The sequence below is a fragment of the Vigna angularis genome, chromosome 3 (assembly GCF_016808095.1).
Source record: "Vigna angularis cultivar LongXiaoDou No.4 chromosome 3, ASM1680809v1, whole genome shotgun sequence".
Taxonomy (NCBI): Eukaryota; Viridiplantae; Streptophyta; class Magnoliopsida; order Fabales; family Fabaceae; genus Vigna; species Vigna angularis.
The window spans coordinates 5,434,968-5,572,662 of NC_068972.1; the positions used below are offsets into that span (position 1 = coordinate 5,434,968).

Consider the following 137,695-nt stretch of genomic DNA (forward strand, 5'->3'; position numbering starts at 1 on the left):
AAAATTATAACTAATTTGAAACCATTTTTTTAAAAAAAAGTGAAGATGTGATATTATAAATAAAAATATAGGGAGATAGTAAAAAAAGTAAAAAAGATTGTAAAAAAGAAAAAAAAATGATAAAGATTAAGTGTAATGTATAGTGAGAAAGAAGATTAGTTGCTAATAATGAAGACAGAAACATACGTGGCAGCTTAGGGTTCACCCCAACTCCTAAAAAAGCCCCCCCCTACCCTTCCCCCATTTCCCCCCAACCCAACGCTGCCTGCCAACAACACTCTCTCACTCACTCACTCTCTCTCTCCCTCTCCCTCTCTCTTTCTCTCTCTACCTTTCTTAAATTCATGGTCCCACGCACCACCGGCTGCCGGAATCGGAGGCCATGAACGTCGGCGGAACCGCCACCTTCCGATCCATCCTCGACAAGCCCCTCAACCAACTCACGGAGGATGACATTTCTCAGCTCACTCGCGAAGACTGTCGCAGATTCCTCAAAGAAAAAGGTCTCAGTCTCTTTCTCTCTCCTCTTTTTTCCTCCATGATTTCCGGTACCTGAGAACCTCCATTTCCCTAACACATTATTATGCGACCATATTTTTTCTTTATTAAATGATGACATTAATCGGGATGCGGGTTATTTTTTAATTTAACCTCAATAATCGTAGTTATTTACTTTATTAATAAAGAAATAAATAATTAATAAAACGGAGAAGACACGTGTTCGTACAGGGATGCGCAGGCCTTCATGGAACAAATCGCAGGCGATCCAACAGGTCATTTCCCTCAAAGCGCTTCTCGAACCTTCCGACGATGATTCCCCTCCTCCTCCTCCCCCCATGCACCACCATCCTCATGCTCCTCAACCTCAAGTGAGTTTCTTTTCTTCTTCTTCTTTCGCCTTTGCTTCATCTTCACAGTAAATGTCATCAATCGTTACTCCGTCACTGATTGTAGGCCAATTTGACTCAGCCTCCGCCCAAGGCCCCTCCTCCTGAGGAACCCGCCTTTCTCGCCGCCGACGACATTCAGAAATCTGCCTCTTCTGGGGAAAAACCTACGGAGACTAATGACACCAACACCAACGCTAACGTTGCTAGCCCCAGGTCTGTTTTCCTTTTTCCTCTCTCCTTTCTTTCTTTCTTTCTTTATTTTTTTTAAGCTTGGGGTGTGGAATCTCGTCCAAGCCAGTTTCATCTTTTGATGATTTGTGGGAGAAAATAGTTGTTTTGAGGTTCAGTCAAGAGTGAGGGTTGCGTACTAGAGGGAGTGATACGAGGATTTGAGGTTCAGTGAAGGTTAGTTTTCAAGTGGATTAACTTTTGCTGTCAAGTTCGAATTGATTCATTGTTTTGTTACTTTTTTATTTTTCTGAGTCGGGAAATGATGCAAATGGTGGGTTTTTAGTATCCAGTGAATGTGAGAAGAAAAAGTGGTGGAAAAGCTGTTAGTGAGGTATTCTTAAAAGAATGTGAATGCTTTTTGTGTGTCTAAACACTTTGTGTATGCCTTACGGGATCATGGGCTGGATCTTGCTGTCAGTGAGACTAGAAAAGGTTTTAGGTCATTGGATGTTTGGAATTTTCTGGGATGTATTGGGTAGCACTATGGATTTATCCAATTTCAGACCACCAGTCAGCGCATTTGAAGCATATAACCGCTATTGCCAAATCTAGATAATCACGCAACTCCAATGTGGTTTATTCTATATCTGGTGCTTTGTATTTGTATTTAATGTTTAATTGATGTTTTTTGTTTTCCATTCATGTCTGTCATTCTACAATCTTGTCATTCTACTTAACTTAAAATATCCTATTTAGATATTGCACTAGATATCATGATTGAGTTGGAGACACGATTCATTCAGATTATGCATGTTAAATATCGATAGGAGGAAGACAAACTCCCTATGTTTAAAATTGATTTTAGGTTTAGCATCATCATTTCAAGATTCAAGAAACACAAACAATTAAGACCGAAAACCGAAATTGTGGCCACCAAGTTATTGGAAATTGTATGTTGTGTCTAGGGAATCTCTGGAAATTCTACTCAGTTGCAGCAAGTTGTAATCGTACCTTGCTGAAACTGAAAATGAAGCTGATCTGAGTGTTATAAGTAGGTGTTATATAACATGAATGAGAAATAGAGAAAAAAAAGGAAAGAAGATTGTATTTTTTTATTAAAATGCATACAACGAAGAGAATCCAATCTCATCCAAGGGTTCCCCTTGATGAAGGTTTCCCTTTTTAAAACATAGCTGACTCTCAGTTTTCGAAATGATAGCAAAACAAAATGAAGGTTTCCCTTTTTAAAACATAGCCGACTCTCAGTTTTCCTTTGCTTCCTTTTATTTATTTATTTCACTTACCCCCTCTAACTATTTATCTCATATTCTAACTGTCTCTGACTAACTTCTACATCTCCACCGTCCTAACATTAAGTGTTCTAGAATTACTACAGTATCTTCATTGATTAATGGATAAATTTAAGCTGCTCTTGAGTCATTCTTTACAAAAGATAGAGTCCTGGATACTCATAAAGTGTACGCAACGATTAGAGCAATTTGGTGGCCTAAAATGTCGTATTGAATTCAATACATTTTGCATAAGTGTATGCAATTGGAGGTAAGCCAGTGTTTCTTTTAAGTATTGTTCATTCATGTTCTGAACATTGCTTGTAAACGTGGTCACAGGGGCTGTGCTACTAGTGGATCAATTGGCCAAATGACAATTTTCTATTGTGGTAAGGTGAACGTCTATGATGGAGTCCCACCTGATAAGGTTGGTAATGATTTATCATCTTGCATACCTGGTCATACATCATCCAATAAGGTTTCACCTTCCAATGCAACTGTACTCTGATTTTGCAGGCACGGGCAATCATGCAGCTTGCTGCAAGTCCTGTCCAGTTTACTCAGGATGATCCTTTACATGGACATGCATCAGCTTGGTCTTCTCCTTGCCACTTACCGATGGATAAGGATGTCCTCATCCCTGTTGATACAGCTATCCTTCAGGTTGCTCAAGCAGGTAGCAAGTAGGTAGAAAGATTACTTAATTTTGCTTTGAACTATCAGTACTCAGATGTGCGAGGGAATGAATCTTCAGTGCCCATTGCGTAAAAAATCTAAAACTTTTCATTGAATGATTTCAGCTGATGATTTGATGCAGAAAATTGCTGTAGCTTTTTTATTTTCTTGAATACCAGATTCAATTTATTTCTTGAAGGAGGATGAAGAGCCAACCTACCTTGCTTTGTCTGACTATGGGAATAAATCATGAAATAGGATTCAAGCTACTAATTGCTTTTTATTGTACTATTTCATTTTCCATTGTTTGTTGAGTTTTTAGTGCAACTGGTTGTTCCTTTTCTGTGCAAGCTGATAAAATAATTGGATGCCTAGTCATTATGACCAAATTCACTTTGGACGTAGATGTCCAAGCACATGTTCTTTTACGTGCTTAAATAATGACAACTATAATATCCGACTAGATGTTATAATCCACATATTACGCCTGCTGTGGTTTTGGTAACTTGATAATTGGTGTTCTGAATTGGATTTTACAGATAAGATGGTGGAATATCCTCTGCAATACAGAGAGAAAGGGAGCCTAACTCGTGATGCTGGTAGGTATAATTCACTAGATGGAATTTTTTTCTGCTAGAACTTTCCTTGTTCTGTTGTAATTTACAGAAAATTTCAAGTTAATTTTATTTATAAAATACTGGGCTGAATCTGGACCGATGCTGCATCCTTGTTTTTTGGTATAACTGCAAGTTTTACATTGGCTGTCAAGGGCCTAGCACAACCCTCCTTAAAACGCGCATGGGATTGGCTATGAAAAACACAGGCGGAGGTCTCTGGCTAAATATTACTCATGAAGCTTTGATCTCTAGGCATTTCAAATTAATGTCATCCATATAACTGGCTACACCTTTTGGAACAAGACTTTGTTGTTGTTGCTGCTACAGCCGCTCCCTTTGTTGAATTTATATTGATATTGAATTCCATTTATTTTTAGTTTGACTTGGCAAGTTCACTGTGGTCCTTTCTTTTTTTTTATCTAGGCGTACTGGGTCACGATTCTTTTGAATCAAGAAAATAAAAAAGTCACCTACTTAGTTTAAGTTTCATTATTGGATAGATCTCAATGGCTTTGTTTGATTCATATTCCCCATGGGAAAAAGTGAAGGCTTTTGTTGTTATTGGTAGTGTTGGACTTATGTTGCAACTTTTCTACCTTAGTGTTGGATTTAAGCTCCACTTATATTTGCTAGAACCTCTTGTATATTTAAGTACCTTGTCTGCTTCTGGTAAAATTGCTATTTGTTAATAAGCACCCACTCTCAAAAGCTAACTATTAAGCAAGGAGAACCAAATGCTTTCCAACCAGCATCCCAAGCTATTCAATGTGGGACTTGCACACTACTCAACTCTCTATCACTTGTATTTAAGAATATTAGCAGTTATCATGTACGAATGAGTACTGGTGCTGATACTATTCATCAATTATGTTTTTACCCTGTGAAAAGGTTCAATGCTTGTACGAGATTGTGTGGAGATACTGGTGCTCATAATTGGCAGCTATTAAGTATCTAGGTAATAATGGGCACATGCTCCAACAATTAAATACCTGGTTAAGAGAACTTTTTGTTGCTTTTTGTGAATCTAAAAGCAATGAAGTATAATGAAATCTTGAGTGTTTGATGTACCATATCAGTATGGCTTAAAAACTCTAATAAATTTCCACACTTCCTATTCTTGAAACTTAAGTATTCATAATACATGTATGTTTTTTCACAAGATATAGATGGTCAAGCAAGCAGAAAAGTGTCATTGCAGCGATATCGTGAAAAGCGTAAGGACAGGTATTTGCAGAGCTGAGCTGCCAATTGTTTTCACATCAATTCTAGCCCCTGTGCTACAAGTGTATTTTTTCGGTGATAGCCTGCTGAATTATCCTCTTAATCTGCCTTCTATGTTAGGGGAAGATTTAAAGGCAAGAAATTGACTGGAATAACTTCATCTAACTTCGAGATGTATTTGAACCTTCCAGTGAAGGTCCATGCCTCAAATGGGAATTCAAGCCGCAGTAGCACTAGCTCTCCACCACAGCCTAGAGTGCCTCTAGCTTCCAGTGGTTCAGCTGACAACCAGCTCAAAGTTGCCCTTCCCATTGATCTCAATGACAAAGGTTTGTTAGTTGAAAATTTTCTTCAACTTCTAGTAGCAAGACAGTATATTTCTTGTATCAATCGAGAATGTGAAAATTTGACTCAGCCTTTAAAATTATATCAGAATTATAGTAATTGAAATAAATCAGATTCTCCTGTTTGCTGTATTGATATTTGGGGACGTGAGACTTGCAAACCATCTAACATGCAGGGGGAAATCCTTGTGTGGAGAGCTTCTATGAAAATCTTATAAACTAATGTTATCCTTTTGACTAGTTCACAAACTATTTTTTTTTGTGATGGCTATTAAAATCTAAATGGTGAGCCAATATATGATTAAAGCGTCAATGCTAGGTTGCCATTTTTTTTTCAATATTTTCTGTTATAAATTTATGTTGTCTGTCTTTGCAGATGTTCAAGAATGCTAAAACATCAACTAGATAGATTATGCAGAATTGGGACTCGTAGATCATTGAAGAGAGATGATCGAAGTATAACTGAAGAGACGATAGCGTCTAGGAGCCTACTGCAAGAATTGACTGCTCTCAGACTGGTCAATTTTAGTATCTTTAACTGTTTTGCAAATTTCTGTTGTTTAGGATAGTGGAGTGCCCTGCTTACCATATCAATTTTGTAATATCAGCCATCTAATTTCGTCCTTCGGGAATTTCTTGTTACTGAAGTTTAAGGTTTTATTAGTAGTAATGTAGAGCCAAGAAGGAGCAGCCATTTTCCCAAGAATATATGATGTATAAATTGATCTTGCTGCCTCGTTAAATGTTAATAGCTTTTGTGCAGATGCCAAAGTACCCTTACTCTTCTCTCGTGTATACTTTGTAATTGCTGATTTTTTATTTTGTTTCAGGATGAATGTCTCTAGTAATAACATTGATTGTTTGAAATGTTGTAGGATGTTTCATTCTTACTCCATTCTCCTTTGTGCTCCATGTGGTAGACAGGAGAGAGAAAGGAAATGGAAGAGTGAAAGAAGAAAAAGAGGGGGAAAATAAAGGTGGATTAATTGGAAAGAAATACTTGGGCAAGACAACGACGATAAGATTTTGATCTGCGTGTAATAAAAATCAATGAAATAATATTGTATGGGTTAGTTATTTTTAAATTTATTTTTTCTAATTTTGATAATATTGTATGGGTTAGTTATTTTTAAATTTATTGGTACGTGCTACTCTTACAAAAGTAATAATATGTAGTTTTAAACAATTTTGTGCACCAAGAAATGAGATGGAGTTCAAACGAAAGTGGAGTCGGTCGTGCATGCAAGGAAATGCCGATAAAACAACAATCTGATGAAACGACGAAGATGATATTTTTTTTCTCCGTGAAAACACCAGCCACATGTACGCGTGCACGTCACATGACGGTCGAAGAGATGGTAAAAAAAAGATAGAAAGAAGTATATAATATGCGCCACAATAATATCGTGTGGTTTATAATTAATTTTTTTAGTGGGATGATAACAAATATATAGAAAGAATGAATGATAATTAGAGTAAGGAACAGGAGTGATTGAAACTTGGAAGTTATCATCATGGCGATTGAGGTGAGTTCTTTCTTCTGTTTTGTGTATATGGATGAATGAAGGTCTAGGTCTGGGTTTTGGAGAAGCATCGTTATTAATAAGACATTCTGACATCACAGGCATGGTTGATGGACGATACCAGTGAATATCCAAGACTTCCTCACCGTCGCAATCCCAACGAATCAGTTTCATTGGACCAATTGGCAGGTCACTTCGTCTCTCTCTCCCTCCAACTCTCTTTGATTTTTCTTCATTGTGACGTTTTTTTTAGTTTTTGCAGAATTGGGGGTCTTGTACTGGAAGCTGAATCCAACTATCTACGAGAACGATGAAGAGTTGAACAAAATTAGAGAAGCTAGGGGATACAACTTCATGGTAATATTTATTTTTTATTTCAATTCCTTTTATTTTGTTTTCTGCAATCAGATAACGGTCCATGGATTCCTACCTATTCATTCATTAGCGCCTGATAAGATTAGTATTAGAAGTTCCTGGATAATATATGCATTGAACAAATATATAGGATAGAGAGAGTTGCTACAGTTTTCAGATAAATCCCAGACTTTTGCCTCACATGCTTTTTAAGCCAATAATCGAATAAGAGAACGTTCTCCCTCCAAATACCAAAACCCTTGAATTCCCAAAGCATCATAAAATTTCTCTATATACAACTACAAAGATTGTGGTCTTGAACTTTAGAAGGCCTCATTTTTTCAATATAAAGACTGTTATTTTTTAAAATCAGCATAAAGATTATTACTTTAAATAATTAAATAATGAGTTTTGTTATAGAAATTTTAGAAGCGTAAAACTATTTAAAAAGATTAATTTCTTTTTTTTCTATGTAAGTGTTGAGTTATGACAAAATGTTACGTTCTTTTCTAGATGTTCGTTACTTATAAAATATTATTGGTAACACCTATAGTTATTATTGTTTGTTTTTCTTAAAACGCGTTTATTAAAATTACTTAAAAATTTGATTTGAAGTCAATTATGATGTAAGTTGGGTTAAATGGATTAGTTATATTATTTGTTCAAAATAAAATGACAGATAATAATTTATATTAGACTATGCCTATGTAAATTTTTGGTTAAAGTCCTCAATTTCCTAAACACGCTCCTGTTTTTTCGGTATGGGCGATTTTCATGCTGTATCTTGTTTATGAATTTTTAAGTTCTGATAAATAATTTTTACTTTTATTTTTAAAAGTTTATAAACAATTTTTTTCTTTAAAATAAGTTTAAACATCACACCTATCTTTTATGGAGTACACTAAAAATGTATGATATAAACAACTTAAGTATTTATTTGAAAAGCTTTTAGCAAAGGAGAGTTTAACTATAAATTTGATTGAGAAATTTATAAAAATAGATTAAAAAATAACTTATAAGAAGGTCAGTTAATTTTTTAAGCTCAAACCAGACCGTACGTACGTGATCTCAAAGACTGGATAGACAAAACTTAGTAGTCACACTATATTGTTCTGAGACAGTCCAATTTTCAGTACATAGTAGCAGAATTGCTGAGGTTAATAATGTTATTGTCCGTATAGAGATCTGACAATGTTGAGCTTTATTTATGACTTTTGTCGGAATAGACGTTAATACTGATTTCTAATATATATAAGTAAATACGAAAATTAATTTTATGAAATTAAATTAAATTTAAAATTCATTTTTTACTGTTTCTATTCCAATAATTTAAGACAAATAAGGTGAGATCTTCCAGCTAATTGCTAAGTGATATTCTAAGTGCGGATGAAAGAAAACTTGAATATAAGTGTTTTATTTGGATGTGTTGTAGGACATGCTTGATTTATGCCCGGAAAAGGTAGAAAATTATGAAGAGAAGTTGAAGAATTTCTACACCGAGCACATTCACCAAGATGAAGAGATTCGCTATTGTTTGGAAGGAAGTGGCTACTTTGATGTGCGAGACAAGGATGATCGTTGGATTCGCATTTTGATCAAGGCTGGTGATCTTATCATTTTACCTGCTGGAATTTATCATCGGTTCACCCTAGACCCCAGTAACTACGTGAAGGTATGAAACCAAAACCATATATTCTCTTGTTAAGGTTTCATCTTCGGATGCAGAAGGAAGAAAACAATTATGTTACCTTAAAGATTGTTTAAATATATTAAGATTCATGAATTTTCTGGGTTGACTAATCATAGTTTTATTGTGTACATATATGTGCTTGCGTGCAGTTGATGAGGTTGTTTAAAGGAGAGCCAGTTTGGACACCATATAATCGACCACAGGAAGATAATCCTTCTCGAAAGGAATACATTAAGATCCTGAATGAAAAATTTGGAGTGCCACTTGCAGCTCATTAGGACCCTGAAATACTCTAAACTCTATATAGCTTATAGTTTGTTATGTATATGTTGGGATTTTATTACCTTAAAAGAATACCTATATATATGCGAACCTAAAACGAAGCATGAGATGAAACAGACTTAAGAGCTTATGATGTATGTTTACCTGCTACTAGCTTGTCTTTGTGGAACTGCTATTACATTCTCTTAACTCGTGTTTAGTAGTTTAAATCAAGTTTGTCTTTTTAAGAAGATTCTGACATTTACTCACGTTTGACGGGCTTTAAGAAATGTGTGATTCATTAGTTATTAGTGTTAGGAATCATGAAAGGTTAATACTTTGAGGTTAGGGGGAAAACATGTTTTGAAATACTTCCTTCAAATCTTGTTTTCTCTCTTAGGCAAATATATGTGATAATGTCAAAAGTTAAATGTGATATTGGAGATAAAATACTTTTTACACATCAAAGGTTCATCTAGTATAATTCTCGCAGTTGCATTTCTAATAATAAACTTCAATTTATATGCCTAATCCTCAAATAATTCTCACTACCGTCAAGCCGTTTCCAATTATTTTTTCTCCATCTATATTCTCTATTTTCCTTTATTCCGACACTGGTGAGTGATTCTGCTTCAAAATTTCTCTAAGGAACTATGAAATCTGACATTTCCTCTGTATCGCCCAAAACCATTTATTTGGTCTCAAAATATTCAAAGCAATGAACCGTTACTACTTTTGCTAACAGCAACAACACAGCGTTTTGACCTTAGTTATGTTTTAAATCCTTTGTATAAATATATGTATTACTGCTTCTCCTTTTTGTAATATACACGAGAACATCAGTTTTGCTTTTCCGTGTTTCCTTCTCTGTTTCTGGTTTATGTCTTACTTGCGTCTAGGATGGTGACTTTTAAGATTTGGTGCAGTGTTTTATTTTTTTATTGGGTAGTCGTGTTGAGAATCCAAGTATTAGTCTAAGTCTCAAATTGGATAGAAATATGAAAGTAGAACACTATATAAAAGATGAAAAATCCATTAATCCATTGTCTTAAAGTTTTGGGTAAAGAGTGATGTCGATCTTTTATATAGTTAGGGTCACATCTCATTGGTGTTTGTATCTCCCTTTGAACCTACTCCTTGATAGATCCAACAATGGTATCAGAGCCGATGATTTGTCTTGTGTACATAATTAGAGACGGATTACTAAGGACGATTAAGTTCATGTCAGCAAACTTTTGGAAAAACTCGATCCACTCATATATATATATATATATATATATGGGGTTTGCTAACGCGCCTATCCCTGTTTTTCAGTTGGTACATTTTAGCAATGTGTACCGGGTTTAGTAAACAAAAATACCCTCATATATCATGGACTCTTTAAGTTTTAAGGTTAAGGGTATTTTAATAATTTTCATTCTCAAAACTAAAAAAAAAGAAACCCCCCAAACCCTTACTCATCTCTCTCATCCCTCTCAACCTTTTCTCTTTCATTTCTCTCACTCCAACATTTTCTCTGTCATTCCTACTCTAGCACCAATTGAAAAAATCAGTAACACCTGTTGTTAAACAATTTGCCTTTGTAAAGAGTTGATTAATTGACATAAGTACCTTCAAGCAAAGGTTCATTCAAGATCTCTTCAATTTCACCATCTTCACTAACCTATCTAATTTCATCATCTGTGTATGTTGAATCATCATCTCTAAAAAAAACCCTCCAGGCCAATTACCAATTCCTTTGATGTCATTATGTTTATGAAAATTAGATAAAATTATATAAGACAAAAATTATAAAATGAAAACTCATTATAAAATCTTTTTGTAAGAAATTGTTTAACAACAAGTGTTTCTAATTTTTTCCAAGCCAATTACCAATTCCTTTCATGTCATTATGCTTGTGAAAATTAGATAAAATTAGATAAGACAAAAATTATAAAATGAATAAAATCATTTTTTGTAAGAAATTGTTTAACAGCAAGTATTTCTGATTTTTTTCCAGGTTAATTATCAATTCCTTTATGCTTGTGAAAATTGGATAAAATTAGATAAGACAAAAATTATAAAATAAAAACTCATTTTTTTTGTAAGATTTTTTAACTGCTAGTGTTTCTCCTAATGTTGGAGTGAGAGAGATAAAAGAGAAAGGGTTGAGAGGAATGAGGGAGGTAAGCAAGGGTTTGGATTTTTTTTTTTTTAGTTTTGAAAATAAAAATTATTAAAATACCCTTAACCTTAAAACTTAGAATCCATAATATATAAAGATATTTTTGTCTACTAAAACCCGATACACATTAGCAAACCATATATATATATATATATATATATTTAAGATTTTACATTAAAGTTAAAGCAAGATACGTGTAAATGAATTCTAAAAATAATAAAATAATGAAATTGTTAATATTCTAATATATTTCAAAAAATAACATTAATTTGGATTTATATACAATATATTTATATATATATAAAAACTTTCAATCTTACAATAGATTTTACCCATCTCTTAATAATAATAATAATAATAATAATAATAAATATATATAATGGAAGTACAATTCAATATTGACTCATCTAAAATGATTTACTTTTCTTTTTTTTAATATATTGATGAATTACTTCTGTTTATTAACCTAATGTCAAAATCTACTTTCTCATGCTTTAAGGGATACAATACAAATGAATTACTTCTACAAAACACTTATCCTTTTTTATCTAAACTAGGTAAACTATTGAAATAATTCAAAAGTTCCAACATTTTCTTATATCATACCATTACCATGCGTAAATATACTTTCTAATTAAATATCTGCTATATAGCCTGTTTTCCATTCTTGGCGCTCAGAATTAAAGGAATTCTAAAAGTCCCATGAAGCGACTGTGCATATAGATTTAAATGCACTATATAAAAATAAAGTCACGATTCAAAATACACTCAATCCAATATATTACGAAAATACTAACATTATTGTATGAATTTCTACAAAGGTATGGCTTAAAAAGTAATCGAGTGTAGAAATAGCATTCCATGTGAAAAATTTTAATTTGATTCATCATTAGTATGTTAAAAGTTGGATTTTAAAAAAATTATAAAAAAAACTAGGTAGTCAATCCCTCCTATCATGTTAATTTAATAAATTAGACGAAAAAGAAGAAGTAAACTGACAATTTAAAAATACCTACTATATTTATCAAAATTTGACGAACTGCAAAATAACCTATCTCCGTAATAACCTTTACTTTTTCACTCCTAATTATGATGTTAAGAATAAAATAACATTTTAATTAGACATTACAGTACTACGATAAAATAGATAAAAGAAATAGTGAAATATATAATTTTTCAAAAAATTATTCTCTGAAATGAAAAAAAAAAATTATTTATTTTCAAATATTGATCATTATAGACAGGTATTGGTGGATATTTTGTAAATTAAGAATTGTTGAAAGTATTGAAAATTAAGAATTGAGGTAATATAAAGGATAATATTATTGAATTTCTTTGTTTGGTGATTAACCCATCATAGGCCAAGCCATTCAGTAGCCAACTCTGCTCTCTCTGATTCCTTCCACAAATGGCTGCTTTCTCTGTGACAAACACCACTTCACCATCTTCATGCCTCCTTCAACCACACCCTTCCTCATCTTCATCCTATCCACTCGTATTTTTCTCCTTACCTCTGCTTCATGCTTCTGCTCTTTCTACCTCCTTGCTTTTGCGCTTTATGCTTAAAATTGTTATGTGTCTATAATTTAGGTCTCAGTGCCATATAATCGAAAATTTGGGGTTTCTGGGATGCTGGGACTTCCCTTCAATCGGAGGAGGAGGTATTGGATTTGCTATCTGAGCCTGTTTTTATTGAGATTTTTCAACTTGGTAGCAATTTGGGAATTGTTTCAACTTCTGGGGCGTGCTTGATTGGAGTGAAAGTGTGACATGTTAATGTATCTAAAGTTTATTATAAGTATTAGCAAGTAAATAACTTAGCTTCTTAAGCATTTTGTCAGGGTTCCTTTCTTGACCATGTGCATGGATTGATAAAAAGCACTTCGGGAATCTCTACCTATTGAAAGGAATTACTCTCCAGCGATTTGTTGGAGATACTTTTGGTGCCAAAAAACAGTTTATTTTAAGTTGTTATTTTTAATCTTACTATTTTGGTGTCCAAATGTAGCCCCTTATTGTTGTGTTATTTGATACTCTTATTACTGAAGTCGTGAGTAAGTTTGAATCTGAAAACAGGAGAACTTTGATGCGTGCAGTCAATCAAGATGCTGAAGAAGCAACTGTTGAAACTGATAGTCCAATCCGAAAAACAGATTCTTACCAAGTAAGAGTAGGGGTACCTTTCAGTGTGTTTCTCGCCTTTCCGTTTCGTGTTGTCATATCTTGCAGGGATTAGTTTTTGAGCAAGTGTACATTTTGGAAATCTTAAGAGTAAAGATACACGTATCATTATAATGGTCTTCCAATTGGTTCACCACAGGTATATACACGGCATCAATTTGGTCTGTTATTATCAGATTATTGCTCAGGCTGATCTTTGAAGAGTGAAACCAGTGGTATATAACTTTTTATTTGAAGACACGCATGTGATATAAGTAGAGGACTTGTGTGATGTAGCTTATATTTTTGAAGGATCAACATGGGTCCTCACTTTTTTTTTTTTTATCAAAAATAATTGTGAATTGTGACCCTGTAACTTGTGGGTGGTGTTGCTCTATTGATTTAACCAGCCTATCCCCCCAGTTTGGTAATGTATATTGTGCATGATTATGTAAATTTATGCTTCTTTTGTCTTATTTAGAATTCATGCTATATTTAGTAGTTGGATACCAATTTGGCTATTCCATGTAGGATGGAAGAAGAACTACTTCCACGGTGTGGGACCCAAGTATTGAAGCCTGGTCTCAATTCGCGATTAGAGTCTCTGGTGAGTGGGATGGATTTGGAGCAGACTTCAGTAATGAAGGAAAGGCAATTGAACTACCCGAGTCCGTGGTGCCTGAAACATACCGGGAGTGGGAAGTTCAAGTATTCGATTGGCAGACTCAGTGCCCCACTCTTGCTGAACCAAATGAACGTGTTCTTCAATATAAATCCATTCAGTTACTTCCAACTGTGGGATGCGAGGCTGATGCTGCTACGCAGTACAGCGTGGATGAGAGGAAAGTGGGAGAAGGAAATAGTGGACTTACTGCCTTTGCTTACCAATCCAGTGGTTCTTATGTTGCTGTCTGGCAAAAGAAAGATAACTTACTAGAGTTTGAGTGCTGCATGGTCAATCCTCAAGATTGTGAATCTCGGGTTAGAGTTATACAGTTTATCCATGTATTAAATAACACAGAGATGGTGCTACAGGGTATTAGAGTATTTCGTGAGCGATGGTATGGGCCATTCAGAAATGGTGATCAACTAGGAGGTTGTGCTATGCGTGATTCTGCCTTTGCTGCTACCGCACCCATGATTGCTTCCGATGTTGCTGGTATCTGGAAGGGATCTACTGCTGTCGCCAGTGTTAGCACTTCAAATACTGTGAGTGCAAGGATCTCCTTTATTACCCTTTATATTTTGCAATCTGGATTGTCCTTGTTTATTGGATTCATTGCCATGATCTTTCTTTTTAATTACAGGGGATCTTTCAGGAGCTTTTTGATGAGAAAGTACAGGACTCTGTCAGAGATGGAGACAGCAACATATTACTTCCTAAGCAGCTGTGGTGTTCACTTAAACAAAGCAAGGAAGGTGAAACACTGAGCGAAGTGGGATGGCTTTTAGATCATGGACAGGCAATCACATCAAGTTGCTTATTCTCAAAGACTGCAAAACCACAGGCAAGTTAACGGTTTTGGTAAATGATTTTTATTTTGATCTAATGATAGACTTTGATAGATATTGAGGATCTATAGGGTTCCATTCCACTCTCATAATATTTTAACTTCATGTATGTGTGCAAGATTGTATGTGCGAGTTGCTCTGGTTCTAATTTTGGTTTCCTAAATTTAAGAGTTGGGGTCCACATTTGGGTATGGAAGCACCAACTCTAATAATGCTCGTTTGTGATTTTAAGTTCATCTTTAATATCTAGTGGCAAGTCAGAGATGAACCTATTTACGGTAGAGAAAAAATAATGAAGAGAAAGTTGTCGAAACTAATTAGGAAATAATGAAGGAATAGATTAGTATGACTCTTCCAATCTCTCTCACTTTATCTCAATGTGAATTATTTACATGTTTGCTGGATCCCACCATTGAAAAACAGCACTTGGAAGGGTAACCTACAACAAAATGAATATATCGTATAACAAAATATATCAGTAGAACAACAGTAACAACATACGGGGATGACTCTTCTAGAAGAACACTCTTTTATTGCATCAACGTAGATAGTGAAAAAGCAGATGTTTAGCATATACTATTATGTGTCAGCATGAGATGTTTAAAATTTACGCCTATACCTTTTTGTTTGTTGTCTGGTTCCAATCAATTTTTATTTTTTTTGTTTTCTACTTTAGCCTTATTTCTTCTAACATAGACATGCCCTTCATTTTTCGCAGGAAATATCAATAGCATTAGAAACTAGAGCTTTGGAATATGCATAGCCGGCTATATTGGCAACCCATTCTGATCCAAATTTCTCTCCATCCTAAAAGACAGTACTATCCAAGGTGATTTATTCAAATATGAATAGTTATAATTAAGAGAGAAAGATAGAAAGAAAAAGGGAAGAAGAGAGAGGTGTATAAGATTTTACTTATAAACTAAAAGCTTTCCGTATATATAATTTATATTTCATGGCAAATGTTTAATCATATATACTATTTTTTTTTTTTTATGTTTTAAAGCATCTTTCTTGAATTAGTATTAATTCATGTGTAGTTCCATTAAATATATTTAGATAGAATAAGTTGACCTGTAGAATGTATATAAAAATAGATGGAAAGGAAAATATTAAAAAATTGATATAACTAATTTATGTACGATGTTAAAATTGAACCATCTATATTGTATAGAGAAAAAAGAAATGTCTACCGTGTTCTTCATAAAATAACCTTGTTAATATTTGAAACATTTCTCCTACTTTGAAAGTTGAAATTATAAATAATAGTTTAATTGAGCTTTTTAAGTCTCAAAAGGATGTTTTGAATTGTAGGATATCTGAAATTCATTTCATAAAAACGTTTCACTAGCAAGGAAATTATATTTACTGGTAAGAGTGTCAACTCGTTTAACAAATGAAAGTATTATATTCTGAGAATAGCAGACAGAAAAGTTCAAATTTTGTAGATATTCTATCGTTTGGTTTGATAAGAAAAAAAAAAGAATGAATAAGATACAAGCAAGTTCTATAAAAAAAAGTTACTCACAAATTCACGTTCTGAAAATATGTAGCTGAAATTCCAGACACACCTTTTAATCTCCCAATTCCCACAATATAATCTTTACTAAACATGTGTATAATGATTAAGTTATCGTTATTTTAAGTATTACTCTTTTTAAATCTGTAATAGAGAAACTTATGTTGTTAATGTATATGTATACTTTTTTTTCCTTTCATTTTTTTGTAATTGATAAAAAGAAAAGAAAATTAACCTTTGTTTCTTTTATTTTACTAAACACCCTAAAAAGTGTTTCTATCATTTCTTTTTTTTCTATTTATTTATTTAATGAAACATGCCTTAAAAAGTGACAAATTACATACTTACACGTAACATAAGGTATGTAAACACGTGTGGTGTGAAGGGAGTTTTTGAAGATTTCTTTAACCGTTGAGCTTTCAATTTATTGTTGATTAAATTTTATAAATTTGTATAGCGCATGCTTCGACATTTATTAATAAAAAGAAATAAGGACTTTTCTTTCCAAGATGGTGCCATCTTTGCATCTCCTTATTTTCAATCACGTTTATACGTTGCCTCGAAAAATCCTTTTTGTTCTTTTAATGATCGAATTATTATTTAATTATATTATTTTTTATGTTGAAAAATCATTTTTTAGAAAACAAATAACTATCAAACTTTGTAATTTCTTTTAAGGATTATCGTGTAGTTACCATGTGATGCATGAGAAATAAAGTTTTTGATTCATTTAATTTTATTAAATAAAAAGCATTCAAAATGTCGGTACATTAATAAGGCGATGCAGGTGACTGTGACTGTTTACAGCAATGATAAAGAAAACAGTGAGAAAAAATTTAGTTGAAAAGAGGAGAACAAGTAATGTGAATGATACTACGACAGAATTTTTTATAAATTCATTCGTAACAGTGTGAAAAAAATAAATATAGAAGTTAGAAAGAAAGCTAATAGAAAATATACATATTAAAACCAAAAAACTATATAAAAAACATAATTAGTATTTTTTTTTTGTCGTTGTTAACAGTGTGACCCATAAATACGCGCTATACCACAAATCACAAATAAGTTAATGTTTTAGTATATTTCTTGCAAATAAAAGTTATAATAATGTACGAAAAATATAATAAAAGTAAAATAAGAATGTTACCTGAAGACGTAATAAACACAACCTTTTTAATTTGTGGTTTTAGAAGAATACTTTTCAACAAAAAGTTCCTCTAGTCTTAAAAAACATTCTGAGTATTGTATAAGCTAAGAATAGAAAACAAACGTCACGAACAAAAGATTTCCTCAGGCGTGTAGATCACACTATTTTTAAGGATTTATCCGCGGTGTATTGCGCAAACTCTCCAAGATACAACACAAACTTCTCAGAATTTCTGAGGATCTCAGAACTAGCAAGGATCCCTTAAAAAGAGAATAAAAATAAACTCAGAATCTTTTTAGAAAAAGAAGAAAAGAGAAAGAATGAAACTAAGAGAAGAGAGAATGAGAGAGGAATAACTTCTCATGATGTTCTTTTGGAGTGAAGAAAGTGCTCTATTTATAGAGTTGGTGAACCAGGCCCATGATCCAAAATATATAACAAAATATCTTTTGAAAAAAGATTTTTTTAATAATATGAACGTTGCAAACAAAAACAAAAGAACGTTGGCAACAATGAAGCACAAAACTTTCGGTAATATCACAACGTTAAAATAATAACGTTCATCCACAAAAATAGGAAATGTATTTTGCAATACTTTATCCTACTTGTACAACAACCCCCACATATTGCAAAATATATATCCAAACGAAAGAGAAAAGAAATTATTCTGGGTTTCACAAGATGTAATGCATCAGAGCTGGTATAGTAAGTTATATGAACCAGTCCTAGATCGAGAAACTTAACACACAGTATAGTTGGTATAGCAAACTATATGAACCAAAGATACTTCAGTGTGTTAGAGGTTTATCAATCACAGTACACCCCCACAATCCTTGTTGTTATCGCTGTGATGCGCTTACTAGGCTATGCGTGTGCCCAGTATTCATGAGTGCTCTAGAGATCATGCCAAAATCTCATGCAAGCGGCCCCACTTGACACTCATATAGGTGATTTCATCAAGTGTATGTTGCAAATCATACACCACCCATAAGGGATTTGAAAATCATTAAAAACTTTGTTTAAACTAAAATTCTTTCACCACATAGAATTTTAATAATAAAGTTTAGCCTCCCAATAATGCAGTCTCTAACACTTTCACACACACCATAGGAATGGACATATTTGATTTAAAATCAAATTAGTGCTATCAAAACTAACAAGTGTCTTGTTTTTACCCATATGAACCTTATTCATAGGATCTCCAATCACAAAGGTTTGGTTACCATCACTTGTTTGTTTTCCAGTGGCTTAAGTCTCATTCCCCTCGATGTTTCTAAGATCATATTTCTTCCCAAGGGTTTTGTCAAAGGATCTGCTAGATTCCGTTCTGACTTCACAAGTCAATGGAAATAGTTCCACTCTTTAGCAGCTGCTTCACTAAATTGTGTCTCAATTGAATATGTCTAATCTTTCCATTGTAATTCTTGTTTTTAGCTATAGCTATTGTCGATTGGCAATCACAATGTATTGATACTGATGGGTTGGTTTCATTCCTAGTGGAATGTTCGCTAAAAAGTTTTTCAACCACTCAACCTCATTATCAGCCATCTCAAGAGCAACAAACTCAGATTCCATTGTTGATCTTGCAATAATTGCTTGTCTGGATGATCTCCATGTAATCGCACCACCCCCAAGTGTGAATACATAACCACTAGTGGATTTTGTCTCGTCTGAATGAGATATCCAGTTAGCATCATTGTACCCTTCTAGTACAACGGAAAATCCATTATATTCAATGGCATAATCCATTGAACCTCTTAAGTATCTCATAAGCCTGAAAAGTGCATCCCAATGTTCTTGATTAGGACATTGAGTGTACCTACTCAGTCTACTTACTACATAAGCAATATCAAGTCTAAAAAATTTCATCAAGTGTAATAAGCTCCCAATTATCTGAATGTTCTTGATTAGGACATTGAGTGTACCTACTCAGTCTACTTACTACATAAGCAATATCAAGTCTAAAAAATTTCATCAAGTGCAATAAGCTCCCAATTATCTGGGCATACTGAGGCTGAGATAATGATTCTCCTCTATTTTCATTAATTTAGATTTAGCATCATAAGGGATACTCACTGGTTTTAGGTCATAAAATCCAAACTTCTTAACAAGTTTCTCAACGTATTGTTCTTGTGATAGTAATATACTATCTCTTATCCTTATGATTCTAATACCTAAAATCACATTGGTTTCACTCATCACTCATGTCTTTCATTTCAAAGTTTATTTAGTTCTAACCAGAATCATTTTCATTCTCTGTCTAACACTATTCATTCACCATTATCTCATTCAAAAATATAATACCTGAATAGATTCTACTCAAACAATAATAAGAAAATATAATTAAATATAATTAAATATTAATTCAAAATAATAAATTATTTTAATTAATCATCTCATTACTTTCCTTTAAACTCTTATTCCTTCCCTTTTAAACCAAATTAATTTCTAGTTCCAATTCGTTACTGGACCTCTAAGTCCGATAAGTTTAACCTATAACAATCCAAAGTCTTCGGAACACATCGCTAATGGCCATCGTGAACTCTCACCATCATAAGGCAACAATGAAGAATGGAACTTTCGGTAATATCACAACGTTCATCCACATAAATAGAAAATGTATTTTGCAATACTTTATCCTACTTGTACAACAAGTATTATATGCACGTGTTTTTTGTTTTTCTTTTTTTGGAGAAGAAGAAAACCGAAAATAGATGAAGACGCTAAAGTTAAAAGCGATTCAGGTTTATTTGGTATTTTTACTTTTTAATTGAAAAAATACATTTATATATAACAATTGATAGGATACACCTCTGTAATTTTATTCTTAAAATTGTGATAATTATTTTTTATTGTGGTATTATATTGTGTTTGAAATAAATGAACTAAAAACCATATTGTTACTGGAAATATTTTTTAATTATATTAACTGTTTTTTATTACTATAAAATTATTTTGCCACATCGATAATTACAAAACACTTTCTAGGACTTGATAGAAAACTAAAATAGGCAACACTTTTTTCCTACACCAAAAAAGGGTATTTTGGTAAAATCGCGATGCAATTGAAGGGTTTATAATTGGCGTGGGCATTAAGCGTAGGTTTGCAGAAATCTCATTGAACAAACATTGCCTGGAACAAGCTGTAAGCAAAGTCGTTGTTACCATGGTTTCCTCTGTCAAGGTAATCCTCCAACTTTCCTTTTATAACTTTTCAGAATCCTCATTTTTTAATCAGTAAATACTGCATTTTATCGTAAAGAAATGCTCGTGGTTTTCATCTGCTTTTGATAATTGAGCGCAGATTTAATCGTGAGCAACTATGTTAAAAATCTTAGTCTGTTATTTGAATTCAAGTTTTCCTATCTGTTTGTCTATGTGGGTTTTTTTAGTTTTCAAGAGGAATAAGTGGCATTTTCGTGATTTGTTACATGCAAATTTGAGGAAAAAACAGGGGCCACGTGTTACCAACATAATTCCTAGGAATTTTGAAACAACCAGATTTATTTAATTTAAGCAATTAGAGGATGCTGTGAGAGGGTTTGGGTAATTTGCAGAAAGTCTTAAGGATGCTGTGTGTCAGGTGCGAAATAATGAACTCTTAATTGGTTGTTTACTTACTTTTCACCACCCAAGGATGAGCGGGTTTGATGTGGATCTGAATGGGTAGTAGGTTCGGAGTTTGGTTGCAAAAATTGGATGCTAACTATCATTCTTCCTGCTCGTAGAGAACTTACTTTTTGTCTAAATGTCTTATGCGATATCATAGCATTGGTGTGATGATATTTTTAGAGCCAACTGTTCTCTATTTGAAATGTTAAGTGCTTTCTGATTACAATTATATTCTTAATCAGTTAGATGTGTAATAAAGTTCTTCAATAGTCATAATACAAATGTATGAACAAATTGAAACAACTGGGTAGAAAACATGAATCAGATAATTATCAAATTTGTTCTATAAAAGCCAAACGTGTAGTCATTTTGAATAATACATTTATTTTTTTAAGAATTACAATACTTATAATGATCTTGGAGATACTAATAATACTGGAAAAGAAACTTGGAGAGACATAATCTAAGGATCTATATGCGCTCAAAGAGAAAAATAGTTACTTAGAAAAAAAAATTAGAAAAAAGGGTGCAATTCGGTTGTTGCTGTGACTTTTGTGGCTGTGGAGAGGTTGTATGAGTTCCCCATTCAAAAATATGGAGAAATCTCTTCAATCAAATGTTATTTTTTTTTCACAGGATCCACGAGAGGAAGTCCTTCAAGCATGGTACATGGATGATAGTGATGAAGATCAAAGACTACCCCACCACAAAGAACCCAAAGAGTTTGTCTCATTCGATCAACTTGCCGGTAAGTTTTGCTGCATGTGTTTATTAAATTTATGTGCAGATTAAGAGCTTTACATCCGAATGATCTTTGGTTTGTTTTAAATTGCAGAACTTGGAGTTCTTAGCTGGAAACTAGATGCTGATAACTATGAGACTGATCCAGAGCTGAAAAAGATTCGTGAAGAACGTGGTTACACTTACATGGTTTGTTATACTAATGTTTCCTTATAGTTGTTTAGAATTAACTTTCGTTCTACTCAGTAAATAAACTCATGCAGAGAAATAAACAATATGCAAAATAATTGCTATACTTTTTTTATTTCAAACATTGTGCTTTTTGTACGCAGAAGTTAACATTTTAAATTTTTTTATTTCATGCCTAACACGTTTCATTTTGACATCCTGATTATGATTATGTTTTTTATAATTTAACCCGTCACACGTTTTCTTCAGGATGTTTGTGAGGTCTGCCCAGAAAAGTTGCCAAATTATGAACAGAAAATCAAAAGCTTCTTTGAAGAGCATCTTCACACTGATGAGGAAATCCGCTTTTGTGCTGCTGGAAGTGGTACAGACTAATTCTGAAGTTGACTTTGATTGATTTCCTTGCCTCCGTACCCTGTTAAGTTGCTAAAATACACTGCTTTTGTTTAGGCTATTTTGATGTCAGGGATCGAAATGATGCTTGGATTCGCGTGTGGGTCAAGAAAGGAGGAATGATCATCTTACCTGCTGGAATTTATCATCGCTTTACCCTAGATGAGAGCAACTACATTAAGGTATTGGTTGCATGTTTACGAGAGAATTTGTACTTTTACTTTTCTGTTGCAAATGGAAAAGTTCTATGTTCTTATACTTTCATTCCTCTATCCCATTGTTTGCGAACTTGATGTTTTGAACTTGGTTCTCAGAATATATTATAACATTGTCCTGTGCTATTTGGAACGCTTTTTGTGAGCTATTTGTGTATATAAATTTAAGGAAAGAGCACATGGGTGCAAAAAAAAAAAAGTTGCATTCTTGTAGATATGGTAAGATTAAGATGTAACTTGGATAATTATCAAAAGAATTTGTATATCTAGTATAGGTGATGAAGTGTTTGTCTTCTTTCTGTCTATTATTTTTCATTGTAGCATTCGGATATCTATCCAGAATCCTGTAACGGCTATAGGGATCTTGAGTTGGCTGCTATATCTAGGATCGAGGACTATGGCAACTTGAAATATGATATCTTACAAGCTTAATTTTGTTATTTTCCGGCAATTAATGTGCACTCTCAAGCGTTCTTATGTTAACTTTTCTGAGTTCAGGCTTCTTACTATTTTATGATCTGCAGGCACTGCGATTTTTTGTTGGTGAGCCAGTTTGGACTCCACACAATCGCCCAAATGACCATCTCCCAGCAAGGTATGACTTGATAAATTAACTAGTCAGGGAAACAACACATGCTTTTTTGCCAAACCTCATAGTATGATTTCGATGCGCAGACAGCAGTATCTAAAGGATTTTGTGGAAAACGATGTCGCTAATCACGCTGTTAATGCTGCTGCGTAAAGATCTTGTCTGCCTTATCTATGCAAGTTGGTGAAAAGGATTAAGACTTTGTTGCTAAAGTAGTATCGTTTGAAAATGGAAAATAATATGGCTCTTTAAATAAAGATTTCCGTTCTTTTATGTATCGGTTTGTGATGTTGTTAGCTTTGATGTATCCTCGCGTGTTTTTCTTCCCTGTCACTGTATAAAGATTGCATTGTATTATTACAAGAAGTTAGTACAGAATATGCATAAACATGTTTTAGTATCGTATGCTTTGGCTGCATTAAAATTTTACTAGTTTAAAAAATATATTTGATAGAAATCCCAGAATAAGAGAAAACTCAGAAGTTGGCAGGAGGAATCAGTCGTGTTTGTCTAGGTTTCGTTAAATTACGAGTCTTATATAATAAACTCCGCTTATCATTTAATTAAGTTTGCTTGAACTTTATTAAATGTATCATGTCTAAGAAAATGTTTGCTAATGTAATGTGCAGATCTTTTTACCGTTAGTTTTTTTTTTTTACATTTAGTAAGTTCTCATGATCTTCTAGCAATAGTATTAGTTATGGTAAAATCTGCTCCTATACATGTCAATGTCTCTATACTTTAAAGCTGCCTATGTTGTATTGTTTTTTTTTAATCTGTGGGAAATATGATATTAATTAATTTTACTTTTAATTCCATTAAATTGGAGATTGGACTTAGGTGGTCGTTAAATTTTTAGAACAATCAAAATAAAAATTTGCTAATGAAATACAAAACAAAGAGATAATTAGACGAGCTTCTAAATCTATTTTTTGATAGCGCATCCATTTCAATTCAAGCAGTTCCTGTGCCTGTTATGGCCATCAACGGTGGTGCTGTGTTGCCATTTTCAAGATTGGGCATGTTGGTCTTGGGATTAGGTTAGTAGTCATGTGTGACATTTATAACTTTTGCATAATAACATTTGATATTTTTTCTTATTATATAATTCTTATTTTTCTAAACTAAACAAGTTTAATGAGATAAATTTTTTAACAATATATATATATATATATATAATAATAATAATAATAATAATGATTTGGTTTCTTGTCTGTTGATTCACGTTTCTTTATTTGCATTTTTCATTGGATTTGTCTAATGTATAGAAGGAGGTTCGAGAATTTAATTTTGCATTATTTATAGATTTATTATGTGAGCTCGGGAATTTGTAGTTAATTAGGAGGTGATTAGGACAGTATAAACATATAAATAATATGTTAAAAAATGTAAAAAAAATAGCAGAAATATCAATGGTTTTATTTGATGAAAGTTTTCTAGCAGAAGTAATAAGAAATACATTCGTATCGTGTTTAACTTGTAGAAATTTTGATAAGAAATCCTGCATTCATGGTATTTAAGTTTTTAAACTAACTGTGATAAAATAATATTCACGTCCTATCATAAAGGAATTTAGACCAGGCAAAAGAAAAAGAAAAGGCCTGTTACTTTGAGTGACTGAGCTTTCATTTCCTTTGTGGTGGGTCGGGTATGTTCTACGTGCTTCTACACAGATCTTTAATCTTTAATATTATAATTATAATTAGACTAAAATATTGCTTAAGGGCTTACAGGTGTCTTTCCGTTCTAGCTGCAAAAAGTTTGGCCACGTGTCCCCTGCATTCCTTTACTGGTCTCTTTTTTAATGTTCAGCAATGTGTAAAGCTTACATTTTACTCAAATTATGAACATTTTTCACCTATTTCAGTTACATTATTATTTATTTATTTTAAAATTAGTGCGTGTAAAAGCCAAATATCTTACACTTTTTTTCTTTTCTTTCTGTTTCAATTATTATTGAATCTAATTTATTTTATAGCGTTTTACAGAACTAACTTTAAAAGTATCATTAAATTAAATTTTTAATTTTAAAAAGTGTTTAATAAAGATGGTGGAAATTGTAACATTCCAAAATATAGTATAAACTATAGAAGAGAATCATCACAGTAGAACAATTGTCCATCTAGAATATAAAGTATTCTCTTTACAGTTATTCAAAAATAACTATAAATTTAAAACTTTATATATATACATTACGACATTCAAAACTATCTATAACATTCAACTAAACTAATTACTTCGCAGCATCATCTCTATCCAATGTCTGTTCCAGGGATACCTCATCTCTCTCTGCTCACATCCATAGGATGATCCTTGCAAAAGAAATAACACCAATACAAACAAAATACAAACACACAACAAGATTAATCATATATTCAGTTACTAAGTTTCATACAATCATACATATTTATTCACATCACATAAACTCTTCACATATGACACTACACTGACTTTGACTGTTCAGACTTAGAATGATTGTCGAGCTATGGCAGGTTGTGCACTCGTGATGGCTTCTACTGCTTTGCAAAACCATTGCCAATGAGTTTCATCCTACTACACTCACGAGGTTAGTCTGTACTACGCCTTGGAGCATACTGGAAGCCCCCAAGACTAAGATCTCCTGCTACTCCTCACGACATGGATCAATCCTCTCTACTTGAGAATGAAAGACTATTGGAGTTTCAGGATAACCTCCAAGACTGAGCTCCTGCATTCATTCTAAACATACTTAAATCTCAACAAGAGAGTTCACTTTAGATCACAACATAGGGTACCACCATGTAACATCTCCGTGAGGTTCATGGAATTACGTCCATCAACCATACTTTGAAATCACCAACTTTCACTTTGGAACATAACTCATAACAATAATCAATGATGTAATGTAAGACAACTCAAACATACTTCATAGTGCACTTAAATATTTATTTTAAACAACTTAGAACTAAAAAAAAAGAGTGAACTAAACCTGGACCATTCGCACAACACATACATTCACAGAGCAAATCCACAAGTATCTCGCACAGCGACCCAACTCGTTGTGCGAATCCTCAAACAGGGACTCCCATTTAGAACCATTTGCATAGTGCTTAAACTTGCTATGCGAATAAACTTCTAATTGTGTCATACCCAAACCCCTCGCATAGTGCCTGAAATCGCCATGCGAGAGCCCCAGGCAGTAGCTCAGACTCCCTAAACACTCGCAGAGCGCACCTATTCGCTATTTGAATAAAATTAGCAATAGTTCTACACCCCAATCAGTCGCACAACGTCCTAATTCGCCATGCATATCATTAAACAGAGAGCAACTCTTTCGAACCATTCGCACAGCGCGCCCATTCGTTGTGCGAATGTCCTGGCAGAGAGCATCTCACCAGAGTGACTCGCTAAGCAAATCCTTTCGCACAGCGAGTTTGCATAATCTGCAAAACGAAATTCTGTAAAATTATGCAACTCAACCACCAATTACCAATTCTAACTATTTTTCCCAACTTCAAACACCTCTAGATTGTTTTATACACCTAATTAGACTTGACTAAGTGATTCTAAACCTTCCTAACATCAATCTAAGGTGTTTATGAACCAATTCTTACTCTAAAACATCAAATTGATCAACTTAGGGACCCAAATTCCAATCTACCACTTTGAACCTGTTTTTGACCATTTTGATAACTCAAACAATTCACATATAACTGACTAAAGTTATCCCAACAAACCAAAACAACTTCTAACTTCAAATTCTCATTTTCACTACTCCACTTCCTCATAATGACTTAAACAAAGACAACCTACTATCATTCAAAATCAATCAACCTTAGTACAACTTTCCTTTCATAGATTCCCAACCTTTATACCACTAAAACAGATCAATTCATAATTTAAGACAGTCCAGAATCTCAATTCATGCAATTACATTCAAATTCATCATTTCACATATTGTTCATATACCACAAAACGTCATTTCAGTTCAAATAACTCAAGGATCTTCTTTTCCATAAACATACATAAGAAATTACACAAATTAAAAAAATTTCCTAGCTTCCTTTACCTCAGAGATAAATTGTCCAACTCACAGAATCACTCCAACAGTACCTTGTACCGCAAGGAAACTCAACAGAAACCTACAACTCACCAATTGATGATAGAGAACATCTCTTAGAGCTTGAATTGAACTAGGAACTTAAGAACAAAACTACAAGACACATGCAACAGAAGAATTCGCATGATCTTGACCCAAAAACATACGGTGAAAAGAGGAAAACAGCTTACCAGCCAGAATCGAGAAATTGATCGGTTAGTTGTGTAACTCTCTACGTCGTGAACGTTTGGGCACCTCCTGACCGTCAATCAGACAACTCAAATGAGAGAAACTCTAGAGAGATGTCAAAGAACTCTGAGGAATAATATTATAGAGAAATGAATTGTATTTAGATAATAAATCGAGTTTTAGAAAGTTATATTTATATTATAAGATTATTTTAAATTAAAATTGCTCGTCTCATTATTTTAATACACCGATATACTCTAATACTCTATTTTCTAGTTTCTTACACAAAAATGGTAAAATAATATTTAAAATATTTATTCAAAACTGCATATTTAAGTGTATTTGTTTAATTTAAAAGATTAGCATGTTTGAGCATTTAATAGGTTTCAATGAATATTAATCTAATTAGATAAATTGATCCCATGTAGCGTAGAAATATATGGATGCTATCTTACTTACCATTTATTGGAGCCTGCTTGCTCTCTTGGACAGACATAAGAAAAAAAGTTATATTATTTTAGGCTTTCTTCGAATGATTTTAATATAAAACTACTAAAATATTTGATAAAAATAAAATCATAAATATATTTAATTTATTTTGGAGAGTAGGAGCAGTCCCGTGAATGTGGCGCGATGATCGAATAAATAATAAATAATAATATTAATAAAATAAAACATGTATTGGAATAAAATAGTATTGTTTTCAGTAGATATTTATTCTGGCCACCTACCCACAACACAACACTGTCTTTATTTTCAATATGATTTTAGAATAATTGTCATAAAAATCTAATAGTCTTATAATATATTATTTCACAAAAAAAATATATTTATAATGATGTGAAGATTTTAAACTGCAATACATTTTAGTAAAATTTTAAAATTAAAATTAAATATAATTTGAATTTTTAAACTTAAATATATGAAATTTGAATTCGTTATTATATAAAATTTTGGTAAAATTTAGTTTTTAAATTTAAAAAATAAATATATTAGATATGTTAAACAACAATAGATTGAAAAAAAATTAACATCTTATATTATTCGATTTTGAAGTTTGAAAAAAATATCTAAACTGAAAAAAAAAAGATAATTCTACATCAAATTTAAAAATCACACGTCTCTGGATTTCAGAATCATTGGCTCAGAATTGAGAATTGACCAAACTCCAATACTAGAAAAATGTGTAAAACCAAACAAATATAAATGTCTTATCACCAAGATGTGTTTATTTATTTTTTTCAAAATCTATAATTTGATTTTTCATTTTCTTATTTTCAGAACTAGAAGGCGAAACAATTCCTCTATTTTTATTTATCACCTTTTGTACCGAAAACAAGCACATCTATTAGGATTGCGAAATGAAAAAAATATCGTGCACCTTAACGTTAGCTGTTTGACCTATCATTCTGGCAGAAAGGTTGTGTAGGCGAATCTTCTTTGAATAAATAAATACTTTATATTTTAATTGGTCGACCTAATACGAAAGCAAGAAATAATTACATTTCTCAATACACAGGGGTAAGTTCAAACAATTACAAAAAAGATTGGTTGAGATATAAAGCTTATTTATATATAAAAAATAATTTTGATTAAGAGAAGTGAAAATAAATTAAAAATAGTGTACAAATAAGTATGATTTTCTCTTTTAGTGTGTTGGGAGGTGTGGGAAAACTGCTCATAAAATGAAAAAAGCCATGGAAATTCCTCCATTGAAAAAGCTACACCTGCAAATCACACATAAATTTCTCATGATCTCCTCCAAATCACACCTCTTATAAGAGGATGGAAGAAAGCAGCAATCCCGCTTTTGCTCGCTTTCATTTCCTCGATAATCAACAGAAACGAACATGATTTTTATTACAATCCATCTTCGCAAATTCACGTGAACAATATATCCTTAGATTTTGTTTACTTGAATGAATTTGAAAGAGAGTGATTGAGTGAATTTGAGAGAATTTAAAAATAATTTTTTTATTGTTTGAGTGAATTTAGAAGTAGGTGAGAGTAGATTTGGAAGTAAATTTTTTAATCTGTTAAATTAATCAAATCCTACACTAATTCTCACCAACGTTGTTTCTAAATTCACTCTCATTTACCTTCAAATTCACTCAAATAAACAACAACAAAATTTATATTCAAATCTTTCAAATCCACTCAATCACTCTCCTCCAAATCTATTCAAATAAAAAAGGATTAATGTGTTAGGAAGTGAGGGAAAACTGCTCATAAAATGGAAGCCATGGAAATTCCTCCATTGAAGAAGCTACACCTGCAAACCACACAGAAGAGGAAATAAAAAGGTGACAACAAGTGACAGAATCAAACAGAAGAAATTATAAAGTAAATGGGTCTGGTAAGTTCTTGGTTTTGACATGTGGCGGTGTCCCACTTCGCTACCCTACGCGTTGACAAAAAAGAAAAGAAAAGAAAAGAAAAAGGGAATTCTATATTTTAATGTTGAAATATCTTATCCTTCTTCTGCCTCTTCTTTGGGTCACTCAACTAAACTAATTAATGCAACACAAGGGCTTTCCCAAAGGAGAAATAAACAAAAACAGGCATAATGAATCAGAGAAGAAAAAAAACTGTGTTAGATTTCCCTTGCCATCTACTTTACCTTCTCCATTAGGCATGTGACTCATAATAATACATCAGCCTAAAAGAAAAAGCGAAAAGGGAAAAGAACACCAAATTATATATTATACTGTACTTGCTTCTCCTTCCTCCACGTCGCTCCCATCCAAACTTTCCTTCCCATCATCATGCCATAACATCATCCAAAGTCCACATTCAATGACCTATACCCAATTCCATGGCAATACACCTGTTCTTTCTTTTCACTTTGTCCTATTCAAACCTCATCACCCAAATTGCTTTATCAATACTTTAACTGCACTGCTTCCCTACTTCTTTCACTATAACAACAATCCTATTCCTGTCAAGATTCAAGATACAACATTTCATTTTTATTTTTGGAACATATATACAAGGTGGACAACTATAGTAAATTTCTTCTACTTCCCATAATCCCTGTTGGTGTTCCTCCTTCCATAGCTATAATTAAAAAGGTCAAAGGCAAGCCCATATCTTTGTTTCACGTTGCTAGATCAAAGCTTGAGCTCTACTTACATTCCAACATGAATCCTCAAGGTCGAGTGAAGGAAGAGTTTCTCGGAGAAAGTTCTTCCTTTTATGGTGGCTATGATCCGCCCCCGATAATGATTGTTCCTCAACCGGTTGAGGGGCTTCATGAAACTGGTCCTCCGCCATTCCTAACAAAAACGTACGACATTGTTGATGACCCTTCCACTGACCATATAATTTCCTGGAGCAAGGGGAACAATAGCTTCATTGTGTGGGATCCACAGGCCTTTTCCGTGACCCTTTTGCCCAGATTCTTCAAGCACAACAATTTCTCCAGTTTTGTCCGGCAACTCAACACCTATGTCAGTAACACCTCTTTTTACTTACCAATCATCCAATATTATGATGTATATTTTATTCTACTTCTAGCTAGCTTTTCTTACTGTGGTCAGATGAAATGTTATTTTCACTATGGATTGCTTCTACATGCAACGATATAACCTTAATCATCTTCCTTGTCATGAATAATTGATGTGTTGGTATTAATTCTTCCATCTTCAGTTATCGTATTTGGCACTGGTAGGTTTGGTTGGGCTCGATTTTTTGTGTTTCTTAATTAGGTTCCCCACTTCCCTATTATTATTATTCTTGAAAAGGAAAGGTAGAAAAGTTGCAGCATAAAACGATACAAGACAGTATTGATATTCACCTTTAGTTTGCAGTGATGTTACATCTTAACATATTAAGGCGTTATAGGTGGTTTAGGTAAAGAGTTTTATCGATCATATATATAGATACATGCGTTTGTCAAACCATTATAAGACCGTATTTTTAATAGATTTGAAAATGAATTAGAAGGAATTTGGCATGACTGTAGGGGTTTAAAAAGGTTGATCCAGATAAGTGGGAGTTTGCTAATGAGATGTTTCTCAGAGGGCAAAGGATTCTTCTGAAGAGCATTAGAAGGCGGAAAACAAATCACCAATCTCATGCGATGCAGCAAGCGGTGGATCCTTGTGTTGAGGTGGGGCTGTTTGGATTAGATGGAGAAGTTGATAGGTTGAAGCGTGACAGGCAAGTTCTTATGGCGGAGTTGGTGAAACTCAGACAACAGCAACAGAATACTAGAGTTCACATTCAAGCAATGGAAGGAAGGCTTAAAAGGACTGAGCAGAAACAGCAGCAGACGATGAATTTCTTAGCCAGGGCAATGCAGAATCCCAACTTCGTGCAACAATTGGTTCAGCAAAAGGAGCTTAGAAAGGAGCTCAAGGAAGCTTTTTCTAAGAAGAGGTGTCTTGATCAAGGGCCTAGTAATGTTGTTGAAGTAGGAGAGTTGGCTTGCGGTGAAGAGTACTCAAGTTTGGTTAAACTTGAAGCACAAGTGTTGGATTTTGAGGTACCAGATATTGACCTTGGTTTGAATCTGGGGGAGCAAATTGGAAGCCAGAAGAGAATGGAGGGAGATTATGTTCAAGTTGAAAGTATGGATAAAGATATTGATGAAGTGTTTTGGCAAGATTTGCTGAATGAGGGCATTGAAGAACAAGGTGTAATGGGTGTAGATGTATTGGCTCAGCAACTTGGTTATTTGGCCTCAAGGTCCAAATAGGAGATTGTAAAGGGTTGCTGCATTTCCATTGCTTCATTGAATGCCAAGATCTCCTTAATTAATTACTTTTAGATACATACACTTCTCTAACCAGTTATTGTATTGATACTGAGATGCTAAACTGACTTTCTTGTCAAATTGTTATTGGTCCACATTTAAAGCAGCAGCTTATCAAGAAATGGACTCCTTTTGATGACAGTTAGCAAAAGGGTGGTTGTTCTCGTGGTTTTCTCAATTATTGTATGTCAAATTTATTTCAAGTTAATATCTCAGTGAAATGTGGAGGAACTCTCTTGTTTAGCTACTTATATGATTTCATACAATTATTACAAGGTAGGGTTGCAGCTTGAATTTTTCTTTTTTAAGGACCAACTAAAGAAAATTGTGACTAAGAAAATAAGATCACATTACTATATTCATGAGACATTAAATCTATTATCCTATGTGAAAAAAAAATATATTGAACATTATATAGTGTAGTATAGTATATATGTCTCTTAATATTTTAATTCAGTTTAAAAAATTTCAAGCGTGGTGTACAAGTGTTTTGTTATCTTTTTCCTAGCATAATCTCGAGTACAATATTAGTCAATTTATTTATGTTATCATCACGAAAATTTTCGCATCAACCCTCTTCAATTTTTCTATACTTATGAAATACTTAATAAAAAATTACTTTTAATTTTTAGTTGGTTCTTTTTAAATTGTTTTATATTTAGAACAAAAACATTACATTAATAGTATTGAATGAGTGTTTATTAAAACAAAATTATATATGTTTGTGTCTCATCACCTATTACCATTAAAAATGTTAATTTATATGTATCAAACAATATTTTTTTATAATAACTTTCTTAATTATTAAGGTACATTAAGTAATTAAGTATAAGAAATGAAATTTAAGCCTAACTCAACCTCATAAAAGGAGATATTATAAAATTGACATTGTCTCTAATTAAGGTGGGATTTTTAACTCACTCTCACACTGAGGTATATATATCTCGAATGTGAGACTAAATATTAATGGATGATCCGATAACGGGTGAAACAATATGCTTAACAAACTCGCTAGGATATGTTCGAACCTGACTTTGATACCATGTTAAAAAGGTTTAAAGAACAATTCTTATATATTATTTGAAAAGAATAAAGTACCATATATATATATATATATATATCCTATAATTCTTCTATACCAAAAAAAATATAAACATGTACACATTATAATAATATATAAATTATAACTAATACAATAATTTTTTTATATATGTTAATAGAATATTTCACATTTGTTAACATAAACTTGTATAAAAATAAAATTTTATAAAACAAAAGTAATGTGAATTTCTTTTATATTATATTATGTATTATATTTCGATGTTTTAGAAGACAAATTTCCTTAATAAGTTATCACGGAAATTATATATCATCAAGTTCAAGATCACGTTCAGGTTCATAAAATTCAAGTTCTTATTTTAGGTCTTTAAAGAAAGGGAAATTCTACAAATTTTTTAATATTATAATTTTATTATATTAATTATAAACTTATGTTTGAGAATAAATTTAATTAAATTGTTATAAATGACTATTAATTTTTACAATAAATTGTTTTATTCTTAGATCTGTTCACTAGTAATACATAATAACATAAATTATTTTTTACTAGTAAATAAAAGGTTTTACTTTTAAGTTTGTTTTAAGTTCCTTTAAATCGAAGCGCTGACTTTTGTTGTAGTGAAGTTTTTTCAACTGTTTGTAAACAATGTGATATGTTGTAATGGATTGAAGTACTCCCTTATTAATAATATTTTTTAGTATTAAAAATAATTAGTGAAATGTTAGTTAAAAAAATTAGTTAGCGTATATTAATATTGCAAGTAAAAGGTGATTATCACATGTGAGTCACATGCGTAACAACACGAAGCACATGTAACAGTGATAACAATATATGGAAATGAAATTCTTTGAAGAATGTTAATTTATTTCCTTTAGTGGAAAAAAATTTGAAAAGGGATTGTCGCCCTTGAATTGCATAGGTTGCTTGCTGCAATTTTCTGTCTTGGTGATAAGGTTCCACATGACATGGATGAGCAGTGTTGGTGGCAGGACACGTGTATCTTCATAATCTTCGAAATTCTTATGACTAATCTTAAATTTTTTCATACCCTGACCTTCTCTTGTGACCCAGGCCAAATAACTTTTTATCTTTTAATTAAAGATCTTGAATTTGGCTATTGCAAAATCTGAACTCATAGTATTACAGAATGATGATTGAATAATATTTTTCTCATGTAATATTTCGGGGACTAACAATAAAAGCATTTTAAATTGGTGAGTATTATTTGTTTAGGACAATATGTCAGTATCAAAATAAAACTGTGATTATTTTATTAAAAAGTTGATAATAATTAATTTAAAACATTTGAAAAATCTAAATAATTCAGAAAAGTAAACGGTGATTAAATAATGAATATGTTATAGAATGGCGAGCATGTTGAAGCGAAGGCAGCATTGATTTCCGCATTTGTTGACACTTCCATCCATCGTCGGATCCGCCAACACCCAATACCTCAAACTTTATTATCTGTGGAAAAAATGTATTCAAAATTAATATATACCCTAATAATCTCTACTGTTTATAAAAAAATGTTTTAGAATTTATATAATTTCTATAAATATCATTAGTACAAAATTAAGAAAAAGATAAACGATTAATATGTCTAATGTGAAAATTCAATGAAATTTTTTCTCCAGTGTTACTAATAAACAATTTTTTTTTCTTATTCTCTTTTAATTTCCTATCATAATAATAATAATAACTATGGCGGTGACGGACATCAAATGAAAAAGGTTAAATAAATTATATAATTATTATTATATATACGCGTGGCAGGTTATAACTAATAGTGGAATAGTACAAAAATCAGCAAATGGACCCAGTCACTTGTCATTCTTTGACATTTTAAAATAAAACTTTGTTTTCTTTCGTATTAATTATTCATTAATATTTTTTAATGCCATTAATCAGCTTTGGGTTTCAACTTCACTATTTTCTTAGAAATTTATTATTTTACAAACAGTATTAAAAAAAATAACTTCTGTTATATGGTTGATTATTTAAGATATTATCACACACTCTATATTGCATGGATTTAAATATGTTGCTTGTTTGCAAAAATTTAGGATGCAAACACATTAATATAAATGATTATTCTACAAAAATGTGACCTTGAATCTCAGTTATCAGTGTATAACACCATACTAGTGAAGAATAGAGATTCAATTTATTTAAACATTTTTATATAAGAAATAGAAACTAAAGTTATACCCATACCTATCAAAATCCTATAAATGATATAAAAATACAAAATAAACCAAATTTAGAGCATAAAAAATATTAAATTCTTCAAAACTAAAAAAAATCACAATGAAATAATATAATAAGTAAATATGCAGCCATCATTATTATAACATTTAAACGTGACTACAGATATTAAACATTAGTCATTCAGTATCCTCATTTTCTTATTATACATAACAAAAGTACATGATATTAAAAGAAGCCTAGTTTTTAATTATGAATACTTTTTATCGAGCATATTCGAAATACGAATCTAATACATATTTATGCACTAAAATATTTTTTTGTTATTTATTATGTTTTTTGTGTGTGCACACCATAATACATCACATGAAGTGTTTAATTTACTATCAGTGTTCCACTCACGTGTTTGGCACACAATCAGGCGGAACCGCATTGGATTATAGTCAAGCATTAGGCTAAATGCACATTGCATCATGAAAATAATCGCCGTAATGTTTTATTTTCTATTAATATTAAGTTTTATTATCTGCCATAATACGTGATTAAGATAATTGGAGCTTTAACAAGGTTTCAGATCTTTTACATTTTCATATCAAACATAAATCTCCATACTAATTTTTTGTTTCGACAAAATGGGGACGAAAATTTGAATACGATACTTTATTACTATTTTTTGTTTTATTAGCGACGATATTTAAAAAATTAAAAGAAGAAAAAATATATTTGTATTTTGTCGGAAGTAAAATGTATCCTGTTTGGGTTTTAACAATTTAAAAGTGCGATTTCGCCAAATAAAAACGCAAAACGCGTAAACATCCAAACAAGACCTTAATTTCTCTGCAAAACCTTCGTTCGGAAGCTCTTAGTCGTTGTTGCGGTTCTTCACCCTTCTACACTCTCTGTGTTCCCTTCACTAGCTCTCGAGATTTTAAAAATCTACCTCTGTTTTTTCCTTCGGATCAAATCCTTTTGATCTCTCCGCTTGTTTTCGCGCAATGCCGTTGCCCTGAATCTGACACCAAATTAGAGTCCACGAGATTTCACAAAGTAGCGACGACCGCATCGCGAGAAAAAACCCTTATTTCTTCGAATGGGGTCGGTGCCGTCAACGCCGCGCAAGAGTGGCACATTCTCTCCGGAGACGGCGGAGTATCTGATCGGAACTTTAGTCGATAACCAGCCCTTCCCTCTCTCGTCAGAGTTCTGGCAGAAATTGCTGGAGCTTCCTCTCAATGTCCAATGGCCGGCTCAACGTGTTCAACAAGCTTGCGAGCTATTAGGTTTGCCATGTTCTAATTACTTTATTTGGTCATCGTTTTAGACTTAGAATGGTAATGATTTGAAGGAGAGGTTTCAATTGTTCAATTCTTGGCACATTCTGTTGGTTAATGGCTCAGAATGTTGAAGGGGTACGGTTTTCCAATATCGCAATTATGATAATGTCAAGAACTTCATAATGATGATTATATTCTCTAAAGAAATTGGGTTTTTAATTGAATTAATTCTTAATAATTTTTAGTTTGACTCTGTTTTAAATTTTAGTTTATGTTATGATTTGTTAATTGATGTTCGACTGTTTAGGAGTGATTTTTTCCCCGTGGCAAGATCTTGTTTTGAACACTTGGTTATTGTTTTTCTCCTAATTATGATAATGTCAAGAACTTCATAATGGTAATTATATGTTCTAAAGAAATTGGGTTTTTAATTGAAGTAATTCTTAATGATTTATAGTTTGACTCTGTTTTAAAGTTTAGTTTATGTTATGATTTGTTAATTGATGTTCGGCTGTTTAGGAGTGATTTTTCCCCCGTGGTAAGATCTTGTTTTTTGAACACTTGGTTATTGTTTTTCTCCTAATTGTTTTGCAGCCAAAAATAATTGTCACACCAGACATCTCGCTAAGATTTTGTTCCATCTAGCTTGCTGCTTGCAACAGGGCGTGTCTTCTTCTGGTGTATCGCCCTTGGTCTATAAAAAAGCTGTTAATGCAGTGTACTTCAGTTCAATATTTTTAAAGTACTTGATTGAAAGTGTCCAAGGGGATATCCAGTTATACCTGTCAATTGAAGATAATGAGGCTGTACCGAAGGACGTTTTGAGAGGTATGTATGACTCTTTGTTTCAGATATACAATTAAACCGCGCAAACGTAGCATTAAAATTATATTGAACTCAAGATTCGTTAGAAAGCTGAAACTTAATTTTGATTCCTACTGAGTGAGAAATATTGGGTTCAGTATCCGCTTATTATTTTTATGTGACACAAGCATGGGTTTTAATCGGTACTTCCTTACTTTTATTGGATTTCTGAATTATGTCATATACCCCTTTCAAAACTTTTTTTGGTTTTTATGTGTGTGTTTCCAGTATTATTCAAATCTCTTAATTGTTTTTAAATTTTTATTTTAATGCAGATCAAACCATTGAAAATTTTGTTATGCGGAATGTGCTGAACTTTATAGCATCAGTAGAAGTGAGGTATATCATTACCCATGAATAATTTAACGTGCTAATTCTTGTTGAGTTATTTAGTAAGCTATCTGTCCTGACAATTTAATATTATTATTATAGTCCAGACACATTTCTCCTACACCTAGAGCTGCTTAATTTCATGATTATTGCAATGTCAACTCAGCTTCTCTGTGGGTCATCTCCTGGGCCCAATGATGTGAACCCCTTTCTTGATGCAGCAATGGCTCAGGTTAAAACTTCATATTTTAGCATCAAACTTCAGTTGTTTAGTTATTGTGTATTAGCAGATAGATTGTAAACATCTATGCTTGTGGTTTTTGCAGGACAGCTCTCTGATTGGTTCAGTTGTTCGCAGATTGCTTCTAAACTTCATGATGCGTTCTGATGTTCCATTTAATAGGGCTACTTATTCCATCTTATCTGATGGAAGTCAGAGTAGTGTGCTACAGAGAGTTGGTTCTGCAGCTGGTATGATGACTGCAGATACTTTTCTTAGTATTTATGGATTTTTTGAAGTCAAATAAGCATTTTGAATATAATTAATATAATTGCTCAAAGATTACTTTGTGAAGTTTGGGAGCTCACTGATATGTAGTTTTTTGTATTTTTACCTTGCAGCAAATATTGTTTTATTTCCATTTAGTTATTTGGTCAGTTCGAGTGGTGAAGGATCGAAAGGTCCAATTGCAGATATCAGTATTCATGTGCTGCTTGTTCTTGTTCATTATCACAAATGTGTCATGAGTGAGGACTATGCAAATAACAAATCTTCGACGTCAGATTTTTTACTCAAAGAAAATTCCCACTTCTCTGAAAATCCTTACTGCAAGGCGTTGGAACATGCAAATGATTGTGAATGTAATGTATTTTTCATATCTCTTCATATTATTTTAATTGATTAAGGATGCTAGCAATTTTTTTATCAGACCTATAAATGCAGTGGATCGTGTAGACATTGAGGGCAATGCGCATAGTGCTCAACACATAAAGCTTCCCTTTGCTTTGTTGTTTGATACACTTGGGATGTGAGTTTCTTGCTCTGGTGGTTTTTTACAATTAACATACTACATTCATTTCATGCTTAGCTATGGTTTTAATTGAGTCCATCTCTGCAAAGTATGGTAGTATAATCTGCATGTTTGTAAACTGTTTCTTATCACTATAAGTCAAAACTTCTGCATCTCAAATGTCACATAATTAGCACGTGTGCCGTCCATCAGTCTTATTATGACATTTAGAGAACTTGTTTCTTACACTCTGTTCACCAATTGATTCTCACATCAAAGTGAGGGAGGGAAAAGGTAAAATAAACTAGAAATAAGAATTAGATCCTTATTTTCCTCACCTACTATCATGTTTGGTCTTCAATTAGCTACAAATTTCTTTGTCGTTCATGTTTCTGGCATATTTGCGTAGAATATACACATAGAGCAATGCATTTATAATAATGAATCATACAAAAAATTTGGCTTAGTTCACATACAAATGATATTATAACTGACATCATCTAATGATATCTTAATAATATCTAATATTTTCTCTGAAATTGATACATATAAATCTTATGTACCTAGTTTGTTACAAATATAATCAATTATAGGTCCTTATAAAGACTTAATAAAAATATCTACTAATTGATAATTTGGGTTGACAAACTCAATCTTCATCTCCAAATATAAATCTTTTCTCGAATGAAATGACAATCATTTTCAATGTGTTTGGTCCTTTCATGAGAAATGAGATTAGATCTAATATGAAGAATAGCCTGAATGTCACATATAAGTGTCATTGAGTGACATCTCCAAATTGCAATTCTTTAAGTAATTGTTTTAAGTCAAATAAGCTCACAAGTTGCTAAGACCATAACTTTATATTTTGCTTCCGCACTAGATTTGACCCCAGCATTTTGTTTATTCCTCTTCCAAGATATCAAGTTATCACCACTGGAGACACAATATTTAAAAGTAGATATTTTATCAGAAGGAGATCATGTCCAATTAGTATATGAACAATAGATAACTTTAGTATGGTTATTGTGACCATATAACTAACTTTTTCTAGGATATTTTTTAATGTACTTTAATATATGAATGACTACATTCCAATGATTTGGACATTAAGAAGTAGACTTTAAACTGAACTCAACCTCACTAAACCGACTTGTAAGATGAGATTTGCATCCACTTATATATAGCAAATTTTTCTTATTTCTAATCGATGTAGAATATCCAACACACCTTCACACCAAGGCACATACATTTTGATCATGAGATTAGATATTTATAGATATTTTTGGATTTTGCTCAATAGTTTGTTTTTTTTAACTTTTCAATGTTTATTCCTCTGCAGATGCTTAGCTGATGAGGCAGCTGTACTGCTGCTTTACTCGTTGTTGCAAGGGAATTCTGCCTTTTTGGAGTATGTATTGGTGCGGACAGATCTGGATACATTGGTACGAAGGAGCAAATTTAAGTTTCTCCTGTGAAGCAATTGGGAAAGAATTAATTATTTATATATGTAAAAGTCAGGAAGAACTTCGGATAAAGCTATGTTGAGGATTATTGCTTTTTAAAACATGTATTTACTTGATTACCGTCTGATATATTAACAACCTGCTAATACTGTAGAATGACGGATGATTAGCCTAATTCTAATACCTGTTTATCTTATGAAATTAACAGTTAATGCCAATTCTGGAAGCTTTGTACAATGCTTCTACAAGGACGGCTAATCAAATTTACATGTTGCTAATTATTCTTCTCATACTCAGTCAAGATTCTTCTTTTAATGCGAGCATTCATAAGCTGGTAAAAGTTGTTGTTTGACATTAGATTTTGTTCTAAAAATGTGTGGACTGTGCTACATGCTAACGTGGTATATGAATGGACAGATATTGACTGGTGTCCCATGGTACAAAGAACGCCTTCTCCATCAGACATCTCTTGGTTCTTTCATGGTCATAATTCTTATCAGAACTGTACAGTATAATTTGTCGAAACTCCGGGTATACATCTTAAACACAGATGTACTGTCAATTCATTTCATGATTATTTAATTCAGACATACATATATTAAAAATACCTAATATATTGGCCAATTAATATGGTTATTACCGAGATATGTGTCACTGTTCTGAGTTTGTATGAATTATGTCTTTATTAGTTGAATGAAGTGATTGATTCTATTAATTTCAATGTTTCTGTTTTATGTGAAATACTTCATTCCATCATAGTTGAATTATGGATACTTTACCTCATGTTGAAAACTGGATTTGTTTCTGCTGATGAATTGCACTGGACTTGGACATATATTTATACCGTTCACCCAAATAAATTAGAACAACCCCTGTGAAATTCTAATGTATATTTGGGGAGGGCATCCATTGGGATTTTCCTTTTCTATCATTGTGAACTCATATTCAACAAATATTAAACCTTAAAGTCTCTATCTCGGTTATATAATTTTCACTCAAGTACGTGAATTATAAGTTGCATTTGTTGAGTTGGTGTTGCTATCTTTAGTTAGTATGAGAAAATAGGATATTTGGACATTATGTATTAAAAGTAGTATTCATGAATAAAACCCGTACTTTTAAGGACAGACATTAAGTTTACAACTGTACAAGCCTTGGATTGAGACTCCAAAATCATTGAAGTATGTTAGTTAATGTCTACCTATGTAGTTTACGTTTATAAAACTAATAAAATTGTTTGTTTTATTTATATATATCTCCTCCGATCATTCTGTTTTTTGTTGAATTATGATAGGATGTCTATCTCCAAACAACATGTTTGGCAACCTTGGCAAACATGGCACCTCATGTTCATCGTTTGAGTGCATATGCATCTCAGAGACTAGTCAGCCTTTTTGACATGCTTTCACGCAAGTATGTCACTCTTTTGCTGGCCTTCATAATCTTCCATTCTCAATTTTATGGAACATTGTAATCTGTGGTTTAAAATGAGGTCAAATATTTTCTTCTTAACAGGTATAACAAATTAGCTGAACACAAAGATAATAAACTGCATACAGCAAAAGGTAACTCATTTGAAGGAAACAACCTTGTAGAAGATATGGTATGTACTGCCTTCGTGCTTTTTTTATTTTACTGATTACAAACTTAGATTATTCCTTTTTATAAACTATCTAATTTGTTGGTGCAGTCAACTGAATTGCACATTTACACTGACTTCTTGAGGCTTGTACTAGAAATAATAAATGCAATCCTGACTTATGCACTGCCTCGGAATCCTGAGGTAGATGATTTTTATTTGATTGATTGAGAAGACATATGATATAATGTCTATTTTTGATCTAGTTTGCGGTATCTGTAATTTACATTATAACCTTATACATCCATCTTACTGACCTCTTATGTGACCGGGGCAGGTAGTATATGCAATAATGCACAGGCAGGAAGTCTTTCAGCCATTCAAGAATCATCCACGCTTCAATGAATTGATTGATAACATTTATACTGTACGTGTTATTTGTTATACTTAAATGAAAGTTACAAGATATCCTGACCCTTATGAAATCTTGTAACTCTTGAAGGAGCAAGTTTTGTTATATCTTTAGTCACATTAATGAAGAATTATCTATTAAATATTTACAGGTATTAGATTTTTTCAATAGTCATATGGATGCTCAAAGAGAGAACGGTGACTGGTCAGTCAATGAAGTACTCCAAGTCATAACTGTCAATTGTCGTTCTTGGAGGGGTGATGGAATGAAGGTAAGGTGGAATATGGTTTTCTGATTTGTGGTTTGCTTTCTGTGATGAAATATCATTAGGTGGATTATTGTCTTGGTTTTCTGAGGTTGTATCTTTTTTGGCAGATGTTTACTCAACTGCGCTTTACATATGAACAAGAGAGTCATCCAGAGGAGTTTTTTATCCCGTATGTCTGGCAGCTAGTGCTATCCCATTGGTATGATTCCTAAAGCATTTTATTCACGTTGTCTGAGGGCTATTCATTATTATTTTACTCAGTTTGAATTATGTTGGTATTGTTTCATTTCGTCCTGCTTGTAAATTGCATATGCTTGCTCATTAAGTAGCAAACCTTGATAATCTTTATGCATTGAGACTTGAAAAACACTAGCTCCAGGAATTGGTTGTAGTAGTATCTAGGTAATCATTGTTCATTGAGACTTGAAAAAACGCTAGCTCCTGGAATTGATTGTATTATCGATCTTATTTTTTATCTTAACTCTTTGTCAATCGTTTTCGCCCATGTTCTTTTTCCCATTGTGCATGCACTAATGCAAAAGTTGTGTCCTCTTCAGTGGATTCTCATTCAATACAGGAGCTATAAATTTGTTTCCAGTTGATCTACAAACGGAAGTATGTATCTGAACACCTCTGCTTTTTTTGTTATTGTCTGTGCGTACATACAACATCAAACATTACATTTTCTTTTTCTTTTTTTCATGAGTGGCAGCCTTCCTTTAGCTTTTGCTTATTATGTTGTTGTTTTTATGATGGATTAATGCCTACCATCATTGTCATTCTTGCATCCCATCTGTGTAGTGCACAGTGGGAGAGACATTTATTTATTAAGTACAAAACCAAGGTCGTACCCCCGCTGGACCAAATTTGAATCATCCCGTTATATTTGACGTATTAAACACGTAATTAAAGGGCGATAGGTCTGGTTCCCACCTTCCGTCTTATAGCATTGTCCTGTGTAGTGTAGTGTTAGGTCAACATCAATTTATTGTAGTGTGGTCTTAATTTCATTTGTATTGGATGCGACACTCCTTCCTTCTATTGTTTTGGTCTTTGACTTGAAATGATTTGCAGGGACTTGAAAATGGGGTGGTGGGAAGCACCCTCCAAAATGGTGATTTTGACAAGCCTGAATATCAGCTTGATCCATAAACGAGGGGTTTTACAAACGTGGCTGAAGATATAGTTTCTATTGGTGAATATTTGTACATACGCAATAGATACAATTTCTGAAAAAAGAAGAAAACTGCCGAGATGTGTATTGTTCTCATTCTTTTCTGTTCATAAATTGAGTGTAGAGATCCATACCCGTAGATGAAGTTCAGATATCGTGTAATTAATAAGGGGGTGACACTAATATATCCATGTCATATCATAAGTTTTTTGGGCTCACTTCCTTGTGCTTCGGTACCTAACGCCTTTTTTCATCTTGGAACTTCTCGTTTTGTATTGCCTCTGTATTTTGTGTCAGCATGATAAACAGGTCTGTATCATTCATCAACATTGTTTTAATTGAACAATAATGGAATGTTGCATAATAATTATGATATGTATTTGTTTTTCAATTATGCCTTTTACTAATACGATTGAGAATTCCTTTTTTATATATTCTGAATCAAACTTAGGCAGTTATTATGATAATTATTGTAGCATTTTTTACAATGTAATGTATTTCTTTGAAAATATTTTTTATACTTGAACAAACGGGTGCTTGCATTGTAATATGCATTGGGTAACTCTCGAGTTAGATTTTTGTTTATTCGAATCCTTGCATTGTTCCATCCTTGAAAAAGTGATGATTTGGTAAAAGTGTTTACCACATTTTACCCCTAAATTAGAAACCTCTGGACGAATTCAAAATATGAACTACCAGTGCTTTCTACAATTGTGATAAACATTAACTTGAAACAATTTTTTAAATAAATTTCTTTAATTTTTTTGTAAGACATTATTGTAAAATATGTTCGTATTTGGTATTTAACAATAAAATTAAAAATATATTTTTCCTTTAAATCAGGTTTTCAAATATGGAAAATCACTTGCAATGTCACATTTTTTGTCTTTTTACAAATGAGGTTAATTTATTTTGAAAATTATATATATGGATTTTGTTTAAAAAATTAACAAAATAAATGGTTAAGTCGTGTTGTGTAACAGTGATATTATTTGAAAATGAAAAAAATCGTGAGAAGGAAAATAGTTAGTAATCAAATTTTCAGTTAAAATATAAATTTTACTGAAACTGTTATGGATAGCACGAGTTCTCTTATATAAAAGTTTTAATTGAAATTGTGAATTCCTATTATAATTTTTTTTATTAATTAGATTTTAACCTAATTACATTGTAAAATGTGTTTGTATTTGAAATTTAAAAATTATATTAAAAACATTTTTTCTTTAAATCAGTTTTTAAAATACGAAAATTCACTCGCAATGTCACACTTTCAGTTTTTTTACAAATGAGGTTAATTTATTATGATTTTTTTTAATACATTGTAAAATATGTTTGTATTTGGTATTTAAAAATTAAATTAAAAATATATTTTTTCTTTAAATCAGATTTTGAAATACGGAAATTACTCACAATGTCACACTTTTGTTTTTTTTACAAATGGAATTAATTTATTTTAAAAATTATGCATATGGATTTCGTTTAAAAAATATTACAAAAATGGTTCGTGTTACTTAATAATAGTAATATTATTTGGAAAAGTTGTGAGAAGGATAAGGCTAATAATTAGAAGTGAGTATAACTTTAACTAAAATATAAATCTCATTAAAGTTGATGTTTCGGATGTGAGGGGCTGTGCTGGCGTCTCCACGTCACTCTCTTCTCGTATTTCGTACGTCGGATCCTCTGTACTTACTCCTCAGTTCGCCGGTGGGAGACCTGCAAAAGATTCTCCAATGCCAAAGTCAGTTGAGAACTAAGGCATTTTTCTCAGACAGTAATGAATGTGCAGTAAATGCAACCTATCTACCACTCACCCTGGATCTATATTTATAGTTTTCGCTATGGGCTTGGGATTAGTGAAAAGTTAATCACGGCCCAATTCAGCCCAAATAGCTTTTAAACCCTACTTACCTTAAACTAAGATGATTAGTAACACGGCCGGCCGCCCTCGCGGGTCTTATCCTCGAGACCGGCCGGTCCTGACGGGTCCACGGCCTGGGCGGCCGGCTTCGGATGAGTCTTGAGTTATGGGCGCACGGGTGTCCACCCTGTCATACATAACCTTCCACAATAATGAGTGATCACGGGACACACGGGCGTCGCCCTTCAATACCTAACCCTTCCCAGTAGAAGTGTAGTTTCCTAGGTCTCATACGCTAATGTAGTCGGCCGGTACGTTTGATAGTCCGATGACGTGGATGTCCTTCCGTACGGCGTCCGGTCCCTGCTGGTACAGTTGAAATTGCTGTAGACTGACACCAATTCTCTTATGCAAAAAATTTATTTTATGCAAAAAGTTAAATTGAAATTATCAATTGTTAATACAATTTTTTTATCAATTAATGTTTAACTTAATTACGCTTTTAATCAAATTACCCCAAAAATAACCGATTTGAACTTACACTAAAATCATCGCGATGTACTACAATACAACTACAATACGTACGTCAAAACTTATACTTTTCCCAAACAACATCACAATTACACTACGACTTACCTTCTTTTATTATTTTTTTAAAACAAGACCCATAATTTTCAAAATAAATTAACTTTAAAGAAACCTACACTTTCTCTTACGATGTAAGTTCGCTATGAAACCTTTTCTCTCTTTTTTTTTCAGTTTACAAGGTTATCAAATTATTGTATTACTATGTTGAAGGAAAGTCTCGAACAAAACACTATTAGCACGATACCTACTTGTTAGCCATGTTTGTTGTGTTTTCATGTTCTCTGTTGTTGCATGTGGGGGTTGCGGCAGTTATATGGTGTGAAACAGTTTATAATGTACACTTAGACTACTCTTTAATTCTGTTACTCTATTTATATAATAATTTTCTTTTTGAAATAGTGTTCATAAAGTTCAGACACTTTTCTCAATATATGTTAACACAGAAAAATCATGTTGTTCCAAAATATTTGTATTTCAATTTCGATGGATAATAACGCTGTTTCTTTATATTCACTGTCCTAACATCTTACATTAATTTTTTTTTATTTCACTTTTAAAACAAAATTCCTTTTACTTTATCATGCCATTCATCTCTGCACATACTTCAATTCTGATTATTGGCAATCTAAGACACTGCGTCTATACTTTGTAGTTAACTCTGCTTAAAGAAGAAGCTTCGTTAAGATAATTGATATTACATATTCCTATGCAAGACAGACAAGAAATCAATGTCATGAATTTTGTTTACGTTCATTGATATGTAGTTTAAGAAAACACAGGTACAGATAGATTGGTGTCTCTAACCACGAATGATTATTAGACCATTTGTGTGAGTCACTGTAGTATTTACACCAGGGTGCCTCCCTTGACATACTCTGTAAAAGCCAGCGCAATTAAACCCAACATAGCAAACCTCCCATTCCAAAGTTCTGCATCTGATGACATGAACCCTTTGGATTTTGACTCCACACTGACCCCTTGGAACAGAGGCACCAAGGAAGCAAGTGTAAAAACCACACTTGTCCCCAAGAACCATGGGATGCCACCGTTCGATATTTGTTCAAACACACCCTGCCCTTTCGCTACTTCCACTGCCATTGCAGCTACAAACCCAATCATCGCCAGCCTTCCATTGATCCTCTCTGGTGCTGGTCCACTGAATGCCAACACATCCGAGAACTTCGTGCTCACCTGTCAATTACCACCTTCTCAATATTATAAACTCAAATGAATAAATGTGAAATCTCCTTCCACCTTCAGAGGCCAAACCTCAAAGCAGAAAGAACGACAAAAGTCATAATGTTTTGTTAAACATTTAACACTGAGCTCACCTTTGGTGAGGCAGTAGTGGCTGGTTGTTTCACAGGTTCTACTGATGGTGGTGGTGTAACTGGGCCTGCTGGCTCACTTTGTTGCTCTTCCTGCATATAACAAAAGAAAAATGATAGTTAATAACAGATGATAGTACCATAATGATAAGGAACAATTCAAATAACATTACGACATGAAAGAAACATTATATATACTATAATATATGAAACCATGGTGAGATCCACTACCTCAGCCATGGACCTAACTCTCAGGCTAACGTTCCTTCTCAAGTACATAGCAGGAATACCAAAATGGTTCACCCTAGATCTGGTGGACATGCCCATCATAGGGTTTGCCAGGATCGATTGCATGGCATAAGATGAGACAGCCATAGATGAGTTGGTTGAGTGAGAAAGTTCCAAGTTACAGACAATGTGACACTATGACAGATGCTAGAGACGAGGACTTATAATAAAGAAGCTTCTGCAACCTAAAGACTTAGAAATAATGAGGATAACTTGATGAACTAGGCTTCAGTGCTCTCAGAATCCTTGCTACGGTAGAAGAAGTGGAGAAGAAGGGTGGTTAAATAGAATTAGATGGCAAGTATTGTGGTGGATATTTAGGTTCCACGTCACGTGTATCTAGGTCCTAAAGCTCATTGGTTCACGTGGGTTCACTTGTCCACACATGCTCAAGTAGAAGACGTGGCTTTCATAAGAACCATAAAGAAACACTAGGTCAATATCAGGTCTTTCCGCTTTTTAATGCTCCCGCCCTTCACTTTTTGTTACCGCTTCTTCTTTGGTGAGACCTAGAACATTCTACACACATCTACGTAATAATCATCACCAAACAACATATGATTTCTTTTAATAATATAATGTTAAAGGTATTTTATTTTTTCTGTGTGATTACGCTGAATATATATAATAGAGTTTTGAAAATTATAAAATATAATGATAAACCATGTAAAATAGTTTCATAGTAAATTTATAAAGAAATAGTGATGAAATAATGAGATGTGAGATTAAGCAGTGTTGAGGGAGGAACGTAAGCGTAATTCGTTGAAATTTTGACGCAATTAAGATGACATGCCTTCTAAGAATTTGATTGGACCTATGACTTCAAGTTGTGGATGAAGTGTAAGATTAGTTTACAGGATTTAATCCCGATTCCACCTACATATATTTAAATATAAAATAAAATATTTTTTTTATATTTAGATCTCAATGTAGTAAATTGGTTGGACGGCAGTAAAATTTTCATGAAGTCTTATTTTTTTCAATCTATGTAACAACTAATGTTATTAGACAATGCATTGGATGAGATTGTTCGACAATCCAATTTCAAACTTATTTATTTTTATATAAATTGGATGATGAATTTAGTATAAATAGTCAGAGACCATTTTTATACTCGTGCTTATTGATTTTTTTTATAAAGAAGTTAATAAATCCATTAACACCTTGCTGCTACTAACATAATCACCTTTTGAAAGGAAAAAAAAGTATTGAATACTTCAAAATTATTTATTACATTATTTAATTCTTATATACGTATATTATTTTTAATACATACGTTTATTTCCTTAATTGTTCGGTAGTTAATTATTAATTGTTACTGTATTTGTTCAAGTAAAAAAAAAACAAGGCAATTACTTTCTGTACCCTATCATTTTCTTCCTACACCCTATCAACTCCAGAATTTCTTTTCCGAAAAAACAAATAAACAATTTCGCCAGAAATCAATCAACCCCTCCTTTTACGAAAACATTTTCCAGGAAGCTTTTTGATTGAGTGGGAGGAGAAATTTGACGTGGTGCAGGAAGCAACAGCCGAAAAGTAATTCCTCACCTTGGATCGGCCCTGATCCTGGAATAGTATTTGGTCACGGGCAGTTTCTTTCTACACCTCCATAATTTATTTCTGCACCTCCATACACTCAAAAATTTGAGTTCCAGAATAAACAATCTGAAAATGTTCCAGAATGCACATGTAAATATGAAATCATATCAAAGTCCAGAATAATCGATTACTTTGTTTAAGGGGAAGAGAAAATATCATCAATTTCCATGCACACCGAGGACAGTACTCCAGTTAGAATTTTATTGTGATAGGCATAAGGAGTGAATACAAATACAACATTATCATGACAGAGTTGCACGATTCCTCTCAGCTCAATTACTTGGGTGGTGTAGTTGCAAACTTCCAACTGTAGTTACTTAACATACCATACTCTCGTGTCCCAGCAACTTCATAATCAGGAACTGCTTCAGAAATTTCCCTCAAATCCTCATCTGTAACCTTAACAGTCAGAGATCCAACGTTGTTTTCAAAGTTCTTCAGTTTAGTAGTCCCTGATAGCATCAAGGAATACACAATAAAAGCACTTGGTCGTTGGAATTAATCTACAAATTCTCATGCTTACAATAGTTACATATTTCATGAACAAGTTCTAGATATCATGTTATTTTTCTCCTTCTGTACGAGCGGTAATTTTTTCAGACAAATAAATTGGCATAATTTGTTAAGCACGTTTGACAAAAGAAAAGTAAGAAAATGGACAGCAAAATTAGATAGTAAGGGACTCATCAAACATGTGGAAATGAAAGTCTTTGTAAATGTAATAAAGACATACCAGGTATAGGGATTAAGTCGTTTCCCTGATGGAGAAGCCATGCTAAGGCTAATTGTGAAGGAGTGCATGCATGCTTAGAAGCCAGGTCATCAAGTCGTTTATAGAAAAGCTTGTTCTTCTCCAAATTTTCTCCAGTGAACCTGGGATGCATAGTCTGTTACAGAAAATAATAGCAAATTTCAATAGACAGTGACTGCAGAAATAGAAATAACTCGAGTCTCATATCTCATTTTCCCTCTCCGTATATGTGATCCAACAAGCAGCTTAAACTTCCCTTGGTGTTATTTTCTTAACCATCGCAACAGGAAAAAGCTACAACTTCATGCAAACATGAAAAATGTACTTCTTAGTCATTAGCTGCATACCAGAAGGCTCTGACTAGGCAACGTCTCCACCACTGCCTTTCCTGCAAAAAAGCCACGGCCAAGAGGGCTATATGCTACAATTCCTATCCCAAGTTCTCTACAAGTACAAACTGCATCCTAGTTAGACATTAGACAATAACAAAATTCTTTGAGATACTTTTTAGATAATGCAAGTTAAAAGCATAACTGAAAGAACTAGATAGAAAATACATCAGATTAAAACTCAAGAAAAATGTATAATTTGTAGTCAGAAAATAGAATAGGAGTTAATCTTCCTACTTTAATACCTGCAGAGTGGAATTATTTCTTCTTCAATGTCACGGGACCACAAGGAATACTCCATTTGCAAAGCAGTAATAGGATGAACAGCATGAGCTCTCCTTATAGTGTCAGCATTAGCCTCAGACAACCCAATATATTTTATCTTTCCTTCATTTACCAGCTGCTTGAGCTCTCCCATCTTCCATGCAGAGTTCAATGTTAAAACACATAATCATCCACAATTTAAAAATGTTGAAAATTGGAATGGTATACATAACTAACAGGAAAGGAAAAGCATTCAAAGCTTACAGTGTCTTCAATTGGCACTGAAGTATCAACTCTGTGTTGATAGTATAAATCAATGTGGTCCACATCAAGCCGCTTAAGACTAGCTTCACAGCATTCTCGCACATATTCAGGGGTACCCTTTACCCCGAAAACCAACCCTTCAGATACAGTAACACCAAATTTTGTAGCCAACTGGACTTGTTCTCGGGGAAGTTGTTTTAAAGCCTGCTTACAGTATTAAAGACACTTTTAATTATATTATGATACAATTCTACTAGATAAGAATGCTCCACCGCCTTAAATGCACAGCTTGGCAAATTTACAATATTTTAATGTATGAAATTTGCCTATAAAATGGCCAACTAAACTACTGTATTGAGAATAGTATGAAGTGAGTTGGAGTAAATACAGTGGTTTTAACTATCGTCCTCTCCCTTTTTACTCTTATTAGGTCACAATTATATCATAATGGACTTGAACTTCCCACAAGTTTGTTATTCCTGCACTAGAAGATTGTCTGAGAAAATTTATATTTATGTTGTCATTTTATAATGAGATTTTTAAGGCATAAATACAGGCAATTTGCGTCGTATGTAGAGTGATTTATTTGAGTCAGCTGACTAATCAAGTTACTACAATATAATACTCGTTCAAGTGCTTATGTGTTTCTACCACTTAGTATTAAAGAAAATTAAAAAAAAAACACTAATTAGTTGGATAATGTATTACCTTGCCAACCATGATTTCGTTATCATGATTATCTCCATAAAGATCCGATGTATCGAAGAAGGTGACACCCTTATTGAATATTTCTTTAATGATTGAACACCCTTCTTCATGTGAAAGGGGAGCATTATAAATTCCAGATAATCCTCCACATCCAAATCCCAGCCTAGAAACCTGCATTCCACAAATGAATATACATAGCAGGTTCTGTTTTTATCACAACTATTGAATCACGGACCAGGTCTGCTGAAGGTTTTTGGACTCTTTTCAATAGCATTGAAACCCTAATCATATTGAAATCGTAGTTACTGTCTCATCAATCTCATTTATCTGTAATTTATTAATATCATGGATTGTAACAAAACGGCAACAACGACTGCAGTTAAAAACCCTGTTTAAGGTATACCAACCAACTGCATTTCTATGAAGAAGCAGGAAAAGTTACCAAAATGCCAAAACTGGAGGAGTCTGTTAGATCAGTGAACACCTCCCAACAGAAAATAAAATTATGATGCTACAGTTGAGTCAGAGCAGATGGATTTATGACATTAGTATAGATAAGCAGCAACAGCAGCAACAGAAGAGGAGAATTGATGATTCATTTAAATAATATTTTCCACAATTCATTTGTAATTTACGCATTGGAATTATGTATTTGTTTTTCAAAATAATCCCTTGAGTTGATGATCATGAAAACAGACATTCTGAAGAGATTAAGAAAAACAAGCATATGATGAGAATTGAAGATACTAAAAAAGGCAGAATACATTCTTCCAATTGTGTTGAGTTAATTCAATTCATTGTAAGAACTACTTTGGACGATGAACGCAACAATTAATAACAGTACAAGGTAGGACTTGGTTTGATGGTAAAAGTAGCAGTTTACCTCTAAGCCCTGGCTACCCAGTTTAATTCTGGGGACTTGCATCTGTGCCTTCTCCATTTTTCAACGCCTTTGAATGCAAAGTTAAGACTTTGAAACAGAATAATGCTAACGTCGAAAATTTTCCATTAGTTGGTAAAGTGTTTCACTCTGTACATATCACTACCAACCCAAACTTTTTCTTATTCAAACATGTTCCCACCGCGTCAAAGTATAAATTAATTATTTCATAGCATCTGTGAGCTCGCTTTTAGCAATGAAGAATTTGTTTCTCCAATATTATATATTAATTATTTGAAGAGAAGAAAAAACGAAGCAAGTAGATTCTGAATTTATAGTCGGAAGTAGGTGCATCTGAATATAAGCTCACCAATGGTTCCAATCTTTGCTTATTCAGAATATAATCTAATTTAAATTATTAATATCGAAATCATAGTTCAATATACTTTAATTACCAAAATTAAAGAGAAAAAACTTATATTTCTACAAAAAAACATAAATAAAACATGATGTCATATTCACGTATTCATGTACTTACAAGCAATAATTATAAGATAATTAAAAGAGCATGCATTCAATCTTCAACATTTTTTAGGAACTTTAAACTTTTTAATGTAATATTTAAAATAATTTAAATATTAAAACAACATATATTCTGTTACGGAATAGTTACTTGTGTTAAGCTATTTATATTTTCAAACTATACAAGAAAACCAAAACAATAATTTCAAAGTCCAAATTTTACATTTATGTTTTTTTCTAGTTTGTTTTCTCTCTTCGTTCGGCCAAATATAAACTCAGTTTCAATATAATTAAAGTTTGCAATTTGAATGCATACATTGTATTATAATTTTATAAAAGTTAAGTATATAACCCTTTATAGTTATTAATGTTTTAAAATTTATCAAGACTAAATTTGGAAATATAAAAAATCAAAAGCAACACATAAATAAGAATAAATAAATAAATAATTAATATATATATATATATATATATTCAGTTAAGAAAATTATGTGTACGTTTACTTTTATGTCATGAGGAAAATAAGTATATAAAAATAAAAATAAAAATAAAACCATTTGGAATGGTGGAGAAGAAAGTTTTGTTTTTTAATTGCAATTTTTCATCAGGGTGTGTCAAATATATTTAAAGGAGAAAAAAGTGTTACTTTTGTTTTGGTTAAGTTCGAAATTTTCGTTATTAATACTTTTTTTTCTTCTAATCCAGACGATATTGTATATCTTTCAGTTAAATGTTAATTTGATTGTTATTTTTACATATTTATCAATTGTTTATCCAAATTATTTGGATAGTTATGTCTGTTAATGTGTATGTACAGTAATATATTATTAGAATATTTTATTATGGTCTTATAAAAGAGATAGAGATATGCACGGAAAATAAGACGATTTTCCTTTTCTAAAAATCCTTGTCTTTTCGACCAATTTCTATCTAATAAAAAGAAAAATTAAACAGAAACACACGAGATATTTATAAGTAGCAAACAATTAACCTTAAGATTAAATTTAACACACCAATTTATATAAAATCTCTACCGATTTATACCACTTAATTTATTAAAAACAAAAACAATGTACACAATAAAATGATAAAAATTCTTTCTTCCACCACAAAAGTTAAAAAACTATCTTCTTACGTTAAATACAGTCAAAAATACAAAACTAATCAACTTAATTGTATAAATACAAAAAATGTTACGCACCAAACAAATAACAAAAGTTACAAAAAATGTTACACACCAAACAAATAACAAAAGTCAAAGTTATCATTAACATGTAATATGAAAATTTTATGTAAAAAAGTACTTTTACTAGATACTTCTAATAAAAAATTCAAATAATTAAAATAAGAAATTATATGATTACGATCGGTTGTCAAAATCTTCAAACAATTAAAATAAGAAATTATATGACTATTAGTTGTGAAAATTTTAGCTTGTGACAATTAATGAAGTAAAAATCCAAAATTATAATTATATATCAATTTCAATTTAGATTCATATACGTATACAATTTAATTAATTAAGTTATAAAATCAACAATTTTTTCTATTCAAAGATACCAACTTCGTAAAATAATAATATTAAACTTGAAAAAAACAATTTTGAAAAAAAAGAATTATAACTTGCCTAAGAATATATATATATATATATATATATATATATATATATATATATATATATATATATATATATATATATATATATATATATATATATATATATATATATATATATATTCCTTAAAGCTTAACTTTTATATTTGAAAAAAATCAATTCGTTTTCTATGTTAAGAGCTGCATTGAATTTTTGTTCCGGTTTTAAAAATGAAGACATTGGGTTCCTATATATGAAAAATATATGAATAAGGTCCACAAAGAAAGAACAAGTTCAACAAATCATCAAAGTAAAAGCTAAACAAAAGAGAGAAAAAGCTTGATAGCAGAAGATAGAAGAGAAAAAATACGGCCACATCAGCATGGACTTAAGGCCGTTGCTGTCAACTTAATGGACAGGACCTTATTCATACACATATGGATTCAATGTATTCATTTTTAAAACCGGATACTAATCAGAAATTCACCCCTTAATACGAAAGCAAAGTAAGTATTTAAGCCTAATTTATAAAATGGATGAAGAGAAAGATATGAATTTGAGATAACAAAATAAAAAATATATAATTACGTTATAGAGGACAAAAGGAAAAATAAGAAAGAGAGTCTATAATCTCTTATTTCCTTCTCTTGTTTGATGTTTATTATTTTATAATAATTTTTCTTTTACTATTTTCTTTGTTTTCCACAAAAGACAACATAAAAACATTAATAGATAATTAATGTTATGGATACATTCTAAAAAATTTGACATAAAAGAATAACCTAACAAAAATGGGTGTTGAAAAATGAAGTAAAGAAAGAAAAAAAATGACTTAGGAGAGTTCAGACAACAGTTAAAAAAATTTACATTAAAAGTCAAAATAAAAGTTATAAATTAAGTAAAATAACATATTAAGTCGTAAATTGAAAAGATAGAGACTTTTACAGATTGACCGTTGTCACTCTTTTCTTTTTGTATTTTTTAACGATTAATGTTGATTTGTTATTACTTGATATACCAAAGGTAGATAGAGTCTCTCAGCTATTCGGATTAAAAAATATCGAATATAATTTTTATTTTGAAAGAATATACTTTTTACTAATTGGAAAGGTGAATTCCAAGATAAACTCAAAAGAAAAAGGGTTAGAGTGTATTTTTCAAAATATGTATTATAGTTCTTTTATTACCAAAACATGTATTTTAATTTATAAATTAAGAGCAACTTAAGATAATGATATATATATATATATATATATATATATATATATATATATATATATATATATATATATATATATATATATATATATATATATATATATATATATATATATATATATATATATATATATATATATATATATATAGGTTTAATTGCTTTCTTTGTCCCTAGTTTGGGTGTAGTGTATCAAGTTCGTCCACCCTTTTAAAAAAATTTCAATTTCGTTCAAACGTGGTTTAAAAGTTTCAATTTCGTCCAAACGTGGTAAAATTTGCTTCAATCAAGTCCTTTCCGTTAAATACAGACTAACGGGGTTAACTTTTTTTCTCTCTCCTTTACTTTTCTGTGCAAAGCAGTTCTTTATCAGTACTTTATCCTCTGCACCTCTGGATAAATAATAAAAAATAAATGATTGTATCCTATTTAAACTTTTAATATTATATAAATATATACTACTTGTTTTCTAAGTTTATATATAAAATTGCACGGTCAATTTTGTTTATAATATAGATTTATTTAATTATTAAAACAATATTTTAGAGATTAATTATTTTATGATAATGAAAGGTGTTTTAAAACTTGCACTGCAGTAATGTTATTAATTATTTTATTATAGAGTAATTTAAAATTTAATTGAATTCATTAGATTATATTATAAATACGAAGGAAATTAAAGTTTTAATTTAAAATTTAATTGAATTCATTAGATTATATTATAAATACGAAGGAAAATACACAATCTAACATCTACTTGATTGTAAGACGAAAAAAAAAAACTGTAGCAACATACTTCTAAGATAAAACCCTTAACAAATAATCTTCATCACTATTAATGAATTTTATTTAAGTTTTTTTAAAGTTAAATAATCAAAATAAGATTATTAGTTAAAATAATATTAACGTATTTTATATATTTATATACCTTTATTTAGAATTAAAATTCCTTTTTAAGAAAAATATATTTTGTTATATTTTGTGATACAATTTTTTTAAATGTTTTTTAAAAGATAAAATTCATTTCAACTGATGTTTTATCATACAATTTTTTTAATTATATTTGAAAAATATTTTATAAATAAAAACTTATATATTTTTATTTTTTATTTTATATGATTTCATTTGTTATGTAAAATAGTATCATCTAAAGTTAAATTAGAATAAAAAATGTTAAATTATATAAAATTAATCATTTTAAATTAAAGTTTAATTATAATAGAATGTCCATTATTACTTTTAATTTTAAATTAATTTTTTTTTAACGGGATGAATGATGATGAGAAAGCCATAGCCAAGGGTTGGTTGGTTCACCCAGTGCTTCGAGCTTGAAGACGATGAATGAGGTTTGGATTTGAAATCAAATAAAAAAATTATTTGATGAATTCAATTAAATTTTAAATTACTCTATAATAAAATAATTAATAACGTTACTGCAGTGCAAGTTTTAAAACACCTTTCATTATCATAAAATAATTAATCTCTAAAATATTGTTTTAATAATTAAATAAATCTATATTATAAACAAAATTGACCGTGCAATTTTATATATAAACTTAGAAAACAAGTAGTATATATTTATATAATATTAAAAGTTTAAATAGGATACAATCATTTATTTTTTATTATTTATCCAGAGGTGCAGAGGATAAAGTACTGATAAAGAACTACTTTGCACAGAAAAGTAAAGGAGAGAGAAAAAAAGTTAATCCCGTTAGTCTGTATTTAACGGAAAGGACTTGATTGAAGCAAATTTTATCACGTTGGGACGAAATTGAAACTTTTAAACCACGTTTGAACGAAATTGAAATTTTTTTAAAAGGATGGACGAACTTGACACACTACACCCAAACTAGGGACAAAGAAAGCAATTAAACCTATATATATATATATATATATATATATATATATATATATATATATATATATATATATATATATATATATATATATATATAGACACGCAAAAATATTTAATATTAATTATTTTCATTAAAATGTAATAAATTAATTTTAATTTGTATAATACGATAATCAAATATGAACATATTTATTATGTATATTTCAAATGAATTAAAATGCCAATTTTGAATTGATTTATATAATTTTGTTTTTGACACTGTTTAGTAAGAAATTTATTTTCATGTTTTTAGTCGAATTAAAATATAACATTTTAGAGGTGATTCATTTTTTCCATTAAATTTAAAAGTATAACGGTTAATTTTTTATTTTAAGTAAGTTTTCTGACTTATTTAAATATTTATTTGATAAAAAAATGAATAATTTAAAAAAGTATAATTGGCATTTTAAAATATTATTTAAACTAAAAAAAAGGAACGTGTATATATATATTTTTTGGTTCCATCTGTGCCATATATCACCTGCTCCGTTCTCTGATTGGCTAGTGCACGTACGCATTTTACACGTCAGCTCTATAAACGACGGCTCCATCAACCATAGGGCGCCGTTTTGTTGTGTTGCATTCGCCGAGGAAGAAAGGACAAAAAGAGAGAGAAAGAAGCAAGCTTCGCCAGAGGGTGTCACAGTCGATCTTTAAGATCTGAAAGCGCCTCTTATTTCCCGGCAACCAAAAATTCTCTTACTTTCAATTATTTGCTTTCAAAATAATAAAACCCTAAGGGAGGGGTGCAAACACAATGAGAAGCGCCAACATGTGGACGGTTTTGATGTGTTTGATTATGAGTTTATTCACTCGCATTGAATCGCTGTCTGTGACAGTGAACGACGTCGAGTGCGTCTACGAGTACGTGCTTTACGAGGGAGACACCGTTTCGGGGAATTTTGTTGTCGTCGACCATGACATTTTCTGGAGTTCCGATCACCCCGGCATTGATTTCACGGTCAGTGCCAATTGTTTCAGTTGCCCTAATTGCTTGCCAATTGCTTCAATTGTTAACTTATTCGTGGTCTGATTTTTTTTCGTCGGGTTTTAATTTTTGGGGCTCGGTGATAGTTGACATTTTGATTTTCTAGAGGAATTTTGTTATATCTTTATCGATTATGATCCATTTATGTACATAATTACCAATCCTAGTTAAATCAGCATGCTTGCAGGAGACACGGACAAAATTCAGTGATAGTTTTGCTCTTGCTTTTTCTACGGTTGTCCAATAAGAATTAGAGTTTTATGATAAAATTGTAGAACTTTAATGTACACCTTTATTTATCTATTATCGAGGTGAAACTCCCATTCTATTGAGAAAATAACACTAAAACCATCTGTGAAATTGTGTATAAATTTTACATGGGGTATATGTTCCTTTTTGTCTATGCTTCAGAAAGTCAATTTTCTCTTCTTTTTTCTTTTCAATAGAAATCACTCATTTCACTTCACTGAAAGTTTATGACTGATATTTGTCGAGGCGCCATCAAATTCAATTGTGCAAAACTTTAAAACAAACAGGCCCTGACTTGGAATTTGGAAATCATTCTCCATTCCCTACTTGATGTACTTATGCTGAAGTCGGTTTGCAAATTGAAAGGCCAAAAATGGTGACTGGGGAAGGGATTACCTTTATTTTCTGCACATAATTAGATTTAAGCTTATGTATTGCACACTTTTTGTTTACACTGGAGTTTGGGACCTTGAGGCCTTTTGATGGTTGAATACATCGTTATAAGCTGTGGAACACTCTGGTTGGTAAGCTCTGCATGATGGGGCATTATTGCGTAAAATCTCTCTGTGCTGATGTGAAGTATACGAATTAGATGTGACTTAGCAGTAATTACTTGTCAGATCACCTATCCAGAAATCGTAAATTGTTTTGTAACTTTAGTTTTGTAGATATCCTAATTTTGTAGCTATTATGCAGGTGACATCCCCCGCTGGGAATACTGTCAAAAGTATAAAGGGAACCTCTGGTGACAAGTTTGATTTCAAAGCCCCAGCACATGGAATGTATAAATTTTGTTTCCATAACCCATACTCAACACCTGAGACTGTCTCTTTCTACATCCATGTTGGTCATATTCCCTCTGAGCATGACCTTGCCAAAGATGGTACGTACTTTGTAAGAGGGTTTTCTTAGTAGATTCTACTATCCTACTTCATAAATTACAAGTTTAGGTGTTAATCACACAGCTTTTAATATATAGTATATACATGAGGTACTTCTTGATGTTTATGGAGAATGGTCCAATTGTCCTTTATTTGTTCTATTTGTTGATTATCAAACTTCCATTGGACTCTAATGGCTTGCAGAGCATTTGGACCCAATTAATGTTAAAATTGCTGAACTCAGAGAAGCACTAGAGTCTGTTACTGCTGAACAAAAGTACTTGAAAGCTCGTGATGCAAGGCATCGTCACAGTAAGTATTTTTTTTCCTTTGTTTATGAGCTGGTATGATGCAAGCCACTGTTCTAGTTATGGAATTTTGATCTAGTAATTGTGTTGTGATATTATATTTGCAATGATATATGGGCATTTGTAGAATTTATGCAGTGTGGAAATATTTTTTTCCTAAGCCTCTTCATAGCAGGGATGATTCCCAGACGTTCAGTATCTTTAACTTTTATCGATTTTGAGATTAAACAAATGCTGCAAATGAAGAACATCTCTATTTAAGTTATCCTGGTACTCATTCAGTCATTTAATTGTAAAGTGCTAGATGTTTCAGCCAAAGTGAAGCCTACTTGTGCCAGATCCTATTGGCGTGTTTGTGAAGTTTCTGAAACTTTTTGGCCAATGAAATGTTCAGATTGTTTTTTCATATTCTGAAAGTATGACAAACCATACCTAAAAGTAGTGTAGTAACAAGCTGCCATTGCAGACTTCTGTTATAACTACCGTTGCTTCTGCTAGAAAGGGATATTTTTAGGGTTATTCCTGTCTATTACAGTTCTGATAAGATGTAGCGTTATATTCTTGGCGTTTATTTCATATTTTATAAACGATCTGAACATTTTCTGTGAGGATAAAAACAGTTCAGACATTGATGAATATAAGAACCAGCTTGTTTGAACAGCATATTGTTGTGTGTTATTGGCTTAGAACACTAATGTTATATCTGATGCTTGTATATCCTAGTCTTGTCACTCGTGGATATATCTTATCTCCTTTGTGTCCTATTAAGAAAAAATAGTTACGAACATAATAGTAACTTTCACTGACTCAATCCTCTTTGTTTGTAGCGAACGAGAGCACTCGGAAGCGTGTTGTATTCTACACAGTAGGAGAGTATTTTCTCTTGGCCGCTGTTAGTGCTCTGCAAGTCCTATACATCAGGCGCCTTTTCAGCAAGTCAGTGGCATACAACCGTGTTTGAGTTCCCTTCATTATTAACCTTATGCTTTCCTTCATTACCATCAGTATTAGGTTTACATGTGCTCTCTATTTAAAAGTATGATTTCTTGGTGAACACTTTTTTTACAGAAACACGACCTGTATTTTGGTACCCAACAAGATTTTTAAATTCCTTAGTTTGAATTTCAATGGGTTGACAGAAATTAAACCATGTGAGAATCGATACTAAGTTTGTAAAAGGGTAATCTACAAGTTCTCAAACGTTTGATGCAAACTTGAAGTACAAGCCTAGTAAGACATATTTTGGTAACTGAACCTATACTGCTTATTTTGATGCGTTTAAGGATTTATTGTTTCACTTTTGCGTGTTGTTAATTGGTTTGGATGAGTGGTGAAATATAGCGCAAATAAAGAGAATAATATAATAGGAATGATAGAATAGAAAAGATATTTTATTTGATTGGATGATAATGGGATGGAACAAAGCAAGAAAATTTCTCTCTACCAGGTTTAATGAATAAAAAATTTAGAAATAAAAACTGAATTAAATGAAAATTATTTTACCATGGTCAAACAATATATTTTAATAGGATATTTTTCTTAACAGAAATTTATTTATTATTTTAAAAATATATTATAGCTAAAATAGAGTTAAAGCCATAATCAGTTTTCTTTAATTTCGTTAGTTGGGATTTGTTTTGTTGGCTTTCATAAATAAAATTTGCTTGTTTTATTTATCTTTCTCTTACGCTGTCTTCACTTGTGAACATAGATTTGAAAGTGAGGAGACGAAAGAATTTGAAAGTAAAATTTTTGTGTTTGTTTAAAAGGATTTAGAAGTGAAAATAGATAAATTTGGAAGTCAAATTTATGAAAAATCTATGGATAGATGTAATAAAATAAAATAAGATGTTTTAATAGATTAAAATATAAGATTTTTTTATCCTTTATAGTTATTATTTATTATTATTATTTATTTTTATTATTGTCAATATTATTTTAATTATTATTATTTAATAATATTATTATCTTTATTTTATATATATATATATATAAATTCAATGGGATATTCAACGTGGTAGGGTTGCAACACAAAACAATAAAGTCAAATGCATGGAATCGGATCCATCCACAAGAGAATCGGTTCTTATGAATCTTTTTCAACTTTTTCTGGAATTGATTACCTCCTTCCACAATCGTCCAGAATCCATGCAACATTTATCACTTCTCTGAATCCCATCATCTTTCATTCCACATTTCATTCTCACCTCAAATATGGATAACAAATTTATAGACATAAAAGAAGACACTCTTAATAGGTGACAACACACAATCAGTTTACCATCACTCTTCATCACTATTGAGGACACTTTGGTAAAAACATTCACTTTATCTTCAAATCTCAAAATCTCCTTCTCCACATCTAAGATGTTTTATCTCTTCTAGTTTACCTTCAAATCTCCTTCTCATATGGAAGATGCTCTCTGTCTTCCAGTTAACATGTAACTTGTAACTCTTAACTTGTAACCTATAATCTGCAACCTGTAACTTGGAACCTATGACTTGTACCCTCTAACATGTTACTTGTAACTAGCAACTCTTAACTTGTAACCTGTACCCCTGTAATTTGTAACATGTAATATGTAGCCTGTAACTTATAACATGTAAAATGTAACCTGTAACACTGTAACTTGTAACTTAAAACATGTAACTTGTAAATTGTAACTTGAAACTTGTCACCTGTGGGGTGTAACCCATGACGTGTAACCTGTAACTTGTAATTTGTAGCTTGTAACCTATAATATGTAATCTGTAAAATGTAACTTGTCACTTGTAACCTGTAATAACTTGTAACTTTTAACTTGTGACCTGTAACTTGTCACTTGTAACTTGTACCCTGTAACCTGTAAGTTGTAACCAGTAACCTCTAACCTCTAGCTTGTAACATGTAACATGTAACCTGCAACATGTAACATGTAACCTATAACTTGTAACATGTAACTTGTGACCTGTGACCTGCAACTTGTATCTTGTATCCTGTATCCTGTATCCTATATTTGTATCGTATAACTTGTAACCTGTGACATATACTGTAACCCTGTAACATGTAAACTGTAACATGTAACCTGTAACCTATAATCTGTAACATGTAGCCTGTAACCCTGTAACATGTAAACTGTAACCTATAATCTGTAACATGTAGCGTGTAACCTGTCATTTGTAACCTGTATAGTGTAACATTGTAACTTCTGACTTGGAAATTGTAACTTGTAACTTGTAAATTGAAGCTTATAACTTCTAACTTGTAACTTCTAACTTGTAACTTGTAATTTGTAACTTGTACCTTGTAACTTGTACCTTGTAACTTGTAACTTATAACTTTTAACATGTAACCTCTAACTTGTGACTTGTGACCTATGACCTATGACCTATAACCTCTAACCCGTAACCTGTAACTTATAATATGTAACCTGTAACATATAACTCGTAACATGTAACATATGACCTGTCACTTGTCACCTCTAATCCGTAACATGTAACTTGTATCCTTTAACTTGTAACGTGTAACCTATAATCTAAAACATGTAATATAATCTTGTAACTTCTAATTTATAATTTGTAATCTATAATTTATAATTTGTAATACGTAAAATCAATATTCACATTACTCTCTATTTTGTTTGCTTTAACTTTAAATCTAACAAAATAAACACAATCTTAGTAATAATATAAATCCAGTATTTTTTTATCCTATCTATCTCTTATACGTCTTCTACCCAAGTCATAAAGCACTTAGAATGATTCCTAAAATTACTATTGTAAAAGTCGATGAACTTATAAGTAATTAATTTGTGATTGAATCACAATAAAACCCTTATAGATATATTATGTTCACATTCCATTATGTTTTTCACTATTGTTTACATTTTTTTTATTGCAAGAAATTACTTATCGAAATAATTAGTGATTGATGGTGACATTGACAAATTTGATATCGTTCCACGATTTCTTTTATTGAATTATTTTTCTTTTTTTTATTGATGACTGTTTATATATGAACTTTTTTTTCCAATACTAAATGTTGGAATATATGGTTCTTCTCTAGATCTGGTTGTTGAATATTTTTTGAGCAAAATTTATTTATTCAACTACCTTTTTAAACTTTTATTTTCCTAATTTATTTCAATAGTATTTTTAATTATCATGAATTAATTTGGTTAAATTATTTATTTTTATTTATTTTATAATTTTGTTTTTCTAATTATTTGTAAAAATATTTATAATTATTATGAATTAATTTGATTAGATTATTCTTTTCTTAATATTTATCGACTAATATAGAAATTCATTTAAACTATAATTCTATATCTCATTGGGCGTTATCAAAGCTTACTGAATTTTAAGCTTAATTTTGTGCATTTTCAATACACATTTAAAAACGGTTATTGTAAAAAATTCACAAATTTGTTAGATATCATCATTTGTGTCTGAATGACATTTTTTTCTTACAATTGAAAAATAGCTATATTTAATTGAAAAATATTTAAATTCATTATAAACTAAACTCATGTAATAAATACACTTCCTAATTGTTTTATATAGTTTTATAAAATATTGATGTTGATGTGTATGTTAAAAATAATACACTTGTATGAAAAAAGCGAGATAAAAATAAACGAGTTACACAGACAACAGTGAGAACTTTTCACTGACATGGTCACAAACAGTGATAGGAAAATGATCAGTTAGAAAGAAGCTTACCATTTGTTCATTATAAATCATAGATTTAATTTCATTGAAGAAAGGTAAATATATATATATATATATATATATATATATATGTATATATATATATGTATATATATATATATATATATATATATATATATATATATATATATACTTTCCAATTTAATTTATCGAACTTTATCCGTGAATCAAATGAGATTTTAATATTTATTTAATTCATATGCCCGCAAAAAGTGTGGAATCCCCACGGGAGAAACCAGAATTAACTTCATGAAAAAACAACGACCCATGCTTTCATCTCTTCGTCTAAATTAAACCAAAAGCTATGCTAAACTGGTAGGTAGCTCTTATTCATTATTGCTTTTACTAAAACGAATAATCTCCGGGAAAATATTTGTTAGGTAATAATGTTCATAAAAAATAAAGTTACGTTGTCATAACATGTGTTGTTTAAATATAAAATTTATAAGAAACTAAAATTAAGATCGTGGAAAATAACTAAATTACTTAAAATAATATAATTTTAAATTTTACTTGAAATAAAAAAAGTAAGAATATGAATTTGTTTATTAACTATTTTCTTATATATATTTTTAGCTCAGTTGTGATCGAGACATTATGATCTTGATTTTAGTTGGAACATCATCTACTAGTCATAGTTGATTTTATGTTCTTTCTATTCATGTAAGACGAAGCTTCTTTCAAACAAAAATTAATCGTGATTAATTTTGATTATATCACCAAGATTATTCTTTTTCCCATAAACAAATCTTATTTATCAATTGTAGTTAGTTTTTTTTTGGTAATATTAGTAATTCTTTTCAATCAAGGTCAACTATAATTTTATTTATTTATTAATATCGATTAAGATAATTTTGTAGTTGTTATTTAATTAATGTTGATGATAATATACATTAGTCAAATATGTTTTTAGTGCGTAAAATTAAAATTTGTTAAATTCCAAGTTTGATATTTTTTTATCTAAAACTTAAAAAATAATTAAATATAGAAATTTTAATTTAATTTCAATTTTTTTATGTTAAATGATTCATATTTGAATATAAATAGTATAAACAATTTAAATATTAAGTTAAAACATTATTTAACATGGAAAAAACATTTTACACTTTTAAATTTAAATGATTATATTTATTCGTTTTTTTTAATTTTAAAATTATTTTGTGTGGAAATATATGATAGAGACAAAAATTTTGAGACTAAAAACTTATTTTATCTTATATGCATTAGAATTGTATTTTTATTAGTTTCAATTAGACTTTTGTTTTCCAACATTTAAAAAAAAATTCAACTAATGGAAAAAAATTTATTGACACGAATAAATCTATTTTTCCATGATGTAAATCAAGATTTTTTAATTTAATATTGATGAGTTATTTTCTAATTAATATTGACTAATGTTAATCAAATTTTTTCTTTTAAAAATTGTAGTGATATAATAATTACCTTATTGAATTTATAAAGATTATTTTTCTATGAATGTGTTATTTGATAGAAAAATTTCTATTTAATGATAAATGAAATACTCTATTCAAAATTATAAAATTAAAATATAGTAAATTTGAATTATTTATTTAAATAAGATATCTAAAAAATTATATAATTTAAAATGAAAGAAATTCGAAAAGTGTAACAAATCAAACTATTTATAATACTTAGGTGGAATTTCTTGGTATTAAGTTAGTCTTTATAAAAAAATTGATGGATTTAATGGTTATTTACTAGTAGTATAAATATTCTTACACTATTAGTTAATTAAAATGATTGCGCTGGATTGGGAGTTTACTACCTATATTTACTTGTGCTATGAAATGACTGAATTGACCTTCATATTTAACACCGGAGAAGAGAGCGTCGACGGTGGGAGAAGCATGAGTGAATCAGAGAGAGGGCATGAGAAATGGGTGAGTTGACTCAGTAGAGCGAATCGATGGAGGAAGAGAGTGAATGCTTCGAGTGCCTCCAACTTCGAATAAAGTCGGATTTCTCGGAGCAAGTCTTCTTCAATTATGCCATCTCTAATTCTGCTTTTCCTTTCGGATCCTCAGCTATCGTCAATGTCTATCACTCTCTCTCTCTCTCTCATTCAATTTCTTGATAAATTTTTATTTTTAACTTAATATATTTCATTTTAATTTCCTTTTCTTCTTTTTGGAAAAATAGATTTCTGGTACAACTGATGTAGAGGCTTCGGGCGGTCAATTTATATTGCAATACATGCCGAGTCGTGATAAGAATTGTTTTATCAATTATGTGTAAGATTTTTGTTCTGCATTTTTGGTGCTGATTACTTTTCTTTTTTAATTTTAATGATGATTCTTTGTGATATGTTTTGACATGGTCTGTTTGTGCTTTTGTTGCATTCTTTTAATTAAAATCTGGAAAAGAAAATGTATTCTTGTTTTAGTCTTTGGTTAGATTTGTTGTTGGCTGGTGGAAATTGGAAGTGATAAAATCTTCTTCTTTATGCAGAAATGAATATAGTTTGGACAGTGGTGAAATTACTACTGGGAGTGGTGATCCTGATATTGGTGGAAGTAAAAATGATGTTATTAAGGGTAGAATTACTTCATCAGATGATTCTGACTGTGACAAAGCTTTTTCTGGAAACACAAATTGTAGTCATTCTGGAAGGTTTTCTTGCTTGAGGACAATCACCTCACTCTTGCCGATTGCTCATGTGGGAAATTCTTCCTATTCTACGTTTCAAAAGGTGTCCTCTGATTTCTTGTCTGGGCTAATCGAAGACCATGTCTTAAATTCACTTGATCTCTTCATTGAAGAGAAAGGATCTGGACGGGACAGTATAAATTTCCTGGGTTTAATTGGGTTGCCATCATTTGAAGAGGATGCTTTGCCAGGCTCTTTGAGGCATCCTAACATAGCTCCAGTCCTTGCAATTTTTAAAACATCCGATCATGTTAATGTGGTGCTTCCAAAGACTCCATACAACTTGGAAAGTATTCTTCATTTTAATCCCAATTCCTTAAAATCTGATTGGCATAGAAGATTTCTTATATATCAACTACTCTCAGCCTTATCGTACCTACATGGTTTAGGGGTTTCTCATGGTAATATATGCCCATCCAATATCATGTTGACTGATTCGTTATGGTGTTGGCTGAGATTATGGAATGAGCCCGTATTGGAATCTAATTTAACTTTGCAGGAGAGTGAAAGCGTTAATTCTGAACCTGCAAGAATTGGTTGTTGTAATGTTGGTTGTCATTCTTATGGCCTTTATGCTGATCTAAAGCTTTCTCCAACAATAGATTGGCATGCTTGCTTTCAGCAGTGGTGGAGAGGAGAACTAAGTAATTTTGAATATTTACTCATCTTAAACAGATTAGCAGGAAGAAGGTGGGGGGACCATACATTTCATCCAGTAATGCCTTGGGTAATTGATTTTAGCTCAAAACCTGATGATAATTGTGATGTAGGGTGGCGCAACTTGAGCAAGAGTAAATGGCGCTTGGCAAAAGGTGATGAACAATTGGATTTCACATATTCAACATCTGAAATCCCTCATCATGTATCAGATGAATGTCTGTCTGAATTGGCTGTCTGCAGTTATAAAGCAAGAAGACTGCCTTTGAGTGTTCTGAGAATGGCTGTTCGTTCTGTGTATGAACCTAATGAGTATCCTTCCACAATGCAGAGGCTCTATCAATGGACTCCCGATGAATGCATTCCAGAGTTTTACTGTGATGCTCAAATTTTTATATCAATACATGATGGTATGGCTGATTTGGCTGTACCCTCTTGGGCAGAGAGTCCTGAGGATTTCATTAAATTGCATTTTGATGCATTAGAAAGTGATAGGGTGTCATTTCAGCTCCATCATTGGATAGATATAACCTTTGGTTACAAAATGTCTGGCCAGGAAGCTATCGCTGCTAAGAATGTTATGCTTCCTCTATCAGAACCCTCAATGCCAAGATCAACAGGACGTCGTCAGCTCTTTACACAACCACACCCCATACGTCATGCCACTACCAAAACAAAACGTCACAGTTCCAATAAATATGCCAAAGTTTGGAGTCAGGCATATGAAATGCACCGAGAGACATCTCTTCTAGCTGGAACTGCTTATCTACAAGAACTAGAGCAAGCATCTAAATTTTCTGAACATGCTAGGCATTTGAATGCCTGTTACCATTATCCCTCAAATCAAATGACGGGGAAGAACATCTCATCTTTGAGAGATCCAACAACAAAGACATTTAGTGAAAATATAAGCAAACTATCTTTGATTGACAGAAATTACCAGGTACCTTATAAAATGAATCTAATTTCTTTTCTTCAACATATGAAAGAGGAAGATGAAGGCTCCTTAGGGTATCCAGACTTGCTACTCTGGAAGCAGAAATTATCTTCTTCAAGACTTTGCTCTGAAGATGTTGCTGGGGACATATTTTCTATTGGTTGTCTCTTGGCTGAACTTCATCTTTCCAGGCCACTCTTTGATCCAATCTCATTGTCGATATACTTGGAAGATGGAACCTTTCCAGGATTTCTGCAGGATCTACCTCCTAATATTAGATTACTTGTTGAAGCATGCATCCAAAAGGATTGGACGAGGTATCATTGTGTTTGCACACATACAACTGACTTTTTGTGGTTGTTTTTTTTGTCTATCTATGTTAATTAAGTATTTATTTTTGCTATATAGGAGGCCTTCTACAAAATTTCTACTGGAATCACCTTATTTTCCAAAGAGTGTCAAGTCCTCCTACTTGTTTCTTGCTCCACTTCAGCTTGTAGCTAAAGACGAAACCCGTCTTCGTTATGCTGCAAATCTTGCAAAGTGTGGAGCCCTCAGGGAAATGGGTGCATTCGCAACTGAAATGTGCACTACTTATTGCTTACCGCTTATTGTGAATGCTGTGAGTGATGTTGAAGCTGAATGGGCATATATGCTTCTGAAGGAATTCATGAAATGCTTAACAGTGCCAGCAGTGAAAACATTAATCCTGCCAACAATACAGAAAATTTTACAGGCAAGTTGCTCACTTGATTTTGTGGTTTTGTTTAGCCTGTGGATTTTTCCCTTTTTTTCTAAAAAGAAATAGAAATCTTAGAAGACATATTTTTACAGACCACAGGTTATTTACGTTTAAAGGTTGCACTTCTACAAGATTCATTTGTGAGGGAAATATGGAATCAAGTTGGTAAACAAGCATACCTGGAAACTATTCATCCATTGGTCTTGTCAAACTTGTACAATTCTCCAGATAAAAGTTCAGCTGCCTCTGCTTCAGTGCTTCTAATCAGTTCTAGCGAGGAGCTTGGAGTACCTATTACCATCCATCAGGTTTTTCGGTTTTGGAACAATCTTCCATACTACGTTTTCCTTCATCCACATTCTTCAATCCTACTTATGTGTGAACATTATTGTTTTTCTCATTCTTGAATCAGACTATCTTGCCTCTTGTTCACTGCTTTGGGAAAGGACTATGTGCTGATGGCATTGATGTGCTGGTCAGAATTGGTATTCTTAGTTTATTGACTTTTGTATTTTTCTATCTTTCCTCCACTTGGACCTTCAATTTATAATGCCCTTCCATTTTTTGACTTCTCAGGTGGCATTTTTGGGGAATTGTTTATTGTCAAACAGATGGTACCTTTACTCAAAAATGTTGTTCGTTCCTTCATTGATGTGTCATGCATGAATAAGCCTGATCCTGTCCAGAGTTGGACTGCTTTGGCACTTATTGATTGCATGATGACTTTAGATGGCCTTGTAGCTTACCTGACAGAAGAGGTCATTGTAAAGCAGCTTCTTGAAGTATGTTTCTTATTGCTTTTAGGTTTCAAAATGCTTTAATTGCCAATAAATACTGCGTAACAGCTTATTGTTCAATTTACTGAAAAATACACAGGATCTAAGTTGCATACACATAGGGGTTCTTATGCAGAAACATATGGACATTGCAGTGCTTCAGGTTCTTCAAATTATCCATTGGTTTGTTTTGGATCCATCACTCATTCCTTGATTCTGTTGGCTCTAATTTGCATCTTAGCTTAAACCCTTGCCAGGGACTCTAACTTTTTAGTCACAAGTCACTGGGTAATGAGACAGTTATATGTGGAAACATCAGAATTATTTTATGATTTGTTTTAATTGGAAGGACAAAAATAAAGTGTTACGGTTGTCAATGATTTTGTTCATTGGTTCATGGCCATTAAACTTATCATTGTGCTTAAAACAAAATTTGACACTCCTTCCAAACTGTTTTTTCACAATTCCCCAAAGTTGTAGTTCAAACAGATTGATTGCTCTGGCCTTTTATTTGACCTGAACCCTGCCAGTGTGGTGATGTCTGCTCCTTTTCATCATCATAATGCATCTCATTCTATTGATAATCACTTAAATTGTTAAATAATCCTAGTTGCCTTCCCCCTTTCAGATTGCTGCCTCTACTCTTTTTGGAATTTGTCAGCGGATTGGAGCAGATTTAACAGCATTGCATATTCTTCCAAAACTTAAAGAACTATTTGATGAGCTGGCTTTCTCCCAGGAAGTTTCTAAAGGTTCAACTTCTGTTAGCAAAAACTTGAAGGCTAGCAAAATAAAAATTGGAGGGGACTTGCTTATTGAAAGTCGTATGGATCTAGTGTGAGTTTCAGTTATGCTTTCTAGGCTAGGTGTTATACTGGCAAATTACTCTCCTGCTATTCAATTCAAAATTATAAGAACTCTTGGTAGAGAAGTGGAAATAGTAAATAAGAAAATTGACGGAGAAGGAATCATGCAAGACTAAATAGATTGAATAAATTGAGTCATATTAGTGGTTTATGTCAAATATAAAAGTACTGTGCTAAACCTCTTTATAATTTAAGGTGATATGACCATATGTGATTTGAAGATTTCCCCCACAAGAAATGCCGGATCACTTTGATAGAACCACTATCTTTGGCTAGGCAATCTCATTGTTAACTGTGTAGGGATGCTTTTGTTTCTAATATTATTTTAGTTCTGTATCTTCAGCTTCACGTTATTAATTCATATGATATTTTACATCTGTAAAAGCTTGTAAAACAATCTCTATTGCTTTGATAAAATTCAGAGCACAGTATCTGAAGACAACAACTCTATTTTTCACCTTTGGCTTCATATCTTTCTTCCAATTCTAATAAGGAAAATCCATATTTCTAACACAATAAAAATTAAATGCATTATGTAATATGCTTAACTAAACAAATATATAATAATAAATTCCATGAGTGCGTTCCTAAAGATCCTTACTAATCTAGTTTTTCAACCCAGTTGCAATGTCCTGTTTTGGAAAAGTTATGCAAATTTCTACCTGATTTAATATATTGCATCTTGTAGTGTCCCACCTATCATCAGTATTCGGAGTTAATTATCATAATTTGAGACACATAAGCAAAACTATAGATTTGAAAGATAAATTATTTCCGTTAAATCATCATTTCTTGGAGACATAAGCTTATAGTCTTTTCTTTCAAGTAAAAAATGTCCTATGCTCTGCACATTCTACTGAAACCATGGGAGTTAATTTGGACATGATGTTGGGCATTGCAAATCGTCACTGAATCAGGTTTAAACGTGCTTTTGCACTATTATGGGAAAATGCAATTGGATCATTAAATCAAGTTTGTCATCAAATTGCATTGATTCCCTACTGTAAATAGGTTGTATCTTGACCTCCTAGAGTCACTTTCAAGTTTATTTTGTTTTATGACATGCCACTTCAATTGGCCTTGTTTTTTCTTTTAGCGTGTATAAAAAAGTCTTCTTGGTCATATGTAGGTTGGTCCTCTATCCTTCCTTTGCATCTCTTCTTGGGATAGAGAAACTTCGTCAATGCTGTGCTACTTGGTTGATTCTTGAACAGTATCTTCTACATCATCATAATTGGAAGGTATGATGCTATACATTTTTCTTTTCTTTTCCCCTATGTGAATGGAAAATTACATGGTTTTATTGGTGTTATAACTTCTTGTTTGCTTATTTCTAAACCTATTGTGATTCAGTGGGAATATGCAGGAGAATCATCAAAAAATGGTTCAGAAATTATTCTTGCTAGAAGACCGGTAATATCCCAAGGATTTACATCTGAATACAATCCTGCAAAGCTGTTACTTAATGGAGTTGGATGGTCAATTCCACAATCCCAAGGAAGTAGAAGTGCCAGAAATTTGATTCCTCAAAGACGACCATTTAAAGTTCATCAAAGTCCAGTAGTAGTGCATGAAGGAATGACATACCAAATGAACCAAGAACCCTGGTTTTGGTTCCCTAGTCCAGCCACCATCTGGGATGGGCCTGAATTTCTTGGGAGGGTGGGGATTCAGAAAGATGATCTGCCATGGAAGATCAGAGCATCTGTTATATACTCTATACGCGCACATCATGGAGCTCTAAGGTCTCTGGCTGTTAACCAAGATGAATGCACTGTTTTTACTGCTGGAATTGGTCAAGGATACAAGGGAACTGTTCAGAAATGGGAATTGAGCCGAACTAACTGTTTGTCCGGCTATTATGGCCATGAGGAGGTTTGTTTTGTTATTCTTTGCTGAAAATGACATTCTTCAACCATGGAGAACTGCTGCATGGTATAGATCCCTGTAGTGTGTGTGTGTGTGTGTGTATTACTATAGCAGAGAACTAAACGGTACTGTCATGGATCAACTCTGGTTTCAAATTATCAATATCCAAATTGCATAGTACAAAGTGGAGGACGATGGATGACTATTTAAAACAAAACAGATTACAATGTGACTTAATATATGAGCAACTAGTCCAATAAAATACAATTAATTAGTTTAGTTGATCTATGAACTACTCATTACTTCTCCAATTTCAGGTTGTGAATGATATTTGCGTCTTATCATCAAGTGGAAGAGTGGCATCTTGTGATGGAACAATTCACATTTGGAATAGCCAAACTGGGAAGCAAATATTAGTATTTGCTGAGTCGCAAACAGAATCTAGCCATCCTACAAGCCATCCATCCTCTGGATCAAAGATAAATAGTGACCAGGCAAATGTGCTGAATTTGAATACACTATCAAATGGAATATTGTCTAGTGCTTTCGATTCAAGTCTTTATACTTGTATGCATCAATTATACTCCACTGAAACTCTTGTAGTTGGCACTGGAAATGGTTCTCTGAGGTAAAATTAACTCTTCATAATGAATGTCATTTCAATAAGATATTTAGAAAAATATGTTAAAGCCTACCGACTTTTGAATCTTGTACAGGTTCATTGATGTTTCTCGAGGTCAAAAGCTTCATATCTGGAGAGGCGAATCTACTGAATCTAGTTTTCCTTCACTTATTTCTGCCATCTGCTCTACTGGCTCTGACAAGATGCAAGCAGGTGGAATTTCCTCTTCGCCGTCTTTTATTGCAGCTGGGCTAAGTTCTGGGCACTGTAAATTATTTGATGCTAAGAGTGGAAATGTCATTAGCTCTTGGCGAGCTCACGATGGATACGTGACAAAGGTATTTTGTTGAAAATATAAGGTTTACGTAATTTGATTTTACACACAGCTTCATCCATGTCTTTGTCTATAGTTGGCAGCACCGGAAGAACATCTGCTCATTTCCAGCTCTCTGGACAGAACTTTACGAGTCTGGGACATAAGAATGTAAGAGCTATCACTCTACTGAACTTCAAATTCGTTAGGAGTGTATGACCATTTAAAACTGTCTCTCTTAATTTGAGAGATTAAATTTTGTGCATTTGGACACATGAAAGTGGTTGATTGAGGTTTGAATAATTATTACCCCTTATTGCATATATTCCTGATTGTAGTTAATAAACTATTTGGTAATAACGGTAAGAATATTTTCTTAAGGTGCAGGTGACCTGGTGCATATAGTTTCGCGTAGGAAATTAAAGAATTCATCAACTATCAAGATTAGCAAACCAAAAAAAAACTAACTGGACCTCTACTCTTCGCTGTTTATTTCTTCATTGTATGTCCGTATTGGAGTGTTGGACTTTCATTATGTCAGTTGTTTCTCGTTCATAATTTGAGTCTGTGCAGACTGTGCTTCATATATTGCATGCTTTTATTTGAAGATGTATTATCTCAAGAACGTAAATGAAAGTGATCAGCTTTCTTCCTCATTTCCAGAAGGATATATCTTGAAGCTCGTTTTTACTACCCTTGCAGGAATTTGCCGTCGCAGCCCGTTATTTTCAGAGGTCATTCAGATGGTATATGCAGCTTCTCCGTTTGGGGCCATGATGTTATTTCGATTTCCCGGAGTAGGATTGGGCTTCTCTCCTTGTCAAAATCTGCCAATGAAGCAGTAAGCTTCTCTTTTAAGGACCCACATCATGACAGGAATAGGAATTAAGAAGGAATATCGTTTGTCTAGCATTTAATTTAAATGTTAAAATGATGGTTCATTATTGCTTTAGTTGTATCTTGTTGCTTGATGCGATCCTTCTTGCTGATTCATAGGTTTCAGCTTCTTGATAAAATATGAATCTGCTTTTACATTTGCTTAAATCCTAACTTCCAGCCACTCATCTCTTCTTCACAGATTTAGCAATTCATATGCTTGAGATGTTGTGTCTTGCAGCCTTATAGTGTCTATATTCCGTGGCTTGAGTTCTCAGCCATATGAGCCTGAATTCTTTTATGTTTGCTATGCATCTATTTGATTCATTTGAGGTTCCTCCCTTGCTTTTATGTTAATTTCTTTTGGTACTCATCACGAAGGAAGCCCGATAACTATACAGATCTAGTTTTGTGCTCAGATTTTGAAATTTGTTTCCTGATTATATGATTCCATGACGCAGGATGGGCAGCACCATATTATCCCCCAGAGACTCTACGTTTCTGATAACGGTCAGAGAAGCTTGTCAGCGTTATCAAGTATTAGTATACTTCCATTCTCCCGATTGTTTCTCATTGGAACCGAAGATGGTTATCTGAGAATCTGTTGTTAAATATACTTCACCGTTTTCCTTATCTTTCTCTGTACGTATGAATGATCAGCCATATCAGAGGAACCAACTGCATAGTACATAATTTAATGCTACTCATCGGTTCAGGCTTTCAGCCAAAATGTCCCTGTATAATTGTCTTTTTTATTATTTCATGAGATCTCAACTTTGAAGTAAAAAATTGGTTGTTGGTTTCCTAGTCTAATTGTGCCCCTTGTATATTTTTGACACAATGATGTTCTGATTATTCAAACTTGTATTTGGGATGTGTAAACCGTCACGTAGAAATCCATACTAGCATGTCGGACAATAAAACGTAAACTTAACAGGTAGTGTGCGCAAATGTTACTCGGTGCTATTTTAAGCGCATTAATTAAGGATAATATATTGAAGTTTTTATTTAAATATTATGAATACACCACCTAAGCATACATGCCCTTTGTTTTTTATATGATTTTTAATTAAAAAATTATTTTATTATTGGAGTGTTGGTAAACGATAAATTTAGTCAAAGATGAGTTGCATTTGGACATTGACTTCGATTTTGATGTATCTCTGTTATAAAACGGAATTCTGTCGTGCTATTGCTCAAATGTCGGTTTACTTGTCTTGTAGTTTTAAAATAATACGAAATAGTTTCATTTTAATCTATCTATGATAAATAAGCAATTCAAGAGTTTAGTTGTCATCTCATATTATGTTGATTAATTGTGACTTAGCTTGTGGTAAAATACTAAAGTTTTTATTTTTCATCTTTATAAAAGGAATATTTCTCTCTCTCTAAAATTAAAATATTGTTTTTATTCATAATAATTTTATCGGTTTATCTATCTCGTTATACATCATTTACTTACTTCTTTTTTATCATCTTTTAATTAGACAATTCTAATTTTTATCAAATAAAAATTAGTTTATTTATTTAGTAAAATAAGTAATTAAATAATTTCTATATATTTAAAAATTACTAAACAATTTCTCTTTTTAAAAATTGTCACGTAATTCTTTTAATACAATTCTTATACAATCATATATATTTTCATGTTTTTCAATTAACTACATATAGACATTGTGAAACCATATATATTGGACCAACAAATTTATTAATTTTGTTTTTTAAATTAAACGTCCAAAATTGCTTAGGAAGACTTGTTGCAATTTATTGGACATACTGTACATAAAATATTTCTATTGGAAATTGAGTAAATAAACTAGGTTACATTACATATTCTAATTTTTATTGTATAGAGAAAGAAAATTAACATGAATTGCAATGTTTTTTCTCCAAAAATGAATTTCCGAGAATAGAAAACACAAGAATCATAGAAAAAAAAAAAGACAAAAAGTAAACGGCTAAACGCCAAGAAAGGTCGTTGGAACTTGCAACAGAGTGGTGTACGATGGGCATTGGCCATAGAAAAATTCAAAAAATTATCCAAAAAGAGAAGGGGCATAATGGGTAAAAATTGAAGTGACGTTGAATTGCAGAGAAGCTTATATTTAGTTCGTCGCATCGTTCATTGTTTAGGATCTGGTTTCGATTTCTGCTGCTGACTGCGTTTTATCTGTTGTATCATTTCACATCTTCACACCCAACCAACCATCCACCAAAAATGTTGGCGGTTTTTGACAAATCGGTGGCAAAGAGCCCTGAGGGTCTTCAGAGCCCTCAATCAAATTCCGTTTCAGCCTTAAAAGATGGGTTTCTCGCACAGCACTTCTCTTCCGTTCACCCTGGTTCCGTCACCGTTAATCTTGGCACTTCGGGTCTCCTCGCCTATTCTCTTCACAAACAGAACCCCCTTCTCCCAAGGTCCATCATTTTCTCTTCTTTTTTCGATGTCTTATTTCCCCTTCATTTTGGATCCAAAAGAAGGACTCATTTGAGTGTTTGTTTCTTTATGTTCATTTTCCTTACCCTTTTATTTTCATTATTTTTTTTTCCTTCTCGGGTCATCGTCTTAGACGTTTGAACTGAAGGGAGATTAAAGTTGATTCTTTTTCTTGGTAAACTCATTAGGTTTCCGTTTTGTATTTCTTGATCTTGGAAGTAAATTTGTCGCCGATGTGTTTGTAAACTCAACCTGCTTGTTATTTTATGTTTCTGAGTTTGAATCTCAACACTTTTTAGGATAACGGTGTGTAGTTGAAGCTTTCATATTGCTTGACATTTTATTGTAGAATTCGATTATTGATTAATGGAAAATGTTGGATTCTTTTTTCTTTTCTTTTTATGTTCTTGAGAGTTATTCTTGTTTGTTTTCATCATCTTGATCGTTATTGATTATTATTGTTCTGGCTGGACCTTACTTTGACCGAACATTAGATTTCATCTCCTTAGTTTATTAGCACGCGCGTGATTCTGTGTTTCAATTTTTATTTTTATTTTTGTTCTGGCATTATCTATCTTGTTTCTGTTGATGGCATTAAGTCCGAATACAAGAAAAAAGTAGTAACTACCATGTATGAGAATCCTTTAGATATAGCACCTCTTTTTAGCTTACTCACAGATCTTAAAATATATTTTGTTAGAATATTAACTGTGTATTCTCAGTCCTCGCCCTTCCTTTTGTCTTCCTTTCCCAGTTCCCACCAGTAGAAGTCATTCTAAGGTAGTTTTGCTGTACCATTTGTAATCTTTCTACCTTAGTCTTAACTGTTTTCTATTGCTTCTTGTTATGTTACTTCAGTGGTTTTAATGAGATCAAAGTAAGTTCACATGTCACAACGTTGTAGTTCTTCAGCTTGAGCCTTAGAGCAATACCTACCTAATCATTCCTGTTCAATGTTAATCTGAAATTCTCCTCTACTTTCTCTTTGATCAGTAAAATGACAATTTTGAAAATCCTGAATTCTTGTCATCTAATTTTATGAAAGAAACTGGACACTATAAAGTTGTGAAAGATTTCTCTCGTTAAGATTACTCTCTTGATATACTGATTTTCTTACGTTGCCAGGCTGTTCGCTGTTGTGGATGACATTTTCTGCTTGTTTCAAGGTCACCTTGAGAACGTTGCGAATCTTAAGCAACAATATGGATTAAATAAAACGGCTACTGAGGTAACCATTATCATAGAGGCATACAGAACTCTAAGAGATCGTGGTCCCTATCCTGCTGCTCAAGTTGTGAGAGATTTCCAGGGAAAATTTGCGTTTATTCTGTATGACAGTAGTGCTAACACTGCATTTATTGCTGCAGTGAGTTATCCTCGATTCAGCTCATTTCCTGTCTATTTGCCAATGTTTTTCTTTTCTAACTTGAGATACATATCCTGGTTGTTGAAAGGATGCTGATGGGAATGTTCCCTTTGCTTGGGGAACTGATGCCGATGGAAATCTTGTTCTTTCAGACGAGGCAGAGATCGTAACTAAGAGCTGTGGGAATTCCTTTGCACCATTCCCCAAAGGTAATATTAAGATTTGTTTTGAAAAGGCAATCTGAACTAAATAAGAACCCAGTGCTGAACATCACATCACCCTTAGGATCACTCTAGTTGTGCTACAATTGATGGTTTCTTTTCTTTCTGGACTACCATTGTGTAATCGTTTATTTTGCAATTACGTTTGTTCCATATTGGGCATCAATGTAACATATTTGATCCCCATGTTCAGGATTTTTCTTTACAACATCCGGAGGATTGAGCAGTTTTGAGCATCCACTTAATGAGGTGAGGCCTGTGCCGAGGGTTGGTAGTTCAGGACAGGTGTATGGTGCCAATTTCAAGGTGGATGCTGAGACTAAGAAGGAATCAACTGGCATGCCAAGGGTTGGGAGTGCTGCTAATTGGTCAAATAATATATGATTGCGACCCCGTTCTGTTTGAATTAAGGCTTTTATCATAGCCGATTTCGGCTGAATTTTAAAATTCTGGTTCTGTTCCCATAATTTTACTTTGAGGCTCTAGCGAGGCTTGGCTTATCATATTAAGCTATACAATTTGCTTGGAGCAAATATTACGCTCATTCTCTCTTGTCACAGGTCATGTAATAATATCAACTTGTGGACAGGTTCATCCTAGAAATTATGATTGTACGGCTTTTTTTTTTATCTCGAATTTTAGCCATATCTGTACCATACTTTGACCATTAATATATAATAATATGAAAACAAGATCTCTCTATGAAGTCAACTGCAGTGAGAATGTTAATGTTTGTGAGACGTTGAAAATGCAAAATATTTTGCTACTTGCTATAAAGGAAACGTTTATAACTAAGGGGAACTCGTCACTGAAATATACTAAGTAACAACACTTTTCATACAAGCCGTGAGCAAATATCTAGAAGATTAAGGTTAATAGAAATATTCAGCCACTGTTGTCGCTTTTGTGATTCGTCCCAGAAGTTAGAATCGCCTTTTTAGTCCTTAGCGTCTGCAATGCCCCCTGGTGTTATCTGGAACACGTAACCCTGTCAAGAAAATACACGCTGATGATAGAACCTCATTCTCAAAAGCATTGCAACTGTTTTCAGTGGCTATAATAATGCTTTTGCCCCCATTTTTAAAATCCAGCTAACGTGACTTGGTTATTTAGAATTACGATAAAGGTCCCTTTGTTTTTAACAATCATAGTTTCATAACTATTTGGGGTGGATTTGATTAATTTCGTGATTACTGGACGAGTAGATTATTTTTAAAGGAGCAAAAAAAAGGATATTGCTTCAGCCTCTGGCAGGTTGGGAGCGTCAAACACTTTGCAAATCCGCTGTTCCCCTTTCCCTTTCCTGAACATCAACCTTACTGTGGCTGCATGGGCTAGCACATGCCCTCCTGCTGGTTTCTTTGGATCAGTTACGAACACCCCGCCTCCTGGATCAGCTATGACTGCAACCAAAACACAAAATATCGTGTAGATAAATATACACTTTATTCTCATAAAAGCCCCAACTAAAACTCGAATGCTACTGCTATTACTTGTCATAAATTACAAGCTTCAAAACAACCAATTTGGAACTTGGGAGTGAAAACCTAATCCCCTTCCTCCAAAAGCAAACTCTTATATCAACAAACGGAGAATTTACCTTGGTTTGTCATATAAACTGCAACATTGAACTCCTCAGCTATCTTTATTAATCGAGAAAGCATCTGTGCCAGTCTTTGCTGAAAACGGTTGTTCAAGTCAGCAAAAGTTGACTCAGGGAGCGGATAAGTGCTAAATAACAGACCTGGCGCTCTGCAAGCTCTCCTCTTCCAGAAAAGTCTACCCGAAACAGAGCAATCACCGAATCCACAATCTGCCACAAATCAAAATTCGTTAACTGTCCATATCCATGCATGATTCCTGATATTACAAACTGCGAAGATAACGTTGTTACTAAGTTAATAAGACCTCACCAGAAGTCTGAATGGCTCCTCGGACATTTTAGCAGCCAACCCAAGCAGGAGATTGTACTGATGCTCGTAAGTGTAGGCACGAGCATATATAATCTTGTGCGACAAACAGAATATGTTTAGGTGTCAACAGCAAATTATTTCCCTTCAGATCCTAATTATGATATATGGTTTCGAGAATACTTACATTGTCCAGTACAGCCCCAGGATCCATGCCAAATCTCTCCGCTATGGGAACAATACGGTCTGGTCGGCTGCAGTTATTTGTGGATGAATGGGAAACATTTATATAATTTGGATGACGTCAGTTGAAAAAACAGTCACAAGTTATCGATTGAGAGAGGTCACTATTTAAGTTCTTAAGTAGTTGTTAAAATAAGAAAGAAAACATACAAAGTTCCTTCTGTGTCAATGTAAGCAACTTTTCCGTTGCCTCCCCTCATATTAGTTGGCAGCTGGAGGGGTCAGGAAAGATCAGTATGCAGTATACACCAAATAGGCAAATATTTCAATGTGCGTGGAAATAAGACTACCACGTACGCATACCAAATTAGTATTTAAGAAGCTACCATATTTGTTCTATGCATACAATAGATAGAATAATGTGATTCAGAAAAAGGGAAAAAAAATAGTCGCAATCCCAATGCCATAGGTTACAAGAAAACACGACAGAGCAGCTTTTCAATCACAAATACTCATTTATAGCAATTAACGCCTAACATGTCATGACCAAACATCGAGCATAGAATATAAACCTGAGTGGAAACACAGAGAGTATGAGCAAGCTGTGTTTTCCCCGATCTGAAACAGTAAACAATATTCTTAGAATGAACATCTCAAACTGAAATGTATCAAATCTATCAGAAACTTTATACGAGCTGTGTTCTCACCGGAATTCTCCAAACGCTTCTGTAATGGCTAATGTCTCGATCCCACCTATTTAGAAAGAAGAATTCAGAGGGAAAACATATAGGACCAATAGAGAATCAGATTTTCTAGTCACAAAACAGTACGAGATTCATTCAGTGTAAGGCTACCTCCTAGCAATTCATCAAGCGCTTGGCTTCCAGTAGTGATTCGGATCACTGACTTCCTCTGTGGTAACAAAGGAAGAATAAATGCACACTCAAAGAAAATTAATTACGATTACTTAAGCCTAATGGAAGCTATTGTAATTCTTAAAACATCACAGACATGCAGATCTAAATGGAATCCAAAATTCAAAAAACTTCCAAAAACAATAAACAACGTACTTTGAGCAATGCATCGCTTCCGGTAATATATCCAAAATTCTGCATCGCAGGAAAGGTCAAATTATGAAGAGCTGAAATAGTATTAAGGAATAACTTAGATTTCATACGCTATGATATCTTACCACAATCTTCTCAGCAGCCTCGCAGATCTTATCGACCTTGGCCTCGGATAGACCTTTGATTCCAGTCAAGTTCTACGAAAATATAACAATTATGTTAGCAATTAAAGTACAGAGCTACTCCACGTCCTAGATATTTAAATTAGAGATGTGTTTTAAGGTAAACCTTCTTTGTGTGCATCATCAAGCCATTGCAGGTATATATCCCTGCGTCCTGAAGCTTCTTCACATCTCCGGCATTGATGCCTTGAGCAATCACTGCGTAGAAGCGTATGGATGTGAATCGAATGCAAACGAATATTCCACTAATCAAAAGAGTGCAGAATTGAGTTTTTCAAACTAGATCGTTGTTCTATGAAAAATTGAATCTAACAAGAACTCTCGGCAAAGAACGGAAAAAATGAAAATAGAAAATAACTGTAAAATGAAGAGCGAAGAGCAGTTAAGAATATATATATATAGAGAGAGAGAGAAATCGAACGAGAAACTAGAGTAGAGAACGACAATACATTTGTCGATAGCTTCGAAGAGGTCTTCATCGTCTTCGATGTCTTCTCGTTCGACGAGCTGTAACTGGCCGCTGGATTCTTCGGATCTGAAAAGTCATCGCCGATCAAACTGTGAGGTAGAGTTCAGATTCTGAGATGAGAAGAAATGGCAATAGATTATGTGACTTACTTGAGCGTCGCAAGCATCGTGACTCCGGAAAGAAAGTATAAATGTGTCTAAAGAACAGTGAGAGAGTTTTTGAATTATGAATGAGGACTGAAGAAGTGAGGGGGATCAACATATATAGGGCTCGAAACGAGAAGGAGATATTCTTTGAAGCTGAAAGGGAGGGCATACGCAAACGGTTAGCGTTCCCGCGTTTCTATTTCTCTCTCTAACTTGCCATTTTCATTTGCTTTTTTTTTATTCATGTTTAAATAAATTTGTAAAAATACGATCAAATTAAAATTGAAATACAAATAAGAAATATAATAAAAAATTAAAATGATAAAAGATTATGATGTTATTTGTCACGTGAAAATCACACTAATTTTTACGTTTTCAGTTTATATTTATAAAGTTTATTATAAATTTTAATTTGCTGTCTGAGTTTATTCAATTTAGTATTAATATTTTTTTCTCAAATTCATCTTCATTTTCTTTAATTGTATTTTTTGATCTTTGATCTTTGTGTTAATATCGTTAAAATAATTAATAAAAAAGAATCTCAGTTTCATTTGAATTAATAGTTTTTTTAAAAATATTCAAAATATTCACGTTAGACTATCACGTCGCATATTAAGATATTTTAAAAAATATTCACAATATTCACGTTAGACTATCATGTCGCATATCAAGATAAATGACATGTCAGGATTAATGCTTTATATTTAATTTGATTATTTTTATTTTTATTTAATTTAATTTTGTTTAAATATAATAAATTTGTTCATCTTTAATTTGACATCAAATTTAATTTTTATTTAAATATTATATTGATATTTTTGTTAAAATTTAAAATTTTTTTAAATATTTTTTAATTAGGATTATAATTGATTTAAAATTAGAATGAAAATTTACAATTTAGGATTAATACTATGGATTTAAATTTTTAAGAGGTTAAAAAATTACCTAAAGTAATGTTATTATCTACTTTTTAACCTCATAAAATTTTAAAAATTACATGTGATTGTTAACCTTTTAGAATTTAAACCAATAATATTATTCTTTACTTTTAAAATTTTCAATCTAATTTTAAACCAACTTTAACTCTAAACTAAAAATATTTATTAAACTATCAATATAACATTTATATAAAAGTTAAAGTTAGTTTGAGTTTAAAGAAAAACAAAATTATTTTACATTTTGATTAAATTGAATATAAAATACTAACCTAATATATTACATTACAATACTATGTTGACTTAACATATTAATAATTTTTTATATTAAAAAAATTAAAATTTTAAGAAAGTAACTAAAAAGTCACAGACATTCTTCACATATAATTATTTAAACAATGTTAGAAAAAAATTAAATTAAAAAAATTAATAAAAATTAAAATTAAATTAAAAATGTATATTAAAATTAAATTAAATAAAATAGAAATCAATATTTAAACTATAAATTTAATGTAAGAAGTGGGAAGTAGAACATAAGCGCAGGAAAATGAGAGAAAAATAATAGTTAATGAAATTATTATTAATGATAATGCTAGTTTGGTTCTACGACACCGCGAATGTGTCAAATGAGATTTTTACAAAATATATCGTTTATTTTCTTTTAAACAAATTAAAATCATGCCTAAAAACTTTTCAATAAAAAATGAAAATAAAAAAAAGTTTTATTGTAAGTTAAATTTACGAGTACTCATACACACAAAAATAATAAAAAATTTAAGGTGTATAGTATACTTGAATAGATCAGTCTATATTTGATGCATGTTTACGACTACGATAAGATATATTTTAGCTTCTTTCGAATGTTATGAATTAAGCTGCACTTTGTCATAAAAACAAGGCTTAATACCTTTTTTTTTCCTCCAAAAAGAGGAAATGTTCAATTGCATCCTATATTTTTTAAAAAGTTAAATGTGGTCCTAATTCGTAAAAAAAGTGTGCAATTAAATTATTTTTTGTCACAGCGTTAACGGTACAACTGACAGCAAGGACTGAACAGTACTACGTATTTATTTTATATGAATGTGTGGCTTTCTGAGGTTAAATGACGTGTAAAATTTAAATTAAAAAAAAATATTTTGAGGAGGAGGGGTTGTTTGCTCTGACCCATTAAAAAAAGAAGATGGAGATGTTGTGACTTTCATCATACTCATTTAGGTTCAACTTCACGCCCCATCCTACCCATCCTACACAATGCATCAAGTTCATTCTCAACCCCTTTCAATACCAATAGATACCCAACATCAAGATACCAACTCGTGATCTTCATCTAATCTCAAGATTTTCTTTCATCTGCACAAAGAAAACGGATCAAAGCACAAACAAATCCCTCAAATTCAGTACATTCAACCCAAGAATACATCCTCAATTTCCACTTAGTCGACAAACTCTAACCTAGCCATCCCAACCCACATCCACATCTTGTCTCCACCGCAACCATGAAGCTCCCACCGTCGTCGCTCACCATCAAGCTTACCGTCGCCAGCACACTGTTGTAAGTCGCGTGACCGCGACCCCAAACCCTTGCGCCATGACCGTGACCGCAACCCCAAACCCCAAACCACCACTAAGCTTACCGTCGCCGGAGACATGGTGTCTCCGGCCTGCTTCTCATTCTTCTCGGGAGGCCAACACCTTAACTTGCGGCTGGTCACCTTGCCACCTCTTGAAAGCCTCCCTTCTCTTGCTCATTCTCACGGAGGAAACCCTAAGAGGGGTTTGGGCTTGGCCCATCTTCAACGCAAGCAAGCAGCTCTATTCTCTGTCAAAATATATTTCTTTTAAATTTAAATTTTACACTCACTTCCACCAAATGACATAAACTAGACACGTAATTATGTTTGGTCTAAGCTGTCAGTTGTACCGTTAAAAAATTAACTCCGTGACCAAAAAGAATTTAATTACACACTTTTTTCACAAGTTCGGACTCCATTTAACTTTAAAAAAACGTAGGACATACTTGAACATTTCCCACCTTTCAAAAAATGACCAAAAGAAGTATTAAGCCTAAAAACAAATTCAATAACAAGTACAAGGAAATTGTTAGTGAACATGTTCACTCGTGGAAGATAGACGAAATTCAACATCCCACATTGAAATGTAGAGAGCTGGACTTGTAAATGCGAGAAAGTTGGCATTAAAAGATTTCAATTTGATTGCGTATTGCTAAACACCGAGATATTTCAGTGGCAATCAATCTACTCCTTGAACTTGACATCGACATGCAAAATATGATCATGATTTAAAACAAGAGGAAATAAAAAAAACTTCAGCTCCGACCAACCACCATGACATTCTTGTTCAGAATGTAGCACAGTAGACATTAAGTTCAGTTTGGTATACAGGAGAAAAATGAGTTATACGGTAAAAAAATATATAAAAGAAATAAAATAAAGTATAAATATTCATTTCCACTCTTTTATTCTTTTTCATAAAAGTCTTATCAATCCATCCTTTTACCGGTAATTCTCGCACACCCTGAGACATGAATTAGCTAAAGTTCAGAAAAACTAGCAAATTTATTGTTCCAATTTTAGTTTAGCTGTCCATTTTAATTTTTTTTTAGTCTGCGTTTTTATGTTGTATCTAGTTTTGTAAGACATCGTAAGTTATAATAATCTGGTCTCGTCTCATAATTTTACATACGATTTTCAAAACTACAAGATAAACCATGAATAAAACAAGACATAAAGTTTAATATTTTTATAAACTTAATGTTTATAGTCTCGAAACTTAAACACAAAAATTAAAATTTGTCGTTCTTATTAAATTTGATACTTTTTAGTTTTCAAACTTAAAAAATTAAATAAATGTATATTTTTTGAACTGATATTTAAACCGAAATGTATTAAACTTTGTAATTAAGTCAAACGTTAGGTTGATAACTATTTAAAAATTTTAACTGAGTTGGTTCAGAAAAATTATATTTATTCCTTTTTAAAATTTAAAAAATCAAAGTTTATGACACGAATGTATTCCAATTTCACATTAAGATTTAAGAACTAAACACATTTAAATTTAATTTTATCATGAACTTGACTACATCTTTATTTATATGAAGCGCTGAATTTATAAGAGAATTTCACACATTAGTTGTGACAATTTCTGGTGACAGGGAAATATATAATTCTTAAATAACAATGACGAGTAATTGATTTGCAAAAGCAAATGAGTATTATATCACACAGGGTACGTACAGTATGTTAGATAGCTACGTAACATACTTCTTTCACTGAGGGAAGAAAAAGACAAGATCCTTGGGCTTGTCCAAATATTCTGACGGATCTCAGTTACCTAGCTGTTTACATCTTCCACCTGATCTAGGTGTTGCCTCCTTTGATTTCTTATTCCTAAGTCGTCATAATTTGATTCAGTTTTCCATGGAGGTGGGGTTAAACAATCAGAAACTCCCGGTACCCTTTGGGAAGGATCACCCGCCGGTGTCCTAGTTAGAGGAGAATCAAAATGGCCCACTCGCAGTTTTTGAAGTGCTGCAAATGACTCTCTTGTGGCAGACATGGCTTCAAAGAACCGAGTGCAAGATGCCAAAGCTACAGGAATGGGCCGAAGCATTTCCTGGGAAAAAGGCAAAAAGTAATTTCATTTTAAATGCAAGAAGCAAACAAAATAAAGTTTGGCCAAAATTACTACACATGATGTACTCAATGCAATGTCTGCACACCTTCCGAACATACAACAAAATTATGGTTTGTTATGCTCAAAATAAGAAATACTACAGGCTTATGTTTCACATGTCAATGAATTACGGTGCCTTTTCTCAAAACTCCATTTATAGTATCGCAGGCTAATTGATTGGACTTAAATAGACTTCTAAATTTAGTATGTCAAAGTGGACTTAAATAGACTTGTAATTACTCACTGAGTCATATTCTTGATGTACTCACGTCACAATTATATGGATGCATATTGGTTTAAGAATTAAGACAAAATGGAAACAGAATGCCCAAACATCTAATCGTGATTAGCTTATAACAAGAAAAGGAATCTAGAAGCATACCCCCCAAACTGAAGGAGGTTCTTTGAAATTCTGACTCCACTGAAAATCTGCCACTGAAGCTGTCAAAGCACCATAATCACTAGCTGCCTTCATCAGAAGTTCAGAGAATTGTTTCTGCACAAATAAGAGAAATGTATCAAAAAAATTACAATGCCTGTCTTATATTGATTAAAATTTTCCACTTAAAAATAATTAAACATTTATATCAATCTTCAACTAAAGTTGGTCGTAAGGATATATGGTAATATTAGAACTAATTTGTTCTTGCCCCCCGAAATTTAATTACAATTAGTTTTAGTCCCCATAGTTTTTCTTTTGGTTGTCATGCTTACAAATTGTTTAATTCTTGAAAATGATCCTAGTGATTTATTGATAACGTAGCATAAATTTACTGATGCCACGTCGTGTGTAATCTCAGTTGTTGCTAATGTGGCATGTTTAGAATCTAGATGCATGTCAAGATCATTAAATGATAATAGTTGTTGTAAAAGATAAATTTACGAGGACAACCAAAACCAACAAATTTTTTTACAATAAAATAAAACCAAAATTTCGTCATATCTGTAAGGAACAGAACTAAACATTTAAGGCAAGAATCAATCATATCAATTGATCACATGGTAGCACAATTGGACAGTAATGATTCAATTTCGAAATTAGCAGAAGTCGGGTATAAATTTAAGTATAATCCTTAACTTTAGTTCTAATTTTACAGAAATAGCTTGTAAAAAAACAGTGCACTTCAGCGGAGCAAATAACCAGAATAATTGAACACACTCATGTAAGCTCAGTGGCTGATAAAGCACAGTACATAAATATTTCAGCCTATGTACATCATACTGCATAGGTAGTATATTGACATACAAAGAGATGAACTATATTCCAATTACAATGGATGGCGAGGCAACATAGCCTCTCAATGAGTAATTTATGATGGATAGAGACTTTTATTTCATATCTAACAGTTTCAAATGAAGTCACTATATCACGTTTTTCCCACAATGCTGCATTTTGTAACAAGCTTTATTTAAGAAAAGTAATGAAACTATCACATTATAGACTTCATCTAGCAAACTCAGAAATTAAACACAATAAGATAATGTATACTAGCACAATGGTTAAGAGAACAGACAAATACAGGCACATGTGCCTATGCATGCCACAGGATGGCCAATCCTTGATCAAATTAACTTTGTACAGATTTATAGTGCATTAGTTTAATATTAATTTAACCTGATATTCTGCTTCAACAGGAATGCAATCAAGGGAATATGGCTGCTGCAAGCGAGCTATAATGCGGTCCTGTCAAATTTGATAATGAAATCGTGTCAGAGAGCATATAATAGGTTGTCTAATTATATCTAGATAACTTAAGCCCTAACTCTAACTGTTCATCAGGAAAGCGAACAAGAGAATAACCAAGCATAAAGTGAGACTTGTGAAGAAATTCTCTTATTATTGTCTAAATGTTACTAAGTAAGCCTCTCCAGGGATGTTCATGGAATTTCGTCACTGATGCCCTTGCTCTTCTCAATTGATAAATGTGAAGAATAATGGACTCAACCTAGAAAATATGATTCTGATACACTAAGGCAGTGGTAGATGAAGGGGGCAAATCTTATATTACCTTGTTCTGAATAACATCTTTGAGTATAGTAGTAATCCTCGCCAATGTCTCAATCTTCTTTTCCATTTCACTCACATGAGTCAAATGTGCAACATTTTTGTCATCCTACAAATTTTACAAATCTCAAGATGAGTATAAAAATATAAGTTAGAATAAAACATCAAAAGAAGCCATTGGTTTTACTATGTAAACAACCAAATATCTAAGCCTGACCTTTCGACCTTGAAGTTCAACTTGCAAGTCTGCGATTTTTCTTTGGACAGTAGTTAGTTCTCTCAAAACCCTGATCAAGTCCTCGCCCTTTTCCCCAGTTGTGGGGGATGAATTCTGAAGTCCTTCCTGGAAAGAAAGAGAATGATGTGACACAATTTTTCAAACAAATAGTGAGAATTGGATGAAAAAATAGACGAGTGCTAGCAATTCACCCTTCTACTCATTAATATTTATTGAAAACTACAGAAGCATCAGTAAGGTTCATTAGATTAGTAAGACCTGCAGAATTTTATGATTTTCAATAAATTCAAACTATAAGAGTGTTTGCAAACTTTTTGCAAAGACAATATCGTACCTGGGATGGGGGAGGGGACATGGAGAAACCAAGATCAGCAGCAATTGATAGAGCATCGGACATTCCCCCAATACGTTTCACTGGCTTCCTCCCCACCCAACTTGATTCGCTTGCCATTGACATTTTCAAATCCTAACACAAACAACAGCAGTTTTCTTAATTAAAGTTCCACCTTAACTAAAACCTGTAAAAATAAACAGGCATTGAAAATTAATTTTGAGGAATTATATAAGCCTCTAACAATGGTTTCTATAAACATAATATATATTACATGGTGGGTAAGACACTGTTAAACTATTTTTTAGTCGCCTAAAGCAGAACAAATTCAGTTTCCGCACTAATAAAGTATAGGGATAACCAAGCATCAATCCAAGGACTTGGCAAAATTAAGTTTTAAAATGTAAAGTTAAGTCTTATATTTACTATTTATTAACTACAAAACAAGGTGGGGAAAAGAAATGAAATTAAAAAGAAAAAGAAATTAAAGAATCTAACTCAAACTGATCTTAAACTAAACTAAGCCTATATGAAAAATAAGAAAAAGAATTTAAGAATCTCCTAACCTTGTAAACATTATTATGCATGCAATTCAAAAACAGCAACTAAAACTAACCTATGAATGCTATGAATTAATGATACAAGAAGACTAGAAGTAAAACTTGATATGGAAACTAATGATGCATGAAAGCAACGAACAGTTTAATGAAAAGAAATGGTATATACACATATCAGAACCAAAAGAATGGAAAATTTCACCATCTAAGCTAATGAACCTAATCTCTATTCAACAGGAATACCAAAATCAAAGAATCAGAACAAGAAGAATTGGTTAGAACAGAAATTAGAATCAAACTCATATAGGATTAGTGCAAAGAATGTTTGATCACAATTCAGGAAAACATCCTGTGAAAATAAGCCCACTTTGGGGTCTTAAAGTTCATTTTCAGAACTTAAAAACAGTGATCTCTACTCAATTCACCAAACCAAAGTGAATCCAACTCAAATTTGTGATTCTAACCAATATCAGATGCTACAATATACTCTAACAACTATTACCTATTCTACAATCATCATTATCAACATATCAACTTGAATTCTCTCAACAGAAGCTGACTAAAATATGCAGAAAGAGTACCTAAGTTCTAATCATTGTAGCCAAATTTAAAAGCATAACCTAAACTTCTTTCAATCAAAACGAACACATAAACATTTCATCTACTCAGAACATTGCAAGAAACTAAGCAGAATTAATACAAGAAATATAAAAGCAACATGTTCGAAATAAAATTTAAGTAAAAACCTAAAATTTAAATGCAAAATCAAAGCTTAACACTAAATCACAAATTATCAGATGCGTAAAACTAATTTCCAAAACAATAGAAGTCAAAACAATGGAAACTATCATTATCTAAAACATTCAACAATCTAAAAGCACAACTGAAACTATAGAAAGTGTAAAAACTGAGTAAAACTCCAAAATAGAACCAGAATTGAAAGTCAGAATAGAACAAGTGCACAAAATTGAAATGAAAATAGAATTACAAGTAAAAAGTCACCGAGAAAAGCACGCGGAGATGCTCACGGGCTGTCACCACTGTGAATCTCCATCAACAGTCCAAGAGCACAAAATCTACTCTCTAATCGCGCAGAGAAAAAAAATCTAAGAGAAACCTAAATCGCGCTCTCTATGCTACACTATCTCCTTCTAAACTAAAGGAAATGGGGTGCAAACACTCAACAGAGGTGAATGGGGTGCAGGTTTTCTAAACAATATATTCAACGCTGAAAAAGGCTTCATTTAATGCACACACATAATTTCCCAACAAATCAATTTCTTATGTATAACAACATCTATTAATTAGAAGGTATTTATGAAAATTGGAGATGCAAGATGAAAGAGTTGGAAGTGCAGAGTGAAACACCCTTAGCTCAATTAGCCCAGGTGCAGCCCAATTATCCAAGGGCACCATTGCAATAAAATCAAGTATGAATAAGGATTGATCAACAATTAAGGAAAAGACTTTTTAGCAACAACAAAAACAAAAAAAATAAAATAAAACCTAATTAAACAAAAATTAAAGAAAAAGATTTTTTTATTAAAAATTTCAGAAAAAGATTAATTTCCTAAACACTAAAAATACACCTAAAAACCTATTTTTAACTAAAACTCTATAAAACTAAAGAATTAAAGGAAAAACTAAAAATTAATCATAATTCTATACCATTAAAAACAAAGATGAACTAAAAATGACTTCTAAAGAGAAATAAAAGTGCAAAATTAGATAGTTATCAGACAAAGTCTGCAATCTGGTACCTAAACCTAGCTTCAATTTGATGAAATCCTAACCAACGTGTTAAGTGCATGCTCAGTCGCAATCAATATTTGGAAAATAATCACTTCTTTTAACAGCTCTTCCAGAAAACTATGAGATGACAAGTAATGTTCCAGCACTTTGAATTGAACTATATTTTCATGTTCAAACAGACTTAAAAGTTCAATACACAGGGAGTAAATTAATAAACTAATAGGTCCGATCCCAAACTCATTAAACATGTAAATTCCATCACCTGATAAAAACAGTACTCTGAACCATGACTACAAAAGATACAAACTAAATTTAACTAAAATAAATCCATGCAGAATCTCAGTTTAACATCCAACTATATTACCCAATCTAAAATCAAAGAGAGAAAAGACACTAAAGAAATAAAGAATGTAAGACAATGAATTTATTTCAAACTATGCTGAGACTTAGTATTTTTTTTCATGCAAATTGACTGGCTAACAAATTATGAACAAGGTTAATTGTCAATTTGCTGTGGGAAGCAGCATTGGCACAACGGTTAGGATGGTGCCACGTGACTAAGAGGTCACAAATTCAAGGCATGAAATCAACCTCTTACAAAATGCAAGGTAAGATTGCCTATAATAGATCCAAAATGCGGCCGACCCTGCCATGGCAATAATTTTATAGGACTGGGTAGCCTCTTTTTGTTAATGCAGTATGTCAACTAAAAAGAAACTGTCTACAAACTAATGGATTTTGGCCACAAAGGGCATGCAAACCCATAAGGAAAGATTTTTCTTTTTCTGACAACTGCTGAACCATACCTCTTTGGTCTTTGTTGAGGATAGAGGTTTGTTGCATAATGAATGTTTAGAGTAATGCTATTAAACCTGGTGTGGTCATTAAGACTCAGCTGTAGCACTGGGTCACTGGTTCAAGTAGTGAGTCATTAATTGAACTATATATGTGCAGGTGCCATGTCTGTAATTCATACTCAAAGTAAATAATTCATGACGAGTACCAAACTAGCAACAAGCAAGTATTCTTTTATCTTCAAAACATAACGTAATTTGTTTGCTAATAGAACAGAACAGATCACAGAAATTACATAAAAAAGGAAATCAATCGCCACACCCATATTCCTTAAGCGAACAATAAGGAAATTACAATGAATAAAATATTACTACCTACTAAAGATTTGAAAAGTCATAATATAATCAAGAAGTTTAATGTAGTCAACAAGTTAAATAGGTGTACATAGCAAAGAACAAATAAGTGACATTATAATTCCAAATAATTCTAGCAGCAGAAAAAAAATAAGCAGGCAGCAACCACTTTGAGATTCCCTTGACATTAGATAAGACGGGTAGTTCTCTTTACAGAACTCAAGAAGCAATTGCCAATCCAGAAATTTGTCAAAATAGCATAAATCTATGACAATGATCTTCAACATATGCAAAATGAGTGTGTAATTCAGCCAAATAAATAGGATTTATTTACCTATAAAGCTTCACAAGATCACCCTTAAAGCCACTCCAGCCACGAGCCCAGAAAGTTGAGATAAAGCTAAAAAAAATTCCGGCGTGCGAGACCGGCCCGATTTACTGTCCAAGCTCTGCTACAAAATCAGAAGAAGGTTTAGACGAGGGAATGGGGGAAGGATTCGGGTGAGGGAAGGGAGGAAAGTTCTATTGATAAAATCTTTATCCCTTTCATTCACTGATTCACCCGAGCTCTTGATCATAGAAATAACACTCCATTTTAAATGTTCCTCCTCTTACATCTTATATGATAAAATTCAAAGCATTAAAAACAAAAAGGTAAAAGCATGACAAAAATTACACCAACGGGAAAGTGTGGGTTGAGGGAAGAGTACCTGCGCCGGGAAGAAAAGAAGAAATCGTCTATTGCGGACTCGCCAACTGAATTCCAAGAACAATGGTTCCGACGGATTGATTTTCCGGTGAGATTCCAGCGAGTAAGGACACGTGCGTCTGTCTCGATTTGAACCGATGTTCGACGAGGTTCAAACGATTTCAAGTGCTAACTGCGTCTGTATTTCGGATCTGACTTAGAATACACGATGGCTGACATTGAAGAACAGAGTAGAAGAGAAATCATTCGCCCTTCGCCTATTTTCCTCCCTTTAACGGCAACACTGAGAAGACATTTGAATATGGGTTTTCTTAAAATAAACATGAGGAATAGTTCATTATTTTTCTATTGATTATGCTTCCTATTAACTTTATGTTCTATTTGTAATTTTTATTTTTTATTTTAATATATATTAAAATAAAAAATAAAATTCAGGTTGGAAAACTTCCACTTTTTTTAGAACTTCCTTTTCAAACTTCTCTGAATATTTCCCATGGTATTTATAAAAGAATAATGAGTAGATACAAATAAAAAAACTAAAAAATATAAAGATAACTAAACTCACACATTAGGTAAACTTATAGGTTGTGGGAACCATCTTGAGAACATTGATCATGGCCTCAAAAACCTCCACCAGAGTTCAACTATTGAGATTTCTCAAGAAAAAACATCACAAACACAGAAAGGAAGGCTCGTATAAAGGTCATGAAAGAAGCATCTATATCTTACAGCTCATAAATATTCAAATCTAAAAAGATCATCAACCTAATAACACATAGATGAGATGTTTCATGGGATTTAATACAACACCCCATTCCTTCTGAATAATGTATGGAGCTAAAACCCTTTAACATACTTCTGAATAATCCTTAATGAGAGACAAATGCGAAAAAACCCATAACTTTTTTGTCATCCATATCATGGTCTAAAATAAAAATAAACTTTTTAATCTATAAAAGTACGTCATGTTTGTGTTTGTATTTATATTGTTGGACGGATCACCAGTTTATTGGATGACATTGACTTGTATAAAAATATAAGTGTTTTTTTTTTGGACTGGTATCCTGTGATATGACCTAAAAGAATGCATAATGTTTAAATTACGATTTTTGGGAGATCAAAAGATGAAAATTGAGTATCTTTAAGAAAATAAGTCATTAAGAGACTGAGATAAGAGAATGGTGAAAGTGTGTGCTATATATTTGTGTAGAAAAAACTAGCTTGAAAATGCCAACTATTATGTATTTGATTTTTATTATTTTGCTACATACTCATTGTAATTCTTTTTATCCACCTCGGTGGAATTTTATTTGTTTTTTTATGAAGTTTTACAATAGGACTTGTGGTGTAGTTACTAATTATTATTAATGAAAGTTTTTACTGTATAAGTTCTTCAACTTTTTCCATATTGCGAAGTGATCATTTGTGATCGTGTTCGTTTGTATCATTGAAACGAGATATAAATCTAACATTTTCAGTTTAGGCAATATCTTACAGAAGAACTAGAGGTTTGCTATTTGGTAAAACATATTTATAACTTATTCTTTTGTATTTTTTGGGATTGTTTTTATATAATCAAAATCAGATAAAATCATCTTTTTTATATTTTTTCAAATGTGTGAACACAAAAAAAAACGTTTATTTATGGTTTTAATAATGCGTATGATATTTTTTTCATCTTAATTACTTTCTTCTTGTATTAAGAGATACGTGGTTTTTGTGTAAATATCTGAATAAGTTTATTTTGTTAAAAATCATCTATATTAACGTATTTTGTCAACAAAAAAATAAATCATTTACATGTTTAGACCTTTGTACAAAATTTGATGTGTTTTGGAGGTATTCAGGTCAATAAAGACAATTTGACTTGACAAAAGTTTTATGAATTTCTTTTTTTTCTTGTTAGAACTTTAAATTTATCTCCTGTCTTGTTTTTTTTAGACAAACGGTTTTTTTCTACTTTCATAAAATTTGTTAAACTCAATGTTGTGTTCACATTTATGGTCTTCGTTTAAAGTATTGACAGCAAAAAATAATTTTCTCAATAACACCTTAAATTGATATATCTTTATTTTTTTATGATCACAAAAAATCTTGAAATTTCTTTGTATGTGTTTTGGTTGATATTAATTTGTTATCATATTTGTTTAATCAAAATGAGGTGAAATAATCAAAATTTATGTTTATTATTATGTGAAATACAAGACATTGTATTTATTTTGTTCATGTGATAAATGATTACATTTTATGTTGACGTTTAACAATATTTGAGATTTATAGGTGACACCAAATAAAAACAACTTTTCAAACCTAAAACAAACACAATACCAAAAACTACCAAAATTATCTGTAACAAAAAATTTTAAAACACTTAAAATATTAACAGGTATATCTCTGATAAGTGGGAAAAAGAGTTGTTTTTACACTTATAAATGGTCTCAATCTTCTAATTATTCATGTTATTTTGTAATAGGAAGTAGATTATTATGTAAATTATTGTAAGGATGTATAATTGAAAGTCTGTCAGCCAATTCTCGCATAGCGCAAGTCAAAATTCGCATTGCCAGGAAACGGAAATTCAGAAATTCGCATAGCGCACCAATACTTGTGCGTTGTGCGAATAACATCAGTTGAGAGGCAGCAGTTACAAGAAATTCGCATAGTGCACACACACTTGTGCGTTGAGCGAATTAATGAAGTTAAGTGACTTTAAAAGACGTGATAGAAAGACAGAAACCATCTTCTGACACAGGAAAATAGCTAGAAAAATACTGGAGAATTCAGGAGACGATCAGAAGACCTTTCAAGACATCAAGACTTCACTTTCTGCAAGGAATTACTGTAAAGAGTACGTTTGAAATGCCTAGGATAGGCTAAATTTTCTGTTCATTGGAATTGGTTGTATGACGAAACATTAATGTAAATTTTCTGTGCAATATATGTTTTTGTTCTTGTTCTTTTCTTGACTTGCTTTTGATTATACAGAAATATTAATCTCTTTAAAAGTTTTGTTGTATTAGAAAGTATTTTTAGAACCAAAGAAAAGAAACTGAAAGTAACTACGCTAGGAATAGTTTCTGTGCTTTTGGTCATTCTCAACATCTGAAGTCAATGCAAAATTATCTGAGGAGGAATTAATTAAGGAATTAATAATTCAATAGATAATTTTAGAACTTGTTTTAAGGAATTAAACCAAGATACTCTCATGTGAATGCTTTACCAGACAATATATGTTATAAAACAATAAATAGGTAATTGAATAATGACATCAATAACAAACTAAAATAATTTTAATTTAAAAAGTTATTATTTAAATTAACAATCATTTAAAGAATAACCAAAACAATGTAGTTATTTTAGTTTAAATTGCTGATTAAGGAAAAGACAAAATTGAAAAGAAAATGTCGGTAAAAAAAAATTAATTCTTTTATATAAATATAAAATACATGAGATAATTTTTGTAACTATAGTTTTAACTTTTATATATATATATATATATATATATATATATATATATATATATATATATATATATATATATATATATATATATATATATATATATATATATATATATATATATATATATATATATATATATATATATTGTTACTCTTTTAAATAGACTAACCAATCACTGCCATATTATATAGAAGCATATAATATAGTAAGTCCACATTTTAATACAAGAGAACAGTTAGAAGTAGGCTGTAAGTAAAGTATTAAAGTTACAGTCATACCAAAAGAAGTCCTAATTTAAAAATTTCCTACTTAACAGAGTATTTCAAAACAATAGAACTCAGTTAAGAAATTCATAAACAAACTAAGCAACAACGTCATCTTCCTCCAAAGCTTGCTCCAGAGGCACCTCATCCACCTCTGCTCACATCCAAGTGGATGATCATTGCAAAAGAAAAGCATACCCAGACAAAACACAAACACATAAGCAAGGGTGAACTATATATACAAAAATCATGTTATAACCGTCACAAGCAACATGCAAGTAAGGACATATATACTACACTACACAAACATGACTTGTTGCACTTAAACTTGACTCGTTCGGGCTTAGAATGATTGCCGAGCTATGGAGGGTCATGTACTCGTGGTGGCCTCTATTGCTTTGCAAAGTCATTGCCAATGGGTTTCACCCTACCACACTCACGAGGTTAGTCCGTTATCACTCACCTTGGGCCATACTAGAAGCACCCAAGACTAGGACCTCCTGCTACTACTCACGACATGATTCAATCCTCTCTACTAGAGAATGATTGACCATTGTAGTTTCAGAATAACCCCCAAGACTGAGCTACCATGCAAATCATTCTAAACACTAAGGGCACCACCATGAATCTTCTCCTTGAAGATCATGGAATTACGTCCAATAATATAGGGCACCACCATGTAACCTCCCTTTGATATCCATGGAATTACGTCCAATAACATAAGGCACCACCATGTAACCTCCTTTGAGATCCATGGAATTACGTCCATCAACCATACTTTTAAAACCACATACTTTCAATCACCAAACATGTCTCATACACTCGCATACTTTCAATATAATCACATTACCACCATCATACTATGCATTCCAAACATTCCACACACTTAATTCAACCAAAACAAGAGCAAAAGAGAACTCTTGGACTCAGAGGATTCGCACAGCGCACCCTATTCGCAAGGCGAATTAACTCGCTGAGGTGTTGTACCTCATGTCCCTCTCACATCGCACCCACTTAATTCACTATGCGAATTAACTCGCTGAGGCTATAGGCCTCAGGTCTCTCGCATAGCGACAAGATTCGCGAATCCACAAACAGAGAGCAGCACCCTCTGGTCATTCGCACAGCGCATCAGCTCACACAGCGAATGATCCATACAGTGAGCACCCTCTACATGGTCTCGCTATGCGAGATAACTCGCATAACGAGTCTGCATAATCTGCAGAACGCAAATTCTGCAGAATTATGCAACTCACACACCCTTTGCCATTTCTAGTCATTTTCCCCAACTTCTAACAATCCTAATTCGTGTTTTATACTTAATTAAACTTATCTAGACAATCACAACCCTCCTTACTACAAATCTAGAGTGATTTAAACTCAAATTCTACTCTAGAACACCAAAATCCACAACTTAGGGACCCAAATCCAATTATATACTTGTAACTTGTTTTAGACCAGTTTGAAGTTCCTAACAAGTCAGGATTGACCTATCTGAGCTACCCAAACAGCCCAAACCCACACAAGATCTCCCATGCCCAAAATCGCTACCTCACTACCTCTAATTTGCCCCAAAACACTACAGTTTCACTTGACCCCTTATCTAATCACCTTCATAACATCTCTACCTCGCCAATGAACCCAAATCACAACAATACATTTTCCCCAGATCAATTTACAACAGTAATTTACAGTTCCACATTTACTCATACAGATGCATACAAAACAAGGTCACTCTAAACACAAACTTGTTCATCAAACAACAGAATATTACATATTTCAGCACGTGCATTGTTCATACAACCCATGGAAAAGTATCTAGCTCCCCTTACCAAAGAGTAACTTGACTGAACATCTCACAAGAACCCTTCAATCGAACCTTGAGTTGTGAGAACTCAACAAAACCCTACAGAACACCACATCGGTGACAGAAACAACTCTTAGAGCTAGAATAAAGTGGAAAATTGAAGAAAATGAAAGCACAAGACACATGCAACTAACAGAGATTGCATGTGCTGGTTCAAGGACATAGAAGAGGTTGCATGGAGGGACTTACCAGCTTAGAACCCGAAATGAATCGGTTAGTTGTGAAACCCTTTACGTCGCGGACGTTTAAGCGTCACCTAATCAGGAATTCACTAACTTAGTGAAAAGAGATTGAAGAGAGAAGGCAGAGATGTGGTAGAGAGAAGACAGAGAAAAAAGAGAAGAGATGAGTTTTTAGAGAAAGAATGAGGTTAGGTTAATGAATCAGAATGTGTCTGAAATGTGCTTTTAAAGGAACAATTTATGGTTTCATTAACTTAATACCCTATTAAATTTTCTAATTCATTTTCAGATTCTTACCATCACAATAAAAAAATACCTACAATAACATTATTTAATTTTATAATTAGTTTTTATGGATGTATCTATACTATTATATAAAGTGTTTTTACATCTCCAATTTTAACCTTTAAGTACTTTTTAAATCAAAATAATTATTTTATAAAATTTACCTTTTTAATTTATTTTTTTTCTAAATTTAATAATTTTCTTTACCGTTTTCTTAAATCTAACAAATTTTTAAAACTAAAATAGCTATCTATAACAAAACAATTATCTACAAAAACAATTAAAAATGACTTACAATAAAGTTGTAAGAATTATTTAATTTATTTTATAACTATATAATAATAATTTTATTATTTTTCATCATCATAAAGAAAGACAAGTTTTCACTAATCTTTTATAAATTTAATAATATTTTATTTGAATAATCTACTTTTTGTTTTCATTAAGAAAAAGTGAACGCATATTATGGGTACTTATATCCAGAAGTAATCAAAAGGCTCTTAAATAACTGTAAACACTAACATCTAGCCGTTCTCCGACTAATCTTAAATTTGGTTTGAAGAGACGATGTTTAGTATCAATCCAATCTAGAACAAATTTGGTGTTTTAGAAAATGCTATGAGAGATAATTGAAACGATGTTTTTCCTGTCTCTTTTTTTTATTCTTAGTATTCACCCCGCAGCCTCTTTTGACTGACTCCCCATACATAGTAATTAGTGCTGAAAACGAGGGCTATTATCGTAAATCCTCCTTAACGCCGCGTTTGGCAATCAGCATATCGAACGGCGACTACCCCCAAATATTCAAATCCATCGCAAACACTGCCTCTAGAATCTAGGGTTTTCTTTCCCTCTTTCATTCTCCACTCCTAATTTGCGAACCTCGTCGGATTCAGCCAATGCAGCTTCTTCACTCCGACGAACCCGCGTCCGAGCGGCGCGAGTCGCCGGAGAAGCCCGAGGATTCTAGCACTTTCTCCGATTCTCTGGACTCCGTAACCGACGACAGCGCGGCTCTCGACGTCACCGGGAAGAGCGTGGAGTTTCCGGAGGCGGAGAACGCCGAGGACTCGGTGGAGAGCCTTTACGTGTACAAGAACATTTACAGTCTTATTCCGAAGTCGGTTTCGCGCCTAGCACAATTGCGAACGCTTAAATTCTTCGGAAATGAGATTAACCTGTTCGCGCCCGAGGTTGGGAACTTGACGGCGTTGGAGTGCTTGCAGATGAAGATTTCCTCGCCGGGGATCGGAGGCTTGCCGTTGCACTCGCTCCAGGGTTTGAAGGAACTCGAACTCTCCAAAGGACCTCCCAGAACGTCTGCTTTTCCGATTTTGACAGAGATTTCTGGTCTCCAGTGTTTGACTAAGCTTTCCATTTGTCATTTTTCCATAAGGTTAGCGTTCGTTCCCCTGTCATTTAATTTGTCTGAATTATAATTTTTAACACAATTGTTGTTTAAGATTATAAATAATGTGGTATGTGGGTCATTAAGATATGAGCATGTCTGTGTTTTGAAACTACTATAGATACCTTCCTCCGGAGATTGGATGCTTGAAAAAACTGGAGTATCTTGATCTTTCGTTTAATAAAATGAAGACGTTGCCAGTGGAGATTAGTTACTTGAGTGGCTTGATATCCATGAAAGTTGCGAATAATAAATTGATGGAGCTGCCGTCAGCTATATCTTCTCTGTCAAGACTGGAGAGTTTGGACCTGTCGAATAATAAGTTGACTTCGTTAGGGTCCCTTGAACTTGCCTCCATGCATAGACTTAAGAAGTTAAATCTTCAGGTACCTAGTTATGATTTGTTACCATTTTGCTGTCCAGTCTGTGTTATTCTAGGACGTGAATTCTATTGGTTCTTTTAACACGCTGAAGATAAATTTGTTTACCCTAAACCACCCACACTATAAAAGTATATTCTACTATGTTGATGCGTTGTTTGGATATTTTTGGCTGTTTATGATAGTTGTTTTAAGTTTCTGGTAGTCCATAAGTCTACACTTTTATTTTGGACTTCTGGTTTGTTAGGTCAGCTTTGTGGTCTAAATTATTGGTCTATCTGAAAAATATTACCGTCAGTGCGTCCCCTTTATGGCTGATTGTGTGTCCCGGTGACTGATATGCAATTTTTTCCTGTTTCCTTTGCTTGAAAGTGTTTAATATGCATTTAATTTGGTGGCATCTGATCTGACAGTGTTTTACATGGAGGGGCCGCATTGAAGGTGCCTTTGTGCATCCAAGGTATTCATTTTGTAGCTGTAGCTTGCATATGAAACAAACGACAATGAATCTGGGTGTTAATGGGAGTTCAGATTTTTTATCTAGGTTCTTTAATACTTCTGTGTGTTATTAAGTTCTAACTTCATAATTTAGTATTGGATTTTTGAAAAAAAAATAAAAAATCACATGCTGAACTTGTTTGTATGTGTATTTATTGTTCAAGTACAACAAGCTTCTCAGGACTTTTCAAGTTCCTTCATGGATATGTTGTAATATGGAGGGAAATGATGAAGCTAGATGCAAAGATGATTGTAGCAGCTCTTCTGTTGAAATGGATCTCAATGAAAGCAACTTTCAGGAAAATGACGAAACCCTTTCTGAGGGTGAGACCTATAATGAATACCTATCTTTGGTTTTCTTGCTCACGTTTGCTGTATATTTGGTTGGAACTAAACATTAAAGAATGGAAGAGAGGTTACAGTGCTAAAAAAATTCCTTAGTTTTGAAGAGAAGAATGTTGGAGAAATTTGTAAAAAACATGTAGGGCCCATGCAAAAAACATTTCCATGCCCAAGAGCTCTAGATGGTTCATTTTTTAGTGAATTATATAAAACAATATAATCAACTATATTTTATGAGAAAATTTACTGTATAAATGTCTAAATAAAATTATTATATAGTTATATGTATAATCAATCATTTTAACCCACGATCGATAATATATGTGTGTGTGTGTGTATATATATATATATATATATATATATATATATATATATATATGTTTGTACATATACATATGTAACTTATCATCCCCATTCTTATATAATCGGTCATGTAATAACATAATCAATTTTATATATAATCAAACATCGAATATATAAATATTTATATTTATATAATAAATTATTATTAATTTTTATTTCTTTTTTATCTCTACTCTATTTCTCTTCTACCAATTACATTTCTTTTCACTCCATTTCTCTTAATTTCTTTCCTCGCTCATGTACTTCCCCTCCATTTTCACCTTTCCAAACCTAGCATCTGTGTTTGCACTTCCCTTTTGCGGTGTGAATGATTGAATTTATGTATTAAGAGCCAAGTACTCTTCTATGATTTCTTTTGCAGGTTGTCAGCATATCTCATCAACCATGCTAACAAGCTCCTCATCTAGTAGTAGATGTTTTGTATCCCGGAAGTCAGGTAAGCGGTGGAAAAGACGGTATTATTTACAGCAGAAAGCTCGTCAAGAGCGCTTGAACAATAGTAGGAAGTGGAAAGCTGTAGATCATGACCAGTTGTTGAGCAAGAAGATTCACAAAATTTCTGAACCAGGAAATTGTGATAGTCTTGATTCTGAAACTCGTTCAGAAATTGTATCAGAGAATGGGAACCTGGATAATAGTAAAAGAATATTTTCTGAACAAGCAATAAATGACAATGAAGTTGATAATGTTAACAATGATGAAGTAATTATTGAGAAGCGTTTTTCTGGGGAAGATTGCTGCACTACTGAAAGCAAAGATGAAAAGGATGCATGCTTGTGCTCCATAGAGAACAAGCAAAGTGAACAGGATGAAGTATCTTGTTTTGAACTTTTAGAGTGTGTCTCTAAATCAAAGAGACATTTAGACCGTGATCTTGATAATCCTAAACCGTGCAAGTCTAGAAAATCTATTAGTACTTGTTCATCATTGTCTAACAAGTACAGCAAAATCTCATTTTGTGGCATTGAAGACCATCTATCAGATGGATTTTATGATGCAGGACGAGATCGGCCATTTTTTCCTCTAGAGAGATATGAGCAAAATCAGTGTCTTGCTTCCCGTGAAGTCATCCTTTTAGACAGGTTTTTTTTTTTACTACTATTATTATTATTAGTAGTAGTAGTAGTAGTAATGGCTGTATATTATACTCTAGTTTTATTCCTAATGTGATTGGATTGTTTGTTATCTTTCAGAAAAAGAGATGAAGAATTGGATGCTGTGTTGCTAGCTGCGCAGGCATTGGTCCATAATTTGAATCAGTTAAATGGTTTAAACAGACATGGGAACCAGGATGTGGTTGATAACTTGCGGAGAGCATCACTGCTTGCACTCTTTGTATCAGATCATTTTGGTGGCAGTGATAGAGGTGCTATCATAGAACAGACACGGAAATCTGTGTCTGGTTCAAACTATAATAAACCTTTTATCTGTACATGCTCGGTTGGAAGCAGCACCAGTATAAGGGCTTCCACCGAACCAGTTGTAAACACCATAGAAGATATTACTCTTTCTAAGATATGTGAGAAATCTCTGGACTCTATTAAAAAAAGGCGAAATTCAATCATAGTTCCAATTGGCTCTGTGCAGTATGGTGTATGCAGACACAGAGCTCTGCTTTTCAAGGTAATCGTTGATACTAAAAATGTACTATAGAATTGTGCACTCATTTTGTGTTGTAGTTTTTTCAATTTGTGCCTTATTTTAATGGTCTAATGCTAGATGATTTGTTTTACAGTATTTATGTGATCACATGGAGCCACCAATTCCTTGTGAGCTTGTCAGGGGTTACCTAGATTTTTCACCACATGCCTGGAATATTGTTATGATTAAGAGGGGTGCCAAGTGGGTTCGAATGCTGATTGATGCTTGTCGACCTCTTGATATAAGAGAAGAGAAAGATACTGAATACTTTTGCAGGTATGTACCTCCTCGGAGTCAGAAGTGGATGCAGAACATATTACCTTTTCTTAAAACACATTTTTCTTGGTATTGTGTAGTAGTCTTCTCTCACTTGCGTTGGCTTGGCTACATTTAAGATAAATTTGTTATGCTAAATAATTTTGTTGTTGGTTTCATGTTGAAATATAGCTTTTGATACCGGTTTTATTTCTGTTATAAGTTTTGTCATGTTAAATAATCACCGATTATTTGACATTTTTTAAATTAAATCTTGTATCATGTTGTACAGTGTAAAGAATTTTGCTTATGGTTTGAAATTAGTAAACTAAAACAATCAGTAAGCCTGGCTCCAATTTTAGTCCAAATATTTATGTAATATCTTCATGGCAATTAACCTTGTGTAAATTAAAAAATATGAATGAATATCATAGTTTTCTCCAAACTAAGTCTTAGCGAATCTTTAGATAATGTGTCCAAACATACTTTTTAAGTCAGCATCACACAATATTTAAAAAATATCTTTATGGAACTCTACCCTGTATGAAACTAAATGAATATTGGTGACTTTGAATATCGTAGCTGGTCAGCATTACATTTGCAATGATGAATACAATTGTGCATTCTTCTGGTTAATTAAAATTTCTCAATAATTTGTTCATCACATGAGAACCTTATTTAAATTTGACTTCTGTGAAATTATAAGGGATTATGAGGACTCTGATGATTTGAATTGCAGGTATATACCTCTTAATCGAACCACGATCCCTCTTTCTTCTAGAGGAACTCCAGATTCTGATTATTCTATTCCATCACTTACTGCATGTGATGAGCTTGAGACAAAAGCTTCAACTACTTTAATTAAATGCAAAATTGGATCAGTTGAGGCTGCAGCAAAGGTTTGTAGTTGAACATAATGGCCATAACTTGTTCTACTTGTTAGTGTAAATTCTTGTTGTGGTTATTTGGATATAATATAAATATAATACGGTTGCTTCACACACATCTTGTGTGGCATTGTAGGTGCGTACTTTGGCAGATCAGGGGAGTTCGGCTGACAAAATTAAAAACTTTGAGTATAATTGTCTGGGAGAAATAAGAATTCTTGGTGCTTTAAAACACCCCTGCATAGTGGAAATGTATGGACACAAAATGTCATGTCAATGGTCTGTCTCAGCCGATGGTAATCCTGAACACCGTGTGTTAAGATCTGCCATTTTTATGGAGTATGTGGAAGGGGGCTCTTTAAAAGTAAGATTTTATATGCCATTTCTTTGTTATTATTGACACATATCTGTTTTCTTTATTAAATTCACACTTATTTTTATGCAGAACTATCTGGAGAAGCTGTCAGAAACTGGAAAAACATATGTTCCTGTGGAGTTGGCTTTGCATGTTGCTAAAGATGTCTCATGTGCTTTGTCAGAGCTGCACTCGAGGCACATAATTCATCGTGACATAAAAAGTGAAAATATTCTGCTTGATTTGGATAGGAAGAGAGACAATGGAGCTCCCACTGTAAAGCTCTGTGATTTTGATAGTGCAGTGCCACTAAGATCAACTTTACATGCATGTTGTATTGCGCATGTGGGAACACCTCCTCCCTGTGTATGTGTTGGAACACCTAGGTGGATGGCTCCAGAGGTTATGCAGACTATGTACGAAAAAAAATCTTATGGATTGGTATGATCCTCCTACTGGTCAGCCATTTATTGTTTTTTTGAAATATATGAACAGTATAAATTTTTTTATAACTGGCCATTTGCAGAAGTTTAACTATAGGTCCAGGTCCTTTGATTTTGAAGCTCACTGATTTTGGAAAAGGATATTCTGTTTATGTCAACATGTTATCAATAAAATAATAGTTCTCTATGATGTCAAAGCCAAATATATTTTGGAATAATAACTTTTCCTCTATTACGATGATTTCTTAACTTTCTTGAGCCCTCTTTTTATTCACTGTCCCTATTATTGTATTTCTGCATTTATCTCCCATCCATTTATGCACATAACACATTTTTGCACTTACATATCACACGCTAACTCGTATATTGGGAATGTCATACATATGTTTGATATGTCTAGCAACAACATTTTGTTTCTTGGTCTTCTAAGAGAATATATTCCTCCAATGAATACACTTTCTTGTGGTGAATCTCCTGTCAACAAGACAACCAACAAAATTGGCATCACAATACCCTAAGATTTGAGTATTTTCCTTGTTCTCATACAACAATCAAAGCCCTGTAGCCTTTTTGATACATCAGTGTTTGCAAACCACAACATTCCAATGGTCAATGCAAGGATTTGATATGAATTGACTAAAAACTCTAATTGCATAAGAAATATGAAGTCTTGTAATAATGAGATAAATAAGTTTTCCCACCAATCTCATACGGATTATATATATCTGGATTTGAAAAAGTTTTCCTTGGTTCACCATTAGCTTCTGATTTAGGTCCATATGACTATCAATGGACTTGCAATTTGCTAGCCCTATCTCCTCCAAAATATCAAGAACACACCTTTCTTTGATCTAGGCCACTTCAATACCAAGAAAGTATTTCTAATAGCCAAGATCTTTGGTTTGAAAATGACTAAATTAGTGCTCTTTTACTTGAGAAATCCTAGTGGCGTCATTTATTGTAATAAATATATCCTTAACATAGACAATTTGATGACTTCCTAGTAGAAGCACGGGAGTGGAAAAATGAATGATTTGTCTCACTTTGTTTCAATCCATAAATCTGCAAGTATGACTAAATTTACCGAACCAAGCTATGGCCATTGCTTTGGTCCATAGAGTGACTGACCTTATTTACAAATTAGACTATACTCCCCTTGAGAAAGTAATATACTCCTGTTAATTTCCTCCTCAAGGGCACTATGAAGGAATGCATTTTTAATGTTAGTTGGTGGAGTGACCCATGATAGATAGTAGGCTTAGCAAAAATGTGTTGAACTGTGTTGATGTTGGCCACGGGAGAAATAAAGTATCAAAATAATCATGACCATAAATTTTAGTGCATCTCCTGTTCATCAATTGAGCTTTAAATCAATCAACATCACTAGGCTGAACTTTAACAACGTAGACCCATCTAGAATCAGCCATCTTGACAGGGGGATAGAGTGACAAGCTCCTAGGTGCTATCGCTGCAAGACCCTGCATTTCATTGCCATCCTGGATGATCAAGTGGCTTATAGATAGTTTTAGGAACAATGTGGACAAAGAGAAAATATAATGAGTATAATGGGGATAGATGATGGATAGTCTTAGGAACAATAGTAGTGGACAAAGGGGAAAAAAAAGTGTAATTGGAGGGACAAGGATGAGTCAAAATTATGAATTCATGGATTGTTTTAGGAACAATTGTAGTAATGAGTATAATGGAGACAAATGACGATAACTCAAAATATTAATAGTATACTGAATACCTTTCCGAAGAGGCATGAGCCTACTTTAATTGGAGTCATTGGAATAAGATTGGATGTGGAAGAAGCTCTTTGGCTTTGCATTGATATGTAAGTCCTAGAAATGGTCTCTAAGTGTAACTCAGCCTTGCAAAGATTGGATTTTGAATAAAGCTTACTTTGTGTGCTCTAAACCAAGACCTTCTTAATGATTTTGTCAACACATCTGCAAGTTGATCATTGAATCTGATAAACTCAGTACTGATTTCCTTGGATAGTAACTTTTCTAGAATGAATTGATAGTTGATCTTTGTGTTTGGTCCTCTCATAGAATGCAGGATTAGAAGCATTGTGAGGAGTTGCTTGATTATCATAATTCATCTTCATTTGTTGAATTTCACAAAAATCTAATTCTTGGAGGAACTGTTTTACCCACACAAGCTCAACAGTTGATTAAGCGGCTACATTTTGTTTCTTGCTTTTTTAAGAAATAATATCTTTTCCAATGAAAACATAATACCTAGAGGGTTGGTTATTTCCATTATCTTCATAAAGTATGCCTTGTCCTAGAGCCATTTTGAGGTATCTTATGATACATACAAGCGTTTCAATGATCAATACTACAGGAGTCTACATGGATTGACTCACAACACCAACTACAGAAGGCAAATTTGGTCTTGAAATAGTAAGATGAATGAGTTTTCCAACTAGTCTTATATATCTTTCTGGATTAAAGAAAGCTTCACCTTGTTCTGTCATTAATATTTGAATTGGGTCTGAAGGACTATCCACTGTTTTACTATCAATCATATTTGTATTTTTTAGAATATCTAGAGCATATTTTCTTTGAGAAATTACGACACTTTCTTTTGATTGGACTACATCAATGACAAAAAATTATGGGACTTCCAAGATCCATTATCGGAAAATGATTGCATAAGTGTTCCTTTAGCTAAGAAATTAAAGCAGTTGCCTCATGTAGACTTCTTTTTCTAGATTGCCATGAAGAAAAACATTTTTTATATCGAACTGATGAAAAGCCCATGAAGAATTGTTGCCATGGCAGGAAAATATGGACAATTGGCCACTGAATTTTGGAGAATGATCAAAACTCAGTTAGAGTTGACTAAATTGATGTGTTATGTTTTTAAGAGAAAGAGTGAGTACAAGTATATAAAGGTACACCTAAAAAAAGTAGCTTTATAAAAGCTTAACAACAAAATGATAAACAACTATTTAACAAAACTAAATCATATTCTTAAAATGAATAATTAGTATTATGGATTCTATTATTGAATAAAAACTGATTCACAGAGAAAAAAACTATTTAGTTTTTACATAATGTGATAACTTGTATTTTACGGTATTGTGATGGGAACATTAAGAGTATTGTGTTCTGATGACTATCATTGTATGATACCGTCATTTTTGTTTTCCCTAGGAACTTGGGTGGGGCTAGAGATACTTCTCATACAAACTTTACCGAAAAATGTGTTATTGGATTTTCAATTCGTAATTTAGAATGTGTTCCTTAGTCAATAATTTGGATGCACACTTCGTGCAATTCATTATGTGGAAGAGATTACAATCGCATTGGGACAAAACATAAAAGATGATAAATTATTTTATAGAACTATTGTTGGCTGTTGTTGCCTTGGAAAATTTTCTTTTCATGAAAATTGTGCGATATTCCCCTTCCTAGCAGGGACATATTTGCTGTTCCATTTCCCCCTTTTGTTGTGCTTAAAGGTGCAAGTGCACATGTTGCTTCATGAGTTAAGAATATATGTTTAGTGAACAAAATTGCTCAGCAACCAGAAATAGTATCTTGGGTTTGTATTTTATATTTTCTTTATCTTGTGACAGGAAGCGGACATTTGGTCGTTTGGATGTTTACTTCTGGAGATGCTTACTTTGCAAATTCCATATTCTGGGCTTTCTGATTCACACTTCCTTGATAGTCTGCAGGTGTGGTCATCATTTGTTCCTTTATGTACTCCAGGGGATGTTCTTGTACTCAACTTGCCTTTTTTAATAAATTTTAGTACAATGATCAATGCAGATGGGTAAACGACCACAGTTAACTGATGAGCTGGAGGCATTGAGTTCAATGGACGAACCCTCAATGATTCCATCGGGTGAAGAGATAGAAAAATCAGATCTTGAGGTTGACATGTTGAAATTCCTTGTTGATTTGTTTCACAAGTGCGTAGAAGAAAATCCTAACAAGCGTCCTACAGCTGAAGAAATCCATAAAATGCTGCTTGCACACACACACAAAGATCGTTTACAAGTTTAAGATTATAGGAAGTTTTAGATGGTTTACCCGGGTGACCCTGTCCTAGGGAAATATATTATTTTTCCTTTTCTTCATAAAGTCTACTAGGGATTATCCAAGAATAATTTTATTGCATGTAGTTTGTTGTTTTAGGTCTATGTCTTCGTGAGTTGTATCGTTTGTACATCTTCAAAGGGTGAGATCCATGCGGCTCTAATGTAGTCTGATTGAGATCTGTATATTGCAGCTAGATCTCTTTCGGATAGTAAACGTGGAGATGAACATGAGTTCCAACCATTCCTCAATTGTATCTTATTTTTATTGATGCCATTGAATTCTCGGATTAATTTATCGATTCCTTTGAATTGTATGCTGTCTTATAGGAGCCTATTTCCGCCAATTTTGGTAGGCGTGGGTTTCTTTTCCTTTAAATAATTTGACGGTACGACATTTGGAGGGTTGCATGATTGCTTCATCGGCTGTTTCGAAGAACCGTGAATCCTATTTTCCTTATATATCAAGAACCGTATGCTGTAAAAATGCAGGGAAATGCAAAGATGGAGTTGACAAACCATTCTATCTTGGACAAGTTGACGATAAAGATGCTTGCTAAGTTGAAATTTAACAATAAATATAAATTTTATGGGTCTTATTTTTTAAAATTGAGTTTTATTATGATTGTACAGGTTCTAATAAATTTTAATTAACATGATAGAATTGTAACAAAGGTTGTGATTCTAACAAAGAAAGGTTACTGTATGCTAACTCAGTTCGTTGGTTTCAAAAGGCTGGAGTATTTCAAATGACTTTGATTGGCTTTTCTTCTAATCCGTTTTCTTGGTTTCTTAGACTTGACCGGATGCAGGAATGTCATAAATCAGCAACGACGTGGGCTATATTCTCTCGTGACAGACTAACTGGTTGTTAGCAGGTAACAACAGCGAATGATTATTACCTCTCTAAACTAATGTTTCAACTCATCTTGTATTTTTTTTACCTGGTTTCACATGCAGCATTTGGTGTCATAATAATAACCCTTAAAAGTCGGCGTCCTTTTCCTCTAACTAATAACAATTAGTTAGAGATAAGGAGAGTGAGAGAGGTGCATTGCATTGGACACTGATCAGCAGGATGGCAGAATGACACCCACCTCTGAACAGCTTGTACTCCAATTAGTTAAAATTGTTTAATGGGGGTAGCAGATGCTTCATCTCTCAGCTGCTCTTTATGTTCCCTTTTCTGTGAGCACCTAAAGTTGAGTCTGGGACGGAAAAATTGAGTGGTCTTTGCATCCTTATACAAAGAGTGCATGCAGTAAGCAGTAGCAGCAACTTTGGACCACCCTACTCACAAGATTCTTGTACTTATAGTTATATATCTCTCCCACATCTGCCATATCCTTAATAAAGACCAGAATCACTCCTCATTAAAAAAATCATCCACCTATATGTATGTAGGGTTCTTAGGGAACGAAATCCCAAAACACCCCTCCATCTTTGCCAGTGGATTGTGTACAGAACACAACCGAAAGCTCGTTTATAGGAGGGCCCTCAACACTCAGCAAGAATCCGTGAACTACTCTGAGCACCCAACAAACCCCATTTTGAAAAATTTACTTGTGAGAATGCCAGTTTTGTTTAGGCTTTAATTTTGACCTTGTGTCATCAAGCCTCGGTGTTTTTGTGACAAGTGCAGAGAAAAATGACCTGTGACAATAATTTTAGAAAACAGTATCGAGTAGACTGCTTATGTGACAGAAAATTCAATGAAAGCGAAGAATGGAAATATCTTTTTGGCTTTAGATGCTGCTAAGCTTGCTTTACATGGGGTGGTGATGGTACCTATTGCTTTTCTTTTTCTTGTCTCTATTTTTCTACCTGCTGACTTGGTTGGCAGTTTTGCTACATCGGTATAACTGAAGAGATTGAGACCCCAAAGAACCAAATGGAACATGCTTTCTTCAAATCAAATGCGGACCACCTCCTCTGCCTTCGAGCCACCCTGTTTTCTTGCAAGCTTGGGGCATATATACATTGTGGACCATGATGTTGAGACTTAATAGTAATTTTTCCATTATAGGCAACAATTACAATTTTGGCACAAAAATCTAACTTTCGTAACCCAAGACTTTACTGCCACAATTAATATATGCTGTCATCTATGGCAACATTATATTCCCCCTTTTTATAAAAATTTAAATGAAAACCCACATTTTCTATTCCTATTTTTTTTTTCTATCTAAATCACACGACAGTCAACTTAACTTTTTCCCCCTCTAAACATTTTAAATTGTGCGTACATTTCTCAGTCTGACAATCTCTACTCAGCTATTGTTTTCTTGAAACGAGGGCTTCTTAATTTTGACCCTTGAATTAATTCGACAACAGTTATGCAATCATCAAACAGATAGTAGTTAGCAGTAGTAGACATAGTAGTCTCTTATTTCTTTAACGAATAAATTATTATAATTTTAAAGTTGTAAATTATCTTTAAGGTTATTATGATCTGGTGCTAGATCAGGGAGACTACCACGAGCAGTCAGTAACTAATCACGAATAATTTGTTAATTAATCGTTTTACTCGTATATGTTGGAAATAAAAAAATATTATGATATTCATATAATAATACTATTTTTCTCTGTCTCTCCATGTCCCATTCATATTACAAATTTAATTATGGAAACATTAATTGTATTATGAGTTGATGTTTTGGTATATTTGAAAATACTGAAACAATTTACAATTATATTATATTAAGAAAAATTAAAAAGATTTGTGTCGTGAAAGTATAAGTCTGAGTCAAAGTTTTATATTAGATAAAAAAAAAATAAACACAAAGATGAAAGCCCTGTAAACTAATTATTTTAAAATTTTGAATTAGAAAAATAAGATTCAATATTATATATATAATATCTGCCCAATAGTACTCTCCTTTGTAACATAACCCTAATTCGTACAATCATGGCTAAAAAAGTATAGATCAAGCATAAAAAAAGAAAGGAAAAAAATAAAAGCATACATTAGACATGCTCCATATTTAAAATAAAAAGCATTGCCATGCATCCTAAAGTTTAACTTGGGATATGTGCACACCTAGCTTCACAATATATATCCTAGCTAGTCTGCCCTACTCAACGGGATATATAATACCAAAAATAACCTAAACATTTGCAGATATATTTCCTCTTTTAGAAAAAGAAGAAGTGGGAATTAAGTTTTAAACATTCGGGAATTAATTGAAAACATATGTAAAACATTTTAGTTTTTTATATGTACAATATGTTGGTATTTAAATGATCATTTTTACTGCTCATAATCATTTTATTCATCCCAAATAACATTATTTTCAAAGAAGAAATATCGATTTCAATATATAAAATATATGTACAATTTTAAGAATAATAACGTAATGGTAAAATCCTTAAATTAAAAGCGATTATAATATTATTCTTTAAAACCGTAAACTATTAACAATGAAGTTTCATTGATACCTCCACTAACAAAAATTAAAAATAGGTTTTAATTTAACTTTTAAATGAATTATTATCAAAATCAACAAACTTATCCTGTACAATAAGATAAGGTATCCGTAGATATATATTATTCTTCTTGACATATGTAGAAATTAAATATTTTTTTGTCGATATAGTAAACAATGACAATGTTTGATCCTATAAAAGTTATATGACCTGAAAAAAAAATACATCGAGCAAATAAAATAATTACGATAATGATATGATAATATGCAGATGATATGAAACCCATGTAAAATTGTATGAGGATTATGTTTTTAGTAATTTATTCCATAAAAAAATACAAAATTTCTTATCAGAGAGTGAATCTTTTTTAATAAATATATGGATTGCGGAGTATTTGGGTTGTTCTAATACTTTTATAAAAAAATATATACATAATTTTTCCATTATATATCCAAAAACAGTTCAATAACATTATTTATAAAAACTTTACTGATTTCCCTATAAATTTCCACAAAAACTCTATACAATCGCTCTATATGAATATAGCTGAAATAAATTCATGAAATTATTATTTTTCCCTTGTAGTTAAGGAATATATGAACCACTCACAACTTTCTTACATTGCTCTACATAATATATATATATATATATATATATATATATATATATATATATATATATATATATATATAATGTTTGTGTCAATGATAAATAATTTATAAAAGGATATGACACTACAAAAATATTTAACAAAAAGTTTATACATGTTTTTCATTTTCAAATATTCTAATTTTTAGTAATTTTTTATTTAAAATTCATCTTTATTGTTTTTGTTTTTTTTATGTTGTAAAAGTAAATGAAAATGTTGAGATCTCACTTTAATTAAAAATAAGATAAGATTATAATATATAAGTGAGGATAAATTTTATTTTATAAACAGTTGAATTAGTTTTAATATTTACTTTTTAATATGATATTAAAATTATAAATTATAATTTATTTTAACGAAAATGTTTGTTGTGTTATTATTATTGAGAGATTTATTGGTTATCTGGTTTTATTTTGTAGATTAGTAATGAAACACTTAAGCTTAAACTAAGAATACGTAAAATTAAATGTTAAAATTTAGTGTAAAGTAAATGGTTTGTGTGCATGCATATATTCGAGTATAATGGTGGTGTTGCATGCCTATAGAAGGCATAGAATTCTGTGGTGTGAAGAATTGAAAGCAGTTTTTAACATTATCATTGAAAACTTTAAAGCCAAGTGTGTATTGGATGAAGTGAATATTTATTAGTAAATTGATGAGATGTGGCATCATGGTGATGAATTGTGCATTGAAACATAGACAAGTAGCAGAGAATGCATGATGTTTAATTTTCAAGATACTAACATTACCTTTAATTTGGTGACCAATAGATGATCAACATCCAAAGACAATAATCAGAATAAAATCCACCCATAATTCCTCTCTACAACCCTATCATCATCACACATTTACCACTTCATCCATCATTGCTATAATTAATCTTTATACTTATAGGCATAGAATAAAACATCAATGTTTTTAAACCAATTCCTTAATTAATATATATATCAGTAAGACAAAAACACCATGTTTCTTCGTTGCAAACTTCTTATAATTACTTTTTAAATGATCTTAATCATTTGTCTCCCAATTATATTTAGTAGAAATAAAAAAAAATGAAAAGGTTGACATATAACAATCACATGAATTTCTTTTGGAAAAGCTAGCTGCTTTTTGATTGTTTAAAATGATGAAGAGAGTATAATTGCACTTAAAGGTATGGAAAAAAGTAATAAGTATAAAATAAACGATATTCTCTATCTCTTTTTCAATTTTGCTATATATTCTCTTATATATTAACAGCATTCTGATTTCAGAAAAATGATGATAGCCGCCACCTCCACATATAAAGTGTTCATATAAAATACCTAGTCCAAATAAAATACACAATGTACTTATTCGGTATATATCTAAGAATCTTTCACAAGCTATATATTCTTGCCACATACACTTCCACGTGCTTTCTCTTCCTTCACCAAAACCACTCAAGCAATCCATTACACTAATTTAAATATCCTTTTAAACTTCCTTCATTAACTTCATATCATTTAGCCATTTTAAACCTTATTATATATCACTTTCAATTAAATACTGTTACTTTTTTTATGATATATATTCATAATGAATCTATATGAATTAGAATAACATAGGAAATTTGCATTAGCGTATATTTTGTTAAAAATTAATATAATAGGAAAATACTTCAAAAGTCATAAACTATATAGATTGCAAAACTTAATAAGTGTACCAGATAAAATACATTTGTACTATAATTATAAATGATGAAATGCTGTTAACTTTATTTTAAGTAGTTATTTCAAAAACTCATATTGAGGATTTGGTTATAGTGTAAATTATATTGAAAGTGAATAATACACATTTCTCAGCATATAGTATACACCATACAGAGATTATACATGTCTCAATTTTGAATTTTTTTTATTATAAAATAATTGAGCGTTTTCAGAATTTAAAAATGTAATTAATGTTTTCTCTCTCTATAATATATATCTTTATTTCATACCTGATATTAGTAGTGTAGGCACAAAGAATCAAGAATGATATTTTTTATTACATATTTTGAATTTATGTGTATTAATTTTAGACATCTAAAAATATGGAAAGGAGGGCAGAATATTATCATCATTATTTAAATTTTAAAAAAATTGTATGGATGTAATGAAATACTAATTAATCCAGAATGAGTAGTAGAAAAGCCGAATGGTTTTGAATAAAGTTGGCATTAATGAAAATGTGGTAGGAATTTGTGAGTATATGTGGGTGATGTTAATTAAATAAATGGAGGAAAGGGAAAACGACGGGTACAGACTGTAATTACATGTTCTTTATGAAGTATTACAGGGAACTATAAAAAAAAGAAAAAGAAAAAACACATAAGCTATAAAATAGATAATGACATAAATACTTTAGATGTATCATGTCACTAGCAGTATCTATAAGAAGAAAAAGGGTTGGAGATGGCATTAATTTGATAACTAATAATGAGTGATTTTCGTAATGAAGGGTTTCCAGTATGTGGTATATATGGAGGTGTCAGCTAGGAGATGCAGAAGAAGGAAAAGAGAAAAAAGAGAAAAAAGAGATAGTTAATTTATGTTTGGTTGAGATGCTTTTTTTCTTCTTCCTGATGCATGATGTGTGAAGTAATGCAAATGGCTATGTAGCCATGCAAATGGTCCCCTCACATACCAACCCTTTTCTTTTGGCTCATCTTCACTGCTTTCCTTCTCAGTGGCATTAAGGCTTCCCCACTTCCTTAGTACGCAGCCCAAAAGTTATTAATGCACTTCTAATATATATAGAAAACACTCGCTATCTTCTCTGCAAACTGCATGCTGCTAGTGTTCGCGTGACAATATTCAATTTGCATCACCAGGGACCACTTTTTACCTCTTTTTTTTTTCTTTTCATTTTTATATTTTCCCTAATATTCCCTTACTTATACATAACAAATATTAAAAGTTAAAACAAAAAACACAAACAAACCAACCCTTCGTTTTTTCACAACACTCTTCTTTCTTAATTCCCCCCCTCATCTCTGCTATATATAATACTGCCTCTTCCTATCTTCTCCATCCAACAAACCCTAGCCAGCAAACCCACCACTTTAAAACTCCCTTCAATTCCCAATCTCATCATCACCTTTTACAACCCTTTCTCTTCTTCTTTCCCATAACCATCATCATGCACCACTACCGGTTGAAGCTGCCAGCATGATCTTAACTTTCCTCACTTGCTTGAAGAGAGATCAGATCATGTGGCAGTTTCACCTAGTAGTTGTTGGCCGCATGAACTGCTATCTCCTCCTTTCTTTTCTCTTTAATTATGTTTTTTCCCCTCTTGGATTTTCTCCGATTCTTTGTAATCCATTTACAGAACGAATGTGTCACTGCTTAGAATGGTTTCTTATCTATTTTTTCTCTCATCTGGCTTCTTACTCCAGTACTCGTATATATTTTCTTTTCCCTTGTTTCTTTTTTCTTGGATAAAACAACGGATATCAGATATTTTATGATTGTTTTACTTTTCTTCTGCCACTGCGTGAAATTGAATATGCTCTATGGTGCGAAATCTTAATTGTATGATTGTTAGGGTTTTGAGAGACAGGAATTGTTTTGCGTGGCTCGGTGCAATGCATTCGTAATTTCAGGATCGGATTCGCGCTTCGGTGTCTGAGCCTCCATTACATTGGAATTGTAATATACCCCCCTTTTTTTTTAATTTATCTGTTGGATTTTCTTTACTATTAGTGTCTTTCTTTATTTCCTTGGTGGTGGTGATGGCAGTGAAATTCTGTATTTAGGGTTCATGTTGATGGTTTTTGTACTTTCTGTATTTCCAAAGATCCTCTGAACTCCTTTAACTACCTAGATTTCTTTTCTTTTATCTTCTCTTCGTTTGAAGATGGTGAATTAGTTAACTACAGAGAATAAAAGTGATATGGTGATTTTTCCCCATGACATTTTGGGATTAACATGGCCTATATATATGATTGTTCATATGTGGGCGTTGAATAAACATTGATGCATGTAGAGTACTACAGATTTGTAATTAATACACATGGCTCACAGTACAAACTTAGGCCAATTCATATTGCTTGATGTGTGAGAAATTGCTCAAATGAGACAAAAAAACTATTCCATTGCTGAAGTCATGGTAGATTCTCAAATATCTCAATGTACTTTCCTCATCTTGCTAGGATCTGAGTACAGCCTTTTGACATTGGTTTTTGAATTTGGATCTTTACGACGTGATGAAACAATCATGTGCTTGTGCATCCCAAAGAAAAGAAAATCCTCCAACTGAGTATGAGATAAAGAAGAACTAGTAATAAATAAAAACTTTTAATATTTCTTCAACTGTTTACAATCATCTGTTGCATTGAAAATTGATCCTTCCTGGAAAAATCTCGTACGGATAATGAATTGATTTCGTTATAAACACCACCATCTGAACGTTTCTGACAAGAAATGTATGTGAACATGAAGTCACGAACCACCATGTCCCCATTATATAATATCATCTGGTTGTGTAATATTTGTACATGTTTGCAGTTTCTTTCCCTCTCTTCTTTATCTTCTTTGTCCATTTTGGTTCTCACGGGGTTTTCTTTGGATTAAAGCTTCCTCTTTTTTTCCTTCTTTTATTTCTCTTTTGGTAAGATTCCACATAGCTTTCAATCTGCTACGAGTACTTAAATGACATGTAATAGGTCAGTGATTTGATTCTCTCAATTCTATCCGTATGTCTTTCCTGTGTCAGTTATTGTTACCAGAGATGTTAGCTTTAATCTCTATATTAACTGCTACTTCAGTCATGCATTACTGTTAGATAGACAAATGTGTTCAGAATGAATGACAAAATAAAACCTATTAATATAATCAAGATGATTATCACACTGAACAGTCACAAACTCTTGATTTCAACAAAAAATGCAAACATTTTATTGGCTGTGAACTATTTAACAGGTAATTTCTGAGCAATTTACTCAGACAACTTTAAGTTAAATTGTTATGGTATCCCTAAAATGCTTGATGACTAAGAACAGCTCACAGTCACTGGTCTTATACATAACAACCCTTTGTATTAGTGCAGTATATATGTGTGTGTCTGGGTTTGCACTCTCAAAAACTGTGTATTTGTGTTAATTGCAAGTACAATTAATTTTTGAATTCACAGTTTTCTGTGTTAACTGTAATTATGTTGGGCATATACTGGTTTCTCTATTGTGATTTGAAGAGTTCTCATCATATATTATTTAAAGAAAAAAAATACTGATATACTAGTTACCACGTTCATTTCATTGACAGATATGCCTCATTTTTATTTGACTTAAATTAAATTAATAAGCAGATTAAAATTAAATTAAATGATTTCTTTAGATTTAAATACTGAATGAAATCTAACACTATGAAAACAAAATCACATAAAAACAAAAGCTTTTCTGCGAATTATATAAATACAATTATGATATCAGAAATGCTGTCACGTGATGCTAAAATTGTCTTCATTTCTTTTGGTCCCCATTCATAAAAAGATTTAAGTCTGCTTCTTTTATGCTGAACGGATTTTCTCTATATAATAACCAGCTTCTCTCGTCATGAATTCCTATACAGAGGTTTTGTTAATTAATTACTTGTATTAGCTGAAACCTTTCCACTCTTTAGCTGCCAAAGAATTGTTAACAATTCCTAAAATTATAAAAAAGAAAAGACAAAGATTAATTACGGTGGTTCAGAGGGAGGAAGTCCTACAATTTACAAATTTTCATTACACTTCTTACCACTCATTTTTTGTCTTTATACCTTATTCTATCACATCACTCATCATTTCACATTTTTCTCTTCTTTTCCCATCTCATTTTTTATTTGTGAAAAGAAGTGTACGACTGTATTTTTACGTTTGATTTGAATGAAAATTCACGTAAATGCAGGAATTGAACAATTGGTTTCTGTGAGGTGAAAGAAATTTCTCTGAAATTCATAGTGAAAAATATAACCCTATTTTTGTCATTAGCTTCATAACAAATTTAAATTCTGACAATTTTGGAATGTGTAATAATAGAAAATTTTACAAAAAATATAAAATCAAATTAGGTTTTCAACAGTGTTTTCATTAAGTTTAATTTGATTTTTTGCTGTTATATCTGTTTCTAGTTGATGACTTTTGTGTCTGATATTTTAAAGAACTTACCGTAGTTAAAATAAAGACATGATCAGTCTCATAAATTACGTTGTATGAGGTGGGTATTATGAATCCACCATGACCATAATCACCCCCTCATAACTCATTTTAATTTTTCATATACTTCAATAAGAAGAATCATGGATACTAAATTACAAATATCACTTAATGATAAAGATTAAACACTACGAAATTTCTGAAAAGGAACACGAACTACCTTACAGGTCCTAAATTGTAATTATACATGTTGTCTTTGAAATTTAGAAAAACTAAAAATATTGAAAATAGTGTATAATAATGATGATTATAATGATAAATAATTTTATATTATAATTGTAAAGGCACTCTCATATCGTGAAACTTTGAAGTTCCTTTTCTTTTGCCCTAAATATAGTATTTATTAAATCTCAATTATTTTTTCAATTTTATCAAGACTCTAAATTGTTTTAAGTACACGTAATTTTCTCACACTTTCAAATATTTTTGTTACGAATTTACTTATATTAAAAAAAAAAACTCGTACAGAAAACTAGGTATACTTGCTTGATTGTTAAGTAACAAGTTATTATTGTATGGACGAATATGGAACGTGTATTGATTATTTATCGAGCTTAAGAAACGGAGACTAATTAAGTTAAACATAATACTGCAAATAGGAATTATTCCATTAAAACTATTATTATTATTATTATTATTATTATATAAATTAAGCATATGCCAAATGGGTCCCAAGGGATAAAATATGAAGACAAAATTCATAAAAAGTTCCCCTACTTTTGGAACTTTAACTTTTTTACTAAAATTCCATCATGAAACCAACCATATATAATTTATTTATTTATTTTTCTTTACTTATATACCAGCCATTGAGAATCAGAATTTACAAAACAATGGGAAGACTCAAATACAGTTTCATTATTTTAAAGGCCTAGCACTGGATTCTCATCACTTTGATCCCTATTAAGTGGAGTTGCCCGCCAAACACTCAATTTTTACAAACTTTACCCTAAAAACCTAATGAGAAAAAAATAATAGCAAACATTCAACTTTATTGTACATCCAGAAAGAGAAAAAGTAAAGATAAATAACACGATGTGATAAAAAAAACAGAGAATTAACAAATAAAAAGCAACTAAAATAATAACAAAATAATAAAACATAAGTGTCCAAGTGGAATACGTATTTTAGCATTCTGTCTTTGAAATGAAAATGTTTCACAACACTCCAAGATTTGGTTGGTGATACTTAATGTAATATGATGAGAAGAGAAGAAAAAATAAAAATAAAAAAGAGAAATATTGAGAATAATGTGTTTGCTCTTTGTGTTTTACAAAAACCAGAAGCATCATCCTTATATATAATAGCATCCGTACCTAAAATAAAGCATCCACTATATAGCTATACCATTTTTATTCTTTCATTATAACTATCATATTCTTTCGACTCAACATGTGATAAATAACTACATGGGTGGATGAAGCATAAACCAATTACCTTGTCATTAAACTTTTATTTTATGTTAGATTTCAATTTAGAGTGTGTTTACTTTAAATTATAATGTGTATCATTAAATAAATTAATTCAAAACTTTGTTTAATAAGTTTTTGTCATACAATTTTTTAGCATGATTTATATGACTTTATAGTGTGAAAAAGTTTACATGGTCACTTAAAATTGTGATTATAAAATATGACTTTGAAGTAATTAATTATGATAAATAGTAAAAATAATACAATTGTTCTCATTTTATTTTTAAGTCTAATTTTAGGCAAATGTCAATAATAGTTATCGTTTGCATATTTTAAATTGAAACCTCGTATGAAAGTATTCAAGAATTAATCTGTGCTATTGAGTCATGCGATTTCTCTTGTAATAAATATCTTTTTCTTTTCCTTTTAAATATACCATAACTTAGATTTAATCACAATTTTGATTAAATTAAAATTTAAAATTTTGATATATTATGCATAGAGAGAAATTTTCACTGTTTTAACTAAATCTAATTTAAGTTAGTTTTCAAACTTTGACATGCCATTATTTTGTATGAATTTTAAAATTTAAAGATATTCTAGAAAATAAAAAAAAAAACTTAATAAAATGCACTTTGAGTTTGAAAGTATATACTTGTCTCCCTGACAAGACGTTCTGCAAGTAACCCAAAAATCACGATTACTGGAATAACCACAAGTTATAAATAACTAATTTTGTTTGATTAACAAAAATATTTATATTAAATTTTAATTAAAATAGTAACGTTTATTTTTATTAAAATCCTTAATTCATTATTTTAATAAATTATTTAATAAAAAGAGTTCGTTTTAATAAAAAATTATTGGAGTAAGATTCTTTCCTTTCTTCGGAAGAATGTGACAAAGAGAATTTAGATCAGAAACAATTTTTGAAAAACATTAGTTTTTAGAAATATCACTTTTCTAGATGTAAGTCAAACACGAGAGACGTCATAATTCTACATTTCTATAAAAGTGAAGTTTTTTTCGCTTTACTAAGGCCTCTTAAAGGTAATTTTTTTAATAGAAGTAATAAAGATAAAGATTTGAAATCTTATTTATTTATTTTATATTTGATCTCTACAATATATAAAAATATGAGAACATAAATAAATTTGGAAAAATTCCCTAGAAATAAGAAAACTTCAATGAAGTATTTACATAGAGATGTGTGGGGTACATGCATCAATTTCCAGAAGTTTCTGCTATATATGGTGGCAGTAATTAATGATTAGAATATTTAGTTCCATAGCATTTAAATTTTGCCATAATGATGTGTAGCAATGAGATTTTGACCATAACCTTTGTCTCCACAAGTTTATTACTGAATTGAATTTGGCAAATTTTCTTTTAAGGTATTGAAATCCTTTCTTGTATGAGAAAAGTTTAAATATATACGTTTGTTCATGTCTGCCTTGTTCAAGTAGAGAATATTTTATTAGTCCAAATAAAGTTCATTTTTTTATTAATGAGAGAAGAGAAGAAAGAAAGTTAGCACCATTACTATAATTACTGTAAAAGTTGCAACAGGGAATTTCTTCATCATCACAGGAACTACTTCAAATTTTAACAGCAAATCCACATCTTCAAATTCTGCAATGTCATTTTTCACTAATTTCTCTTACTGATTTTGTAATGTTGTTGATAAGTAACGAATGATCACGTCAGATAAAATTGACACTATTTACATCAAATATCCATGAAAAAAAAAACAATTTAGTTAGTGAATATTTATTGGATAAAATGCGTTTTGTTTTCTTCGCAAGATTTTCAAAATATTAAATATATTTTTTAAATAATATTATTTTTGTCGCTATAAAATGTCAAATATTTTTTTAATTTCTCTAAAATTTAAACATATTTTGAAATCTTTATTAGTAAGAACTGTAAAAAAAAAACTTATAAGGATCACATAATATTAATTATATAACTAACTGAAATAACTTTTGATAGGAAAAATTTGTGAAAACATGTTTTATCCTGATATACACAATACCTTTAAAATTTCTTATACCATTTTGAAAAAGGAAATAGATCAGAGACTAAAGTTTTATTTTATTTTTCAAAAAAATTCCAAGTTATTACTTGTTAATTAGCTCAATTTTGTGTACTTATTTGAAAGTAATTTATCGTCATAAAAGAGTTATTGGTCATGGTTTTATCTCACATTCAGTAATTTTTTCGCATTAAATTTCTCTCATTGATTTTGTACTTTCTATTTGTACAATATATATATATTCTGCTATTTACTCTTTGCATATTATTGTAACTGGGAAATTGTGTTTCTAGTGTCGTTTTGCAACGCCATCAACAAAATATATGCTTAAATAACTCTGGTAAATATTTTGAAATTTGGTTTTAATCTCTAAAAATGTTTTTTAGCTTTACATCATTAATATTTTAAAATTAATTTTTTTGTTTGTCTTTTTTAAAGTGACTATTATAAAATGCTTAGTTTATATAATTTGCGTATATCTGAAAATTTAGCCTCAATTCGTAGAAATAATTTTATCTGGTTTTTATTACTTCTATTAAATTATTTTTATTTAAGTTTAGCAATGAAAGGTAAGAGCAATAGCTGAATGTGCTTGGAAAGTTAAAGTAAGAAATTTCTGGTGTTCAACATCTCTGTAAAGGGCCTTATGGCAAAATTTTCTTCAAAGATTGACAGAATTTTTTTACAATGGCAAATTTGACATCTATAAAACCTAAAAATACTTTTAGGAATTCATTCTAAGCTAATCCTGAAGAACTGTAATCATGGATCTATGGATGGGGAAACCTACACGACTAATGTACAAAGTAGTAATTTCTTTCCTACCATGTTGATGCCTCCCTACCCTTCTACCAAGGCCAGGCCACTACGCAGTCTAACAGTAAAACATCACTCTCTTCACATTTTCTTTCAGGTCTGGCAATGGCTTCACACTATAATCTCCAGCTGCTCGTGTTCCTTTGGAACCATGACCATTACCCTCACCTGTAGAACCATTCTCTTGCATATCTGGTTCCATGTAGAAACGGGCTCGAAAGGCTGCTAAATGCGCATAATATGCTGGGGGAACTGCACAACAACGATTCCACCCAATTCAGTTATAAACTATTCAAGACAAATATAAAAATGAAAAATTACATAGTAATTGAAATATAGACCTACCAACAGATACTGAGCGTGTACACCTTGCATATGTATAACAAAGATTGTTTGTCAAAGACTGAATTCCATCTGCTGTGAAGTTGTTTTCATCCCACAGAACATGATAATGAGCTGGCCGACTAGTACCCTGAATGTTAATAGAAACACATGTTTAGATTTTTCCAAGATTTAGCAAAGCATATCACCAGTTTCATTCTGGGTTAATCTGTATTCCTCCTGTGTTAAAAAGTTAAAACTTAAGTGGGTTAAATCTGAATGTTAAAACATCTTGTTATACTTTATTCTCCCTCTAATTTTAGATGTTATAATATTTCTTTCCATTATCAACCCTCATTTGTAATCATAAACACTGGAAAAGAAGGTAAAAACCATCTTTTACCTGGATGCCAGCATGACTGCAGAGATAAAAATCAAACTCTGTTGGATGGCAGATTTTGGAATCAACAACAGTCCCTGAACGAAATTTAAAACAAGAAAACTCCAATCCATTATTAGATATTCATTTTAAAATGGGAAGAATGATTCAGAAACGGCATCTCTGTGCAGAAGCATCTAAGGAATGTGCAACATACCAGGCAATATATTCCCACTCCTATCAGTGCTGCTTCTGTCCCTGTGGTTGTTTGCGAATAGCCGAGTATGATGCCTTTTTTGCACGACTATGAAAGTTACTGGAGGCTGGTAATTTGGTTCTAAGGAAGCACATGCCTACACAGAATCGCTTCTCAGAACACATTTTTGTTATAAAAAGAACATAAGTGCTAGATGATAGAAAGCAAGTGATACTGACCTTCCTAATCGCATCCAACTCATAAAGTAAAACTTGGTAAAATTGTCCTTCACTGACACCGTCCCTGTTCAAATGTCAATGTTAATATCCTGGTAACACTTCCATCAAACTTTAATGTTTCAGAAAGCCAATGTCCTAGGTAAGATACACATGTGAACTAGCCAAGATTGTTTTAAGAAGCCAATGTCTCTAATATCTAAAAATAAAAACATAATTTTAACATTTCAAAATAATATGATTACAATTTTACAAAAATACAGCATAAAAAACTCAAAGAACTTTATCTTGGGAGGCAAAAAATTAAAAAATGAAATAAAACCTTGGTGCAAATTTGTGGACTTTTAAAATCTGGAGATTCTCAATAATTGAAAGTTACGTGCAGAGGGTCTACTTGAACATGGTATTCTACGAGACTAGAACTAGAATTTTAATGGAATGCCCCTGAAATATATGAATTAAAGGAAAACCATTTGAGATGTTTTATGCACTTGATTTTGCCAGCTATATGTCATTATCCCTCTAGTAGACATAACAGAAATTATGTGGACAGGTGGTGCAAAATTGGCCGAAGGAATGAGTTCAGAAAACATCTGCAGTCGTTGAGATAAAATCCATGTAGAAGTCAAAACAATGAAGCTGGCCAGTGAAAATTACATGTATAGAAGAAAAAACATGGGCTGGAAGCCTAAAAATATAGGAAACTTACTAACAAATTCTACACATTTCAGTGGTGCTAAGTTTTGTAATGGCTTACTCCATCTAACAGCAACTCAATGTTTAATGTAATTCTAATAAAAATCAATGGCAAGTACCAACTAACCAATTCAACAGAGGAGCTTCAACCTACCAAAAGAAATGTTATGCAAAATAGATCTTTCTTCATAAATTAAACATAATGACCTGTAAAATATAATTCGTAGCGGTTTTTGTCCTGTTGCCTTTCTGAAGGAAACAAGTAAATCTCTGCACAAAAAAAGACATGTTAAAATGATAAACTAAGTAATTGCGAATGAGTATGAGAAATTACTTGTACGTAGAGTCTTTCAATAAAAAAAATGATAAACTAAGATTTAACATAATTAAAACCCATCACCCAACAGTCTAGAATGATGTTCAGAATTAAAATAGTAAAATTAATATTTTTAGTACCGGATCATGCCTCCACTAACTGTGCCACGAACAGGGTCGTGCCAAGTTTTGTACAAGTCTTGTATGAGTTCCTGCCGATGAGCTTGAGCGCACACTAGACCAGCGTATTTTGTTACTTCAGGCCAGTCCTGAGATGCTACTACCTACAGCTTGAGCAATCATTATCAGTTGCTGAAATCATCAATGACTACTGCATTAGAATAAAACAAATAAGGATAAAAAGATTTAGATTAATACAGCTGCAATTGAAGGGCTTGAGTCTTCGCCGTTTTCAGGGTGGGTTACATCTGCTCCGAAAATTATCGTTGGTATGTCACTGACCAATGGTATTCTGCAGCTCACAGCATCAAGAAGTACAGTATTTCTACCGCCCATCTGCACCAGGAGGAGGGTAAGCGGCCACTATTTAGTTATTGAATGCATTTATGAGAAGTAACAGCAATGATAACATGAATACCCAAAAAGTAAGGATCATAATTTCCGCAACATAACCAAGCCTAGTATTTGCCTAACAATTTCTAACTCTATTTTATACACTAAAAAACATGAGGTTATTAAGGCAATTATGAAGAAAAAAACAGATGGGAAATTGCCTGATAATTAATAGAAAATTGAAGAAGACTTCAAAGTTCAAACAGTGGTTTAGTCAGGATAGGTAGTTTTTTGATTGAGAAGTAAACAAACCTTCACATTGATCTTCAGAGACACATTAGCTAAGTACTGTTTAGTGATTTTGAAGACATGCTTTGTCAGACAGCATTGTGAAATTAGCCCAAGATCAGTTTCACAAATTCGCTTCAGATCACCTGAAAACAAAAAACATTTAAATGAATACTCTGCATTATAAGTCGGAACATCTTGTGTATCATGTCAACTCAAGCAAGTAGCAGTTGGTGATTGATACCATACAACAATCATAAAGGTATTATCAATTCAAATGGCTTACCATAGAGTGAACCGTTATTGTCTGGCAATATTGCTAACAATAGCTCCAATTCCTTTCCTTTAGTTTTGCTCGCAGAAACATGGTAAACATGTTTCAAAGCTTTCTCTACCTGTTCAGGCTTGGCATTGTATATGGGGATAACAGGCTCCGGATTAAATTCCTAAAAGAAAAGATATGTTACTGAATATCAGTAAATTCTTCCTATCAAACACAGACAAAATGATAATAAAATAGATTGAGGAATACCATGCCAGATACTTGACACATTTGAGCAAGCTCGTTACAAAAAGTGCGAGCAACACTATCTTGCACACTCCTTGAAAAATTTATGCATGCCCACCGGCTAACAGTCATTCCATTAATCATTTTCTGTCAATTAAAGATTTAAGAGTTATACACCAATTCTGCGAGCTATCACAAGTTCTTGGTCTAAGCGAGAATAGCAGATATGTTGGAATAGATGAAATAAACCAAAGCTATCTCAACATCAAATTAAATCAGAGAATTGGCCAAAAACAGCTATAAAACAGCTGAGGAACAGAGAAACGTAATACCAATACATTACCTTGTTCATCATATTCCATTGACCAACTTGGGGTAAACAGTTCTTTTCCTTCCCACTTTCGTGATATTTAAGCTGAAATCGAAAGTACGTTAAATCAGTGAATAGTAGCGAAAAAGTAAATTAAATTTTCAGTAAATGCAATAAACCAGATCTATAGAAGGGAAAGTGCATTACCCAAGGGGCTGGAAGAATTCTCGCTTCAACTGAAGCCAGCTTTTCACTGATTTTAATTCCAAATTCTTTTGCATATGGATCTTGATCATAAGCATTATGTTGAATGGTCTGCTTGTATGAAACCCACATAAAAATAAAATAAACAAATCTTTATTATTTATCATGTACTTAAGAGAAAAATACATCTGTGTGTGTAAAAAACATAGCTAAATGTATTTATCCTTCATATAATCTAAGGTTTCATTTGTCACATCACATAAAAACACAAATTACTAAATTGTGTGAACATTTAAATTACTAAATTCTCATAAAAACCATGAAGAGTAGAAGTTTGCTGAGTACTTTTAGAACTAATAATGAAGACATGTTTAATGTAACGGCCCTTCCCTTCCTAATTGTTCTGCAATTAAATAGGCACAGGTGGGAAGTGGCTATTTTGTGAAAGTTAACATTAAATGAAAGGCTAGCTTGTTGTAGTGAAGCTTCCAGCTTAAATACCCGTAAAATGTCATTTTCACGATCGCGAGGTCTCTGGCAAGTAACTTTCAATAGAGCAGTAATTTGCTTCTCGTTCAATCTTTTTGTATAGCGTTGCCCCTCAACAATTTTGCAAGCCTAGGGAACCAGAAGCATATAACATTAAACATTGCGAGAATGCTGAGTGAATAATTCAATTACCAGGAACTTTTCCTACCTCCATAGGCAAATAGTTGGCCTTCTTCTGGTTTCCCACTTGGAGGCAAGGAAGGTGAGTATATTGAATAGTGAAGCCATACATCTCTTGGAAGTATTCAACTACTGATTTCATAGTTGAGTTCTCATCAACAGGAAACCTAAAAAATACATCATTATCAGTGATCTAACGGAAGATCACTATAACTTCTACGAGGGCTAAAAGGAAGAAAAACAACTTACACAAGTTCTCTTGTTGGTTGAGAAGTCAACCCTGAAACACGATATTTTCTTCTCACACTCCCTCTATGTGTTACTTCAACTTTTACTCCTCTAAGGGCTTTCTTAATCTGTTAGACGTTAAAAAGAAGCTCGTTAACTTGATCAATATTGACAGAATAACATATGAACTTAGCATCCTCTGTCACTGTACTAATTACCTTAATACGATCAGCATCTGACAATGGCCTTGACATCACATCTTTCCCTAATAGCTGCCCAACAAATTCCACTACTGGAAGTGGCTCAATAAATGCAGCAGATGCCATATCTATGAAATGCAAGATCACAATTAAGAGAAAAATTAAATTTATCAACTTATTTTATTTGGGCAAATGTTTCTATTTTCATTCTAAGTTTGTACCTCAAATTACAAAAATTACACTTTATTTCTATTTATTTTCTGTTTTCGAAGATGTGTAGGAAAGAGAACAAATTTTCAAAGTAAACAAGCCCTAAATTTTACTGTAATTAGACTACTTGTATAATTAATATTTAATCAATATAAGCAATGTACCAATATTGAGGGAGAGTCCCATCTGAGTAGGCCTTATGCTCTGGTAAAATCCACACCATGACTCTAATCCCTCTCCAAGCCGTTGCGGTGTTCTAATATCAGGTGAAAAGAAGGACCTTCCAATTGGGCAATACCTTTAGAAAATGTAGTCATGGTAAGATAAACAAGATTTTAAGCTTCACTTCATTAAATATATCATTTCTTGAATTTTTATAGTTTATTATATCCCCCAGACCAATATTATAGTACCTCTTAGTTGCCAGCTCTCTTAGTACAATGTCCAGGATTTGAAGTGCCTCTTGGGGTGCATCAGCACGCTTACCAGCTAGGAACTGGCCCAAGTGATGCAAGTTTGCCCGAGCAACAAATTTGATCACCACCCTGTACTCTCTTTCCCTTCTGAAAAATGGCCAAGATGTCAGTTGAAATAGAACCTACCGAAACAGATAAACATTTTTCGGTTTTTTCTGGTTACGGTACAAAAAGGGGTGGTTGTGTTTGTTTGTCTGAGATTATAAGGGAGAGAGAAGAAAAGAAAAATATTGAAAGTGATTATGAGCAATAAATCCTTACTTGGGGCCATTGACTCCTTCCTCTTCATCTACAAGCTTAATCTTAAACTCTCTCCAAGCAAAGGGAAGCTGCCCTGCTGTGTACAGACTTTTTCTGCCATCATATGCTGGGAGTCTCATCCCCAAGTCAGACTCTTTATAGAGCCTCACTAGTTCTGCTATGATAGACCTGTTCACTGTTTTAGAAGACACTTCTGGGGTAATAGCAACCTTCAAAATAAAGGCAAACATAATGACATTAAATTAAAGCAAAAAGTATAATAATAATAATAATAATAATAATAATGATAATAATAATAATAGGGAACAAAAGCCTCAAAGGAAAATTTAAAGTCTCATTAATAACACTAGAAGAAAAGGCCTGCAAAAGCAGAACCCCTATAAGAGGAAAATCACAGGATGAACTTAAATGCATGCTGCCATAGAGGGCCCAATAGTTGTGCACTCAGAACATCCAATTTAATTGCCTTATCAGTATAGTGAAACATATATATCAAGGAAAGGATCTTACATCATATTGGTTCAAGTCCTTGTCTGGTAACTCTGCAAAGAAGTGGTTAGCCTTCACAATGCATTTTGTCCCAACTTGTCCATATCCAGGCCTACGAGCAAAGCTCAAAGACTTGCTTGAAGTGGGAAAACCCATATCAGAGATGAAATCATTTTCAACATTCCCATTTGCACTACTTGTAAGTGTTGCAGTGCATGGTCTGCTTCTAGGCCTCATCATAACATCTCCTTGATCGGGTTTTCTGCCACCTCTCCCCCTTCTTCTTCCCTTGTTCTTTGAGTGAGGCAAAGCTTGGCTATCGATTTCTAGTGGCGGTGGACCTTTGCCATTTTGGGCAGCTTTGGTTGTCTTCTTGGCTGGATTCATGGGATTCTGCAGATGGGGTTTGATCACAAGGTGTTGCTCAGAGCTTTCTTTCATCTGCCTCACTGGCATGTTGGCCTGGTTGATGAATACTTAACTCTCACCAGAATATGTACAAACAACAATAGTACAACAAACTTGTCCAAGGTGACAAGCTTCACAGTAAACCAATTTCACACTCTTAGCTTTTGCTTGTCATGTCTGCCAAACAGTACCAATTGCTTCAGATAAGAATGCATATACAAAGATGGCAAATGTAATTATTACGTAGGTATAATCAGCAGTAATTACTGTGCATTAACGAGAATGATCAATGGCTTGATTTGATGTATATAATCAGACGAAGAAAATTAGTAAGGGAGAAACTGAAAACTGGCATTGTATTGTATCATTGTATAGTCATACAAGCATTACCATTCCTTTGCAAAACTGAAAATTCATTTTTTCACCCTTACTTCCCAAGCAAATCCAAAAGTGGTCATGGTAGTAGAAACATACAGCTATACAGGACCATAGAGCAAAATAAGGCAAAGAAAAGTAATTTCGACAGCAACATCTTCTCGCCTTTGCTTAAAGTTGAAAAGCCAGAAGACAAGGAAATCTCAGTGCTAATTAGTAGCCCAAAACATTAACTGTACAACACGAAATATCACAAAGAGCAAAAGACAAAAGAAAAATAAGCACGATCGTTCAGTGAGGAAAGCCAATGACAACTATGAGCAAGGAATAGAAGAGTCAATAATAAAATGTGATTAGACATGTGAGAAACTCGGAAAATGGAAATAACCAGAAGACAAAACCAGTTCTTACAGACTTGTCCCCTGCCGAAAACTGAAAATTACCAAGACGACGCACATGTGCAGACACGCAACCATACTTTTTTAAAAAAAAGACAACATTACAATGCATGGATTGCGAAGACAAAGCTGAAACCTTCACTACACAGGACTACCATGAAATTGAGAAAAAGGAAAAGAAACCACCAGCACAAAAACAAAATCACTGTCAAATATTTTCACCAAGAAAATAAAGAGAGAGAGAGAGAGAGAGGGAGAGAGTGAGAGAGAGAGAGAGAGTGCTGGTAGCGCTTGCTTTAGAGCAAAATGTTTTTCCATTAAAAGCCTTGAAGTTACAGAAACTGAAAACAAAACTGAAACCCACCAAGCAGAAGTGAAAATGAACATGAAAATGAATAAAAGAACGAAACTTGAACTCACCCGGTTTCAGCAGAAGGGCTTGTGAAACATGGGTAGTAAGGTAGACGTGAAGGGAACGAAGGAGGGGTAGAAACAGTAGAAAGGATGTGTTGGTAGAAGCAGGAGATTGAGAACTTTGAAAGAGAAAGAAGAAAGGAAAGGGAAGGTGGGTAAGAAGTAGCGTTGATGATGATTATGATGATCTTATACACGCATGCAAAGCGCTTTTTGTTCTTTCTTTATCACGTGTAAAAGGCTTTCCCTGCCTCTTTGCTTTACTTCTCTCTCTCCTATCAGTTTCGGCAGCCTCGGATGGCACCATGCTCATACTATATCATATCACTATTTTTCAATAAATAATTACGTCTGTTAAATCTGTATTTAGGACTTTAATTTTTAAATTTATACTTATGAAAGAGTTCTTATCTAAGATTCAATTTTTTTTCACATACTAATAACAATAATAAATGTCATTTATTAAAATAATTTTATTGTCTTAATAAATACTCCATGGGTTCTTTCTTAATTATAGGTTTTTAATTCAAATTTTCACTTTATTTATTTATTGTCGGTAAAGTTTAAAGTTACGTTAGTTATTTTTTACCAACTATGAATTCAGATTTTCAACTTACGTATTTTATGTCGTGCTTATGTGTCTTTAAGATATACCACTTCTGATACATCAAAGATATTTTTAATATATTTTAAAATATTGAAAAATTGAAGACAGGTAGAAAGATAAAAAAATTACAAGGGTATCTAAAAAGTATATCTTCATTTTTTAAAAATTCAAATAAAAATAATAAAATACTCTTTATATTACAAAGTTACTTTATGAGGAATATTTTTTCATTCTGTTTATTTGGACAGAAACAAATTATTATAAATATAGAAGCTAAGTTATTTTTATGGAAAAAAAGAGACATTTTATTATAAAAACAAAAAATATGTTATTTCGAATTATTTAAAAAAAATAAAAAAAGATCAAAAAAATATTTTAAAATTGTAAAAACTAATATCTTTAGTGGTTTGTATATTCAAATGTTTAACGACACTTACTAGGAACTAGAGTAAGTATTTTTTATTTGTTAAAAATATAAACATATATCCTTAGTAAATATAAATATTTGGTATAATGTATGTGAAATGAATTAAAAGCAAAAACTTTTTTTATTAGCAATGATTAAAGTTGGTCGAGTTAAGAAAAAAAGAGTAACATTTTTATATTAGTGGAGTTGAAAAATATTGTAACTTTGAAGTGATAAAATGTGAAGTAAGTTGTATTCTAAAATTTAAATATTTTACCAAACTAAAAATTAATTTATATGTTACTCTTGAAAACCAAAGGCACTTTTAGTTTATTTTGATGAATGAGAAAAGAAATGGTAAATGTAAAAGAAAAGTTAATATTATATATACAAAGTAGAGGGGTGGGGTCCATAAGAGTAACCGAGGATAATATAGAAGGGAAGAAGAATAATTTGAAGTTGCAGTGCTGTTTCTTCTCTTGCAGGCTTAGCTAGGCTTCGTATATTTCTGCTTTCTTTCTTTATTTTTATTTTGTGGTTGTGAAGGTTTTCTCTACTTCCAATGTGGTTGTCACAAACCAATACTCATTTTCAGTTTGCGAAGAAGGCTTTGTAACGGTCCATTCAATGGTTTGGTTGGCTTTGGGTGAATGGGACCCACATTGTGTTGGGTGGTGTTGTGGGCCTGGTCTGATTCAGTACTTGAGGGTCTACCACATTTGGTTGTTGACTAGGGAGGGGCCCAAGAGATCTACACTGATCATGACCTTGGCTTCAGATCATGTCATGATGATCGTAGTTGGTGTTGTTCGTTGGGGTACCCACGGCGTACGTGGCTTCTCCTAGAGCTAATCATTGATGTGCGGGTGTATTGTGTCAAGATGAGACCGTGTTTTAGACTGGGAGAACTAGCTTTCTCTCATCACCAACCCACTTTCATTACAATTTTGGACCTTTTTCTTTATCTCATTTTCATAAAATTATTTTCTTATCATTTCGACTTTTACGATCCTGATTTTCTCTATTTATATGATGAATACTTAATAATTTTATATTGAGTTTAATTTAACTTTGTAAAATTCAATTCAAATATATTCTTACTCACTTTATTATCATGTTAAGATAATCAATTTAAATCTAACCCATTTCTACCAAATCCAGTTTATAAAATAAAGATAATTTTCACTTTTATATATGTTAACCTTATATTTATTCGGTGTGAGAACTTAAAAAAGAATTGCCCTTTTTAAAAAATTTATTTATCATTTGTCTTTTAACTCTTATAACCCATCATATTATATATATATATATATATATATATATATATATATATATATATATATATATATATATATATATATATATATATATATATATATATATATATATATATATATATATATATATATATATATATATATGTGGTTTGAGAATTATTCTATATACACCATATTGTTTTGTAGTAGGTGGGTGTGTAGAGGATGAAACTTTGCATTCAATCCATTGAGTTGTTGAGATAAAAAAAAAGTTGATTAAAAATATAGATGATTAAATAAATTAATATATTTAGAAATATATCAATTATTTATTATGATGGAAAGGATTGTTTTATCTATTACTAAAATAGACAAAAAAGGTTGAGAATATATGCTTGAGAAGTGAGAGTGCAAATTTTATCCCTAATATATACATACACAAAGAAATATGTTTATAAATAAAATAATTTTTAACTAAACAAAATGAGGTTCTATTGATGTTTTATTGCTATCTCTCGTTTTGTAAATAAAAATAAATTTTAATTGGATAAGAATAAAAAAAACTTAAAAATAAGCTACAAACATTTATTTTTTAATTTATTAGAAATTTTATTTGTTTACTTTTTTCTATCCTTAAACTTTCTATGAGAATAGAAAATAGTTTGGATATAGTTATGATGTAAAAAATAAACACTTAATAATTTGAATATTGTAATAATATTTTGAAATTGAATACTTATATTTAAAAACTCACTTCATTATTCATAAATTTTATATGTAAAAATTTTAAAAATAACATTTGAGAATTTATATTTTTTAATTTAAATAAAATAAAAAACATTTTTTTTATACTCCACACTAATAATAAACCTAAATTATTTTTTCATCAAAATTTAATTAGACAAATCATATAACAAATCAATATCAATCAAGACACGGGAAAAAAACTTTGAAACTTGTTTTTTATATATCATCTAAAGATAAAGATGTATTAATTTCACGTGCTATTAAGAAAATTAGTTTAACTATCAATATTTTAAAGAACATTGAAATTTTGTGAGTTTTAAAAAATACAAAAATGTCAAGAGATAAAATTTAAATTTCAACAATCACAGTCATTTACATGCTTTCTAAGAAATAAAAGAAAAATCATACAATTTTATACGATCCTTTATCAAATAAAATTGTTTTTTATT

The 137,695-nt window shown here is 32.2% G+C and overlaps 15 protein-coding genes across 33 annotated transcripts; 10 read left to right on the forward strand and 5 right to left on the reverse strand.

The window, feature by feature from the left end:
* Positions 1-239: 239 nt before the first annotated feature.
* On the forward strand, positions 240-5,971 carry LOC108326129 (protein TIFY 4B). Of its 7 annotated transcripts, none has more exons than XM_017559414.2 (9): positions 240-503; positions 730-869; positions 955-1,103; positions 2,690-2,777; positions 2,867-3,029; positions 3,565-3,624; positions 4,803-4,866; positions 4,984-5,192; positions 5,584-5,971. In XM_017559414.2, the coding sequence occupies exons 1-9, from the start codon at positions 383-385 to the stop codon at positions 5,598-5,600; spliced, it is 1,011 nt and encodes a 336-aa protein (XP_017414903.1). In that variant the 5' UTR covers positions 240-382; the 3' UTR covers positions 5,601-5,971. The 7 variants fall into 7 exon arrangements, with proteins under 7 accessions (XP_017414903.1, XP_017414905.1, XP_017414904.1 ...); XM_017559416.2 differs by having other exon boundaries at positions 4,809-4,866; XM_017559415.2 differs by having other exon boundaries at positions 2,867-3,026.
* Positions 5,972-6,580: 609 nt separating this feature from the next.
* LOC108326130 (acireductone dioxygenase 4) lies at positions 6,581-9,269 on the forward strand. Its single transcript, XM_017559418.2, has 5 exons — positions 6,581-6,733; positions 6,832-6,919; positions 6,993-7,087; positions 8,517-8,756; positions 8,924-9,269. Exons 1-5 carry the CDS (start codon positions 6,722-6,724, stop codon positions 9,050-9,052), a joined length of 564 nt encoding a protein of 187 aa, XP_017414907.1. The 5' UTR covers positions 6,581-6,721; the 3' UTR covers positions 9,053-9,269.
* A 3,274-nt stretch (positions 9,270-12,543) lies between these two features.
* On the forward strand, positions 12,544-15,834 carry LOC108324099 (uncharacterized). 4 transcript variants are annotated; one of them, XM_052874723.1, is made up of 7 exons: positions 12,626-12,694; positions 12,790-12,860; positions 13,041-13,142; positions 13,276-13,363; positions 13,891-14,568; positions 14,667-14,867; positions 15,590-15,834. In XM_052874723.1, exons 4-7 carry the CDS (start codon positions 13,286-13,288, stop codon positions 15,632-15,634), a joined length of 1,002 nt encoding a protein of 333 aa, XP_052730683.1. In that variant the 5' UTR covers positions 12,626-12,694; positions 12,790-12,860; positions 13,041-13,142; positions 13,276-13,285; the 3' UTR covers positions 15,635-15,834. The 4 variants fall into 4 exon arrangements, with proteins under 4 accessions (XP_017412410.1, XP_052730682.1, XP_052730684.1 ...); XM_017556921.2 differs by lacking the exon at positions 13,041-13,142 and having other exon boundaries at positions 12,544-12,694; XM_052874722.1 differs by lacking the exons at positions 12,790-12,860; positions 13,041-13,142 and having other exon boundaries at positions 12,544-12,694; positions 13,296-13,363.
* Positions 15,835-20,562: 4,728 nt separating this feature from the next.
* Positions 20,563-23,681, forward strand: LOC108324935 (acireductone dioxygenase 2). Its single transcript, XM_017557887.2, has 7 exons — positions 20,563-20,721; positions 21,786-21,897; positions 21,985-22,079; positions 22,329-22,443; positions 22,530-22,654; positions 23,212-23,282; positions 23,363-23,681. Exons 1-7 carry the CDS (start codon positions 20,704-20,706, stop codon positions 23,427-23,429), a joined length of 603 nt encoding a protein of 200 aa, XP_017413376.1. The 5' UTR covers positions 20,563-20,703; the 3' UTR covers positions 23,430-23,681.
* A 6,291-nt stretch (positions 23,682-29,972) lies between these two features.
* On the forward strand, positions 29,973-32,546 carry LOC108325399 (heat stress transcription factor A-6b). Its single transcript, XM_017558467.2, has 2 exons — positions 29,973-30,992; positions 31,508-32,546. The coding sequence occupies exons 1-2, from the start codon at positions 30,684-30,686 to the stop codon at positions 32,240-32,242; spliced, it is 1,044 nt and encodes a 347-aa protein (XP_017413956.1). The 5' UTR covers positions 29,973-30,683; the 3' UTR covers positions 32,243-32,546.
* Positions 32,547-36,368: 3,822 nt separating this feature from the next.
* On the forward strand, positions 36,369-44,162 carry LOC108326582 (uncharacterized). Of its 3 annotated transcripts, XM_017560164.2 has the most exons (18): positions 36,369-36,847; positions 37,436-37,669; positions 37,981-38,044; positions 38,138-38,267; positions 38,362-38,506; positions 38,657-38,896; positions 38,979-39,063; positions 40,388-40,490; positions 40,720-40,845; positions 40,929-41,042; positions 41,806-41,924; positions 42,027-42,114; positions 42,202-42,294; positions 42,428-42,517; positions 42,654-42,773; positions 42,878-42,969; positions 43,328-43,385; positions 43,845-44,162. In XM_017560164.2, the coding sequence occupies exons 1-18, from the start codon at positions 36,658-36,660 to the stop codon at positions 43,920-43,922; spliced, it is 2,169 nt and encodes a 722-aa protein (XP_017415653.1). In that variant the 5' UTR covers positions 36,369-36,657; the 3' UTR covers positions 43,923-44,162. The 3 variants fall into 3 exon arrangements, with proteins under 3 accessions (XP_017415653.1, XP_052730887.1, XP_052730889.1); XM_052874927.1 differs by lacking the exon at positions 43,328-43,385; XM_052874929.1 differs by lacking the exon at positions 42,202-42,294.
* A 2,962-nt stretch (positions 44,163-47,124) lies between these two features.
* On the reverse strand, positions 47,125-48,275 carry LOC108325134 (early light-induced protein, chloroplastic). Its single transcript, XM_017558148.2, has 3 exons — positions 47,953-48,275; positions 47,725-47,814; positions 47,125-47,584 (listed from the first exon to the last, which is right to left on the reverse strand). Exons 1-3 carry the CDS (start codon positions 48,094-48,096, stop codon positions 47,240-47,242), a joined length of 579 nt encoding a protein of 192 aa, XP_017413637.1. The 5' UTR covers positions 48,097-48,275; the 3' UTR covers positions 47,125-47,239.
* A 1,011-nt stretch (positions 48,276-49,286) lies between these two features.
* LOC108325091 (perakine reductase) lies at positions 49,287-53,095 on the reverse strand. Of its 2 annotated transcripts, XM_017558096.2 has the most exons (8): positions 52,871-53,095; positions 51,988-52,158; positions 51,280-51,483; positions 50,997-51,169; positions 50,710-50,806; positions 50,345-50,498; positions 49,938-50,063; positions 49,287-49,677 (listed from the first exon to the last, which is right to left on the reverse strand). In XM_017558096.2, the coding sequence occupies exons 1-8, from the start codon at positions 52,925-52,927 to the stop codon at positions 49,649-49,651; spliced, it is 1,011 nt and encodes a 336-aa protein (XP_017413585.1). In that variant the 5' UTR covers positions 52,928-53,095; the 3' UTR covers positions 49,287-49,648. The 2 variants fall into 2 exon arrangements, with proteins under 2 accessions (XP_017413585.1, XP_017413584.1); XM_017558095.2 differs by lacking the exon at positions 49,287-49,677 and having other exon boundaries at positions 49,703-50,063; positions 52,871-53,093.
* A 5,512-nt stretch (positions 53,096-58,607) lies between these two features.
* Positions 58,608-61,738, forward strand: LOC108324949 (transmembrane emp24 domain-containing protein p24beta3). The gene is made up of 4 exons (XM_017557906.2): positions 58,608-59,060; positions 60,033-60,219; positions 60,422-60,529; positions 61,353-61,738. Exons 1-4 carry the CDS (start codon positions 58,857-58,859, stop codon positions 61,484-61,486), a joined length of 633 nt encoding a protein of 210 aa, XP_017413395.1. The 5' UTR covers positions 58,608-58,856; the 3' UTR covers positions 61,487-61,738.
* Positions 61,739-67,045: 5,307 nt separating this feature from the next.
* LOC108325972 (protein GFS12) lies at positions 67,046-76,373 on the forward strand. Of its 2 annotated transcripts, XM_017559153.2 has the most exons (16): positions 67,052-67,291; positions 67,396-67,487; positions 67,705-69,813; positions 69,905-70,232; positions 70,331-70,546; positions 70,651-70,723; positions 70,815-71,020; positions 71,115-71,177; positions 71,643-71,851; positions 73,010-73,121; positions 73,234-73,755; positions 74,067-74,377; positions 74,466-74,709; positions 74,782-74,855; positions 75,387-75,525; positions 76,022-76,373. In XM_017559153.2, the coding sequence occupies exons 1-16, from the start codon at positions 67,163-67,165 to the stop codon at positions 76,169-76,171; spliced, it is 4,977 nt and encodes a 1,658-aa protein (XP_017414642.1). In that variant the 5' UTR covers positions 67,052-67,162; the 3' UTR covers positions 76,172-76,373. The 2 variants fall into 2 exon arrangements, with proteins under 2 accessions (XP_017414643.1, XP_017414642.1); XM_017559154.2 differs by lacking the exons at positions 75,387-75,525; positions 76,022-76,373 and adding an exon at positions 75,072-75,356 and having other exon boundaries at positions 67,046-67,291.
* A 1,260-nt stretch (positions 76,374-77,633) lies between these two features.
* Positions 77,634-80,213, forward strand: LOC108324132 (stem-specific protein TSJT1). Its single transcript, XM_017556967.2, has 4 exons — positions 77,634-77,978; positions 79,123-79,363; positions 79,452-79,572; positions 79,778-80,213. Exons 1-4 carry the CDS (start codon positions 77,779-77,781, stop codon positions 79,966-79,968), a joined length of 753 nt encoding a protein of 250 aa, XP_017412456.1. The 5' UTR covers positions 77,634-77,778; the 3' UTR covers positions 79,969-80,213.
* Positions 80,214-80,796: 583 nt separating this feature from the next.
* LOC108324133 (meiotic recombination protein DMC1 homolog) lies at positions 80,797-83,726 on the reverse strand. The gene is made up of 14 exons (XM_017556968.2): positions 83,545-83,726; positions 83,376-83,461; positions 83,033-83,124; positions 82,870-82,941; positions 82,748-82,786; positions 82,532-82,589; positions 82,385-82,430; positions 82,250-82,295; positions 81,888-81,949; positions 81,682-81,748; positions 81,498-81,590; positions 81,329-81,397; positions 81,185-81,263; positions 80,797-80,987 (listed from the first exon to the last, which is right to left on the reverse strand). Exons 1-14 carry the CDS (start codon positions 83,559-83,561, stop codon positions 80,797-80,799), a joined length of 1,017 nt encoding a protein of 338 aa, XP_017412457.2. The 5' UTR covers positions 83,562-83,726.
* A 3,917-nt stretch (positions 83,727-87,643) lies between these two features.
* Positions 87,644-95,236, reverse strand: LOC108324108 (AUGMIN subunit 2). 3 transcript variants are annotated; one of them, XM_017556935.2, is made up of 8 exons: positions 94,911-95,236; positions 94,535-94,649; positions 90,747-90,878; positions 90,392-90,517; positions 90,179-90,283; positions 89,785-89,853; positions 88,552-88,665; positions 87,644-88,109 (listed from the first exon to the last, which is right to left on the reverse strand). In XM_017556935.2, the coding sequence occupies exons 3-8, from the start codon at positions 90,867-90,869 to the stop codon at positions 87,828-87,830; spliced, it is 819 nt and encodes a 272-aa protein (XP_017412424.1). In that variant the 5' UTR covers positions 90,870-90,878; positions 94,535-94,649; positions 94,911-95,236; the 3' UTR covers positions 87,644-87,827. The 3 variants fall into 3 exon arrangements, with proteins under 3 accessions (XP_017412424.1, XP_017412426.1, XP_052731158.1); XM_017556937.2 differs by having other exon boundaries at positions 94,535-94,652; positions 94,911-95,230; XM_052875198.1 differs by having other exon boundaries at positions 94,877-95,229.
* Positions 95,237-101,741: 6,505 nt separating this feature from the next.
* On the forward strand, positions 101,742-111,874 carry LOC108325922 (uncharacterized). Of its 4 annotated transcripts, XM_052874210.1 has the most exons (12): positions 101,759-102,364; positions 102,498-102,762; positions 103,419-103,578; positions 104,321-104,395; positions 104,960-105,041; positions 105,153-105,582; positions 105,695-105,876; positions 106,595-106,754; positions 106,879-107,106; positions 107,188-107,538; positions 111,133-111,234; positions 111,329-111,874. In XM_052874210.1, exons 1-12 carry the CDS (start codon positions 101,868-101,870, stop codon positions 111,563-111,565), a joined length of 2,769 nt encoding a protein of 922 aa, XP_052730170.1. In that variant the 5' UTR covers positions 101,759-101,867; the 3' UTR covers positions 111,566-111,874. The 4 variants fall into 4 exon arrangements, with proteins under 4 accessions (XP_052730169.1, XP_017414554.2, XP_017414553.2 ...); XM_052874209.1 differs by lacking the exon at positions 111,329-111,874 and adding an exon at positions 109,893-109,951 and having other exon boundaries at positions 101,742-102,364; positions 104,321-105,041; XM_017559064.2 differs by having other exon boundaries at positions 101,758-102,364; positions 104,321-105,041.
* Positions 111,875-125,933: 14,059 nt separating this feature from the next.
* Positions 125,934-134,501, reverse strand: LOC108326246 (protein argonaute 10). The gene is made up of 22 exons (XM_017559627.2): positions 134,237-134,501; positions 132,657-133,220; positions 132,147-132,355; positions 131,823-131,972; positions 131,574-131,707; positions 131,218-131,327; positions 131,021-131,127; positions 130,800-130,938; positions 130,604-130,720; positions 130,106-130,213; positions 129,932-130,003; positions 129,613-129,735; positions 129,367-129,526; positions 129,105-129,226; positions 128,658-128,795; positions 128,421-128,563; positions 128,172-128,234; positions 127,272-127,335; positions 127,054-127,189; positions 126,861-126,934; positions 126,482-126,608; positions 125,934-126,388 (listed from the first exon to the last, which is right to left on the reverse strand). Exons 2-22 carry the CDS (start codon positions 133,089-133,091, stop codon positions 126,195-126,197), a joined length of 2,925 nt encoding a protein of 974 aa, XP_017415116.2. The 5' UTR covers positions 133,092-133,220; positions 134,237-134,501; the 3' UTR covers positions 125,934-126,194.
* Positions 134,502-137,695: the final 3,194 nt, after the last annotated feature.

Bases quoted from the DNA above. Each gene is read 5' to 3' on its own strand.
- LOC108326129 (XM_017559414.2), top strand. From the start codon at position 383: ATGAACGTCGGCGGAACCGCCACCTTCCGATCCATCCTCGACAAGCCC. The intron at 504-729 runs GTCTCAGTCTCT...GTGTTCGTACAG, and splicing joins CAGATTCCTCAAAGAAAAAG to GGATGCGCAGGCCTTCATGG. The intron at 1,104-2,689 runs GTCTGTTTTCCT...ACGTGGTCACAG, and splicing joins GCTAACGTTGCTAGCCCCAG to GGGCTGTGCTACTAGTGGAT.
- LOC108326130 (XM_017559418.2), top strand. The intron at 6,920-6,992 runs GTCACTTCGTCT...TAGTTTTTGCAG, and splicing joins TTCATTGGACCAATTGGCAG to AATTGGGGGTCTTGTACTGG. The intron at 7,088-8,516 runs GTAATATTTATT...GATGTGTTGTAG, and splicing joins CTAGGGGATACAACTTCATG to GACATGCTTGATTTATGCCC.
- LOC108324099 (XM_017556921.2), top strand. From the start codon at position 12,608: ATGGCTGCTTTCTCTGTGACAAACACCACTTCACCATCTTCATGCCTC. The intron at 12,695-12,789 runs GTATTTTTCTCC...TCTATAATTTAG, and splicing joins CATCTTCATCCTATCCACTC to GTCTCAGTGCCATATAATCG. The intron at 14,569-14,666 runs GTGAGTGCAAGG...TTTTAATTACAG, and splicing joins GTGTTAGCACTTCAAATACT to GGGATCTTTCAGGAGCTTTT.
- LOC108324935 (XM_017557887.2), top strand. The intron at 21,898-21,984 runs GTAAGTTTTGCT...TTTAAATTGCAG, and splicing joins CTCATTCGATCAACTTGCCG to AACTTGGAGTTCTTAGCTGG. The intron at 22,444-22,529 runs GTACAGACTAAT...GCTTTTGTTTAG, and splicing joins CTTTTGTGCTGCTGGAAGTG to GCTATTTTGATGTCAGGGAT.
- LOC108325399 (XM_017558467.2), top strand. From the start codon at position 30,684: ATGAATCCTCAAGGTCGAGTGAAGGAAGAGTTTCTCGGAGAAAGTTCT. The intron at 30,993-31,507 runs GTCAGTAACACC...GCATGACTGTAG, and splicing joins TCCGGCAACTCAACACCTAT to GGGTTTAAAAAGGTTGATCC.
- LOC108326582 (XM_017560164.2), top strand. From the start codon at position 36,658: ATGGGGTCGGTGCCGTCAACGCCGCGCAAGAGTGGCACATTCTCTCCG. The intron at 38,268-38,361 runs GTTAAAACTTCA...TGGTTTTTGCAG, and splicing joins TTGATGCAGCAATGGCTCAG to GACAGCTCTCTGATTGGTTC. The intron at 42,518-42,653 runs GTACGTGTTATT...AAATATTTACAG, and splicing joins TGATTGATAACATTTATACT to GTATTAGATTTTTTCAATAG.
- LOC108325134 (XM_017558148.2), bottom strand. From the start codon at position 48,096: ATGGCTGTCTCATCTTATGCCATGCAATCGATCCTGGCAAACCCTATG. The intron at 47,815-47,952 runs GTAGTGGATCTC...TGTTATATGCAG, and splicing joins GAGTTAGGTCCATGGCTGAG to GAAGAGCAACAAAGTGAGCC. The intron at 47,585-47,724 runs GTGAGCTCAGTG...GGTAATTGACAG, and splicing joins CCACTACTGCCTCACCAAAG to GTGAGCACGAAGTTCTCGGA.
- LOC108325091 (XM_017558095.2), bottom strand. From the start codon at position 52,927: ATGGAGAAGGCACAGATGCAAGTCCCCAGAATTAAACTGGGTAGCCAG. The intron at 51,484-51,987 runs GTAATACATTAT...TACTGTAAGCAG, and splicing joins ACGAAATCATGGTTGGCAAG to GCTTTAAAACAACTTCCCCG. The intron at 51,170-51,279 runs GTAAGCTTTGAA...TCTGCATGGAAG, and splicing joins CAGTGCCAATTGAAGACACT to ATGGGAGAGCTCAAGCAGCT.
- LOC108324949 (XM_017557906.2), top strand. From the start codon at position 58,857: ATGAGAAGCGCCAACATGTGGACGGTTTTGATGTGTTTGATTATGAGT. The intron at 59,061-60,032 runs GTCAGTGCCAAT...GCTATTATGCAG, and splicing joins ACCCCGGCATTGATTTCACG to GTGACATCCCCCGCTGGGAA. The intron at 60,220-60,421 runs GTACGTACTTTG...AATGGCTTGCAG, and splicing joins GCATGACCTTGCCAAAGATG to AGCATTTGGACCCAATTAAT.
- LOC108325972 (XM_017559153.2), top strand. From the start codon at position 67,163: ATGGAGGAAGAGAGTGAATGCTTCGAGTGCCTCCAACTTCGAATAAAG. The intron at 71,178-71,642 runs GTTCTTCAAATT...TCCCCCTTTCAG, and splicing joins TGGACATTGCAGTGCTTCAG to ATTGCTGCCTCTACTCTTTT. The intron at 73,122-73,233 runs GTATGATGCTAT...ATTGTGATTCAG, and splicing joins TACATCATCATAATTGGAAG to TGGGAATATGCAGGAGAATC.
- LOC108324132 (XM_017556967.2), top strand. From the start codon at position 77,779: ATGTTGGCGGTTTTTGACAAATCGGTGGCAAAGAGCCCTGAGGGTCTT. The intron at 79,364-79,451 runs GTGAGTTATCCT...GGTTGTTGAAAG, and splicing joins ACACTGCATTTATTGCTGCA to GATGCTGATGGGAATGTTCC. The intron at 79,573-79,777 runs GTAATATTAAGA...CCCCATGTTCAG, and splicing joins CTTTGCACCATTCCCCAAAG to GATTTTTCTTTACAACATCC.
- LOC108324133 (XM_017556968.2), bottom strand. The intron at 81,749-81,887 runs GTATGTTTTCTT...AAATAACTGCAG, and splicing joins ATTGACACAGAAGGAACTTT to CCGACCAGACCGTATTGTTC. The intron at 80,988-81,184 runs GTAAATTCTCCG...TTTTGGTTGCAG, and splicing joins AGTTTATATGACAAACCAAG to TCATAGCTGATCCAGGAGGC.
- LOC108324108 (XM_017556935.2), bottom strand. From the start codon at position 90,869: ATGTCAATGGCAAGCGAATCAAGTTGGGTGGGGAGGAAGCCAGTGAAA. The intron at 88,666-89,784 runs GTTAAATTAATA...TTATTTGTGCAG, and splicing joins CTGTTGAAGCAGAATATCAG to AAACAATTCTCTGAACTTCT. The intron at 88,110-88,551 runs GTATGCTTCTAG...CCTTTTTCCCAG, and splicing joins AACCTCCTTCAGTTTGGGGG to GAAATGCTTCGGCCCATTCC.
- LOC108325922 (XM_017559064.2), top strand. From the start codon at position 101,868: ATGCAGCTTCTTCACTCCGACGAACCCGCGTCCGAGCGGCGCGAGTCG. The intron at 103,579-104,320 runs GTGAGACCTATA...TTTCTTTTGCAG, and splicing joins TGACGAAACCCTTTCTGAGG to GTTGTCAGCATATCTCATCA. The intron at 105,583-105,694 runs GTAATCGTTGAT...TTTGTTTTACAG, and splicing joins ACAGAGCTCTGCTTTTCAAG to TATTTATGTGATCACATGGA.
- LOC108326246 (XM_017559627.2), bottom strand. From the start codon at position 133,091: ATGCCAGTGAGGCAGATGAAAGAAAGCTCTGAGCAACACCTTGTGATC. The intron at 128,564-128,657 runs GTATTAATCTAA...CTCAAGCTGTAG, and splicing joins CAAGCCCTTCAATTGCAGCT to GTAGTAGCATCTCAGGACTG. The intron at 126,389-126,481 runs GTAGGTCTATAT...GTTGTTGTGCAG, and splicing joins TACACGCTCAGTATCTGTTG to TTCCCCCAGCATATTATGCG.